We start from the raw sequence: 144179 nt of genomic DNA on the forward strand, positions 1-144179 counted from the left end.
GACGACCAGGTGGCCGCCTTACATACCTGGACCACTGACGCCTGATGGCGAAAGGCCCAGGAAGTACTGAGCGCTCGAGTGGAGTGCGCCCTAACAGGGAACGGAGGACTCTGACCCTTAATAGAATAAGCCTGTACCACCGTCTGTCTAATCCATTTGGCAATAGTCGCGGCAGATGCAGGCAACCCCTTTCTGGGGCCATCCGTGATCACAAAAAGTGAATCTGTCTTACGGAACGATTCCGTAGCCTTCAGGTATACCCTGACTGCCCGAACCACATCCAAGGAATGCAACGCATGTTCCCGATGATGACTGGGCTGAGGACACAAGGAAGGTAGTACAATATCTTCATTCAGATGAAAATCTGAAACCACCTTAGGAAGAAAGGATGGCTTAGGATGGAGTACTACCTTATCCCTATGAATCACCAAGTATGGGGACTGGCATGATAAAGCAGCCAGTTCTGACACCCTGCGTGCAGAAGTGATAGCCACCAAGAAGGCCACCTTCTGGGATAAAGTAAGCAAGGGAATCTCCCTGATGTTTTCAAAAGGAGGTTTCTGTAGAACCGACAAAACCAAATTAAGATCCCAGGGCGGTAAGGGCGCGCGGACTGGTGGAGCCAGGTGCCGCACCCCCTGGATGAAATTCCGCACCAAGGACTTGGTAGCTAAAGGTTTCTGAAAGAAGATTGCTAATGCTGAAACTTGACCCTTGATGGTGCTCAAGGCTAGCTTCTGCTCAACCCCTTTTTGCAAAAAGGCCAATATTCGAGTCACCGAATAGGTACGTGGAGGAAATCCTAAAGATACGCACCACGCGATATAAGTCTTCCATGTGTGATAATAGACCTTGCTGGAAGTCGCTTTCCTTGCTTTAATAAGGGTAGGAATGACTGAAGCTGACAACCCTCTGTCCTTCAGTACTTGGGTCTCAATGGCCAGGCCATTAAAACCAGCGACTGTAAAGCACAATGGTAGATTGGTCCTCGAGACCGCAGATACTCCCTGAGACGCAGTTCCCACGGAACGTCCGCGACTAGCAAGTCCAAGTCGGCCAGGCTGGCTTGACGAGGCCAGCCTAGAATTTCTAGGACCACTGGCACTGACGGGATTTGAACCAGGCGTCCCTAGAGCTATCTGGCCCCGACCATCCGACAAAGTCTGGTCGTTTTCTGTTCCCACACATTTATCCGACACCTGATTCCTATCAGGAACGGTGATCTCTCCTGGTTGAATCTCAGGGACCGAAGTCACCCGGCTAGAGGCTTCTTGGTCTGTCTGGTCAACCAGATCCAATTCCTGTGGGGAATTGAGACTAATCTTAGGAAAAGGTAAAGGAAAAGATCTATTCAGGGAACGGTGACTACCGCTCCCTGTAGTACTTAAATGTTGGAAGGGAAGAATCGCACCGGTAGTAGTAGTCGATGCTCGATCTAATGTCCTGAATACCGGTGAAAACGTCCCCCCACCCTCAACCCGGGTGGGGGCGCACCTTCAGGCTGTGTAATCCTTTGCTTCGGGTTTGGCTGAGTCGGTTCTCTGTTTGTCCGACCAGCCTTTCTTGAACCCTCCTGGAGGAGTCTTGCCTTTCCAGCTTGTTCCAGCCGGGCGTGCGAACCCTTTATGGGCGGTAAAGAAAGGTCCTCGCTTGTTGCGAGGTTCCTTAGCTTTAGCAGCCTGTGGCAAGAAAGTGCTCTTGCCCCCAGTGGCATCCTTAATAATTTCATCTAGGGTGGCCCCAAATAGGCGATTCCCCTGAAAGGGGAGATTCGTCAAGGTCTTTTTGGAACCTAGGTCAGCTGACCAGCATTTTAACCACAGCACACGTCTGAGGATTACCGCTGACATAGATGCATGCCCTAATAGGGGGGTAGCATCCAAGGCTGCGTCACAGACAAACTGTAGCCCTTGTATAATCTGTTCCATCAAATCAGATGTTCCCTGGGGGATATCTTTTCCCCTTAGGTCTTGGCGTACCAATCTCGCCCATTCCGTTAGTGTCTGGGAAACTAGACCAATAACAATTACTGGTCTAAATGCTGACCCTATCAGGGAGAAGATAGTGCGGGACTCCGCTTCCATCTTTCGATCCACCGGATCCTTAAAGGACGAAGTGTCCTCCACTGGGATAACCGTGGCTTTGTTCAGCCTGGAAATAGGTGGATCCACCACTGGTGGTACCGTCCATTTCTTAATGAGGGATTCCTCAAACGGATAGCGTCTAGCAATGCGCTTGGAAATAGTAAAGGTACGCTTAGAATGCTCCCATTCTCCTTTAATTTTATTACCAAAACACTTGGGTACAGGAAAAACCTTCACCGTTTTGATGGGCTTGTTAGTACCAAAGGGAATCTCTGTTTCAGTTGCCTCTGCCGGTAAAACCTCAAGTCTTAAGGTTTCCCGCACCGCCACAACTAGTGCGTCCACCAATGCTTCTTCCTGAATTATGGCGGAAGAATGAACGTCCTCCTCACTATCTGAGGGAGCTTTACCTGAGATAACAGCCCTTGCAGAGGGACCTGCAGCTGCAGTGACCGTCTCTGAATCTGAGTCAGAGGTGTCAGATAATATAGGGGTAGGCGGGGGTCGCTTTCTTGACCCCCGTCCCTGACAGGCCGCCTCCACCGGAGCAACCATGGACTCCAAAACTGCTGTAAATGCATCCATACTCTGTGCACCGGCGGGTCCCGTGGCCCCCTCGAGGGAAACAGGTGGGGGTACTTGTGTGGCAGGGTCCATGATTATTCCAGTAACTACCCGGAAAATACAATCCAAACTTAAATAAAAAACTTTTTTTTTTTTTTTTTCAGACCCCCAGCGCCACAAAAGCCCCTCAGTGTTACCTGCTAGGGATCCCTATCGATCGAGAGAGAGAGAGAGATAGACCCCCAGGCTCACCACTTGATGCTCAGAGTTCACTGCAACAGGTTACAGCGCTGTCTTCACAAACAGGAAGTCTTTTGGCTGGCTGCCCAGGAAGAAAGGAGGCGGCTCCGCCCCTCTGCACGCCTTCCGGCGCCTCCCCTAGCTCCACGAGGTGTTTGGGTCACCTCAAACATGGCCGCCTCCATGCTGGAGACACGAGGCTACGCCAAAATGGCGGCCTCGTGCGATCTAGCAAACAATGGCGGCGGTTGTACCGAATAGCGGCGTGACTGCAGAGCATCACAACCTCTTCTCTACATGGGGATTTAGCCTGGTCGGCGGTACCGGACCCTGGCGGACCGCATGGCCGTCGGAAGGCCTGCTATTGCTGGAGACTTGACTTGGAAAGCAGTCTACATGTCCGTGGCTTCTGACTGGTAGGATACTTATATTATCACAGTAAGATTCCCATACTGCCACTGATTACAATCTTTTAACATATTTACAATTAGATTGTCAGCTCCCAAACCAAGCCTCCTGGCTTTTTGCACATAAAAATCACACTCAAAGTAGGGGGATCTGTGCCATGTTATAGGATAGAGGGGAACTCATCCTTACCATACAGAGAGGGGCCCGCGTTCACCACAAGACCCGTCAGGGGAAAAGGGGGAACATACTACTCACCATACCGGAACCAGGCGGGCACCAACTCCTGACAGTACCCCTCTCCGGGGCGGGAGGGCTGTCGACCAATACGGACGCCGTGACTCATGGTCCTTGGCGTTTCAGCGAGACATTTAACTCGCAGGGTCAGTCCCTCCAGTGGGACTATGTCGCGGCCGACCCTGCGCGGAGCTATGGCCTTCACGCGCTCGTAGGCTGAACTGGGGTGACCACCGGATCTCAACATCCAGCCCGTCACCCAGTTCAGCTTTCTTGCTTGAAGATCTCACAGGAACACTGGAGAAAAAAAGCTGTCTAAAAATCTTTAAGAAAAAAATCCTGCCAGGACCGAAGATCCCAGCAAGGTATCTAGGTCCTTACTCCTGACTAGACAGAAAAAAACTGATTTGCTGTGGCAGAGAGAGAGAGGATATACCCTCAGGGACTGCCCCTAGGGTGTGGCCAGAGCATTTTTATTTCCTGTCTAGTCCTACTCCTGTGGAGGCAACATAACCGAAGGTGCTGTATCACCGAGGACTACGTCTGTCAATGAGCGATAGAGAAAGATCAGTTGAAAAAAGACCATAGGCAAAACTGGTGACTAGTCCCTTGCCTTTTGCACGCATTTTTGGTCACATCCTCCACAGTTTAGGTACTCTTAAGCAGGAAAAACCTCAATACAATCTTGATGGAGTTCAGATCACACTTCATACACCATGGAGAAACTCCGATTTCTAGCACTTTACAATCTTTTCCTCACTATATTCACCATGGTTTGATGGTTTCCTACTAGAATGTTTATAAAGACCATTTTGGATTTTTTGTTAGTGCATGGTGTTTAAATACTCCTTGCAATAATAACCTGAAATAAATACTGTTCAAAAGGGAAAAAGGGATAAGTTGAACAAGAGAAGGTTTTACACAGGCTGATACTCTGTCTTTGATACTCTCGTCAGCCTTTGTAATTACATCAGGACATCGTGCACTGCTTCATAGTATCTAGTCTGCAATTATTCTATCTCCAATAATCTTATGAAGCAAATGTTATAAAAGCCAACAACAACCCCCCCCCCCAAAAAAAAAAAAAAAAAAAGAAAAAACTGTTTTAGTAATGTTTCAATTATGCACTTTATTTTTAGTGGAATAAACTATTGTTTTGCTTAAAGAACATCTTCACATTTGATGCAAACATGAAAGATCAGTTGATCAGTTACAAAAGTCAGCGGCACAGCAGCAACCTTTCATTATTAGAGGGCACAAGAACAAATTGCTCTGCAAGATGTCTTTGACCCAGTGTGAAGAAAGTAAACAACTCAAAAATAAAACAAACAAGATTCTGTAGCTTCTGTAAGCTCCTAACTGCATTGCAGTGGAGAAAAAAAAAAAAAAAAAAAAAAGAAAAAAAAAACAAAAAACAAAAAACACAAAAGGAAAAAAAATGCTGTGCCACAAACAAAAAGGCAAGCTGAACACAAGTTAGAGCACATTGCATGACAATATCTTTTGCTGCAATTTTTTCAGATACTATTAAGCATCAGTTTGAAATACTCGACCAATGCAAAAAACTAAACACGGCTTATAAATATTCTAGACTCTTATAAACTAATACAGATCAGATTTTTTCGTTACTGTGTACAGATGTATGGTTACACTTTTGTTTTCTTAGCTATAGGTTACAGGGAAAACAAGCAACTGGAATCGCCATTACAATTTTATCTAGTCCCTGCTGCGTTGTGAATTGATGGAGGACTGTCATGGTCAGACAGGAAGGAAGTGGCTGCTGCAGTTTCAGGAAGCACAGATGTGAGGACATGGCGGCACACAGGACATGTTCCGGACTAGAAAGAGGAAAAAAGTAAAAAAAATAAATACAGTATAATAAAATATTAGACGAGGAACACTTTTTGTTTATGCATCATTTTGGTATTTGAATGTACTGCTGTATAACAACATAGACTTTGACTGAAGACATTTTCCTTGCTTTTCAAGCATGCTGTATTAAAGGGTAAGTTCACTTTGAAAAAATAAATAAAAAAAAGGAAGAAGGGGTGTGCAATGTCAGGCTCCTGCAGACACTACAGACATTTACTAAAGGCAAACAGACTGTGCACTTTGCAACTGCACTAATTTTACCAGCTTACCAATCTAATGTTAGGAAAATAAAAAAATAAAAAATTGCATATGATTAAATTATGGAAATCAGCAGAATGTCACCACATTCACAAAGCTCTAGGTAAAAGGAGTTTGTAACTGCACTTGCAGTCTATTTCCATTTAGTAAATCAACCCCATTGCCTCCAGCTTTCTTGGCCTTAAGTACCCTTGCAGTCCATTGGGAACTGGAAGCTATCTGCCATGGTGGCAGATGAGACTTAGCCATGCTGGCACAGGAAAGGAGGTGTTGGGGTCTGACCGAACACGTTACACCCTAAATATGAATGCAACATTAACAGGTTTAAAAGGTGAACCTATCCTTTAAGAATTCATTTTTTCCACCAGTGCCACAATACAGACTCCTGATTCTGATGTGGCTCCATGCCAGGACAGTTTCATTATTCTAAAAAAAGGTTCACAGTACATTGTGGGTAAACAGTAGTATATACACATACTGTAAACCAAATAGCTGTTTAATAATTGCAATGCTCCTTAGGAAGGTCTGCCCTGCTTTTTCTTGTGTACAGTATTAAAGCGAAGTTCCGGCCACGGGGGTGAAAAATGGATTTTTGTAAAATCTTACCGTAAAATCCTTTTCTCTTAGCTCATTGACAGACGTAGTCCTCGGTGATACAGCACCTTCGGGTTATGTTGCCTCCACAGGAGCAGGACTAGACAGGAAATTAAAAAGCTCTGGCCACACCCTAGGGGCAGTCCCAGAGGGTATATCCTCTCTCTCTCTGCCTCAGCAAATCAGTTATGTGAAAAAGCAGTCTTTAGAGATTTTAACCCAACCCAAAAAAACAGAGGGGCGGGGACTACGTCTGTCAATGAGCTAAGAGAAAAGGATTTTACAGTAATATTTTACAAAAATCCATTTTTCTCTAGCGCTCATTGACAGACGTAGTCCTCGGTGATACAGCACCTTCGGGACGTCCCAGAGCAGTATCACAAATGAGGGGTGGGAAAATGAAAATCAAATCCCAATCTAGAAGGCCCAACCGGTGCCAACTAGAAGTTTACAATGCTCATCCTTAATGATGAGACTCAACAAAAAAAAAAAAAAAAAAAAAATTTTTTTTTTTTTTTTCAAACCGAAAAAACCCTCGAGGTAGACCACCGGTCTCCTCAAATTGCGGCCTGCAAAACCTTGCGGCCAAATGAGGCATCCGCCGATGCCGTCACATCAATTTTATAGAACTTAGTAAAGGTATGTACCGACGACCAGGTGGCCGCCTTACATACCTGGACCACTGACGCCTGATGGCGAAAGGCCCAGGAAGTACTGAGCGCTCGAGTGGAGTGCGCCCTAACAGGGAACGGAGGACTCTGATCCTTAATAGAATAAGCCTGTACCACCGTTTGTCTAATCCATTTAGCAATGGTCGCGGCAGATGCAGGCAAACCCTTTCTGGGGCCATCCGTGATCACAAAAAGTGAATCCGTCTTACGGAATGATTCCGTAGCTTTCAGGTATACCCTGATTGCCCGAACCACATCTAAGGAATGCAACGCATGTTCCCGATGATGCTTGGGCTGAGGACACAAGGAAGGTAGTACAATATCTTCATTCAGATGAAAATCTGAAACCACCTTAGGAAGAAAAGATGGCTTAGGATGAAGTACTACCTTATCCCTATGAATCACTAGGTATGGGGACTGGCATGATAATGCAGCCAGTTCTGACACCCTGCGAGCAGAAGTAATAGCCACCAAGAAGGCCACCTTCTGGGATAAAGTAAGCAAGGGAATCTCCCTGATGTTTTCAAAGGGAGGTTTCTGTAGAACCGACAAAACCAAATTAAGATCCCAGGGCGGTAAGGGCGCGCGGACTGGTGGAGCCAGGTGCCGCACCCCCTGGATGAAATTCCGCACCAAGGACTTGGTAGCTAAAGGCTTCTGAAAGAAGATTGCTAATGCTGAAACTTGACCCTTGATGGTGCTCAAGGCTAGTTTCTGCTCAACCCCTTTTTGCAAAAAAGCCAATATTCGAGTCACCGAATAGGTACGTGGAGGAAATCCTAAAGATTCGCACCACGCAATATAAGTCTTCCATGTGTGATAATAGACCTTGCTGGAAGTCGCTTTCCTTGCTTTAATAAGGGTAGGAATGACTGAAGCTGACAAACCTCTGTCCTTCAGTACTTGGGTCTCAATGGCCAGGCCATTAAAACCAGCGACTGTAAAGCATGATGGTAAATTGGTCCTTGAGACCACAGACACTCCCTGAGACGAAGTTCCCACGGAACGTCTGCGACTAGCATGTCCAAGTCGGCCAGGCCGGCTTGAGGAGGCCAGCCTAGAATTTCTAGGACCACTGGCGCTGATAGAATCTGAACCAGGCGTCCCTAGAGGTATCTGGCCCCGACCATCCGAGAAAGTCTGGTCGTTTTCTGTTCCCACACATTTATCAGATACCTGATTGTTATCAGGAAGGGTGATCTTTTCTGGTTGAACCTCAGGGACCGAAGTCACCCGACTAGAGGCTACTTGGCCTATCTGGTCAACCAGATCCGATTCCTGTGAGGTATAGGGACTAATCTTAGGAAAAGGTAAAGAAAAAGATCTATTCAGGGAACGGTAACTACCGCTTCCTGTAGTACTTAAATGTTGGAAGGGAAGAATCGCACCGGTAGTAGTGGTTGATGCTCGATCTAATGTCCTGAATACCGGTGAAAACGTCCCCCCACCCTGAAACCGGGTGGGGGCGCACCTTCAGGCTGTGTACTCCTTTGCTTCGGGTTTGGCTGAGTTGGTCCTCTGTTTGTCCGACCAGCCCTTCTTGAACCCTCCTGGAGGAGTCTTGCCTTTCCCGCTTGTACCAGCCGGGCGCCCTTTATGGGCGGTAAAGAAAGGTCCTCGCTTGTTGCGAGGTCCCTTAGCTTTAGCAGCCTGTGGCAAAAAAGTGCTCTTGCCCCCAGTGGCATCCTTAATGATTTCATCTAGGTTGGCCCCAAATAGACGATTCCCCTGAAAAGGGAGATTTGTCAAGGTCTTTTTGGAACCTAGGTCAGCTGACCAGCATTTTAACCACAGCACACGTCTGAGGATGACCGATGACATAGATGCATGCCCTAATAAGGGAGTAGTGTCCAAGGCTGCGTCACAGATAAACTGTAGCCCTTGTATAATCTGTTCCATCAAATCAGATGTCTCCTGGGGAATATCTTTTCCCCTAAGGTCTTGGCGTACCATTCTCGCCCATTCCGTAAGTGTCTGGGAAACTAGACCAATAACAATTACTGGTCTAAATGCTGACCCTATCAGAGAGAAGATGGTGCGGGACTCTGCTTCCATCTTTCGATCCACCGGATCCTTAAAGGACGAAGTGTCCTCTACTGGGATAACCGTGGCCTTATTCAGCCTGGAAATAGGTGGATCCACCACTGGTGGTACCGTCCATTTCTTAATGATGGATTCCTCAAACGGATAGCGTCTAGCAATACGCTTGGAAATAGTAAAGGTGCGTTTAGAATGCTCCCATTCTCCTTTAATCTGATTACCGAAACACTTGGGTACAGGAAAAACCTTCACCGTTTTGATGGGCTTATTAGTACCAAAAGGAATCTCTGTTTCAGTTGCCTCTGCCGGTAAAGCCTCAAGTTTTAAGGTTTCCTGCACTGCCACAACTAGTGCGTCCACCAATGCTTCTTCCTGAATTATAGCGGAAGAAGAAAAGTCCTCCTCACTGTCTGAGGGGGCTTTACCTGAGACAACAGCCCTTGCAGAGGAACCTGCAACTGCAGTGACCATCTCTGAATCTGAGTCAGAGGTGTCAGATAGTATAGGGGTAGGCGGGGGTCGCTTCCTTGACCCCCGTCCCTGACAGGCCGCCTCCAACCGAGCCACCATAGACTCCAAGATTGCTGTAAATGACTCTACACTCTGTGCACCGGCGGGTCCCGTGGCCCCCTCGAGGGAAACAGGTGGGGGAATATGTGTGGCAGGGTCCATGATAATTCCAGTCACTTCCTGGATAATATAATTCAAAAATAAACTTTTTTTTTTTTTTTTTTTTTTCTTTTTTCAGACCCCCAGTGCCACAAAAAGCCCCTTAGTGTTACCTGCTAGGGATCCCTATCGATCGAGAGAGAGAGAGATAGACCCCCAGGCTCACCACTTGATGCTCAGAGTCTAACTGCAACAGGTTACAGCGCTGTCTTGACAAACAGGAAGTCTTTTGGCTGGCTGCCCAGGAAGAAAGGAGGCGGCTCCGCCCCTCTGCACGCCTTCCGGCGCCTCCCCTAGCTCCACGAGGTGTTTGGATCACCTCAAACATGGCCGCCCCCATGCTGGAGACACGAGGCTACGCCAAAATGGCGGCTCGTGCGATCCAGCAAAAAAAATGGCGGCGGCCTGTACTGAATAGCGGTGTGCTGCAGGGCACACAACACTCTCTCTGCATGGGGATTTGGCGTGGTTGGCGGTACCGGCCCTGGCGGACCGCATGGCCATTCGGGAGGCCTGCTAATAGCTGGAGATCTGATTAGGAAGGCAGTCTACATGTCCATGGCTTCTGACTGGTAGGTAGCTTATTCTTATCACCGTATGATTCCCAGAATGCCACTGATTACAATCTTTTTAACATGTATACAATTAGATTGTTAGCTCCCAAACCAAGCCTCCTGGCTTTTTGCACATAAAATCACACTCAAAGTAGGAGGATCTGTGTCATTTATAGGATAGAGAGGGACTCTATCTTACCATACAGAGAGGGGCCCGCGTTCACCACAAGACCAGTCAGGGGAAAAGGGGGAACATACTACTCACCATACCGGAACCAGGCGGGCACCAACTCCTGACAGTACCCCTCTCCACCGGGGCGGGAGGGCTGTCGACCGATATGGACGCCGTGACTCATGGTCTTTGGCGTTTCAGCGAGACGTTTAACTCGCGGGGTCAGTCCTTTAATGGGACTTTGTCGCGGCCGACCCAGCGCGGAGCTATGGCCTGCACGCGCTCGTAGGCTGAACTGGGGTGACCACCGGATCTCAACATCCAGCCCGTCGCCCAGTTCAGCTTTCTTGCTTGAAGATCTCACAGGAACACTGGAGAAAAAAGCTGTCTAAAAAATCTTTTAAGAAAAAAATCTTGCTAGGACCTAAGATCCCAGCAAGGTATCTAGGTCCTTACTCCTAACTAGACAGAAAATAACTGATTTGCTGAGGCAGAGAGAGAGAGGATATACCCTCTGGGACTGCCCCTAGGGTGTGGCCAGAGCTTTTTAATTTCCTGTCTAGTCCTGCTCCTGTGGAGGCAACATAACCCGAAGGTGCTGTATCACCGAGGACTACGTCTGTCAATGAGCGCTAGAGAAATTTAGCTAAAAATACCCCAGGGACAGTCAGGGCTAGTACATTCCCTAATGGATAGCCTCTGTACTGTCCCGGGTCACACTTACCTTATAGAAGAAATACTTACCTTGAAAATTTCTTCTCCAGCGCTGCCATCTTGGATGTGGGCAGCTGAAGCCAGCGCGTCCTCTTCTACGTCCTCTTTCGTGTCCTCTTCTCCCAGAATGCGCCTGCACCGGCCCCGCTCGTCACTTCCGGTGTGGGTGCGTCATCCCTCCACAGCTTCTGGGCATGCCCAGAAGCTGTTTAGCAGGGAATGAGGCGCCGCACCGGAAATGACGAGCGGGGCCGGTGCAGGCACATTGATTCCTGGGAGCTGACGTTCAGCTCCCAGGAATCAATGCAAAGAGGAAGTGACGGCGCAGGCCTCGGCCGCAGAGGGAGGAAGTGGAAGAAAGGGGAGTATATTTTTCTTCAATAACAAGGTAAGTAAACAAAAAAAAAAAAAATGGAAACTATCCATTTGTTTTTCAGTTGACCAAGAGCAAGCGGATGGCCCAAAATCGATTATGTCGATTTTGTGGCCGGAACTCCGCTTTAATGAGCATAAAGTGCACATACGTTTTTTAAACTACAAACTGGAATTGGAAGACAATGAACATCAGAGAAATGGATTTTACGACAGGTCAAAAGTCCCATTTTCTCTTTTGTTCATTAACGGACAAAGCTCCTGATCTTCATAACCACTGGGACGTCCCAAAGCAGTGTTAAACATGAGGGGTGGGAAATGCAAAAAAATTCACAAGGCTTAAACAGTAGCCAACCAGGCAACAAGAGCTTAACCAAAACAACTGGAGCTCACCTGAAAAAAAAAAAAGAACATCCTCAAGAGGATCAGGTCCTCTAAAACAGCAGCCTACAAAACCTTGCGGCCAAAAGAAGCATCCTCAGATGCCAAAACATCCGCTTTATAGAACTTTGTGAAAGTGTGCACCGACGATCAGGTAGCCGCCTGATGACGAAGGCCCAGGAGGCACCAAGTGCCTGATAAGAGTGAGCCTTGACAGGGACAGCAGGAACCTGACCCCTGATGGAACAGGCCTGAATAATCAATCATCTGTCTGATCCCTCTTGAAATGGTCGCAGAGGAAGCAGACAACCCTTTCCGGCCCATCCGTGAGTACAAATAGTGAGTCTGACTTCCTAAAAGACTCTGTAGCTGGCAGGTACACCCTAGTTGCTCGGACCACATCCAAGGCATGCAAGGCAATTTCCTTTGGATGTTTTTGCCTGGGACACAGGGAAGGAAACAGAATATCTTCATTCAAATGAAAATCAGAGACAAACTTTGGGAAGAACGACGGACAGGGGCAAAGAACCACCTTATCTCTGTGAATCACCAGTGAGGTGAACGACAGGATAACACCGCCAGTTCTGTCAACCTGCGCGCAGAGGCGATGGCCACCAAAAAACACACTTTCTGAGACAGCATAAGGGAATCTCCCGAAGCATAAGCAAGGGAATCTCCCAAAGAGTCTCAAAGGGAGACTTCTGGAGGACCGAAAGCACCAAAATGAGGTCCCAAGGCAGCAATGGAGACTGCACTGGAGGAACCAAAATGTTGGACACCCTGAAGAAAGGTACGCACCAGGGAGGGTGTGGCCAAGGGTCATTGGAAAAGGACCGCCAAAGCCAACACCTGGCCCTTGATGGTACTCGAGGCCAATTTATGTTCAACCCTCCATTGAAAGAAGGTCAAGATCCGAGCCACCGAGAAGGAGCGAGGACGAACCTTAAGACACTCATACTACGCCATGTACATCTTCCACGTACGATGGTAGATCTTCCTAGAGGTAGATTTCCTAGCTTTTAACAGCGTTGGAATCAGACACTCAGATAAACCCCTATCCATCAGCACCTGCCGTTTAACAGCCAAGCCATTAAAGCCAGAGACTGTAAAGCAGGATGGAAGATTGGTCCTGGGGACAGCAGATCCTCCGAGAGGAAGCCTCCAAGGAACGTTGGCGACCAGCCGCACCAGATCGGCATACCAAGCCCGACGAGGCCAGTTCGGAGTCACTAAAATGACCAGAATCCCTTCTGCCTGGATCCTGCAAAGAAGTCTTAGAAGAAGCTTGGGAGGAGGGAAGGCATAAAATCAGACGATACTGACCCCGGGGGGCCACCAGCACGTCCGTGGCATCCGCCAGAGGACCCGTGACTGAGCCACAAACCTCTGCACCCTTCTGTTGAGCCAAGACACCAACAGATCCACCTCGGAGGTGCCCCACCAGAGACACAACTGATGAAACCTCTCTGGATGAAGGGACCACTCTCCTTAGTTCGAACGCCTGCCGAGTGAGGTAATCCGCCTATCAGTTTTCCACCCTGGGAATGTGTATGGCGGAGAGGGCTGAACAAACCGTTCTGCCCACCTTAGAATGCTGGCTACCTCGAGCCGCCAGGACACTTCTTGTGCCCCCCTGGTGATTGACATAAGCCATGGCATCGTCCGATTGAATGCGCATTTGACATCCCTGAAGACTATCCTGAGGTGGCAAGATGGCGGCTTGTACAAGATGGCTGCAAAAAGTATTAATCTTTTGTCTCTCTCTTCTGATTTCTTTCATGTTTCATGAGCTTTCAAAAGCTAAAAATATATCCGATAAGCGGAGATATTCTGCAACAGTGAAAAATTCCCAATCTCTCATAAAGAGGAACTCCGTCTGGACATCTTGACCACAGAATAATTTATATCGGAATCAAAAGATCCCAGAAAATTCCCTGCTGAAAATCACAGACAGACATCGCAATATAGACTATTAACCCCTATGTTTACCATAATAAATTGCTAACCCTGATTGGACAATAATATATACGTCAGATAATACAACCTACTTTTTATACGTCATATGGTATATTTAAACTCCAACATGGAATAAAAAATTAGGCCATTTTGATTCAACCATCTTGAGTCTTATCTGATCTCATTATATATGTAATTACATATTTCTGATTTGGTATCACTAACAGGTATTTTGTACCTGAGGAAAAAGATTCACGACAATCCCTCCAATGGTCCAGGCACAGTCTGATTGCTCGGAGTTCCAAGACATTGATTAGTAATCTGGACTCTTCCAGTGTTCAGAGCCCCTGAGCAGAATTTTTGCAGAGGACACCTCCCCAGCTGGACAGGCTGGAATCCGTGGTAACCACTGTCCAATAAAAGGGGAGGTAGGATTTGCCCAGCCGAAACACCAGAGAATGAAGCCACTATATCAGGGACCTCGTATGGAACTGTGCAAACAGAACCACCTCAAAAAAAGGTAGATACCATCAGGCCCAGCACCCGCATGCAAGTCCAGAGGGATGACCATCTGCTGGACAGCAGGAGACAAATTGCAGCCTGTAATTTTTGGAATTTGTCCAGAGGAAGGAATACTCTGCCTAAGGCCAAGTCCAGAGTCAGAGCCAGACAGTCCAGTTTTGTGGGCGGAACCAGAGCAGACTTCTTCAAAAATTCAGAATCCAGCCGAACTCCCACAGAGTTCGAATGGTGATTTCCAGGTTTTCGAGCAATAGGAAACTCCGCTCGCAGAAGGAAGTCACCCAAGTCGCCCAGCACCGCGATCCCCCGTTGGCGTAACGATGCTAGCCCAGGGGCTAACATTTTTGTGAAGACCCGAGCAGCAGAGGCGAGACCAAAGGATAATGCCACAAACGGATAATGCTCCTCTCCCATGGCAAAGCGGAGGAAGCGCTGGTGACCAGCACATATTGTAATGTGAAGGTAAGCATCCTTGATGTCGATTGAGGCAAGAAAAATCCCCGATGCAGGGATGCCACCACCATGTGAATGGACTCCATCCTGAACTTCTGCACTCGCAAAAAAGCAATTCAGCGCCTTGAGGTCCAGGATTGGACAGACCTTGTCTTCCTTCCTGGGAATGGTAAATATGTTTGAGTAAAAACCCTAAAACCGTTCCCAAGCCGGAACCTGCACAATCACCCCTTGAAGAAACAGGTCTTGTACCGCCCCAAACAGACCCTGTAAGCGGTCCGGGGACAGTCGCAATTCGGAAGGAAAGAACCTTGCCAGGGGACAAGAGCGAAACTCGATCTTGCAGCCGGACTGAATGTCTTAGTGGACCCACTTGTCTTGTACTAGCGAAGACATCCCCCCACCCCTGATACGGGTGAAGGAGCCTTGTCCGCGGGTCTGGAGAAGCCCACTCTCTGGCTTGCCAGACCAGGTTCGTTTGGATACACCAGGGGAGGCCCTGAAAGGCTTTGAGCCCTTGTCAGTCGACCCTGAGGGAAGAAAAAAAAGACTTACGAGCCGAGAAGGAGACAGCTACTCACTATACCAGGAACCAGACGGGCAACGCTCCAGACTGAACCATTCGTCATCAAAATGGAGGAGCTTTCGGCCAGGAGGAACGCTGCAACTCGGGCCGAAAGTCGGTTGTAAGCGACCTCGCAGGCCAGCCCCGTCCAGCTATGTCGCGGCCGACCTAGCGTGAAGACGAGGTTTGTGTGTGCTTGCTGGCCAGAATGGGGTGACCAATGCATCTAGATTATCCAGCCCATCGCCCAGTCCAGCACTTGATTGTAGAGCTCACAGGAAAAAAACAGGAGAAAATTTCTATCTGAAAATAAAAAATTGCCAGGACCCGAGATCTCAGCAAGGAATTAGGTCCTTACTCCTGACTAGGCAGAAAAAAAAACTGAATACTCCCTCTCCCTGCTATAGGTATACTCCCTGGGACTGCCCATAGGCTTAGCCAGACTTTTTCTGTCTAGTGTCCTACTCCTGTAAGGGGCAGTATAACCCAATGGTTATGAAGATCAGGAGCTGTGTCTGATAAACAAAAGAGAAAAGGTAAATTTATAACAACCTAGCTAAAGGAAAACCATAAGAAGGGGTAAGTCACCTAGACCTGACCTCATGTTAAAGTACAACTGTCAAAAGTAAAAAAAAAAAAAAAAAAAAAGCCTCTAATTCTGGCCTCTCTTTAAAATGCTAGCTGCTTACCTATCATGCTGATGTGTTGACGTCAATGATTTGAGTGACAGACCTAGAACAAATATAGAGATCTGGAATGCCAACACTTTTGTGACACTCGTGTGATGTATGCAAATTACAGGTCTGTGACTCAAAAGTGTAAAGAACCAGAGACTGCCAGACAATTAGTAATTTAATAATGCCAGAAATTGCAGCCTAAATGGTGTCATCTACCTGGCTGTGCTCTGTAAGGGGGCTATGTGAATTTAAGGACATGATGGGCAGAAATACACACACTTTAGCAGAGGTGACATCTCCTTTACATGTATTTCATCTGTATATTTAGCAGTTTGCCTGGAGTTTAGCTTTAAGATAAAAGGATATATAGGTATTGTGCATTTAAATATTCTAGAGCCCCTATGTTAGTAATTATTAAGTGCAGTAAGGGGCTGGCATGTACTATAGAATGAGACTGCAGGCAGGGTCTGTGTCAGCCTGTGTACTTCAAAATAATTCACAATCCCTGAAGCTTTTGATTAGAAAATGATTATAATCTGTAAAGTGGCACAGGACAGGAACCATGGAAACAGTTTTGGGCACTAAGCTGCAATACTCCTCTGGTGCATACATGGACATCAAATGCTTAAGGATAGGACATAGGAGTTGTAACACTATAATCGATTAAAAGACACTTACTTTTTGAAGCCAAAGTGTAACACAAGGCTTATGGAAGATGTGGTGACAAGGAAGTTCTGTTAATATTTCATCTTTGATATACTCACTACAGCATATGGCACAGCATTGCTCTTGACCTACAACTAAAGCAAACAAAAAAGAAAAAAAAAAAAAAAAAGAAGAAAGAAAAGTTAGGGAATGGCATGTTCATGACAGGACTGTCAAACACTTCCCCCTCTCGAAAACAGAGTGGAATGTTTGTGTAGTATACAGAGATAATTTGGAAAAATGGAACTGACAAAAGTGCAGCACAGGCAGAAGATTTCTGGGAAGATCAACAGGTATTTTCTTTTGCACTTCTCAAACCGATATTACAAAACACTACAAATTTTATATTTAACAGCTCAAAAGGGAGCAAATAAACATTTGTTAGGGCTAGCATACACTTTAACAATACATTGCGGTGGCACATTCAATAGATCTCCATTATTTACACCTGCAGCATGTAAATTTAATAGCTTACTTATGTGGTCATCTGTAAGAATAATCTGAGGAAGACAGTCAATGCTTTCTTTGGTAGCTGGAGGGTGAGCCTGTTCCACATCTACAGCCAAGGATTCCAAGTGAGCCAAAGCAGTCTGTTTAAAAGTAAAAAGATTCACAAATTAAGTAAAACAAATACCACTTGATAAAGTGTCACAGTCTACATCCAGTTCCCTCATTAACCCCTTGCCGCAAACTGTACACGTATATGCAGTCTCTTCTGCGATGATGGATTTTAAGTACATGCGTTTGTGCTGGGAGCGCGCTGCACAGCCTGCTTCCAGCACAAAGACTGGGATCTCACCAAGAGCACCAGGTCCCAATCTAACCTTTGGGGACTCGGCGAAGTCTGGCTCCCAATCACCTGGTAGCCCGTGTGTGTTTTTCCCTCTTGACTGGAGAGAAAGATGCACTGAATCGTTTCCTCCTTGCTAGAGGAGAAAAATGTAAAAACAAAGTGTGCGTAGCAAAAAAAAACAAAAAAACAAAAAAAAAAAAACCAAACAAACAATCTAGATCATGGCTTAATCAGGTATATGGTATTGCTGCAATTGCCAGGAGAAAGGGAATTTCAGGTTGTGCTTTGTGGTAATTGCAAATAATATACAGCAAAAATTTAAATAAAATTAAAAAATAATCAAAAACAAAAAAAAACCCCAAACAAACCACAATCAAGAGATATCTTTAAAACCACCAAATTATAGCCCAGTTTGTCCTTAAAAATAAAACTAGGTAAAATTCACCTACATACACTAAGTAGTTGAGATGATATGCAAAGTTTTACTAATACAGGTCAAAGTTGCTAAATTGTTTTCAGGCGTTAGGATTTGTTTTACCCTCTGTCATCAAGGTGTTGTGTAGTTAAGGTCACTTTATAATAGTGTTCATTTAGAATAGCCATGTGTGATGTCACACCAACTTAGTAAAACAGGCAAAAGTAAAAACATTTTTTTTTTTTTTTTTTTAAATCAAGACCACAGAAGACAATCTGTGGGATGTGTGGCTATAAGATACATTATTCAAATATTGTAAAAACACAGAAAAAAACTTGTATGTATGCATGCTTCAATGTGTTCATTGCAAAGCAATATAAAAATAATTAGATATTAATTGATAATCAAGACCAGTAAAGAACAAGGGAAAAAAAAAATTGTTCTCATACCAGAAAAAAAAAACCCGGATTAAGAGTATTAGCATATCCAGTTTATTTATATGTTTAAATACTATGAATAAACCCCAAAGTCTTTCGTGAGAAAGCCCTAGATCACTGGTTCGCAACCTCAGAGAAAAAGGGCCTGCTAAATTCTTTCAAAAGGCTTTCATACCCCAACAGTTAAAAAATAAATACAATGAATAAATTACTGCATATGCCAGCTTATAAAACTACTTTTTAACCTTAAAACCATACCCCAAAAATAGGGGGGGGGTCATCTTATACGCAGAGTATAAAATGGGAAGACTACTTTAAATGGCCCAAAACTAACGTCCCTAATCTCTCAACCTGCTGGATGTGCGGTAATAATGCATGTACCGTAGCGAGGTAAAAAATGTGAGGACTACTGTACTTTACATTGCCCAAAACAAACGTCCCTATTAATCTCTCAACGTGCTGAAGGTGCAGTAATGCTGTATGTACCATAGCTTCTGCTACATACAGTATACCGCGCTGAGCCAATCACGGTGAGCGATGTATTCTATTATTGAATACAAAGCCTGCTCGGATTGGCTGAGTCAGAAAGATTAACATCAGCCCGCCCATCTGAATCCGAGCTGTACCATAGCTTCTGCTACATACAGTATACCGCGCTGAACCAATCACGGTGAGCGATGTATTCTATTATTGAATACAAAGCCTGCTCGGATTGGCTGAGTCAGAAAGATTAACATCAGCCCGCCCATCTGAATCCGAGCAGGATTTGTATTCAATAATAGAATACATCGCTCACCATGGTATACTGTATGTAGCTGAAGCTACTGTATGTACAGTATTAGCGCACATCCAGTGCGTTGAGAGATTAATAGACACGTTCATTTTGGGCCATGTAAAGTATGGTAGTCCGTACATTTTTTACTCCGCTACGGTACATACATTATTAAACGCACATCCAGCGGATTTAGAGATTATTAGTGACATTAGTTTTGGGCCATATAAAGTAGTCCTCACATTTTATACTCCGCTACAGTACATTATTTTTTGGGCTGCCTCAGAAGGTGAATAGTCTTATACAGTGAGGATAGCCCACAACCTATGTTTTAACTTAAAAATGAGGGGGTTGTCTTATACGCCGGCAAATACGCTAATTATGCTCTGACTTAGACTAACAATTCTGTCACTGGTCAGTTGCTGAAAGAGGGTCAGCCATCCACCACACAGGTAATAGAGATACACAATGGATTCCCTTCACACACCGACCTCCACACTGCACCACCTACCTGCAACACACAAGCTCCTTTCAGCACCTCCTCCGCAGATTCCCACACTTTTTAAGCTCCCCATGAGATTGTATCCCCATCTTAGACAGTGACCCTTTGGCAGGACACTCTCTGGCCTGCTGACAATGTACTGCAGCTTCATAAATGTTACACACACAAGCCAGCCTGAGAAATGCTGGGCACAGTGCAAACACACACTCTAATCACAGAGATATCGGTTAACCACTGCAGAAATTGAAAGTCAGTTCAGAGAGTATTCCATGCAACTCCCTGGGCCAGGTATTGCGATTTCAAATAGCAGCCTGGTTTGTTATGACTTCCATCAGGTGACACGGTCAGCTGTAATGCCCATTTAAAGGAGCAGCACAGCCAAAGCTTGTTTGGCTGTGGCTTCTCCTGTAGCTCCGCTGTCGGCTGACGTCACAGAGCCAGTTCAGGCTCGGGAAAGATCGCAACCATATGCTTGGGATCGGCCCACATGCTTGGACCAGCACAGCCTTTTAATGTGCCGCCTTCTCCACAGCCCAGCGCACCAGTTCTCTGCACTGGGAGCTCTGAGAACCCAACCATTGGCGGTGTTTGATCACTCAGTTCTCAGCCATAGAGCCGGCAGGGGCCAATGCTGCACCCTCCTAGGCAAATAGGATTCTTAAAAAAAGAAAATTGCTATAATTCTTTTTTAAATATGCTTAGCGCAAACAGGGGTATTATGTGACTTCATAAAATAGAAAAGGCTATGCACGTGCAACCATCTTGCAATCAGATTTTTTTCAGATCAAGACAGCCAAACTAAAAAAAAAAAAAAAATATTTTTTTTTTTTTTTTTTACTGACTGCTGTGATTTACTCAAACATTCCTTTTGTTTACATAATATCTAGAGTCCAAGCTACTGAAATATTCATACAAATTTTCAGAGCCATGTCATAATATCTATGCATTTTCCATTCAATTTGTAAGTATTGGATTACATAAAAAAAAAAAAACCAAACAAAAAAACTACCTCCATTGCCTGTGCAAGACGCTCTTCAAGAGCCATATATGTAAGAAGGTGAGGATCCATGAAGGACATAGCTTGTGCTACACCAATACCTTCACCAAAGTCATCCAGCAATCTGTTTAAGGAAAAAAAAAAAAAAAAAAAAGGTTAAGTTTCATATCTTGGAGTACAGTACAGGAAGACCCTGGGTTATAGGCTCATACCTTACGGCGGCTGGACACTGGCAAGCTTTTGAGAAAGCTATAACCCTACCCCACTCTGAGGTCTCAGCATTGCAGCAAGCAAATGCAGAGTAACTTTGCCAAGCCTATAAGCTGTGGCCGATTGCCGCTACAGTATTCAGTCTTATGACGATGGATACACCCCCGATGACATTTACATCACATGGGGTGTAGCAGGAAGGACTGAATGAAGCTGTAATTTTGTGTTATTTTACTGCAGTGCTGCAGGGAGCAGATATTACATACAGGTCACACTTCATTGGACTAACGGGAGTGTACACTACTACTTAAATGATTAGAGCTGCATTCATGTGTCTTATCTTATATCTGCCTGGAGGTCAGCTTTATAAAGACGCTCATGTATGGAGAGACTGAAAATATCAATATATTACTTTTTAAAGTCCTGGGGCTCTGGGCATACTTTTTTTTTTATTCCCCCCTGACAAGGACAGTATTAGATGTACCTCAAATGGTGCATGTTTGTTGATATGGTACACATACTAAACAGGAACAATCCTAGACTGAAAAGAAGACCTACTAAACAGCAAGTATACAGCATTTTCCTTCTGTATGCCAGCTGTGCAGGTTTTTACAGTTACTAGATAGCTGACATTAGCAAGATAGCTCGAGGAATTGAATCATATTAAGCAGGCTGTGGAATTGATAATATAATTTTGGTATTTTAACGCTCACTGTGCTGCTACTGTGGCAGCACTGGGTCCAGCGATGTAGACCTACGTCGCTGGACTCCTAGCTGTCTCGGAGGCTCGCTCCCGCTGTGTTTAGACACAGCGGGAGTGGGGCCGGAGGAGGAGAGACGGCGATCACCGTCTATCTTCCCCAGTCGTCTGGGAAAGTGTGAGAAAATCTTCTCTGTGACAGACAGGGAGAGATCACAGGATTCAGCATAGCTGAACCTGCGATCTCTGTCTCTGTCACAGAACCCCCTCCCCCCACACAGGTCAGTAAGCATGAGGCATACATTTAACCCCTTGATCACCAACAGTGTTAACCCCTTTCCTGCCAGTGTCATTATTACAGTAACAGTGCATATTTTTAGCACAGATTACTGTAGCAATGTCACTGGTCCCTCCAAAAGTGTCAAAAATGTCAGTTAGGGGTCTGATCTGTCCGCCGCAATGTCACAGTCCAGCCAAAAAATTGCAGATCGCCGCCATTACTAGTAAAAAAAAAAGACAAATTTTTCCCATAGTTAGTTAACGCGATAACCTTTGCGCAAACCAAATCAAAATACGCTTATTGCGATTTTTTTTTACCAAAAATATGTAGCAGAAAACAAATTGGCCTAAAATGTTAAAAAATTTTGGGTTGATTTTTAAAAATTTTTTGGGAATGTTATATAGCAGAATGTGAAAAATAGTTTTTTTTTTTTCAAAATTAAAGAAAAAAAAAAAAAGAAGAAATCGCACAGGTGATCAAATACCACCAAAAGAAAGCTCGATTTGTGGGGGGGAAAGAAGGACGCAAATTTAATTTGGGTACAGCGTCGCGAGACCGCGCAATTGTCCACTAAAAGTAACGCAGTGCCGAATCGCAAAACATGGCCTGGTCAGGAAGGGGGTAAATTCTTCCAGTCTTAAAATGGATAAAAATACGCTCATTGAGAATTTATTTGTCAAAGACATGTAGCTAAATACATTTTGGCCTAAATATATGACAAAAATTGATTATATTGGATATTTTTTAACTGTCAAAGTAGAAAATGTCAATTTTTCGCAAAATTTTTTGCTCTTTTTTTTTATAAATAGCGCAAATAATAAAAAGCGCAGAGGTGATAAAATACCACCAAAATAAAGCTCTGTTTGTGGAAAAAAATCTTCCGGCGCTAAAGTGGTTAAGTGCTGATCCACTTACTTACTAGTTTGAGCCATTGCTGCTGTTGTGGATGAGTCCACTGCATTGGCAACTATACATTTATTGATGAGGCTCTTTGACTTTGATTTATGACTGTGGAAAACAGAAAGGGGTTAAGAATATAGCCATGTGGATGAATTTAAGATTTAGGAGATAGGAGACTGACCAATAACAGAAGGATCTTAGTTAAACCACTTCCGGACCGCCCACCGTCTATTTAAGTCGGTACTTGGACGTTGAATACTGGGGTTATGGCAGCAGATAACTGCCATAACCCTGGTATTTTCTGAAACAGCAGGCGGTCCTCTTTCACATAAGAGTGGTCCCAGCGGCGGATTCGCCGTGGGATCACCCTTACGTGTGGCTGGAGAGATGCCCACCCGCACCCACCGGCAGCGGGGAAAACGACCCAGTCCGCGCTCCTCACAGGCAGAAAGTCGAGTGAGGGCAAGATGGCCCCCACTCGTCACATATGGTCTTGGAGGAGCGGAGCGACATCAAACATCGTCTCCTAGCAACACAGTTAAAGAGCCAATTTTTTTTCCATCATTAAAAAAAAAAAAAATATGGTCATTGTAATAGGAATAAAAATGATCAAAATGTATTTATTTAAACTGTAAAAATAAAAATAGATAAGATAGGAAGAAAAAAAAGAAATTAAAGTGCCCTGTCCCTGTTAGCTCGTGTGCGAACACATACGCAAGTCCCACCCACATATGTAAACGGTGTTCAAACCACACGTGAGGTATTGCCACGATCGTTCGAGCGTGAGCAATAATTTGAGCCCTAGATCTCCTCTAACTCTAAGGTGGTAACCTGTGGAATGTTTTAAAATGTTGCCTATGGGGATTTTTAAGTACCAATGTTTGTCGCCATACCATGAGCGTGTGCAATTTTGAAGCATGACATGTTGGGTATCTATTTACTTGGCGTAACATTATCTTTCACATTATAGTAAAAAATTGGGCTAACTTTACTGTTTTCGTATTTAATTCAAAAAAACTAATTTTTGTAAAATCCCTTTCTCTGAGTCCGACAGTCGCCGCCCACTCATACAGTCTTCACCAATGGGGTATTGACTTCCTCTCCACAGGAGTAGCTAGGCATAAGACTTGTTAAAAAACAAAGCATTTACATAGACACACCCATGGGGGCTGTCCCACTGGTTCAATACCCCCCTGCAATTAGCAATCCCAATTCAGTTTGGTAGCAAGCAGTTAAGTGTATAAGAACCCCAAAAGAGGGGTGGGGGCGGCGACTGTCGGAGGACTCAGAGAAAGGAATTTTACGGTAAGATTTTACAAAAATTCAGTTTTCTCTTACGTCCTTCGACAGTCGCCGCCCACTCATACAGTCTTCACCAATGGGGATGTCCCAAAGCAGTGTAGACATGAGGGGTGGGAAACGAAACCGTCAGAAAGGCAGAAACGCAGTACCCACATCAGAGAAAGGAACCTTACATGAACAGCAAGGCAACCTGCTGGGTAACAAAAAAGCTCAACAGGAGCAACAACCCAGGAAAGCAAATAACCAATAACAGCCAGGGACCTGCAACAAAACCAGGGTCCCCTACGGTACTGCCGCACAGAGAACTTTGCGGCCAAAGGAGGCATCAGCTGATGCCAGAACATCAATTTTGTAGAATTTGGAAAAGGTGTGCACTGATGACCAAGTCGCAGCCTTGCACACCTGGGCCACCAAGGCCTGATGCCAGAAGGCCCAGGACGCACACACCAATCTGGTAGAGTGCGCCTTGACAGGGAAGGGCGGAACTCGTTCCTTCAACGAATAGGCCTGTACAATTGTCTGTCTGATCCATTTTGAAATGGTTGCCGCAGATGCAGCCATACCCTTCCGAGGTCCCACAGGAAGGACAAAAAGAGAGAATCCGATTTCCGAAAGGATTCGGTCGACAGGTAAACCCTGATCGCCCTGACAACGTCCAAGGAATGCAAAGCAACCTCCTTAGGATGCTGAGGATTCGCACAGAGCGAAGGTAAGACAATGTCCTCGTTAAGGTGAAAATCGGAAAAAATCGGAAACCACCTTTGGAAGAAAGGACGGGTTAGGTCGCAAGACCACCTTATCCCTATGAACCACCAGGTAAGGGGAGCGGCAAGACAAAGTCACCAACTCCGACACAAAGTGATCGCAACCAGAAAGGCAACCTTTTTCGACAGCAGAGGCAACGAGATTTCCCTGATGTTTTCAAACGGGGAATGTTGCAACACGGACAGAACCAAGTTAAAGTCCCATGGAGGTAAGGGCTCCCTTCTAGGAGGGGACAAGTGACGCACACCTTGAATGAAGGTGCGAATCAAAAAGAGTTAAGACGCCACCGGGCGCTGAAAAAGAACAGCCAGTGCAGATACCTGGCCCTTAATCGTGGCCAACGCAAGGCGCTGGTCCACACCAGACTGAAGGATAGCCAACACTCTCGCCACAGAGTATGAACGAGGAGACAAGCCCCTGGACTCACACCAGGCAAAATAAGCTTTCCATGTACGGTAAACGGCCGGAAGGATTTTCCTTCCAACACCAAAGCTGGGGACTGAAGCCACCACAAGAGATCCATTCTGGTTTGGCGACTCAGAGACACTCTCAGGTCCAAGGACTGAGGTAGTCTGTCCCACCTGGCCAGGATCTCCGTTTGGAGAGATTGCGTGTGAAACTGTGCAAATGGTATTGCCTCGAAGACCGACACCATCAACCCCAGGGACCGCACACAGGTCCTGAGTGACGAGGATTCGTTGTCCCTGAGGGACCTGACCTCGGACTGCAGGGTGCGGAGCTTGTCCTCTGGCAAGAACACCTTTGCTTGAGCAGAGTCCAGAACCATTCCCAAATATGGGAGACGAACCGAAGGAGACAAGGTCGACTTCTGAACGTTGATGGTCCATCCGAACTCCTGGAGCGTCGATCGTAGTGGACAGATCGCGCAGCAGGCTCTGACTGGCACTCGATCTTACCAGGAGATCATCCAGATATCCAAAGACCGCATTGCCCTGTGCCCGCAACAGGCACCAACACTTTGGTAAAGACCCTTGGAGCCGAAAGGTAACACCACAAACTAATAATGTTCCTTCGTGATAGCGAATCGGAGGTACCTCTGATGTCCCTCGAAAATGAGGATGTGTAGATACGCATCCTTTAGATCGATAGAGGCCAGGACTCAGTGAGGCCACCACCGAGCGGAGTGATTCCATGCGGAAACTTCCGAACGCGCACAAAGCCGTTCAGAGCTTTTAAGTCCAGAATTGGATGCACCTTGCCCTCCTTTCTGGGCACAGTGAACAGATTTGAGTAGAACCCCCAAAATCTGTCCCGATGAGGCACCGGAACGAATACCCCCTGGGCGAGAAGATCCTGCACCGCTTGATGCAAGTCCTGTAACCACCCTGGGGTCAAATGAAGATGAGGGAAAGAATCTGTCCGATCGAAAGAAATTCGTCGAACTTGTATCCTGATCGAATGATTTCCTGAACCCACCTGTCCGGAATTCGGAGCAGCCAAGGTTGGAGGAAACCACGCAAACGCGAGGGCGCCCCTTCAGGCAAAGGCAGACTGAGCCGCCGTTCCGGCGTGACCGGATTTTGGTTTGCCTGCCCAGGGCTTTCTATGGCCACTTTGGCCCTTGAAAGGTTTCCCCTTGTTCTGTGTCTTGAAGGCACGAAAGGACCCCTGATTTGGTTTAAAGGAAGGGCCCCGCTTAGCGTGGAAAAAATTTCCCTTAGGGTTCTGGGGCAACAGAGTGCTCTTGCCCCCAGTGACCCCTTTCACCAATTCATCCAGGGATTCCCCAAAAAGGCGAGACCCCACATAGGGGATGTCAGCCACCGTTTTCCTTGAAGTCTGGTCAGCCGACCAACTTTTCAACCATATCAGGCGACGGTTTAGCACCGCGATACTAGACAGGCGCGCAGCTAATGGGGCCTCATTCAAGGCCGCATCGCACAAATACATGACCCCCCTGATGAATCTGGTCCACCATCGGCAGGGTAGCAGGGGGAGCAGAATCAGCCATGAGAGTGCGTCCAAGCATCTTCGTCCAATCCGCCACAGCCTGAGCTGCCATGAGAGAGGCGAAGATAGGTTTCAGCATGGAACTGGCCACCAAGTAAGCATGGCGGGCAAGTGATTCCATCCTCCTATCCGTAGGATCCCTAAATACCGGGTGATCTTCGGTGGGAACCAGAGTAGCCTTGTGCAATCTGGCCACAGTGTGATCCACTTGAGGAGCCACACACCAGCGCGAATCCGTAGGAGACGCGAAAGGGTAAAGAAGTTGAAACCTCTTTGGCACCACAAAAGTGCGTTTTAAACCGCGCCAGTGCTCATTCACTGTAGCATGGAACTCAGCGGGGCAGGGGAAGACCTGCACCGCCTTGCGGGTCCTTTGTGTACCAAAAGAGGACACAATGCCCGGAGGATTGGGCTCATCCTCTAAATGGAGTGTTTCTTTAATGGCAGAAATCAGGGCATCCATAGCTGCGCGTTCCTCGGGCATCCCAGGGAACACCCCCATGGGTGTATCTATGTAAATGCTTTGTTTTTTAACAAGTCTTATGCCTAGCTACTCCTGTGGAGAGGAAGTCAATACCCCATTGGTGAAGACTGTACGAGTGGGCGGCGACTGTCGGAGGAAGCAAGAGAAAAAGGGAATTTTTTCCAAAACAATTGTGTTTGGCAGATCGCTGCGCAAATACGGTGTGATAAAAAAATATTGCAACGATCGCCATTTTATTCTCTAGGGTCTCTGCTAAATATATAATGTTTGGGGGTTCTAAGTAGTTTTCTAGCAAAAAAAAACCAACTGATTTTAACTTGTAAACAACAAGTGTCAGAAACGGGCACGGTCCTTAAGTGGTTAACCCATATCTGAACACATCTGCTGACACAGAGAAATATGGTATAGGCTGGCAGCTTTTCATCCACTAATTTGATCAACACTGTTACATACTTTTTGAATATGCAATATTTTTACCAAGTGAATTGGAATAGATTGGATACATGTTTCGTCATTGATTACACAAAAAGCTTGGTTATTCTAAGCAGAGTCTGTCCAAAGATGCAATATTTAAAATGTATATCATTTCTCTAAGGGTATTGAATTAGGTCTGCACAGTATACAGTTACAGGCATAGCCGACTTCTAGTACATGGAAGTAGGGATACATATGGTATGGGCATTCTTTTGAGTACAGGTTTTAGAATTTACACACACAAACACACATTAATGCAACTAGGTATTTACAAATCCTATGCAACTTTATACACGAAGAAGCTCAAGAGCTACAGACATTTTGATCTAGCAAATTTATTAATTACAATATTGCCAATACTGGGACATTTTGCTAGTTTTTATTGTCGATTGTTGTTGGGGGGGGGGGGGGGGGGGAATACCTTTTACAGTTCTCCGGGCAGTGGTGTATTTAGGTTTTGTGCTGCCCTAGGCCTGACTAAACTTGTGCACCCCCTAATTTAAATATGACCCACCCCTTCCTGTAAAAGTCAAATCTCTTCCCGTTTCTGACCCGTTCTGTCATCTGTAAACCACAGACCACAACCGCAGTGTATCAGTGCCAATCAGTGTAGCCTCATCAGTTCCCATTAGTTCAGCCTCATCAGTGCCGCCTAATTACTGCCCATCAGTGCAGCATATCAGTGTAGCCTCATCAGTGGCCATCAGTACAGCCCCATCAGTGGCCACCAGTGCAGCCTATCAGTGCCCATTAGTGCAACCTGCTTGCTGCCACTGATTGTAATTATAGGAATATTTCACTTATTTGTATAATGACTAGGACATCCATAGTCATTATACAAATAAATGAAATAATCAGTGGCCGAAAACACAAGTCCAATTATCTTATAAGATTGGAGTAATCTTACTAATCCAGTGACATATTGCGATAGCACATATGAGGTGAGCAGGTCCAAAATATTATTGCCATCATATACAATTAAAAGTCCTAATTGTATATGATGCAATTAAATTTGCTCGCTCAAGGACAAGGATGTTTAAAGAAATGAAATTATATTATTGACATGATGCCTGCCATACCTGGGGGCGGAGGAGGGTAGGCGGAGCATTAGGCTGCAGTGGCACACTTATTAGCATTGGGGGCCGTCGGGCTAGTTGTATTATGTGTGGTTGGCGGCCTGTGGTCTGTCCAAATGTCCTCACCCGCCGGTATTATCATACTGGCAGGTAGCAGTGTGAGTGCTTTATGGGGGTGCCAGACATATTTGCCTCCTGGACCCTGCCCTCCAGCCCAATTCGCTCCATAAGACTGGCACTATACTAAAAGTGTAGCCCAAGCCAACGGAGACCCTTTTCGTGCGGGAGCCAGGAGGAAGCTTTTTTTTTTTTTTTTTTTTTTTGTGGGGTGCAGCTTTTTTGCTGCCCCCCTGCAAAGTGCCGCCCTAGACCTGGGCCTTCTTGGCCTAGGCCAAGATACAGCACTGTCTCAGGGACTGCACTTCAATTTACACTTTGTGAGGCCGGAAAACCAAAAACCGTTCTTTCTTAAATCTTAGTTATGAGATCAGCAGCAGGACAGCAGCTAATAAACTGAAATACGTCTGCCCTTATATTTTACAGAGCAGATGCAGTAACTGTGGGGGTGTTCGAGTTGCTTAGCAAAGTGTGCCACAGCTAATTTGGTATGCCTATAGATTTAACAAACTTCTTGCCTCCGCCATCTATAACTTATACATCAGTCTGTAATAAAACTACATGAAGGTTAGGTTAGACAGATTCAGAAGCCTATAATGAATATAATAATATTATTATTATTATTATTATTATTATTAAGTAGGAAAATAGTAAAGCTTTACCTCCATTCAACTTCCAAATCTTCACTCATACTTGAATCATCTTCTAAATTATTATTGCCATCTAAAATAAAAAATCCTGGTGGTAAATAATTGTTTCCAATTTCATTTTCTTCATCTGTGCTGCTCTCGATGTCCTCGTGATAGTGTAACCAAGGAATTTCACCATCTTCTAAAGAGGTTTGTTCCCTATGGCAAGAAAAAAAAAAAAAAAAAAAGTGTATTGCACAATGACAAGAATTGTAACATTACTGGATGTATCCATATGAAAAAAATACTGTATTTGTGTACGTAAAGTAAAAAGAACAACTTAATCTAGACAAACACACCAATTTTAAGCATCATTCACACTTGCCATTAAGGCTGTCATTGGATTCCTGCAGTTGGAACCACAGATGGCTGCGAACAGCTGCGACTTGGAAGCCCGTACAAAGCAATGAAAGGCAGACAGGAGTGGCAACTGTACATGCACATCCAGCGGTTGGTTACCTGTGGTTAGGAATTAAACAGTCTTAAGTATCTCTGTGTCCAGGGCGATCATCTGTCCCTAACTGTAGGGGACAGCCAAAGTGCAGATCGATGTGAACAGCTGCAGCGCCAGTCAGCCTATAATTGCTTGGTAAACACCATCCTGACCGAAACTATTCGCAACCAGTGATTCCAGCAGCAGGAATTTTCTGCCAACCCAATATGTAACTCTTAATCGGAAAAAAATAAATACTAGAAACATGAATTTTAATAGACCGTAAATATGAACAGGATTATAAAACCTTTGGGTTATACTGCACCCTACAGAAGTAGGACACTAGGCAGAATAAAAGTCTGGCAATACCTATGGGCAGTCCCAGGGGGTAAACTCCCTCTCTCTGTATAGGTACTTTGTTTTGTTACAAGCAGTGTCAGAAGAATTACAACTACAGAGGGGTGGGTACATCAGAGAAATGGATTTTACGGTAAGTCAAAAATCCCATTTTCCCTTTTGTTCATTGACGGACACAGCGCCCGATCTTCTTAACCATTGGGACTTCCCAAAGCAGGTAAACATGAACAGCGAAAAAGAAATTCCCAAGGCTAACTATAGCCAACCAGGTAAACAGGCGCTCAACCAAAACAACTGGACCTCACCTAAGAAAAAAAAAACAAAAAAAAACAAAAAAAAAAAAAAACACACCACACAATACACCTTTAAAGAGAAAAAGGTCCTCAAAACCGCAGCCTGCAAAATCTTGCGGCCAAAGAAAGCATCCACAGATGCAAACACATCCACATTATAGAAATTTGTGAAAGTGTGCACGGAAGACCAGGTGGCCGCCTTGCAAACTGACACCTGATGACGGAAGGCCCAGGAGTCACTGAGCGCCCGAGTAGAGTGTGCCTTGACAGGTAAAGTAGGACCCTGACCCTTGGAATAGGCCTGAATCACCGTTCATCTGATCCATATGGAAATGGTCGCAGAGGAAGCGAAAAAACCTTTCCGAGGCCCATTCGTAAGCACAAAATAGTCTGACTTCCTAAAAGACTCTGTACCTGCCAGGTACACCCTAATCGCCCGGACCACATTCAAGGCATGCAAAGCAATTTCCTTCAGATGTTTTGGCCCGGAGCACAGGGAAGGCAATGCAATGTCTTCATTCAAACGAAAATCAGGGACAACCTTTGGAAGGAACAATGGATAGGGACGAAGAACCAAGTAAGGTGAACAACAGGATAACGCTGCCAATTCCAACACCCTGCGCGCAGAAGTTATAGCCACCAAAAAGGCCACCTTCTGGGACAGCATAAGCAGGGGAATCTCCTGAAGAGTCTCAAAAGTAGGCTTCTGAAGGAAAATTGAGGTCCTAAGGTGGCAACTGAGACTGCACTGGAGGGGCCAAGTGCCTAACTCCCTGAAGAAAAGTACGCACCAGGGAGTGTGTGGCCAAGGGCTGTTGAAAGGCCGCTAAGGCAGACATGTCGGGATTATTGGGGTGATTGATTAATTAAATAGGTAAAAAAAAAATGGGATTTAAAAAGCCATGTATATTCCATATTATGCATATACGATTCTTAATGGTGCAGTTTCCATCTTGTTTTTAAGGTGAAGGAGAGTTCATATGTACTTGTTAAACAAAATGTCTCTTACAAGTTTACAAGAGAGGATAGAGTTTCAACAGAGGTCTTTGTATTTCTTTTAAGATTGTAAATAAGATTTACGTAGACACCTCTTTAGATAAGACATAATGGTAGTGCCACTCTGTCTGTAAATTATTTAACAATGGACAATACCCCAGTGTACTCTAGCAGACATTTAAAGATGAACTATATAAGTTTTTATAGATACATTATTATATGTGAGAAGATATTAACCATAATTATGTCATTATATTATGTAAGGCATATACATATATTTTTGGGAATGTTATATCCCATTTTGGGTTTATATTCTTACAGTAGTAATCTTACTTAGAATACATTATTATTAAGTGTAAGAACATATGCATCTCGTCACTAATTACCTCATTTTAGAGAAGTTTGTGTTTAAGTGTTCAAGGTGTTGTAAATTCTACAAACCAGACGAGATGTCTGACAGCCTATGGCATGATCAAATAAGTAATGGCTTTTCACTAGCCAACAGGTCAATAAGGTCACTTTTAATAGTAGGCCATTGTATGTTGTGACGTATGTTAAAACAAAATTTAATGAACAATGTGATACTGCCCTCTATAGACGAAATACCAAATGCAGTTTTGGGATATTTTAGAGATATTCCCATATAGAAATATTATATTGTATTAAAAATATAATTATTGAAATGGCATTACTTGCCAAGGTGAATGATGGAGATACAGATGGACATTTATGTATGTACTGGGAGTATGGACAAAGTTGTATGTTGTGCTTTTATGATTACTCTTAAATACAGAGAAATCATCCTTTAATTTTATTATCAAACATGGGTTAATTATCAGGAGAGGTGTGTCTATGATCTCACCAGTTAAGGTATAGAATATCCCGACCAATGGGGATAAGGTTTCATCCCTCTGGGTTTAACTTATGGTAATTTTTATAGCCCTTTGTTCATACCATATAAAAGAACAGCCCAGATATGAGAGAGGACACACATTACATTACACTACTGACAACACACCTTACACTTACATCACACACGCTACTACGTCCATCTATAGACTCATCCAGACATACTCCATCATTCATCTGAAACTTTGAGGGACGCCAAAACGAAACTCCTCCCTCACTCACCACCATCTTAAGAAAGGCACCCATCTTAGGACTCTGGTAATGACCATTTGAAGCTAGCGGCCATCTTAAGTGTGGTAAATATGCCTTGCTGTATTTGATTTTATTCAATATTGTTTATTCCTTCCTTATATGTTTTATATTGCATATTTAAGGGTAATAAGATTACAATCCCAGCCGTATAAACCATGGTAGATTTTTCTCTAAAAAGCTGATTTTTGTTTTTATACATTTTTATTAATATCAGATTCAGTGCATTATTTGCAATTTTAAGTCTTCCGTTTTGCATGGCTTATTCTCACTCATCTGCAGTGAAGTGACTTTCGGCTATGCATTGCGCAGACAATTGTGGTCTGTTCATATGGTCTGTTTATATGGTTTATACTATACCTGGAAAAATGGTAATCTTGCTTTCGTTTGACTTTCACTTTAGTTCAATAATGAAAGTGAAACTGAAACAAACATCACATTGCATTGATTGTTTGAAGTTAGTATTTTATGTAAGAGTTATCTTTTTGTGTCACTTCCTGTTTGATCATATATTGTGATTACATGTCTTGAGAATAAATATTTTATATATATTCCATACTGTAGACTGTACTCACTAAGATCGGTATATGCTTTTAAAAAGAAATGAATCAATTAAAAAGAATTCACAACATATTGATTTGTGGCAATAGGTGAAGATTCTCCTTTCACATAGTTCTTTGCTTATTAACCATAAATAGACACTGTTATATTCAGAGCAGTATAAATTTCTGACATAATAAAGTACGAGCGCGATATTTATTATTAAATATTCTTACAGACACCTGACTCTTGATCGTACTCAAGGCCAGTTGAAGAAAGGCCAAGATCCGAGCCACCAAGAAAGAGCGAGGATGAACCCCAAGGAGATTCAAACCATGCAATGAACGTCTTCCACATACGATGGTAGATCTTCTTAGAAGTAGATTTCCTAGCTTTTAACGACTCTGGAATCTTCGACGCAGACAAATCCCTATCCATCAGCACCTGCCGTTCAAAGCCAGCAACTGTAAAGCAGGATGGAAGATTGGTCCATGGGACAGCAGATCCTGCTTGAGACAGCAGATCCTCCTTGAGAGGAAGCCTCTAAGGAACATCAGCAACCAGCTGCACCAGATCGGTGTACCAAGCCTGGCGAGGCCTGTCCGGAGCCACCAAGATGACCAAAATCCCTTCTGCCTCGATCCTGAGTAGAAGTCTTCACAGGAGCTTGAGAGGAAGGAAGGCGTAAATCAGACGATACTTTCCCCACTGGGCCACCAGCACGTCTGCGGCTTCCGCCAGAGGATCCCGTGACCGAGCCACAAGCCCCTTCACCTTTCTGTTGAGCCGAGACATCAACAGATCCACCTGAGGGACGTCCCACTGGAGAGACAGCTGATGAAACACCTCCGGATGAAGGGACCACTCCCCTTGGTCTAATGCCTGCCGACAGATCAGCCTGCCAGTTTTCCAACCCAGGAATGTGTACATGGCGGAGGACTGGAAGGACCTGTTCTGCCCACCTTAGAATGACCACTACCTCCAGAGCCGCCAGGACACTTCTTGTGCCCCCGGTGATTGACATAAGCCATGGCCTTGGCATTGTCTGATTGAATGCGCACTGGACATCCCAGAAGATGATCCGTCCAATGGTCCAGACAGTCTGATTGCTAGGAGTTCCAAGACATTCCAAGACATTAAATCGGTAGTCTTGACTCCTCCAGAGTACCTGAGCAGAATTTCTGCCGAGTACGCCTCCCCAGCCGGACAGGCTGGCATCCTTGGTGACCACTGTCCAATAATAGGGTAAGAAGGATTTGCCCAGCATATTAGGGAGTCCTTTGATCCCTGGCTCAGCCGGATCCGATTGTCCAGAGACTGCAGAGTCTTGTCCCATATGACCCGAATCTCCCTTTACAGGGACCTCGTATAGAACTGTGCAAACGGAACCGCCCCGAAGTTAGACACCATCAGGCACAGCACCCGCATGCAAGTCCAGGGGGATGACCAACTGCTGGACAGCAGGAGATGAATTGCAGCCTGCAATTTCTGGAGTTTGTGGGCGGAACTAGAGCAGACTTCTGAAAATTCAGAATCCATCCGAACTCCCTCAGAGTTCGTATGGTGATTTCCAGATTTTCCACCAGAGAAGTAGGAGACTCCGCTCACAGAAGGAGGTCGTCCCAATTAGCCCAGTACTGCGATCCCCTGTTGGTGTAACAATGCTAACACCAGGGCTAACCCTTTTGTGAAGACCCTAGGAGCAGAGGTGAGACCAAAGGGTAATGCCACAAACTGATCATGCTCCTCTCCCACGGCAAAGCAGAGGAAGCGCTGGTGACCGGCACATATTGGAATGTGAAGGTAAGCATCCTTGATGTCGATAGAGGCAAGAAAAATCCCCCTGATGCAGGGATGCTACCACCGTTCAAATGGACTCCATCCTGAACTTCTGCACCCACATAAAGCAGTTCAGCACTTTGAGGTCCAGGATTGGATGCACCTTGCCTTCCTTCCTGGGAAAGAAAAAAAATATAGCAGTGCACTTCTGGTGCCTACAGCCTCATAGCTGTACATCTGCAAGGTAAATCTAAGGCATTGTACTTGTGACTGTTCGTTGCATGAGTTTTTTGTAATGCCACTACTGTACCAATGACTGTTCTTACTAGTTGGAGAAAAAAATGCAGTGCATGCATCTCCCTGTTTCTGCTTCATTCCACCATTCTGTGTTTATTACATTTGATAGTGACCAGATAAATACAAATCTGTAACTTCATATACAAATACATACACACACATTTTACAACTGATAAAATGGTACACACACACACACACACACTTTTCAAATCTGCTCAAGGTGAAATCAATTCAGCATAATTAATCTTTTCATACAGCTGAAGACTTCCAGGCCCTTATTAACTTCCTCACATCCGCGCTACAGCCTATATACGGCTGCAGCGCGGACTTGAATTTTCGGGAGGCCGTTTTTAAACGGCCTCCCAGAAAGACTCTCCCCGCGCGCTCCCGCAAGCGCGCATCGGGGAGAATCTGTGTCGGCCGTGTCCCTTGGATCACCCAATCACAGCGGCCATTCACCACGTGATCAAGCCGTCCAATGAGAGATGATCTCATATGTAAACATATGAGATCATCTCTCATCGCCGGCGCTCCTTCCTCACACAGAGCCTGCGTGTGAGGAAGGAGGGGGAGCCGTCAGCCGCCGGGGACACACAGCAGTGTAATCAGGGCACTGATCACCAGTGCCCTGATTACTAAAGGTAAAAAAACATACACACATTGCCCCCCATCAGTGCCCGCCTCAGTGCCCCCCATCAATGCCCACAATCAGTGCCCATAGTGCTGCCAGTCAGTGCCTGCTCATCTAGGCACTGATGAGCACTGACTGGCAGCACTATGGGCACTTTTTTTTTTCCAAACTTTTCTGTCTTTATTCTTTTTTTTTGTAAAAAATAAACCCAGAGATGATTACATACCACCAAAAGAAAGCTCTATTTGTGTGAAAAAAATGATAAAAATTTCATATGGGTACAGTGTAGCATGACCGCGCAATTGTCAGTCAAAGTGTGATAGCACTGAAAGCTGAAAATTGGCCTGGATGGGAAGGGTGTTTAAGTGCACAGTAGGCAAGTGGTTAAAGTCCAACTCCAGACAATGCTAGTTTTAAGTTTTATTTTAAATTTTCAACCACTTAAGCTATGCTGAGCATTTCTGATATTTGCGATAGGAAGCCGCGCACTTCTGGCTTCCTGCTGCGTACGATTGGCACGAATAGTGATTTTATACCTCCACCCCCTTTCTCTGTTGTGCCATTCACAAAGCACACATATGATATTGGGGCATCAATGCACAACAGAGGGAAGAGGTGGAGACACAACACTGGAAGCGGTAAAAAAATATATAAAACGTACTGCTCACAACCAGGTATACAATTTTGTACATCTGGCAGCAATGCCCGCTCACCTACAAACTATGGTCTAGAGTATATCTGCTTATTGCTGTAAATCTTCAACCTTTAGTTAAAGTATCTCTTCTTAATATGAAAAGAAAAAAAAAAAAAAGAAAAAGCACACTACACACAAAAAACAGCTACTTTGAGGCAAATCTAAACTTTTGATTTCAATTCCATGAAGCAAAGCATCCCTAAAGCATGGACATCTCTCCATGCCTTAAATTTTTTGAGGTGAAATCCTGTATTACATGGACTCGCTCACATTTGCAAAAAAAAAAAAAAAAAAATATTTATATATATATATATATATATATATATATATATATATATATATATATATATATATATATATATATATATATATATATATATATAAGCTTTACAGCTTCCTTGGTACAAAAATATGAATTACGCTATTCTGTAAAATTGTGCTTACCTTTCAAGCTGCCCTCTATGTCCTGCCTAGATGGCAGAATGTGCTGACAAGGATGTGCGGCCCCAGCACCCTATGAACGAGTACTCAGCTTTGTTCCCTACCCACACATCAGCATTCCCGTCTCTAGCCCCAGCTTAACTCAACATTCTGCGAAGTAAAAACTGTATGCAACCATTTTGTACAACTTTATGTCCCCATCTATATTGTGTCCTGGTGGTATGTATCACAGCTTTTTCCTTTAAATTCACTTAAGAAATTTTACCAATGCTTTGTATATAGGGCAAAATTACACCCCTTAAGTAATTGTTTTCAGCAGTAGGCACAGGAAAGTTGTTTTTTTTCTCCATTTGTTGTAAAAGTTTTAAAGCAAGCTTGATCCTTTAACTACTTGCCTACTTGGCACTTTTACCTCCTTCCTGCCCAGGCCAATTTTCAGCTCTGTCACACTTTGAATGAGCAGTCATGTAACGCTGTACCCAAATTAAAATGTTTATCTTTTTTTTTTTTTTTTTCTCACACAAATAGAGCTTTCTTTTGGTGGTATTTAATCACCACTGGGTTTTCTATTTGTTGCTAAACAAATGAAATAAAAAAAAACATTTTTCATAGTTTGTTATAAAATTTTGCAAATAGGTAATTTTTCTCCTTCACTAATGTACGCTGATGGGACTGCCCGATGAGTGCTGATGAGGCTGCACTGAGGAGGTACCGATTGGCAGCACTGATAATCAGGACTCTGATAATCAGTACACATGTCCTCCAACACAAGCAGATTACTGGCTCTCCGTGTGAGCGCGAGGAGAGAAAAGCAGATAACTGGCTTGTGTTTACATCATGTGATCAGCTGACCATGTGGTAAAGGGCCGCTGTGATTGGTCCTCTACCCGGATCTGTGATCAGCCGAGTCCAAAAAAAATAAATAAATACATTTCGGTGATCGTAGGGGGCGCGCAAGCAGCGCGATCACGGGAGGACATCCATGGATGCCCTTCTGGCATTGGAAGCCCGGCTGCAGCGATCTTTCGGTTACAGCGTGGGCGGCAATCAGTTAAGTAGAACTTAACTCTCCCAATTAACATTGATTTTTTTTTAATCCTTATGCTGCTAGTATAGGATAGGATAGGATAGGATAGGAAAGTATATCAGATTTACTTGGTTTCTTGAAAGAAATGGATTGGACAGGCAAGGACTTTAAAGGCACCAGAATTGGTTTAAAAATAACAATTGTATTATTAAATGATTAAAAACCATCAAAACATGAAACATAAATTGATCAAAATATGGATACATTAGATGATATGTAGTATACAGAATAAACAGTTGTACAGTTTTCTTTATAAATTTTTGAAAAATACATCACATCAAGGGGATCTCATGAAGGGTGACAGGAGATGAAGCTGCCGTCCATCAAGATCAATTGATGTGATGTTGTATTCAAAAGATCAGTAGATTATACAATCATAATGCTCGACATGTTTCACTAAAATAGCTTCATCGGGAGCCAATAATAACATTCTGTATAGTACTGTAATTTTGTAGAGGGGCTTATTGCCAACAGCATAGAACTAACGAGGAAGGTGGCATGAACGTATGCAGGAGCAAAACAAAAAAAGCAAGAAATGTAGAACTTTATCCTTGTAGAGGATTGCATTTTGGGTTGATTAAATACAGATCAAAACCATCCGGCCAAGGATGGGGTAATGAAAAAGCATAGATAAACATACAGCGTCTATGTCTGTATGAACGCTGGGGGGCGCTACAATTGCTCCTGCAGTGGTCACACACCCTCCCCGGATGGGGAACCGCCGCCATGAAAAAGAAAAATCGCAGAGGTGATCAAATACCATCAAACGAAAGCTCTATTTGTGGGGAAAAAAAAAAAAAAGGACAATTTATTTAGGTACAGCGTCACACGACTGCGCAATTGTCTGTTAAATTAACGCAGTGCCGAATTTAAAAAAAAATGGCCTGGCCATTAAGGGGGGAAATCTTTCCAGTCCAGAACTGGTTAAAATGAATTAAAAAATAGTTTTTGGTTTGTAGTACTCAGATGCAGTGAAGATCCGCTGTAACTCATTTGTGAAGCAAAGTGATGGAGCAATGAACCACATGTGAAATACCGTTCTTGGAGAAATACCTGCCTGCCTATGATTGTTGCCAAATAAAATAATAGGTCAAAATCTACTGTACCACAGTATGGTTTAAGTAGGAAGTGATGATTTAGGACATTACTAAGTTATGAGGCCATTTTGAAACCAATAAATAAATTTGCAGAATCACATCAATGCAATAAGAGTACCTCTACTACAGGAACATTCAGCAATAATGACCCGGGACTAAAACATTCTCTCAAAAGATTATTTACTCATTCAAAAACAAATATCCTTTTCAGTAGAGCTACTAAGCAATCAGTCAAACCCACCTAGATAGTCAAGTTAATAACTTTTCCTTTACAACAATAATAAAAGAAACATAATCAGTCATATTACTCATACAGGAAATTTCAGTGCACCTTAGCAAATCTCAATAAAAGCACATTTCCAAATGCATCTCTCTTTAAAATTCAAAGTTATCTTAATTTATTGTACCTCCATTTTCCTCTCATTTTGAATGTAAATGTTTGTTTCCTAGTTTGGGAGGGGGAAAGCCATGTTACCCCACTCAGATATAAAAAGAGGCATTCTGTTAAAAGGCCGGGCCATCTCACCAACCCTCCAAATAAATCTTACATACACCCAGCTACTGGATCTACCCAAAAATGTATGAGGTCACATGCAGGTTGACTTTTCTGTAAGTCACTGCATAAAATGAACATCTGACCAGCAGCTGCGATCAGTTTATGCACTTCCTATTTTTCTTTCAGAAATCTTGGTATTCCTTCTCTTTAGGGCAAATTGCCCCCTAGTTAGACTCTGGGATGCTAGGGGGATGTCTCATCGTCGCTTCATTTGCCTCTCTTTCTGCCTCGAACTCAATAGTTTTTCTTCTCCCAAGCAGGCTCACAATGTTAAAAACAAGCTTTGTTCTGTACTCCATTACAATTGCACAGCACTCTCTTTGTTCAGAAAACTACCCACATAGAACATCCAGCCAAGAATAGTGCACTGGGGCAAAAAAACAATAAAAAGTCTGAAAAACGCTGGTGCACCTAATCGCATTTACAAACCACAACTGCAGGAAATGTTTCAACTTTTTAGAGTGCAGATTACTGGAATTTAGCTGCTCTTAGATACAAATGTCTGTGTGAATGTAGCCTAAAAAGCAGGCCTGTACAAGTATGTATTCATGCTGGTGAAGGCATAAGTCTACGTTCACATCTTTTGGGGCACATATGCATGGCACAGCAGCGCATTCATTTGAATAGGCAGCTTTACCTGTGCGAAAGAAAGTCTCCGACCCTTTCTTAACCACTTCTGGACTGGAAGGAATTGCCCCCTTAATGACCAGGCCCTTTTTTGCGATTCGGCAATGCGTTACCTTAACAATTGCACGGTTATGCGACGCTGTACTGAAAATGTATTTTTTTTCCACAAAAAGAGCTTTCTTTTGGTGGTTTTTGATTACCTGTGCGATTTTTATTTTTTGCGCTATAAAAAAAAAAAAAAAAACACTATTCTGAAAAAATGGATTTTTGTAAGAACTTACCGTAAAATACTTTTCTCTGAAGTCCATTGCCAGCTCTTATGCTTCTTAACCATTGGGTTATGCACCATCTACAGTAGTGAATGAAATTCACTGACATGCCTACAGGGGCTGTCCCTTCCAGCATAACCCCCCACACACAATCTGCCACAAGCCAGTTCTGACACAATCCATCCCCAAAACAGAGGGGCGGGTGCTGCGTCTGTCAATGGACTTCAGACAAAAGGATTTTACGGTAAGTTCTTACAAAAATCCAGTTCTCTCATTGACAGACGCAGCTCTTATGCTTCTTAACCATTGGGACGTCCCAAAGCAGTGTAAGGCATAAGGGGTGGGAAGAACGCAACCAAAAAACAGTTAACGTATTTCCAAAAAGGCTAAAACGTGGCCAACTGGGTAACAAGCTCAACCAGGAACAATAGGAGCTTACCCAAAAACAAAAAATTAACCCCTGAAAGAGGAAAAAAAAAAATGCCAATAAATCTACCATGTAGAATTTCGTAAAACGTATGCACGGACGACCAGGTCGCCACCTTACACATACTTGAGTAACAGGCCTGACGGTGAAAAGCCCAAGAGGCACTTAGCGCCCTAGTAGAAAGCACTTTTACAGGGAAAGGAGGAACCTGACCCATCAATGAATAAGCCTGACCGTCTGCCTAATCCATCTGGATATATTATTATTATTATACAGGATTTAAATAGCGCCAACAGTTTGCGCAGCGCTTAACAAAATGAAAGCAGACATTACAGTTACACTACAATTTGGACCAAAAGGAATCAGAAGGCCCTGCTCGTTAGAGCTTACAATCTAAAAGTCGCAGCAGATGCAGCCAAACCCTTACAAGATCCCTCAGTAAGGACAAGAAGAGAATCCGATTTTCTGAAAATGACTCCCATGACCGACAGGTAAACCCTGATCGCCCGAACCACATCCAGATAGTGTAATGAAAGTTCCTAGGGATGTGTCGGCTGGAGGACAGAGTGAAGGCAAAACAATCTCTTCATTCAAATGGAAATCAGACACCACCTTAGGAAGAAAAGACGGATTAGGTCTGAGACCCACTTTATTTCTGTGGACGACCAAATAGGGTGAACGAAAAGGAAAGTGCCGCCAATTCAGACACTCTGGGTGCAGAAGTAATAGCTACCAAAATAGCAACCTTCTGAGAGAACAAAAGCAGAGAAATGTCTCTAATATGTCTGTCTGTCTGGCTAAGGACCGTGGATCCTTGTTCCAATTGACAAGAATTTTTCTGCAGAGGCCTGGATTGAAACTGAGCGAATGGGACCGCCTCGAAAGTCGACACCATCAGACCCAAGGCTCTCATGCATGTCCGTAGAGGAGAGATTGTTGTCCCTCAGCAAGCGGAGTTCTCCCTGCAACTTCTGAAGTTTGTCCGCGGGAAGAAAGACCCTTGCCAAGGAGTAGTCCAGAGTAAGTCCTAGGTAATCCAGACGCACTGACAGGGTCAGTGCAGATTTCTTGAAGTTGATGGTCCACCTGAACTCCTGAAGGGTCTGAACCGTGAATTCCAGGTCACCCAACAAGGCTGGTTGAGAGTGCGCTCTCAGCAGAAGATCGTCCAGGTATCCCAAGATCGTGATCCCTCGTTTGCGCAGCAACGCCAACACTGGGGCCAAAACCTTGGTGAAGACTCTGGGAGCGGAGGCGAGACCAAAGGGAAATGCCACAAATTGAAAGTGCTCCGCTTGGGACAATCCTTGGGACAAGGAAACACCTGAACCGATTTCTGGACTTTGCGGGAGCCAAAAAACTACCTGCGTTCCTGACTGTGTGGGCTCATCAGTCAATTTTAAAGTTTCCCGCACTGAAAAAAAATCAGTGCTTCCACCATAGCTCGTTCCCGTGCTGCAGCTGAGGAGGCCATATCCACCTCGCCATCCAACAGCGAGGACAGGGATCCCTCAGGGGGGGTTGTCTGTGGTGACCATATCAGACTGAATCAGAGGACAGAGAAAGCAGAGGCCGTTTTTTGCTAGTGACTTGTTCCATTACAAAGTCCACCTTTGATGCCAAAATTTTCCAAAGCTGAAGACAGACATCATGGACTGCGAACCAGATGCACAGGTAGGCGTACTGAGGGGATCAGAAGGAGAATTAACCGCTTGGAACTCCATTGCAATGTTTCAGTAAAAATATGCACTTTCCCTTTAAATCACGATCGCGGTCCACGCCGACCGTAATACAACCAGAGTTACCCTTAAGCTAATGGCAGGTAGCAGAGTGTGCAGGGAATGCCCGAAAGGCCCCTTAATACTGTACCACCAGCAGCGTCTGCAGCATGGAGAGCTGAGTACAGGAAGTGTCTCACAGGAAATTGCATCAATCACAAGAGGCCGAACTGCCTGTGTAGCTCCAGACTAAACAAAAATGGTGCCAATGCAAAAGTATAGGAAGCCCAGGGAAGATGGCTGCTGCATCTCACACAGGGAGCTGATGCCCACACTTAAGATGGTGGCCGAAAACACAGCCATGCGGTCAGGATCCAGACATGAGGCCACACCAGGGATCTACCAAAAAGACCCCACAGGATAAAGGTAACATTGCACACCCCCCGCCCCAGGGTGACAGGCGCCAACATACAGCGCCCCCAGAACGGGAGCAAGGAGGGCAGGAGCAGAATCCTGATAGGCCAGGGGGGATCTTTTAGGAAGCAGGTGTCCTACTGTCCCCAGGAGTGGGCCCACACCCCCCCCCCCCCACCCCCGAGGCCGCTAGGGACATGGGGGCTCAGTTTACCCACCATACCATGGACCAGGTGGACTCTGCTCCGAATAGACACCCTGCCACCCTGGGTGGGAGTGCTGCCAGCTGAGGGGTACGCTGCGACTCAGGGCGTTTCAGGTTGATGCGTCCCGGCGAGACATCCACTCGCAGGCTTGTCCCCATCCACAGGGACACTGCCGTGGCGAGGCCTAGTGCGTGACTATAACCTGCTCATGCTTGTAGGCCAGACTGGGAGACCGTAAGGATCTATACTATCCAGTTTGAAACCTCAGTCGGCTGTCGCTTTTAGTTCACCAGGAGGATCTTCCTGACACTAGCTAGCGATTGGGAGTAAAGAAAAACACACAGAAATATTCTTAAAAGAATAAAAAACTGAGACCGAAGTCCCAGAAGGAAACCTAGGTCCTACTCCTTCACTAGGCAGCAAGAAACTGGCTTGTGGCAGAGTGTGTGGGTGTTATGCTGGAAGGGACAGCCCCTGTAGCCGTGTAAGTACATTTTTTTCACTACCAAGTACTACTGTAGATGGCGCATAACCCAATGGTTAAGAAGCATAAGCGCCGCGTCTGTCAATGGACGATAGAGAAAAAATATTTTCCACATTCTGCTATATAACATTCCCCAAAAAAAAAAACGCAATAAGCATATTTTGATTGGTTTGCGCAAAAGTTATCGCGTCTACAAACAAGAGGAATGATTTGTCATTTTTAATTTTTTATTTTTACTAGGAATGGCGGCGATCTGCGATTTTTAGCTGGATGCCGTCATTACGGCGGACAGATCGGACCCCTGACATTTTTGACACTTTTGAGGGGACCAGTGTCATTACTACAGTAATCCGTGCTAAAAAAAAAATGGATTTTTGACTTACCGTAAAATCCTTTTCCCTTAAGTTCAATGACGGACGCAGTTCTCTCTGATCCCGATCAGTAGGGTTATACTGCCCCCTACAGGAGTAGGACACTAAGCAGAAAAAAGTTCTGGCTATGCCTATGGGGCCAAGTGGTACTTCGTCTGGATCTGTCCATCCCTCCGACGGTGGTTCCTGGTGTTTACTTGCATTGTATTCCCATCTTATGTCCTGAGCCCTCACATTCTACGGAATGTGCATTGCTTACTCTTTTTGGAGTGCAGGCACTCAAGGTATACTTGGCGACTACCTAGTTTTTTTCGTAAGTCAAGCTCGCTCTCTGTACTTATGGATGGCCAGTGAACGGGACTGCCCGCGTCTGCTGCATCTATTCCCGGATGGATCGGACAGACGGTGGTGCAGGTTTATTCAATTAAGCGTCAGGTCCTACCTTTCCCTGTTTCAGGGCGTTCTACTGGGGCGTCTAGTGCTTCCTGGGCTTTTCGCCTTGTAGGCATCTGTGCTCCAGGTTGCAAGACGGCTACCTGGTAGTCTATTCACACCTTTGCCACGTTTTATAAGGTGGATGTGCTTGCATCTGCAGATGCCTCTTCTGGCGGCAAAGTTTTTTTTTTTTTTTTTTTTGCTGGCTGCTGTCTGGAGGGCTTTTGGCCTTCCTTGAGGGTGTTTACTGTTTGTTTCATGTGGGTCTCCTCTTTTGTTCTGCTGAGTCCTATGTTGCCTGGTTGGCTATGTTTAGCCCTGGGGAGTTGTTCTTTTCTGCTGTTCCCACCCCTCATTTTATAGCACTGCTTTGGGACGTCCCTACTGATATGGATCAGAGAGAACTGCGTCCGTCAATGGAACGCTAGAGAAAACTGGATTTTTGACTTACCGTAAAATCCTTTTCTCTTAAGTTAATTGGACGCAGTACACACCCCTCTATTTTGAGTGGGTGTTACTTTCTGACACTGCTTTGATACAAAACTGACATCCTATGCAGAAAGAGAGAGGGTGTACCCTCCGGGACTGCCCATAGGCGTAATGTCCTACTCCTGTAAAGGGCAGTATAACCCTACTGATACGGAGAGAGCTGCGTCCGTTAATGAATGATAGAGAAATATGCACCATTACTGTAATAATGACACTGGAAGGGAAGGGGTTAACACAGTGGTGATCAAAGGGTTAAGTGTGAACCTAGGGGAGTGTTTTCTAACTGTATGGGGGAGGGACTTGTGAAATGACCACAGAGACCTGTGTTCCTATAGAGGAGGATTACAGGCGCTCTGATCATTTCAGAGAACAATGGTCTGCTGTATTTACAACAGCTGACCAATGTTCTCTCTCAGCGGTGGAGCAATGGCGGGTGCCTGGCGGCAATCAACTCGCCCCCCAGCACCGCTTCTGCGAACCGACGTATCCATACGCCGATTCGTGCAGCCTAGCCAGCCTGTCGCAGTATATATGCAGCGGGCAAGCAGTTAAACACACAGCACAGAACCACACAGATGTGAACATACATTTATGCTGTGTTTTCCGATGCTTGAAGGTGCCATTAAGAATCAATGGCACCTGCAGATTTGCAAAAAGGCAACGCGTTTGCCTGCAGCTTGGTAATGCGTGCGATTAGGATTATGGGAAAGCAGGCGTCATCTAGGTCCGAATACTAAAGTGGAAGAAAATGCATTCCTCCAAAAAAAAGCATTAATCCAACATAATCACTATTGTTACTAGGACAGCATTCTTCAGATGTTTAAAAAAGTTCCTTCGTACCTTAGTATCTTAATTTTACTAAAACAGCTTTCGTCGCTATTCGTGGCTTCTGGGCGTATTTATGTCATTTTCAGAAGTGACGTAAATACCTGGTGGGACGTCACTGGAATATAGGACGCTGGGCCACTAATATCTTGCAGAAATGACACTGGACGTCTGCTTTCCGGCGGCATCATTTCCATAGCAACAGGATGCATATGGCTTTTGTCCCAGGGAGTTATTTTATGTGTTTACAAACACACACATCTAAATAGGTGTGCGTGTGACAGGGCGTATGTGCATGTGTTCATGTACAGTCTGGTAAAGACTAGGAGGGAAGGGGAATACAAGGCATGACTGTCTAAGAAAGACTGACAGCAGTTTTAGGAAGTGAATGACAGCTGGCAAATTCAGCTGAAGAACAGAAGGCTGGTGATTGTGTAGCTTAGAAAGTCTAAACTGAGCTAGAGAATCAGCTGGTCAGTAAATGAATAATACCAAAACGTAAAGATATTTAACACACTAATCATGGCAAAAATTCCACTTTAAGCCAGTGTATGGCTGAATTACACTGCAATTTTTGGAGGTATTCCAGTGGATAAACAGGGCGGCCGGGAAATTACAATAAGATTAATAAATATCTGCAGTAGTAGTGGTAAAAAAGTAAAAAACACTTACTCAACCTGGAAGCAAAAGTCAGAATTCTCTTCTTCCAAGCTGCTGCTATTACTCTGTACATCATGCTCTTCTTTTCCAGGCAAAGTCTCCCAGCTTTCATCACTAGAGGAATGATCTTTATCACCAGAGAAATAGGAGGGTAAACAGGTAGACCATTCCCCATCACTGCACTCAGAGCTGCAAAAGGCAGTACAAAAAAAGTAAAGTAAATATGAAAATACAAACCCAGAAGATGCATTCTGGAACCTTATTACAGTAGGTTTTGTTAAGACTTTGGTAGGTTTCAAATAGACAATTTCCTCCTACTATTACTTTAGACAAATTACTGTCTTCCCTGAAGAGAGCATTTTCCCCCTGAATCGGGTCAATTTTGTGTGTATGTAAAATGTGGTCATCCTCATACTGAAGGTAGCCGGAAAAAACATTTTACTACATTCTTTTTTTGTGCCTAATGTTAGTTTATGAGTTTTTACATGCAACAGGTAATAACAGCCTGTTTCCACACTGCATGCAGAAGCATTAAAATGGTCAAACATGAGAACTACTTTATATACAGTGCCTTGCGAAAGTATTCGGCCCCCTTGAACTTTGCGACCTCTTGCCACATTTCAGGCTTCAAACATAAAGATATAAAAATACTTTTTTGTGAAGTATCAACAAGTGGGACACAACCATGAAGTGGAACAAAATTTATTGGATATTTCAAACTAAATTTAACCACTCTACTACCGCTCACGGTAATAGTACTGCGGCAGAGTGGCTCGTTCCCGTCCAGTCACGTAGTATTAACGTGACTGGACTCCTCCCCTTCTGGGCGGCGCTTGCGCGCCGCCGGAGGCTCGCTCCCGCTGTTTTCATTCACAGCGGGAGTCGGGCCAGGGGAGGAGCAGCGGCGATCGCCGCTGCTCTTACCCGATCGTCGGGGATCGAGTCTGGAGATCCGCCCGCTGTGTGTAAACACAGCGGGCGGATCTCCATAGTGACAGGGAGTGACAGATCGGACTGTTCAGCATAGCTGGACATCCGATCTGTCCATGAATCACATAGTCACCTCCCCCCCTACACGTCAGTAAGCACCAGGCATACATTAACCCCTCCCTCTCCAATAAAATTAACCCCTTCCCTGCCAGTGTCATTTTTACAGTAACAGTGCATATATATAGCACTGATTACTGCAGTAATGTCACTGGTACCCCCAAAAGTGTCAAAAATGTCAGTCAGGGGTCCGGTCTGTCCGCCGCAATGTCGCAGTCCCGCAAAAAAAAAAAAATCGCAGATCGCCACCATTACGCGTTAAAAAAAAAAACACCAAAAATGACAGAAATCTTTCCCTTTGTTAGTAAACGCAATAACTTTTGCGCAAACCAATCAAAATACGCTTATTGCGATTTTTTTTACCAAACATATGTAGCATAAAACAAATTGGCCAAAAACTTTTAAAAAAATTGGTTTTTACATCTTTTTTGGGGGGAATTTCATATAAAAAAATGTGAAAAATATTGTTATTTTTTCAAAATAAACGCTCTTTTTTTGTTTATAGCGCAAAAAGTAAAAATCGCACAGGTGATCAAATACCACCAAAAGAAAGCTCTGTTTGTGGGAGAAAAAGGACGTAAATTTCGTTTGGGTACGGCGTCGCACGACCGCGCAATTGTCAGTTGAAGTCGCACAGCGCCGAATCGCAAAAAGTGGCCTGGACGGAAGACAGCAAAATCCTCCGGTTGTAAAGTGGTTAAAAAAATTGAAAAATTGGGCGTGCAAAATTATTCAGCCCCCTTAAGTTAATACTTTGTAGCACCACCTTTTGCTGCGATTAGAGCTGTAAGTCGCTAGTGGGTATGTCTCTATCAGTTTTGCACATCGAGAGACTGAAATTTTTGCCCATTCCTCCTCGCAAAACAGCTTGAGCTCAGTGCGGTTGGATGGAGAGCATTTGTGAACAGCAGTTTTCAGTTCTTTCCACAGATCCTCGATTGGATTCAGGTCTGGACTTTGACTTGGCCATTCTAACACCTGGATATGTTATTTGTGAACCATTCCATTGTAGATTTTGCTTTAGGTTTTGGATAATTGTCTTGTTGGAAGACAAATCTCTGTCCCAGTCTCAGGTCTTTTGCAGACTCCATCAGGGTTTCTTCCAGAATGGTCCTGTATTTGGCTTCATCCACCTTCCCATCAATTTTAACCATCTTCCCTGTCCCTGCTGAAGAAAAGCAGGCCCAAACCATGATGCAGCCACCACTATGTTTGACAGTGGGGATGGTGTGTTCAGGGTGATGAGCTGTGTTGCTTTTACGCCAAACATAACGTTTTGCATTGTTGCCAAAAAGTTCGGCAAACTTTAAACGGCACTTTTTATGGATATCTTGCCACTCTTCCATAAAGGCCAGATTTGTGCAGTATACGACTGTTGTCCTATGGACAGAGTCTCCCACCTCAGCTGTAGATCTCTGCAGTTCATCCAGAGTGATCATGGGCCTCTTTGGCTGCATCTCTGACCAGTCTTCTTGTATGAGCTGAAAGTTTAGAGGGACGACCAGGTCTTCATAGATTTGCAGTGGTCTGATACTCCTTCCATTTCAATATTATCGCTTGCACAGTGCTCCTTGGGATGTTTAAAGCTTGGGAAATCTTTTTGTATCCAAATCCGGCTTTAAACTTCTCCACAACAGTATCTCGGACCTGCCTGGTGTGTTCCTTGTTCTTCATGATGCTTTCTGCCCTTTAAACGGACCTCTGAGACTATCACAGTGCAGGTGCATTTATACGGAGACTTGATTACACACAGTTGGATTCTTTTTATCATCATTAGTCATTTAGGTCAACATTGGATCATTCAGAGATCCTCACTGAACTTCTGGAGAGTGTTTGCTGCACTGAAAGTAAAAGGGGCTGAATAATTTTGCATGCCCAATTTTTCAGTTTTTTATTTGTTAACAAAGTTTGATATATCCAATAAATTTCGTTCCACTTCATGATTGCATCCCACTTGTTGATTCTTCACAAAAAATTACAGTTTTATATCTTTATGTTTGAAGCCTGAAATGTGGCAAAAGGTCGCAAAGTTCAAGGGGGGCGAATACTTTCGCAAGGCACTTTTTTTTTAAAGGAAGCTTCCCATAAAAAGAAACAAAAAAAAAGGTGCCTCTCTTCCGAACAATGGCAGTTATGTGGCTGTCAAGCTGGCCTTGTGCTTTAATACTTTCATACATTGATCCAGAGAAAATAAGCAAAGAACCTTAGGCTTTTCTCTTTTTACTTTGAGTTGCATACTTGCTCTGGGTCAGGAATTAAGATCACCTTTGGAACAGGTTACACATTATACCCACATTCAGGATTAATATGTTCCAATCCCCTCCCCCGATGTCCCCTCCCTGTGAGTTTCACTCCCCGTATACGCAGTCACATTTCAGAATTGGTACCCACACAGCCGCTACACATTCATTCATGGGGATCTCTGAAAATGAACAAACTACATGTCCTGTTTGCCACCATGGCACAGAGCTTGCAAAGCTTAATGGACTGCAAGGGCGCTGATGAATATTGCAACCAAAGTATTTGCACAGTAGACAGTCAAAAAGCATTTGCGGAAGGAAAACACTAATGGCAGCACCCAGATTTCTACCAGGTAAAATTTTATATTTCTATTACAATTCTACAAAATAGCACATTAATAGGAAGAGTGAATAAAGCCTAAAATTTGTGCCAGAGGAGTGAGGTGCATTGTGCAGATGGTGGAAACCCTTCTACATTTTTTTCAGCACCTAGTAGCGCTTTCCTGAATAAATGGGGAGCTCCATTTATTCTATGGCTGACAGAACCACACTGGAGAAATGCTGGCAAACAAAGTAGTACTGTTCCATTCATTTTATGACCACCAATGTTCTTAATTGCATCAACTTGGGTTAGGCTGTGTCTGATTGTTAGCTTCAGACAGACATCTTTAGTTTCAAACTTTTAATAAAGTTGCATGTTTTGCCACAGTGATGGGGAAACCCCTGTTTAGTTAATTTACTAACACACAATATTGTACTCTGTACTGCTCCCTCCAGTCCTCCCTGAGCTGTCTCCCAATCCAGCGCTGTGCCTGTCTTTAGCAGCTCTTCCCCCCTCTCTCTCTTTTCACAGAAGGCTTGGCAGCAGTGCCAGCCATTGGCTCCTGCTGTGTCAGTCAAAGCCTGTGAAGAGGGAGTGGGGAGCGGAGCTGAGCTGTTTGTGTGTGCACACAGCCTGACTCAGAAGTGAGCCTGCATGTGCACCCCCATAGCAAGCTGATTGCTATGGTGGAGCACACAGGAGGAGGAGGAGTCTAGAGTGCTGGCGATGGACGTCAGAAGAGGAGGTTCGGGCCACTCTGTGCAGAACCACTGCACAGAGCAGGCAAGTATACCATAGTCATTTTAAAAAAAAGAGAACCAAAAATACATTTTACAACAGCTTTACCTGCTTGCCAAATGCCCCATGCAGATATACTGTGGCAGGGCAGCTCCACTGCGCAAAATCACATAGATCTACGTGATTTCGTGTACGCAGTCTTGTCAGCGCGCGTGCCACCAGAGCCACGCTCCGGCTGTGGAATGAGCGCCGACGATGGTCGATGGCCTCCCGTAATCGTCAAAGAAACTGACAGAAGACCCGTCTGCTTATGTAAACAAAGTAGGTGAGTCTCCTGTCACACAGGCAGAAAGAGATCAGGAGTTTCAGCTAAGCTGAAACCCTGATCTCTCTGTGCCTGTCACAGAGCCCTCCCACCCCCCAGTAAGCACAGTTAACCCTTTGATAACCCCCAGTGTTAACCCCCTCCCTGCCAGTGTCATTTATACAGTAATTGCATAATATTTAGCACTGATTACTGTATTAATGTCACTGGTCCGCAAAAAGTGTCAAAAATGTCAGTTAGGGGTCCGATCTGTCCGCTGCAATGTTGCAGTCCCGCTAAAAATATAGCTGAAGATTTACTGGGGGGGTGGACACCACAAATAATAGACTGTGCCTAAGAAAGACCAGTAGGGAAGAGAGAAAATAAAGCAGGAGAGACAAAACTCTGCTGCCAGTAAGAAACAAAATAGTTAAAACGTAGGGGGATAATATTGGCTCTTATCTCCCTGATATTCCCTCCTTTCTCCCTCTGGGTAGGCAGCCTGTGAACTTCAGCACTGTCAGCTACTGCAGCCTCCCTCTCTAGCTGAGCCAAGACATACAATCAAGGCAGGAAATGTACATATTTTAATTGAAAAAATTGACATAGTTTTTAAGACTAAGGAGAGGATGAGAGCTTTCAATAAGAAAGTGACTGCTGTGGGTTTCAACAAAATGCCAGCCTCCAACAAAGAGAAACCAGGAGCAATGCTGGAGGCAATTTATAGCAATTTAGGTAGTATAAAATCTTAACGTGGAAAACACATCCCTTGCTAAAGAACATCATGCCTTATCAAATTGTGGGTAAAGTTACGCTTTATTTTAGATTTCTTGCAGCAGAGAGCACAGTTATACCTACTTTTGAAAAGCCCTTCTCGCCCTCACTGATCCAGTGAGACCTCAGTTTTGTGGCTTCCTCTGCTTCAGACTGCTGCTTGTCAGAATAAATTCCCGCTGGGCCTGTGTATATACTCTGCAATCTCCTTTCAAGCCTATGGGGACTTTGTATCAAGTAAAATACAATTTATCCATAGGTTTTAAATGGAGATTGCAATATACATGCATTAGTTAAATGGGGAAGATTCTGACAAGGGTTGACAAGACAAGAGGCTGTGTGGCAATGAGGAGGTTGCACAACTGGGCTCTTACTGGACTGGGGGACAGGCAGGTATTAGAAAAAGGGTGGCTGGGGGCTTTCAAAAAAGCTGCACTAAAAGTGCATATATACTTTGTGTTGGAAATGCACAACCCAAAACAAGGGATGGTAACCACACCGCCCACACCAGTGGGAATAAAAATAAAATTCTACACTGGTTCAGTGGAAGCAAAAATAATCTACATTCTTTTGGTGTCTAGTGGTTACTGCTATGCTCTTGCACCCCAATGACATGGGGCCCAAAACTATACCATCTCTGTCAAGGAAGATTGCACTGCCCACAAAAGCTGGCATAGTTAAAGGGGAGAGAGTGTGAGCATAAAGAGCATTCCAGCACCCTGTTGCATCATGTCCTAGATCCTGTGGAACAGTCTACAGCCCACGGACATTATTGGAGTGTTCAAAATTCCAGATTGGGACTTCGCCAGGACCATGTGAAAAAACGGTCCCATGGGCCACATGCAACCCACAGCCCAAAAGACGCACAGCCCTGGAGCAGACAAATTTGAAGCCAACACGTGGCTTTGCTCCTGTGGGATTATAGAGTGGCGAGGTAGCAGAGAAAGGGCAAATATAGGAAACTGACGGTAGTTATTAAAGTAGAACTATAGGGAAATTTTTTTTTTTTTTAAATTTTGGATAGGGTAAGGGAGGGCTAAAACTCCTGTAAGGTTTATTTTTTTTCCTCATCTTTTTTCTGTTGGAGCGATTTACCTCCACTTCCTGTTCCATACCCAAACAGGAAGTGAAAGGAAATCTCTGCAAAGAGAATCTCTTGGGGACCCTCAGGTCCCCAGAAATATTGTCCCCGTTTCAAAATTTCCCCCTCTATTAATTTTCAGGGGACAACCCAAAACAAGGGATTTTATTTTACTTTCACTGATAATGGTAATAGGACAAGGTTTTGCCTTTAGTTATATTCGAATCTCTTTAAGCCGGCGCCTCCCAGCCCTTTAGGGGGCTTAAGATGTCAGGAGGCAGGGCAGGGTTTATGATCATGTGACCACTGTGGTTGGCTGTCACATGATTGGAAATCGCATGCAGCAATCGGGAGCTTTTCATTAGCCGTCAGTAACTGTGGCAGGAGATGCGCTCTCAGCACAGCTGTATTTGCACTAACACACGCAAATATAAGGCCGCTCAGTGCCAAGGCCCGCTGAGAACCTGCATTTTTGCGTGAGGCCAGCGCCAAGAGGTTAAAGTGAAGCTGCAGCTTTAGCTTTTAATGAGCAAAACACGTGCAGTTAAATGCAAGATTGTCATTTCATTTCTCAAGAAAAGAACAAGCATCTTACCTGTCTTCATCTTTTGCAGAGTCCATCATTTTCAAACCATAGACTTCAAAATCATCCCAAAATGTGTCATCCACCAATGGTTTATTGTCTGGTGGAGTTAAAATATCCTTGCTAGCTCCCTTTATTTTCTTTTGTGCTCCCTCCACACACACAGAGCCAGGCTCCTTTTCCTTTGTGGTGTTAACGTTTTCAGCTTTGCTAGATTTTTGTACATTGGCATGCAATTCCCGCTTTTCCCTTCTAGAGCTCCTGGCTTCTTTTCCATTCTCATCAGTTATTAGTGGGTCCTTTCCAGAAACTGTGGGATATGTTTTTCTAATTTTAGGTCGGACAACGGGCTCATTTGTTGGGTCAGTTTTAGCAACGCCTGTATGGTTTTCATTACATATTCCAAGGCTATATTTCCCTATTAAGTCCATTTTACTTTTGCTTTGCTGGGATTCATAAAGGTCTACACTTCCAATAGCCGTAGCTTCATCCTCTGATACAGAGCTAGCAGAAAAACTCGATGGTGCCGTGTATAGGTCTAGGGTCGAATATTGGGATAAGGATGTGATACTTCCCTGAGATAAACTGTCCTGTGCACACGTGTGATTTACGGTGGAGAATTCTGAAAGACTTTCATTGGGAGAACTTTTTTGGAGTCCATATATTGTATTGCTGATGAGATGTGGGTTTCCATCTGCCTCCGTTTTTAAAGAAACATCTTCATAAAGACTAACATTTTCTTCTCCATCACTGCTGTCTGGCTCAAAAGAGTCTATAGTAACAAAACAGACACCATTTTGATGAGGGTGGTGTGGGTGCTCCACTGGAGCATGCATGAAAGTTTTGGAGCTTTCCTCATAGTCACTATTATTTAATTTCTGACAGCCCCCAACATGTTCTGACATTGACAAGGGGGGCAAAGCATGTTCCCCAGAGTCAGTAAATAGAGAAAAACCATCATTCGTATTCAGTCTTTTGCTCTCTTCTTGCAAATCAGCAGACAAAGCACTACACAGGCTGGAAAGTGATGAATCATGGCTTTCACTGGAAGCTAAAAAAAAAAAAACATTTTTTTATATATTAAATTGGGAACACCTGCTAAAAGCACACAGTTAACAGCAATAATGTTTTAAAAATGCAATACAATAGATTCAAATATTATACATTACTTTGGAACAATTAAATATTTCTAACAGAAGACTAACATATATATTATTCAGATATTCTTCGGGCAAATCTGTGCTAAATCTCGAAGTCTCCATTTACACTGGTACGACTTGTCAGGCGACTTGGTCAGCCTGACAAGTCACGCACCGTCGTGTCCCATAGTGTAGTACAGGACCGGTTCTAATAGGAGCGACACAAGTCGCTCCGACTTAGAAAAAGGATCCTGTACTACTTCGGGGCGACCTGGAGCGACTTGCATAGACATTCATTTTATGAAGTCCATGCAAGTCGCGCCGCACGCGACTTCACAGGTCACCCCCTAAGTCGGAGCGACGTAGTGTGAACCGAGCCTTAAGCTAAAACATCCCAAACAAAGCAGAACTTGCACAAATAATGCAAGGCCTGTTTATTTACTTTATTCCCACACTTAATGCTTTTTACTCCACAGAAAAAAAAAAAAAAAGTGACATCCAGCTTCTTCCAATTAAATATATTAACTTTTTAACCTACAGGTTTTTTTTTTTTTTGGTTTTTTATTTTATTTTTTGCTGCAGTATGGCATGAGGAAGCACTGTTAATAAGCAACAGACCTTGTTTGGGCAAGGTCCAGTTTAATCATTGGCATTCTTCAAGGTGCGTACCTAGAAGCTTCAAAGTTTAGGGTGCCCCAAGATATAAAAACCCACAGTACTAAAGAGTGCAAACTTAAAGCTGAACTCCAGGAATTCAGCCATTTTCTTAAATTTGAGGAACTACTATGGGTTAAGTCCAACGAAGTGCTTAATATATCGCTCTTTAATTTACATTACTGAGCGCTGGAAGCACAGCTATTGCTACACTTCCAGTGTTCCAATGCTGGAGCTTAAGGTTTTTGTTCTAGCAGATGCAGCTGCTCTGCCTGCCTTTTCCCCTCCTCCTGCCCAGTTAGAGTGCTTTGTATTTGGTGTATAGGTTCATATAAATACAAAGTCTTCTGTGCTTGGAAAGTGGAGGGCAGGGGCGGGAAGAGTCGCTGCAGTGTGAGAAAGCAGCATCGCTCTTGTAAAAGTGCTGGGAGTATAGCTATAGCTGTACTCCTGGTTCTGGAGTTTGGCTTTAACTCAAGATGAAGCCCACTGCTCTGGTTCCACCCTTGCAAGCTAGTAGGTGGAGGTTTAAGGGGGTCCAAGTATACCCAATGTTTTGGGGTGTCCATAGTCTGTTTAGTATAGGTACACCAACAGCCTACTTACAACCGATGCACACATATTAAAAACACACATGGAACAGCATTCAATTTCCTACAAGCTGGTAATAAGCCACTTTTCTAAAAGCAACTAAAAATGTACCCAACGCTCTCTCCCTCTAACACCAGCAACATGTTTTGTTTAACATGTATGGGTTATTGGGTGTTGATGGGCCAAGAGAGTTGCTTACTGCTTAAATGACTGGATGCCCATTAAAATGAACCCCCATATAAATAAATATATGCCCAACATGCTTTATAACAAATATGCATTAGAACGTGCATGTATAGATCTGAAATTGGCCCAAGTGTTTCACCATTAGACACTAGGGTTTTAACTCAAAATAAACAATTTGAAACCCAGTTAGAAATCTTTCAACTGTATGAAGTTGCTGAAAGGTAAAATGTGACAGAGCTCATTGTTTCTTTCTTCATGTTACAAGAATTAAGACAGGGTGGCCAAACTGGGCATTCTAGTCGTAGCACTACAAATCCCATGATGTATTGCTGGTCTCTAGCAGTGACAGGCATTACTCCCATAAGCAGGTGCATGATGAGATTTGTTTCACCACATCTGGAATGCCAAGGTTACCCATCTCGGACCTGAGTTTTCTGTTAAAGCCAACGAACAAATAGAACAGTTAACCGCTTCCATACAGAGCAGTTAGACACCCTTCCTGCCCAGACCAATTTTCAGCTTTCAGCACTCTCACACTTTGAATGACAATTGCTCAGTCATGCTACACTGTAACCAAACAAACTTTTTATCATTTTTTTCACACAAATAGAGCTTTCTTTTGGTGGTATTTGATCACAACTGGGGTTTTTTTTTTTCGTGATATATGCAAAAAAAAGAGCAAAAATTTTGAAAAAAAAAACTTTTTTTTAGTTTCAATTATAAAATTTTGCAAAAAATTAATTTTTCTTCATACATTTGGGCCAAAATGTATACTGCTACATGTCTCTGGTAAAATTAACCCAAATTAGTGTATATTATTTAGTCTGTGTGAAAGTTATCGAGTCTAGAAGCTATGGTACCAATTACTGAAAATTGATCACACCAGATGTACTGACTGCCTATCTCCTTTCTTGAGGCCCTGAAATGTCAGGACAGTACAAATACCCCCCAAATGACCCCTTTTTGTAAAGTAGACAGTCCAAGGTATTTAGTAAGAGGCATGGTGGGTTTTTTGAAGTTGTAATTTTTTCCCACAATTCTTGGGAAAATGAAGAAAATTTTTTTTTTCTTTTTTTTCCCACAAAGTTGTCAATTTATAAGCTATTTCTAACACATAGCATGTACACAGCAAAAATTACACCCAAAAATACATTCTGCTACTCCTTCCGAGTATGGCGATACCACATGTGTGAGACTTTTACACAGCCTGGCCACAAAAAGAGACTCCACGTCCAAGAAGCACCTTCAGGCGTTCTAGGAGCATAAATACACATAAAACTTTCTTACTACCTATCACACTTTTCAAGGCCCTAGAGCACCAATACAATGGAAAAGTCCACAAAATGACCCCATCTTGGAAAGCAAACACTCCAACGTATATTCTATGAGGCATTATGGGTCGTTTGAACATATTTTTTTCCACAAGTTTTTGGAAAATGTGGGAAAAAAATGAAAACTTTTTTTTTTTTTTTTTTTTTACACAAAGTTGTCAATTTATACGATATTCCTAACACATAGCATGTACACAGCAAAAATGACACCCCAAAATACATTCTGCCACTCCTCCTGAGTATGGCAATACCACATGTGTGAGACTTTTTCACAGCCTAGCCATATAGAGGGGCCTAACATCCAAGGAACATCATCATGCATCCTAGCCACTTGCCTAGGCCTATTTTTGACATTTGGTGTTTACAAGCTAAAATCAGTTGTTTTGCTAGAAAACTGCTTAGAACCCCCAAACATATTTTTTTTTAGCAGAGACCCTAGAGAATAAAATGGAGATTATTGCAATATTTTTTATCACACCGTATTTGCGCAGCGGTCTTCCAAACGCAATTTTTTTGGAAAAAATTCACTTTTTTTAATTAAAAAATAAGAAACCAGTAAAGTTAGCCCAATTTTTTTCCATAATGTGAAAGATAATGTTACGCCGAGTAAATAGATACCCAACATGTCATGTTTCAAAATTGCGCACGCTCACGGAATGGCGACAAACTTTGGTACTTAAAAATCCCCATAGGCGACAATTTAAAAATTTCTACAGGTTGCCATCTTTGAGTTACAGAGGAGGTCTAGGGCTCAAATTATTCCCCTTGCTCTAACGATCGCGGCGATACCTCACATGTGTGGTTTGAACACCGTTTACATATGCGGGCGGGGTTTCTGTATGCGTTCGCTTCTGCGCGCGAGCTCACGGGGATAGGGCGCTTTAATTTTTTTTTTTACTATTTATTATTTTTTATTTTTACACCGTATTAAAAAAAAAAAAAATTGATCATTTTTATTTCTATTAAAAAGGAATGTAAATATTCCTCGTAATAGAAATAGGCACGACAGGACCTCTTTTTTGTGAGATCTGGGGTCAAAAAGTACTCAGATCTCACAAGTACACTAAAAGATAGAAAAAAAAAAAAAAAAAAGGACCTTTAAACCGGTTGCTAGGCAACAACATTTTCCGTAGCTCCGGTCCTCCAAGACCATAGAGTCAAGTGAGGGCAAGCTTGCCCTCACTCGACATCCTGTCTGTGAGGATCTGGGACCGGATAGTTTTCCCCGCTGCCGGCGGGTCCGGTAAGCGGGGAAAAGGACCGGAACGCGGCGGGAGGGGGGGGGGTGCCTCTTCCGCCATCCCGGAAGGGTGATCCCACGGCGAATCCGCCGCTGGGACCACCCTTATCGGAAAGCCAACTGTCCACCGTTTAAAAAAATACCAGGGTTATGGCAGCTATCTGCTACCATAACACCGGTATTTAGGTTTAAACGGAGGACGTATATAAACCTTTTTGGACTTAGACATGGTGGCTGTATGAAGGGTGCCCGTCAGAGTATCCGAGTACCCGTCATCAGAGTACCCGTCATCAGAGTACCCGAGTACCCGTCATCAGAGTACCCGAGTACCCGTCATCAGAGTACCCGAGTACCCGTCATCAGAGTACCCGAGTACCCTTCATCAGAGTACCCGAGTACCCTTCATCAGAGTATCCGAGTACCCTTCATCAGAGTATCCGAGTACCCGTCATCAGAGTACCCGAGTACCCGTCATCAGAGTACCCGAGTACCCGTCATCAGAGTACCCGAGTACCCGTCATCAGAGTACCCGAGTACCCGTCATCAGAGTACCCGAATACCTGTCACCAGCCCATCAGAGTACCCGAGTACCCGAGTACCTGATGGGCTGGTGACAGGTACTCGGGTACTTTGATGGGCTAGTGACAGGTGCTTTGATGGGCTAGTGACAGGTGCTCTTTATTGGGGGGGGGGCAATCAGTGTGTTTGGGGTGCACTGTACTTGGTAACTAGCTGTTACCACACTCTCTTCCTCACACAGGATCAGTGTGTGAGGAGGAGAACACTGTGACAGCTAGTTACCGTGTTCTCTGTTGACATTTGTGACTGGCTGTGATTGGACACAGCCGGTCACGTGGTAAGCCAATTTCATTGGCTCTTTACCTAGATCGGGGATCGACGTCCCCGATTGCTGCTCTGCGCGCCCCCGGGGGCGCGCATTGCAGAGAGAACGAGCGGCTCATGTGATCGGCTGTGATTGACACAGCCGATCACGTGGTAAACAGCCAATTTCTATTGGCTGTTTACCTTGATCAGGGATGGGCTATGTCCGAGGGACAAGCCTCATCCCTGATCGCGCCGCTGCGCGCCGCCGGGGGGCGCGCACTGGCTGCTAGAACGGGCCGACGTCATATGACGGCGGCCCGGATCTAGACAACCACTTTGCCGACGTCATTTTACATGACTCGGTATGGAAGTGGTTAAAAAGGACCCCCCCTGGAGAATGCAGATTGTGTGATACTTTCTGAGCTACTGACCGAAAACAGACATGAAACAACCAGATTGAAGTCATCTACTGATCTGCAAGCTTATTTTGGGACAGTAAGCTCCTGAAGGCACTGAATCAAAATGACCATAAAGGGAACCAACTATTTTGAGAAGAGCATTGGCAGGCTCCACATTCGCTAAGCACAGGTGTAATTTATAGCGCAGCTCCATGCAAAACGTATTTTTTTTATTACAGAGTGGGGAATGGTTAGAGCGTCTCAAGTCTGAGCCATCAGGGTCCCAACTGGGGTGATTTTCCCCTCACTTCCTCTCAGGGTAGGAAGTAAATCTGAAAATCACTCCACTCACTCATCAACAAAAAACAGAAACCCATTTTAAGCAGTAGGGAAGCGTTACAACTTCTGATAAAAGACCTTCCTATCCCAGTTTCAACCACATGCTCAATTTCTTCTATGGGTGTCACAAGGACAAGAAATGAAGGAGCTCAAAGAAATAAAACCTGACCGATAACTGTTCCCCATGCAAAAAAAATAAAATATATATATTATTTTATTTTTTTATTTGGAGTTAGATTTAATGTTCAATCATGAGATTCAATCATGAGAACACACTGGGGTTGATTTAATAAAACTGGAGTGGGCAAAATTTGGTGCAGCTGTGCACTGTTTCTATGCATAGCTGCACCAGATTTTGCACTTTCCAGTTGAACAAATCAACCCTGCTCTGTAGGATATACAGTTAAAAACAAAAATGCGGAGGGAAAAAAAAAAGCTCCTGGACCTGATTTTTTTTAAGATGGGGGGGGGGGGGGGGGGGGGGATGTCGCCGCCGCTACCATTAGTAACCAAATCCGGATTTAATCATTTTACAGATATATTCTGCTATGTGCAAGAAGTATGTTCCCTGGTTAAGGTCATCAGCTCTATTCACTGTTCTGTAAATAGACAAGTATAACCCAAATGTAAAAAAAAAAAAAAATTTTTGACTTGTGTTGGACGGCCAACAAAAATTTTAAAGCCTTAAAATACATTGCTCTTATGTTCTTGATGGACACAGCCATAGCTCCTGATTCTTATTAACAATTGGGTTATACTGCCCCCTACAGGAGGACACTAGGCAGGAAAAAGCTTGACTACGCCTATGGGCAGTCCCAGGGGGTATTACACCCACACTCAGCTGGAAGCACTCAATTTTGTTACAAGCAGTGTCAGAACAAATCTAACTCTGTATTTTACAGTAAGTCAAAAATCAAATTTTCTCTTTCATTTATTGATGGACACAGCTCCGGATTCTTAACCATTGGAACGTCCCAAAGCAGTGTTAAACATGAGGGGTGGGAAAACATCAGAAAAAAAAAAAAAAAAATTCCCCAAGGCTAACCATAGTCAACCAGGTAACAGAGGTCAAAACAAAACTGGAGCTCACCTGAAAAACAATACACCCTCAAAGAGGACCAGGTCCTCTAAAAACCTCCAAAACCTTGCGGCCAAAAGAAGCATCAGCGGATGCCAACACGACCACTTTACAAAAATCTTTGTAAAAGTGTACACTGACGAACGCCTTGCAAACCTGCGTCATTGACGCTTGAAGACGGAAAGCCCAGGAGACCTTAAGTGCCCGAGTAGACTGCGCTTAAATAGAGAAAGGAGAAACCTTACCCCTGAAGCAATAGGCCTGAACCATCATCTGATCAATCTGAAAATGGTCGCAGAAGAAGCGGACAACCCCTTGTGAGGTCCGTCCATGAGCACAAATAGAGTGATTTCCTAAGAAACTGAGTAGCTACCAGGTACATTCTAATTGCCCGGACCACATCCAAGACAATTTGATTGCAGGCAGCACAATATCAGCATTCAAATGACAGTCAGAGACCACCATAGGAAGGAATGAGACAGAGGCAATGCACCACCTCCCGAAAATTTTCAAAGAGAACTTCAGTAGAGCTGAACACACCATATTAGGATTCCAGGAGGGCAACGGAACCCACGCTGAAGGAACCAAATGTCGGACACCCTGAAGAAAAAGGTACGCACCAGGAAGTGTGTGGCCAAAGGTCGTGGAAAAAGACAGCCAAAACCCAATGTTCAACCCCCCCCCCTGTTGAAGGAAGGTAAAGATCCGATCCACCAAGAAGGAGCGAGGATGAACCCCAAGAGACTAACACCATGCCATGTACGTCTTCCACGTACAATGGTAGATCTTCCTAGAGGCAGATTTCTTAGCTTTTAACAGCGTAGGAATCGCTGACTCAAACAAACCTCCATCCTTCAGCACCTGGTGTTCAACAACCAAGTCGTTAAAGCCAGCGACTGCAAAGCAGGATGGAAAGTTGGTCCCTGGGACAGCAGATCCTCCCTGAGAGCAAGTCCCCAAGGAGCATTGGTGACCAGCCAGACCAGACCAAATTACCAACACCGGCGAGGCCAGTTTGGAGCCACTAGAATGACTGGAATCCCTTCTGCCTGAATCCTGCACAGGAGTCGTGGCAGATGTTTGAGAGGGCTGGAACGAATCAGTCCGCCCACCTTAGAACATCGGCTACTTACCGAGCCACCAGGACACTTCTTATGCCCCCTTGGTGGCTGACATAGACCGCAGCCATGGCATTGTCAAAACAATTAGTACCGGACACCCCTGAAGACGATTGTCCAATGAGCCAGACAAAGTTTGATTGCTCGGAGTTCCAGTACACTAGTCAGTTTACTGGGCTCTTCCAGAGTCCAGACTCCATGAGAACGTCTGTGCCGAGGATGCCTCCCCACCCACACAGGCTCGCATCTGTAGAGACAACCGTCCAGTACAGGGGGAGAAGGATTTTCCCTTTCAAAGTGCAGGAGAGCGAAGCCCCTGCTAGAGACCGTGGATCCTTTACCCATTTCATCAGAATCTCTTTAGCAGAGGTCTTGTGTGGAACTGTGCAAACAGAGCACCTCAAGGGACACCATCAGGCCCAGCACGTGCATGAAAACCCTGGAGGGAGGACTGTCTGCTGAACAAAAGCTGAATTGCCTCCTGCAATGTCTGGAGTTTTTTTTTTTTTTTACGAGGTGGAAGCACTCCGGTAGCCCAGATTTTTGTGGACAGAACCAAAGCAAACTCTTGAATGTTCAGGAACCAAACCAAACTCCTAATGCTCCTCGGCCACGGCAAACCGGAGGAAGCGCTGTCGACCAGCACATTTTAGAATGTGCAGGTAGGCATCCTTGCTGTCGATAGAAGCGAGAAGAAGTCCCCCTGAAGTAGGGATGCCACTACCATGTGAATGGACTCCATGCAGAACTTCTGTACTCGTACAAAGCAGCTTAGCGCCTTAAGGTTCAGAATTGGACATGCCTTGTCTTCCTTCCTGGGGACCGTAAAAAGGTTTGAGTAAAAACCCTTGAAAATGTTCCGAAGTCGGAACCAGAACAATCACTACTAGAAGTAACAAGTCTTGCACTGCCCCAAAGAGACCCCGTAAACAATCTGGGGACAAGTGCAGGTTGGAAGGGAAAAAAAACCTTTCCAGAGGAAAAAAACGAACGCAATCTTGTAACCTGAAAGAATAAATTTGTGGAACTATTTGACCTGTAACAGGGAGGTCAATGGATTCAGAAGCCAGGGAAGATGTTCCCTCACCCCAGATATGGTTAAGGGGATCCCTTCATGCAGAGGCAGCCTTGTCTGCAGGTCTGGAAGAGCCCGCTCGTAGCTTGCTAGACCAGGACCTCTTGGAACCCCTGACTTTTGATTGATTCCTTGTCTTGAGACCATTAGAGACAAAGAGAGGCCGCTTAGGAGCCAAGGAGAATTAGCCCATATCTATGACGGGGCTTCTTGCCCTTGGTAGCCTGGGGAAGAAGAGTAGAGTAGAGTACTCTTCCCCCCTATGAGACACTTAACGATGTCATCCAAGGAAGCTCCAAACAGGGGATCCCCTACAAGAGAGAGATCAGATAAGGTCTACTTAGAAGACTAGTCCGCAGACCAACATTTCAGCCAGACAATACGCTGAAGGACCACTGCTGAAACAGACAGCCTAGAAATCGAAAGGAGCCGCATCCAAAAAGGGGCATCACAGACAAACTGTAGCCCTTGGACCAACTGGTCCGCCAGCTCTGCAAAGACAGGGGGAAGCTGTTCTCCCTCCAGGTCCCGGCGTAAAAGCTTAGCCCACTCGGGCAGAGTCTGGGACACCAGGGCAATAGTAATTACCGGCCTAATTGCCGAAACGGCCACAACACACATATGGCAGGCCAGAGCATCCGCCGTATTAGCTGGACTTGTAAGGGTTGGGATTCCTCAACTGGGATGAAGGTAGCCCAATTTGACCTGGAAACCGGTGAGTCCACTACAGGTCGGTCCGCACCAAATCCTCATAAAGATACCGCAAGCAACCACTGCATTTTGGACAACCCCACTGTTTTGTGACAAGTTGTCAAGGTAAGCAGAAAAAGGAACACTCTCGCTGCTTTGAAGGGCCTATGGGTGCCAAAAGTAACCGGTGCCTCCGACGCAGGATCAACCGCAACCTCCATTTTTGAAGTTTCACGCACTGACACAAACAGCGCATCCACCAGTGCCTATTTAAACGTGGTTAGAGGAGCAGGGGAAACCTCCTCACTATTTGAGCACTCAGTGTGCGTGGACGCAGACCCAGTAGGGTTGCTTTATACTGAGCTCACCCCGAAAACATATCGGGGAAGGCCGCCGACTGCGATCCCGCAAGGGGACACTGGCCGGGGGGGGGGGGGGGGGTTGCCCTCAATAGAGGACATAATAGGACATAGCCCCCTTAAAGGCAGGGTACCCTCACTAAAACAAGGCAGGTGCCCCACACAATGACTGCAATTTAAAATGAAGCACCCCCAGAGCATCAAAAAGTTCAAGGGAGGTGCCAAGATGTCAATATGGCCCAGAAGGTCGCAAGCCGTGGTCTAAAATTTTTGTGGAGGCCCAGCCGCAATTGCACAGATACTTAGCCTGGCATAAGCCCAAAGGAAAAGTGGGGGCTTCAGCTACATGCACTGGGGTCCGACCATCCCAGGGAGGGGCCCACGTCTACCCCAAAACCCTCTAGTGGGGGGTCAGCTACTTACTGCACCAAAAACAGGGTGGGCACCACTCCTGGAAGAACACAGCTCCATCGTACTGTGGTTGCTGTCGACCAGGAGGAAAACGCTACGACTCAGGCCAAGGCCAGTTCGTATGTGTCCTCGCGAGATGTTAAACTCGCAGGCCAGCCCCTGTCTAGTGGGGCTATGTTGTGGCTGACCTAGCGCAGAACTGCAGTCTGCACGCGCTCGCTGGCCAGACTGGGGGGCTCCTAAAGGGCCATACACACTATAAGATTTTCTGAAGATTTTTTCCTTTAGATTTACCAAAACCATATAATATGAGGTCAAACCTAAACATTTTCAATTTGTATGCATTCTGGCAGGCCCTTGCACTACATAGAAAAGGTAAATCTGAAGGAAATCTAACCACAAAAGTTGGATAGTGTGTATCCAGCTTAAGGATCTATATTATCCAGTTAGTCGCCCAGTCCGGCACTTGATTTTAGTTCTCACACGAACGATAATAAAAAGAAGAGGAAAAAGAAAAAAAAAATAATTAAAAATTCCATTTAAGAAAGAAAAAAAAAAAATTGTCAGGTCCAGAGATCCCAGCAAGGAACTAGGTCCTTACTCCTGACTAGGCAGAAAAAAAAACTAAGTGTCTATAGCCTAGAGTGGGTGTATACCCCCTGGGACTGCCCATAGGCGTAGTCAAGCTTTTTCCTGCCTAGTGTCCTACTCCTGTAGGGGGCAGTTTAACTCAATGGTTAAGAAGAATCAGGAGCTGTATCTGTCAATGAACGAAAGAGAAACAAAGATCTAAGCCACCATGGCTTCTAAAAGTGGAATATAAAAAAAATAAAAAATGACCAACTTCAGTAACTCAAAACACATAACTAAAATCAGGACTGGACAGGACTAGCAATTGGTCCAACAAAAAAGCCAATGTGTTTATTATGTAATTACGGTATTTAATTTTACACTTGTGGCACTCATTCCTAATGATTATATTGATTTATAGTTAATCGAGTTAGAAGAAAATCCCATAAAAAACAAACACATACTGGAAAACCTCCATATGCACTATTCTATACTCACAGTGATCCAGCAAAGTAAAAAAAAAAAAAAAAAAACCCCAATATAAAAAGCATGATCCCATTTTCTCCAGCAGGGGAAAAAAATAAATAAAAAAAATTCCTTCCTAATCCCACCAAGAGGCAGTCAGATATCACCCTGGATCAACTTTACCTATAAATATTAGTATCCAGTTACATTATGTGCATTTAGGAAAAAATCCATGCTTGATTGAAAGAAGCCTTTCTGTATTTGGAGATTAAATCTCTTTTCCTCCAGGTGTAAGGAGTGCCCCCTTGTCCACGGTGATGACCTTAAGGTGAATAATTCAACCCCAAGTGCACTATAATGGACCACTTATGTATTCCTACATGTTGATCATATCCTCCCTTAATCTCCTCTTTTTTTTTTTTTAACTCTACGATATTTCCCCAGTCTTAAAAAAAAATAAAAATGCTTTCAAAAAGGAGTCAAGTGATAACACCAAAAATACACTTTGCCTTTTGATGTAGACATAACAAGTAATTATGACGTAGGACATGAACACGTAAAGTTATGCTCAATTTCACTAGCCTTCATACCTGAACAATAAGCCCAGTAAAACAGTTTAGGAAAATTATTTTTCCACTTTAAAATAGAGGAACCCCATCTATTATGAGAGGAATGTTTAGCAGCTTGAGCTCTCCTTTCTGACCCACTGCCTTTGAAAACAACAGAATGAACTCCTCTTTGACCCCATCCATGCAGTCACTTGGCTCTCAGTGTAACAGATGTACTGCAAGCCCTCTAGTCCCCCTCAAGGAGCTGACAAGGACACACTCACTGCTACCTCGCCATTACTTCAAAGTAGAGGTGCTTTTCCACATGTATTGAAAATGGAAAATATTTTTTAAAACCGTTGCAATAAATAGGTTACATTAATAAGAACAACAACATATCACACACTTAAATTGTTTTCCTTCTGCACATTGCCCAATTCCAGGCCTTCACCTTCCCTCTTCTGGCGAGCTGAAGATCTGTTGGGACTCTCTAGAGAGGGTCGGAAACTAATATATGCGTGTCGTCTTCCATATCTCCGCCCAGTGAGCGTCTGATATCCCCCAGAAGGTTTAGGCCAGGCAGTCTTACCAGCTTCCTGACCCATTCCTGCAATAAAACAAACAATCAAAATAAATAGCAATTCCAAACAAGTAAAAGCAACAAGAAGTTATTCAGCTAATAGTTCTATCCAGTAAGCCCCCGTTCACACTGAGGCGACCTGTCAGGCGACCTGGTCGCCTGACAGGTCACCGTAGGTCGCCCGCCATACAGAAGCTATGGACCCGTTCTAATAGGAGCGACACAAGTCGCTCCGACTTAGAAAAAGGGTCCGGAGCTTCTTTGGGGCGACCCGGAGCGACCTACATAGACTTCAATGTTATGAAGTCCGTGCCGGCCGCTCCGAGGTCGCGGGGCGAGCAGCTCGCCGCGACCTGTGAGGTCGCCCGGCGAAGTAGCGTCGCCCCAGTGTGAACGGGGGCTAAAACAGCAGATGTGCTATATTCTTCACTCAATTAACCTTAAATTGATACTAGTCTCCTTTTTTCCCCCCATTTAAAAATAACAAATATGTTATATTTACCTGCTCTGTAAAGTGTTGCACAGAGCAGCCTGGATCCTAATCAGCGTTCCTGGGCCCTCCCCTCCTGCCCCCACAGCAAGCAGCTTGCTATGGGGCACCCAAGCCGAGGCTCCGTGTGTCCAGACACAGAGCTGTGACTCAGCCCCGTCTCCACTCACTACTCATTGGCTCACTGACTGACAGCAGATGAAGCCAACTGTGCCTCACTGCTGTCTCAGCCAATCAAGAGGGAGAGTCGCAGACAGCCAAGACTCTTGTGCAAGATCGCTGGATTGAGCTGGGGCTCAGGTAAATATTATGGGGCTGGGGGGCAGCTGCTGCACACATTTTTTTTTTTTTTTCTTAGTGCATAGAATGCATTAAGATAAAAACCTTCTGACTTTAGAACCACTTTAACCACCTCCCGCCTGTGCTATAGCTGAAAGACGGCTTTAGAGTAGGCTCACATTGCCAGAAGGGCATCTATGGACGTCTTCCCATAATCACACTTACCGCATGCCCCCCTGCGGCGTGCATCAGCACAGATCTATGATGGGTGTGTACTTCGGGCACAGCTGATCACAGATTGGGGTAAAGAGCCAATCACATTGGCTCTTTACCATGTGACCAGCTGTATCCAATCACAGATGATCACAGTGTAAAACAGTATTTGCCGGTAATCGGCAGTCCTCTCCTCACACTGACAGCCGATAAACGGCAAATTCACACAGGGGACATGTACACTGATAATCAGGGCATAATCAGTGCCCCACTCAATGAAGTAGAAAAATACCTAAAATTTTGAAAATTTTATAACAAAAAAAAAAAAACTTGTGGTGATTAAATACCAAGAGAAAGCTCTGTCGCAAAAAAAACAAAATAAATACATTTTGTTTGGGTACAGTGTTGCATGCTTGAGCAATTGTCATTCAAGGTGTGCCAGCGCTGAAATCTGGAAATTGGCCTGGGCAGGAAGGGAGTGAATGTGCCCAGTAGGTAAGTGGTCCAAGCTCCAGGCAACAAATAAGCACCCCTCTCCAAAGTTAGTCATTAGAGTGCTTTCTGAAGACCTGTGCCACGTACCTTAGATAGTAGATTTCCTAAAGTATATCTAAATCCCAAACTTTTTTTGTTTAAAATGAGATAAAATAGGGAATGGCTAATGGCTAAAATCTTTCAGTGGACATTGGGGTGATTTCCCTTCCTTTTGCAGAGAGGAAATTTCTATGGATAGTACCCTTCCTAAAGGGTTGTCAAAGGAACAAATGTCTCATTTGAAAGTCTTGCCCATTTTTCGAGTTCATGCGACAGCCCAAAATTTTGGATACCCCCACCTTACTTTCAGTGTTAGTGACCGATGTCACTAAAAGAAAAATTGAGAGGATTAAATCTTAGGCAGACAATGATAAACTAAAATGTTGTTGGAGCACAACAAAGGCAGGGTCTGGGTCATGTGCAGGAGAGAATAAAGTGAGTGATCCAGGAGACCCTATTAAAGGAGAGAGGAGAAGGAGTGGCCATACCCATGTATATCCAGTAGGATAAATATCATAAAACCTGCAGGGTCTGTGTGACTCGCCTATCTCTGGTGAGCATTTAATCATTATCACATAGCTCACAAGGATCACGAGGTAAAACACCTGGATATAATATTCTCCTTGAAAATCACCAAAATGGACTAAAATGTTACTATTCTAACACCTGCACTTGATAATCACACTAATCCATTGTGGAATAAAGCCCCGTACACACGTACCGATCGTCGGCATACAAACGTTCGTCTTTTCTCCCCGGGATGTCGGTGTCTGTTGAAAAGTGCAAAGACTGAAGTGATGAAATGTAATGGTTAACTTTCCCTGTGTTTTTTCTTTTCTGAGCATGCCCAGTCTTGCAAATCTGCGGTCTGTCGGCCGAATTCTGTACTGACTGGCGAACAATGGTCCGTTCTGGTGTCGGCATACAAAAATTTTAATGCTTGCAAGAAAGACTCTTGTCGGCAGAATGTGCGCTGACAGCTGTCGGAGGCACCATACTAACAAGCGTACAATCGGCAGATCTTTCGTCCGCCGACGTTCGGTACGTGTGTACGGGCCTTTACTCACTGAATATGTCACCTACATGCATTGTATTTCACTAGGTGCGGCACTGATAGATACGAATATCACTAGTGTATACCAATTCACATCTGTTTGATTAAGTCCATCACTTCAGCACTTTAATTATATAGGCACTTTGGACCTGGTACCGCACACGTATCATTTTTTTTTTTTTTATCATATATATTGTTTATTGTACTGAATAGTTTTTGCTTCATCTACCACTTCAGCACATAAATCTCTATTAAATCAGGCATATTTTCTGGGTGTACCTATGCCTGGTTTAAGCACTCTACACAAAACAGTATTTCTGAGCACTGTAAAAAAATGTATATATTAGTTTCTCTTTATATTGATCAAGTATTGTTTATACACTGTTGGAATGTTTACTATTTTGATTTGAGACACTGTATGCATCAGCGCCCTTTCATCTCTTTATTTTTATTTGTTTAAATTGTGCACACACATTTAAAAAGAGGCAGCAGATCTGTTTTCCTTAAGGCTCGGTTCACACTTCTGAGATGCGGGAACGCTGCGAATATGCAGCGTGTTCCCGCATCGCATCCACACATCTGGCAGTTCACACTGCCATATGCGATACGCAAGGGGGGTCAATTAAAAGTTAACAACACCCCCAGTTGTGATCGCATATCGCAGTGCAATCTGTAAGTACGCACAGAATCCGATTAGACAAGTGTGAACCATTGTGCGATCCGATTCTACTGCGGCTCAAAAAAAGCCTCATGTGCGTGTTTGGTGCGGATACAGTGCGAATTCAGCCATACAAAGTGTATGGCTGAACTCGCATCCGTACATCAGATCGCATGTAATTAGGAGCAGTGCGCTCCGAATTACATGCGATCTCCGCAAACGCGGAAGTGTGAACCAGCACTAAGTGTCAACATAAACTAGGCGACTTCACACACCCCCCCCCCTTTATTCAATATGTGTCCTTGATATCTATGGGAGGCCAAGAAATCCTCCTGATGCAAAGACCAATAACCGTGCAGATGGATTCCATTCGAAACCTCTGTACTCGCGCAAAACAGTTCAGAGCCTTGAGATCCAGGATGGGACGCACCTTGCCTTCTTTTCTGGGCACAGTGAACAGACTGGAATAAAATTCTTGAAAACGTTCCGGAGCTGGAACTGGCACAATCACTCCTTGCAAAAGCAAGTAGTTTACCGCCCTGCTCAGGTCCCTTTGCCTGGCCGGGGACGTGAAGATTGGACAGGAAGAACTGGTCCCAAGGACGAGACTGGAATTCGATTTTGTATCTGGAACGGATCAATTCGTGAACCCATTTGTCCTGAATCAAGGAAGTCCAGGTTTCCTGAAAGCATCAAAGACGCCCCCCCCGCCCACCCCAGAATCGGGTGAGGCCGCCCCTTCAATGCAGGCGAAGACTTGTCTGCAGGTTCGAATTTGCCGATCTTGGACTTAGCGGACAATGGCTTTCTGGGCCCTCCAGAAGATCTAAACGGCTTACCTTTTTCTTGAGACCCAGGGGCACGAAAAAAAAAAGTTGGTGAGGAGTAAAGGAAGGCCCCCGCATAGAGCGTGGCGCCTTACCTTTAGACCAGTGTTTCTCAACTCCTGTCCTCAGGGCACACTAAACAGGCCAGGTTTGCAAGAAAACTGAAATACATCACAGGTGATATAATTTGCTGCTAAGTGATTGCAGTATTCTAGTCTGCATCTCCCCAAGGTAATAGTTAAAATCTGGCCTGTTAGTGTGCCCCAACTCGAGGAACGGAGTTGAGAAACACTGCTTTAGACGATTGGGGCAGATTAGTGCTCTTAACCCCCGTGATACCCTTGATGAACTCGTCAAGGGAGGCTCCAAATAGCTTATCCCCTGTAAAAGGGAGATCAGCAACAGCTTTCTTAGAGGCCTGGTCAGCCGACCAGCATTTCAGTCAAATCATGCGCCTAATAGCAACCCCCACTGCTGACATCCTGGCCACCAATAAGGCCAAGTTCAGGGACGTATCACACATGAACACCAGGGCCTGGACCAACTGGTCCAACAGCTCCAGAACCGCGGGGGGAAGCTGCGTAGTTTCCAAGTTACTCTTCAGTAAGCTCACCCATTCAGCAGCAGTCTGCTTTACAAGAACGTTCACAAAGTTAGCCTTTAAAATGTGACCCGTTACCACATGGACATGACGGGATAAGGATTCCACCCGTCTATCCACAGGATCTGGAAAGGTTGGAAACTCTTCCACCGGCACTAGTCGCTTTATTCAAGCTGGCTACCAAGGAATCCACTTTCGGTGGGACAGCCCACATGTTGGCCACCGCCTCTGCAAAGGGATAGCGGCGAGTAAAGCGCTTAGGTACCACAAACAGGCGCTTGATTTGTCGCCATTGTTCATCCACAATAGAGTGAAACAAGCCAGGACAAGGGAATGCTTTTCCCGATTTTCGATATTTGCGGGAGCCAAAAGAAACCTGCGTACCTGACGCTGTGGGTTCATCAGCCATTTTAAGAGTTTCCCTTACAGAAACTGTCAAATTTTCCACCAAAGTGCGTTCCCGTGCGACAGCTGAGGAGGACAGGTCCTGTTCACCGTCAGAATGCGAAGACATCGACCCCTCAGGGTGGTCTGCGTCGAGCATGTCTGTGACAGAATCCGAAGATCCTGAAGATGGAGGTGAGGGTAGGGGGCGTTTGCGGCTAGCAGCACCAGAATAAACAGACTCACCTTTGGACATCAGGCTTTGCAGAAAAACTGCAATCTCCACCTGCAACTGTGAGCCAGAGGGTCCTGCAGCCATTTCCAGGGGGTCTGCAGGATAAATTTTATCCTAGAATTCCATTTGCAGAAGAAAACGTTTTTTTTTGGCAATGTCCCTTTAAGACCGCGAAAAACACGGTCCCCCCGATATAGCTGCGGAATCCAAAAAACCCTGATCAAATATATTAATATAGCAGAGCAGGGGAGAAGCCTACAGGAGACCCCCAGAACGTTACCAGAGCTCAGATAAAATGTGCAGTCTCGATCAGAGCAAAAATTAAAGTGACACAGAAGATCAGAGCCAAAATGAAATTGACACAGAAAGTGCAGGAAAAGTTACAGTTTTCAATGGGAAATCCTAGAAAACGGCTGCCCATACACCCTAATGGGAACACAGAGGTTATGAACTACGGCAAAATGGCATTTTTTTTTTTTTTTTTTTTTAACGCCCTCCACGGTGAAAACATACTAGGGGAGGGAGAAACAAGGGGTACCCAGATTGTCCTCTGGGATGACAGGGAACCCCTAAGGTCCGACTATTCCAAGGGTGTTGGGAGGACAGCTTACTCACAGATCACCTCTCATCCGGGATAGGGGTGTTGTTAGCCAAAAGGAAGCTGTAACTCATGGCGTTATAAGTCATTTGCGTCCGGGCAAAGCAAACCACTCGCAGGCTTGTCCACATCCATCGGGGCACTGTCGTGGCGAGGTCTAGTTCTGGGCTATAACTTGCTCATGCTCACAAGCCAGGCTGGGAGACCTTAAGGATCTAGATTATCCAGTGCAAATACCAGCCGGCTGTTGCTTGTAGTTCCTCTGGATCTTGGCCCTCTGGAACTAACTTGTTAAAAAAACAAACAAAAAAAAAACAAATTCTCCCTGATACGGCTATGACCGAAGTCCCAGCAGGGAGCTAGGTCCTATCATAGTTACATAGTAGGTGAGGTTGAATAAAGACAATAGTCCATCCAGTTCAACCTGTGTAGGTGTGTGTGGCTGTAATCCTCTCACATACCCCTGAATGTTCTGATCCTTGAGATGCAAGTCTAAGAGTCTTTTGAAAGCCACCATACTACCCGCTGAAACCACCTCTTGTGGTAGAGAATTCCACAATCTTGTTGCCCTAACAGTAAAGAACCCTCCTCGTTGCCTGAGGTTAAAACGCTTCTCCTCTAATCGCATTGTATGCCCTCGAGTCCTCATGCAATCCCTTCGAGTGAACAGCTTTTTTTTCTCTAAGCTGGGATCCCCATTAAGATATTTATAAATTGCTATCATGTCCCCCCTCAGACGTCTCTTCTCCAGGGAGAATAAATCAAGCGATTGTAGACGCTCTTCATAGTCAAGGTCCTCCAATCCCCTAATTAGTTTAGTTGCCCTTCTCTGGACTCTCTCCAGCTCCAACACATCCCTCCTGAGGACTGGCGACCAGAACTGGACACAATACTCCAGATGCGGTCGGACCAGAGTTTTATAAAGTGGAAGGATTATAGTTTTATCTCTAGAATACATCCCTTTCTTTATGCATGCTAATGTTCTGCTGGCTTTGGCAGCTGCCGCTTGACATTGCATGCTGTTGCCTAATCTATCATCAACCAAGACTCCCAGATCTTTCTCCATTTTTGATTCCCCCAAGGGTTCCCCTCCTAACGTGTATTGTGTTTTTATGTTTTTAGTCCCCAAGTGCAAAACCTTACACTTCTCCACGTTAAACCTCATTTGCCATGTCGTTGCCCACTCTCCCTGAGACTAGGCAGAATAAACTGTTTGAGTATAGCAGAGGCTGGAGGGATTATGTCTGCAGGGACAGCCCACATAGGTGTGGACAATTTTTTTTTTCCGCCTAGTGACTATCCCTAGAAGGAGGAGCATAACCCTATGGGTCTGATTAAGGAGAGCTGCATCTGTCGATAGAACGATAAAGAAAACCTTCTGACTTTACAACCCGTTTAAGTTTAGCTAAATATAAAAAAAAAAAAACCCCACACACACAAAAATCAGCACAAAGGACATACAAGTTAGTATTTTCTAATTTTGATTATTAATATATTTACTTTGATTTTTTTCTCTTTTTCAGTTTATTTTTTTTTTTTAATTAATTTTTATTTTTGTACATATGACCCTTATGTTTGATTAAAGAGTTATATGGTGTATTTTTTTTGTATGGATTTTATTTAAATGGGGTAACATTGTGCATATGGTTATCTGTATTTTTAGAATTATTTAGTATATGATTGTTATGGGGGGGGGGGGTTGCTGCTGAGTTGCTGTTTGTGTGAGATCTCTGATAGCTTTCCTAAATTTGCATTTGTACCCACACTATTGAATTTTTCATATGTTGAGAGGCTGCGATGGTCTGAATCCTATGTCCGGGGACACTCAGTGATCACGCCCATGTAGCGGGGATCTTGTTATAATGAAGCCGGTCCGTCCCCTAATGAGAAAGTTGTGACGTCTAGGACAAATGACGCAACGCGTATAGGGGGCGGAGACCTTGGACGAGCGGCGACCCGGCAGCTGACTCCCGCATTGTTTATACGAGACAAGTGCATTAGCCCACACAGCTTTGTAGTGCAACCCCATGTGAGTCATATCCATTTATAATAAAGGAGTTTAATAGCAGAGAGCATTAGATTGTCCCTCCTTTTCATGTCTGAGCGTAAGGTAAGAGGCCACCCTTGGGTGTTGGTGGTGGAGGCACAAGCACTTTCCTTTAAACGCTTGTCAAGCACTAATCCCAGCATTATTTTCAGAGTGATTTCATTTTTTGAATGGACTGAGACACTGATTATTTTATTGTACTTTATTAGAATTATTTTCTATATGAAATGTTTTGCACATTGTCACTTTAATTCTATTGTTGGCACTTTGATGAGTGTATATAATAATTTTTGCACTTTATAATTTGCATTATCTCATCGCACATTGTCACCTTGATTATTGTCACTAGCACTTTATTTTTGCCTATATTTGCACATTATTTAGCGCTGTACCTTTTTTATATGCAGTTTTTGTCAACCTTTAAGTGAGAAGTGTTTCCGGTATAGCAGCCTTTCTACTATTATATTGATTAGTTGCGCTGATTTATTTCTATTTGCACATACAAGTTAGTATGTGTCCCATGTGTGGATTCTTCTCCTTTCAGTATCTCCCCACCCCACCACAGCCACCTTCATCTTCTAGTGTGGTGGAGCCCAATACAGCTAAGGGGCAATTAGGAGATCTCAAGAGAGCTCGACTATGCCCACCTTTCCGGCCAGATCTGCCATTCACAGAGGCCGTAATACAGCTTCTATGAATGCCACAGGATCTCTGAATGGAGGGAGTAGAGCTAGCAATCATCTTCCTGTCCCCCATTTAGAGGTCATGTGTCATTCATAGAAGCTGTAGTACAGATCTTTAGAGCTACTGACAGGCCCTTAGCTGTATTAATTCCCATAGCACTGGAAAATGATGGTGGCGGGGGCTGTGTATAACAGATTTCTACTAAAAAGAGAAGAATCAACAAAAGGGACAGATCATACTAACTGCAAGCTATGTCCCCAGTGCTGATTTTTGGGTTTTTATTTTTAGCTAAACTTGGGCTTTAGCCACATTCAATGAGGTTTTGAAATTGTGTGACTTCATCTAAAATTGCAAGATTTCAAAGCCGCAAGTCAATGTGAATTCAGGTGTTTTGTAACTGTATCCCTGTTGGGGGGGTGGGCGTTTCCCCTAGTGTCCCAAAACAGGTCAAAGTGAAGAGAACTCTTCCCGACTTTCTAATCTGCCTAAAAGCCATCAAAGCTTCCAAATAAGAACACAGTTGACTTTGGTATACTGGAGCCCTTGGGACTGGAAAGGGGAGGGAAAAAAAAAAAAAAGGGGGGGGGGGGGAGAAGCCACCTAACTACCCCAATAAAAAATACCTCCTTTCTGGATCACAGTTATGTTATGGAGTCCCTTGGTGTTAGTGGTTACCCACCTGAGGCTCCACTGGCCTCATGCCATAGTGACTGCCAAGTGAACTTGAATTAGACACCATTAGGTGGGAAAGCAATTTGCCACTGCTCACTAACCAGAGTACCCCCAAGGAACCATGTTAGAAAAATGTTGTGCTACTCCATGAAAGAAGACAAAAAAGGTCAAAAACTAAGCTAGATTAAAAATAGAAACCATTTTTTCTCAAATGACACGCTGAATTTGGCTGCTAGAGGTTATAGATCAAGGGTCTTCAAACTATGGCCCTCCAGTTGTTCAGGAACTACAATTCCCATCATGCTTTGTCATGTCTGTGAATGTCAGAGTTTTACAATGCCTCATGGGATGTGTAGTTCCGCAACAGCTGGAGGGCCGTAGTTTGAGGATCCCCGTTATAGATCGTTTCACTTTAGTATTTGTTTTCATAACGCAGCCCCATAGTATTTTAAATGTGCTTTGATGAGAACTCTGGGAAGATATGAACTGAGTTGAAATGTACAAACATCTAAACACTATAATGTATGCAATGAATGAACTAGCAGTCAAAAAGCAGTATTCACTAAATAATAGCCTAGAAAAAGCTGCTTCTGTCTGCACATTCCAATGAAGAAGCAAACGAGACAGGCCGCTATAATATGCCCGGGTATTTGTAGATCTGTGAACAAAACATTCTTGTTAGAAGGCCAAATCATGAAGGATAGTCAAAATGTGTGACAACATAGTTTACCATCGGCTGTCAGCTAAAGAATGAAGGCAAAAAGGAAAAAATATTGTGTTGAACTGTATTCAACCACATAAAATGCTTAAAGATATTAGGAAAAATATGCAAATTTGAAAAGTAAAACAAAAAAATAGCTGCAAATATAATCAAGGGATATCACTTTAAATCTAAAAATGTAAACTCAAAGTTTTTAGCTATATTGTACACACACACACACACGATGGTAAAAAGAAATGGTTTATGAATTTATTTTTCAGAATGTTTCTATACAGTTTAGGCCCCTTTCACACTTGTGCGATTTTACCACGATATTGACTGGGCTTGAAGCAATGCCTATGTCTTTGGACCTCAAAATGCATTAAAATCAGGCCAAAGTAGTGCGGGGACTACTTTTAAGTTGCGCATATATGAATGGGTATTATTGGTAAACATGGCGAACGACATGTCATGCAACTCTGATGTCCAAAGTTGCACAAGTGTGAGAGGGGCCTAAGTGTAAAACGAATACAAGCCACAAAAGGTTTGGCTGCATTCACAGCTGAGCAGAGCGACTTTCTGAAATTTTAATTTGAGCGTTTTACAGCTTCAGGCATTTTTGTTTAGCAACAGAAAGCATTAGAGGGAGGAGAGGTGGATGGGATTAGGGGTGGAAAGCTGCTGTTTAAGCAGAAAACAGAAACGCACATGAAAACGCTCATGTTGCACATTTTCAGGTGTTCCCATTGAATTCTAAGGGGCCCATCCTGCCTCCAAACTGCCAAAAAGAAGCTCATGTACTTTTTTGGAGCGGCAGGCAGTTTTGCGTCAGACGGCAGAAAACTCGGATGTGAACAAGGGCCATTAGAATTAATGGAATTTGCCTTGTTGAGCGTTTCAGAGCTACAAGCTTCAGCCTCGGTTCACACTAGAAGCGGTACGAATTCACATTGAATTTGCTGCGGATTATGCAATACAATCAAAATTGAAACCCGCTCATGCAAACTGATTGCGGAGTGTACGTTAACGACACCCCGAAATCGATTTGCAAAATGCAGTGCGATTTGCAGAATCCGATTGCTTAGATGTAAACAAGGGGTCCTGCCCCAGTTTGGTGCAAGAGCAGTACAATTTGAGCCATAGAAATCCATGGCTCAAATCACACCCCAGAGACACTGCATGTAATCTGCACAGGAATGTGCTGCGATTCCTGTGAGAATTACATGCAGTGTACCGCATTGCATCAGTGTGAACCCAGGCTTAGGCAGAAAATCACTCAAGTGTGAATGGGGCCCTAGGCTGCATTCACACATGGCCATTTGCGATTGCGGGCAGATTTTGCCTGTTAACCCTAAAACGCTGTGCAAAAATGATAAAAATCGCACAAAGCATGTTCAGGTGCAATTCATTTTTATTGGCACCTAAAGGCGAGTGCCATTTTGGCACGATTAATCTGACTAATTGCAGCAAAATCACAACACACAAGAGCTTCTTTTGGGCGACAGCTTCGCGCATTGCAGTTTATCGCGACAATCACGGCAGAATCGCACCCGCATTTACATACGATTGAGAAAGAAAGGCACCTGAACAAGCGTTGTGCGATTTGCCATTTTTGCACAGCGGTTTAGAATCGGGGTGATTCTGCCCCCAACTGCAAATGCCTGGGTGTAAATGGCAGAGGTGGGGGACTTGAGTCACATGACTTGACTTGAGTCAGACTTAAGTAACCAGTTTGAGGACTTGAGACTTGCTAGACTAAAATTAATAAAAGACTCGACTTGACTTTGACTTGGTATTCATGACTTGAGACCTATAACTCGAAATTACTACTTTAGTTATTAAATATTTGCATTTTCTCAAGATGTGTTAAAGCAAAATTAATGTGCCAGTTAGGTTTCTGACACCACAGTCACTTAAAACACCTCAGTGTGTTCTGATTTTTAGGACACTGGCTGTTTAAAAATGGAAATACTTAACATGTTTTTAGTGACTGTGATGTTGAAACATTACCAGACGAAGGATTTTGAGCTGTTTGGGCATTCAAAGTGTTTCTTTAATATGCCAAGAAAAAAAAAAACACTAAGCAGTTTTGTTAATGTTGAAAATAAAACAAACCTTTCCTGACCAATGACTTTTAACTGATTTAAAAAAAAAAAAAAAAAAAAGGTGAAAATTGGGGTAGATCAGTATTTTGACTTGATTTGTGACTCGACCAAAATAAATGACTTGCTTGACTTCTAGCAGGGACTCGGCTTGACTTGCTTGCTTTTCGCTACAGTAACTTGGGACTTGCTTGAGACTTGAAGGTTTAAGCCCCGTACACACGTACCGATCGTCGGCCGAACGATCGGCCGTCTTTTGTCCAGGGCTGTCCTGTCGGCTGAAAACTGCAAAAGACTGCACACGAATTTTGTCGGCCAACAACAGCCGACTGCAGAAGTGATGTCATGTGATGGTTAACTTTCCGTGTGTTTTTTCTTCTCTGAGCATGCCCAGTCTTGCAAATCTGCCGATTGTCGGCCGAATTCTGTACTGACTGAGGAACAATCGGCCGTTCTGGTGTTGGCCAACAAAAATTTTAATGCCTGCACGACAGATTCTGTTCGGTCGAAAATGCGCTGTCGGAAGCATCATACTAACAAGCCTACAATCGGCCGATCGATCGTCAGACGAATATTTACGGCCGACAATCGGTACGTGTGTACGGACGGGGCTTAAGACTTGAGACTTGCACATGTGTGACTTACGCCCACGTCTGGTAAATGGAACCCAACAGTAGATTACTTTTACTTTGTGGGTCACAACAGACAGGCAGGAAAGACGATGAGGGATCTGCTAACTATACAGGAGTCACCCCATGGAACCCGCCTCAATCATTAAACCCAGTCTGAAACATTGCTAAACTCTAGGCAAACCGCTCAAAGTAGTATGGGCTTTTTTTTTCCCCTCTTTTCTCCCCAATCATACTAGGCGGATGCAGCATCTGTCCGTCACCTCTAACACTGAGAGCCACGCGATCAAACACCGCCGATCGCTTGGTTCTGACAGCTCCCGCAGCAGAGAGCTACTGTGAAAAATATTGTTATTTTTGCAAAATTGACGCTTTATAGCGCATGATCAAAAAAAAAAAAAAAAATTGCACAGGTGATCAAATACCACCAAAAGAAAGCTCTGTTTGTGGGATAAAAAAAGGACGCCAAATTAGTTTAGGTACAGTGTCGCACGACCGCGCAATTGTCCGTTAAAGTCACGCAGTGCCGAATCGCAAAATAGGCCCTGGTCAGGAAGGGGGTAAAAACTTCCGGGGCTTAAGTGGTTAACACCCAGTCAGTGGCTCTAACAGAACAGTGATAATCGGTCTAAGACCACATGTCCAATGTGACCCCCAAACACTTATTACCAATTTAGGTAGGTTTTTAGCATCTCGCTGGCTGTTATGCTGATCTACCAGCTTTAATAATTTCTATGTCTCGGGCATAAAAGGAAATCTGAAAAGTCAGCCATAGGTGCTTAGCTGTATGCGTTTTCTGGGCCAGTGACTTAATGGGTTAAAGAAAAGCAAAAATAGCTTGATTCCTCCATCAACAAGGCAAGTCACAGTCAAGCTATAGCTGCAGCAGTGATGGTACTAAAAAAAAACACCCCTTAAAAGCGGATTGTACTGAATTTGTCCAAAAGATCGACTTTAGAACAACCAGCCTGCCCATGAATAAACACAATTTGGCGGGTTCCCGCTTTAGGGGCATTATGTACTGGATGGGCATATTGGGTACGCATAAAATGAGGAATTTTAAAATGTAAATATATTTTTAAAAATATAAATCTCATTGAGATGTTGCTGTAAAGAACAGAACGATAAGGACCACTACCATGCATGATGCGGGTGTTCTATTAGTCTCACCCAATTACCTGGTCAAAGAGGATAGAATTCTGAGGGGTACACAGGGCTATGGAATATTTAGCGCACACAGTGCTGTGCCAACGTTTCAGGCAGGTTTGAAGAAATGCTGCAAAGTAAGAATGATTTAACAATTGATATTTTTATCAATTGATAAAAAGCAAAAAGTTAGTGAACAGAAGAAAAATCTAAATCTAATATTTCAGGAGACTACCCTTTGGCTTCAAGCCAGCATCATTTCTTGCACGATGTCAGGGATTTTGTAGGATCAGTCAGGTGTATGATTAACCAATTATACTAAGCAGGTGCTAATGATGACCAATAACATATGTATGTTAAAAACTGAAACAGGTGTGTTAGGTGGCTTAAAGCAGGGTGAGGAACAGCCAAACTCTACTACTAAGGTGAGGTTGTGAAAGGCCATTTCATGTCATGGGTCATACACCATGGCAAGACTGAGCACAGCAACAAGACACAAATGCCCCGTACACACGTTCCAATTATCGTACGATCATCGTACGACTAAAGTTTCGTAGTTGTTGCATGATACAAAAAATCGAAAGCAACTCTGCGTACAAACCGTATGATTTTTGACGTACGATTCTGGAAAAGCTTCCTGCGTTGCTTAGCTACGTATCAGATGGTGCAAAACAAAACAATGGCAGCCAGGCTTTTTCGGGGCTATTTTAGTGTTTCTGAGCATGCACGGTCTTTGTCGAACGACTTTTAGCGTACGCATACTGTACTGACGAGTCGATTATCGTTCGAGAAGATGTCGTACGACAGAAGTTTTCCTGTTTGTCCCTTCGGATTTTGTTGGACCAACTGTCGTGATCGGCTGTCGAAAGCTGTGTACTAACGATCCGATTATCGTGAGACTAGGTCGAAAGCGAGGTTTGTCGTACGATAATCGGAACGTGTGTACGGGGCAAAAGGGGTTGATGTACTAAAACTGGAGAGTGTAAAATCTGGCGCAGCTCTGCACAGAAACCAATCAGCTTCAAGATTTTAATGTCAAAGCTTATTTAAACAAGCTGGAATTAGAAGCGGATTGGCTACTATGCACCTGATTTCGCACTCTCCAGTTTTAGTGAATCAACCTCCAGGTAGTTTTTACTGAATCAGCAATGTTTCTTCAAGGCAAAGGTTTTAAAGCAGACTGGGGTTTCAAGATGTGCCGTTTAGGCTTATTTAAAAGAAGCACAAATTTTTTTTTTCTCACAACTGCCTAAAACATTTGCACAGTAGTTCACATAATAGAACAATACAAAGGGGGGGGGGGGGTCGGGTTGTCACAGCACACATTTAGGAAAGAAAGATATGAACACAACCACTATACTTTCCATGCATGATAAAAATGAATTGTTATGTCACTGCATATGAATACCAGGAGCCATAAAATAATACCCAAACATCAAGTCTTCCACAGACTGTAGTGCCAGCCACAGAGGGTTTAAATCTCAGCCAGTTCCAACAGAACAGGCCGAGATTTGAACTGTGTATGGGCAGGCTGAATGAAGTTGATCGATTGACAGCCTCCCCCCGCCCAATCAGACGGAGTCCCCCTGTTAGAACACAAAGGCACAGAGGGGGAGATCACTGCACTAACATCACTTGTGTTAGTAGGGCGAAGTTTTTTTTTTTTCCCCCTCTCAGCTGACTGGGTTCAACGAAAAAAAAAAAAAAAAAAAAAAAAAAAACTTTTAGATTAAGTTCAACAGATAAACAATTGGCGCAAATAGGCTCTATGGCTGAGTCTGGAGCGTAGTAAATGAAAATCAAATATAGTTCATATAAATGGGTAAGTCCACAAAAAGCCCACTAAAGCGGCAGCTCTGTATGAAGGCACTAGGAAAGAACAAATGCGTCAACTACAGTCTTCAAACTAGCTACACTTAGTTGGCGCATGTGTTCTTTCCTAGTGCCTTTATACTAAATTCACACTTGCATTGAAAGCATGCGTTTAAGGGGCATTTAACACTCCTCAAACGCCTATGCAAATTATACTATGGACAGCACACAGTGCCGCTCGCATTATCAAAACATGAAGCATTAGCGGCGTTGCGTCAAAACTGAAGTCTTATGTCAAGTCTGGAGGCGTTTGAAGTCTTTCAACACCTCCCATTCAAATCTATGGTAAAATAGTTATAAAAAAAACAAAAACACATGCAGGAGGAATATAATATCCCCCAATGCCCGGTAATGGAGGAGAGCATAGAGTTTCCTCCAGTCACTTCCTTCTTTGCACTTCCTGTTTGTGCTGCTTGGAGATGGCTGACTGGTGATCCCGGAGATAAAAAACAGCCAGAATTATACGATCCCAGCTACCAAGATACTGTGATACACACAGAAAGCCTGAGCCATGAATTGAACTGGTCTGTACAAACAGCTGAGAATCATCTGTCCTGAATTGTTTTTTCCTGTAATGTCACTTCCCTTTTGAAAATAGGGGTTTGAGCGGCTTTTTAACGTGCATCAAAACCGCACATTGGGCGTTTAGGGAGCATTTTTAACTCCTCATTAACGCTCATAACACCTCAGTCTAATGCCCATACTAAAGCTCATTGATGCCAGTCTAATGCCCATACTAAAGCATGTTAACATTATAGGAGTTCGAAATTTAGTCAAGTGTGAACAAGCCCTTACATGTGTACCAGGCTTAAAGCAGTAGTAAAGCCCGCTTTGTGACTTTTCCTACAGGTAGGTCTATAATAAGGCCTACCTGTTGGTAAAATGAATATCTCCTAAATGTGCGACCGGCATACTGTGAACTTTCAGAGCTTTGTGCCAGAACCATCAAAACAACAGGGCTCCAGCTACTCACAGCGCTGGAGCCCACGAACCAGGGAGAAAGACTGGGGAAAGATGTCCGCCCTCTCAGCAGAGACAGCGTGCCACTGGAGGGCTTCATTCTAAGGTAAGCATTTCATGCATACTAGCACATTATGCAATTGCCTTACAGGCGTTCCCCCCCCCCCCCCACTTTAAACTCTGCCATGGTTTACTACCGCTTTAAGAAAGCGTGCACCCACAAAAGGCAAGAGGGTTGCATCCCTAGAAGCCCAAGTGATTTAACCACATACCGACCAGCCACGTAGACCTACGTCGGCTGCCTTCATGTGCTTGTACCGGGGTGATGCCTCTAGCTAGGTACCATTTTTTAGAGCCGGGTTTCCGACGGTAACGACAGATGCAGCTTGAAAGCCGCTCGATCTTTACCCCAGCAAGCAGGAGGGGATGCCCGCCACCTTCCGCGGCTCTGCCTGGGTCTTCCGTCCCACCGTCGCCGTGAGCTCACGCATGAAAGAAAACGTATACGGGAAGTTGCGCCGCAAATTAAATCACTGTTCAAACCAGAATGATCCAGGAGAATGAATCCGCCGGCAGCGGAAGTTTACCATAGAGCTGACCGAGGACCAGATGGTCCCTGGTCATCTCCATGACTCGGAGGCTGGGCACAACGTTATGATGTCACGTCCAGCCCCGGCAGTTGTAAACACTGCCGTGTATTTAGCTGGAAAAGCTGAGATCGTTTTTCTTTTTTTTGATCTCAGGCTTTCCAGCCGAGGAGATATATAGGGACTTATGGACCCCAGATCTCTCTGTAAAGAGGACCTGTCATGCCTTATTCCAAGAGACGTTTACATGCCTTGAAAAAGGAATAAAAGTGATAAAAAAAAAAAAAAAAACACAACATTTAAAGCGCCCCTGTCCCCCTGCATGCTCACATACAGAAGCGAATGCATACATACATCATGCCCGCAAATGTAAACTGCGTTCAAACCACACGTGAGGTATCACCGCGAATGTTAGAGCGAGAGCACAAATTTTAGCACAAGACCTCCCCTAATTCTAAACAGGTATGTAAACATTTGTAAAGTGAAGCCTATGGAGATTTTTAACCACAATAAGACCGCCCGCCGCAGATTTATTGTGGCAGGCAGCCTCTCATGCGTGAACAGACATAGCGTGGTGCGAGCGTGGGCTGCCGGAGGCGCACTCCTGCCCCCACTGAAATGATTACAGAGCGCCTGTGATCCTGCTATATAGGATCACAGGTCTCTATGATCATTTAACAAGCCCATACAGTTTGTAAACACTCCCCTAGGCTCACACTTAAATCCTTTGATCACCCCAAGGTTAACACCTTGCCTGCCAATGTCATTATTACAAAATATGTAGCAGAATACAAATTTGCCTAAAAAGGATGAAAAATTTAGCCCGAGATGCTTTCCTGCCCGTTGGTGGCCAGGTAAACAAAGTCCCGGAACCAGAAATGACAATTACTTGTCGCTCCCAGTTTCCAGAGTTACAGAGAGGGGAGCGACGTCAGTTCCTCTCTCTGTAACAGGAAGCCATCGCCGCCTGCCACATCGCAATGGGACCAAAGAGCCCGGAAGAGGCGGGTGGGACCCCCTTCCGCCACCCACAGAAATGATCGAGTGGCTACTTCTGCATTGTAGAGAATCGCAAGCCAAAAACAATGGTACCAGGATGATGCCTGTAGGTGCAGGCATCATCCCGGTATAACCACTGAAACACAAGGACATGGAAAGTGGTTAAAAGGAACATGACTAAACTTTAGCTTTATTCCCTTTCACATGAGCAGCACAATCCCCTTCTAAAAAATTAGTGGTGGATCACTTTTCCTTTTCAAAAATGTTGTTAAGTACAGAAGAGATGTATCCAAAACAGAACAATATGTAAATTATCCGCACAGATTGGTATATAAGACGACTGATCGTGTACTGGTTAGGACCGAGTATCAAACAGGGCCAACTAAGCTTCTGCTAAAAACGCAAAAATCAAATAGTAGTCCCCTGACTTCTCTGTCAAGATCAATGACACAACCATCAACACATCCCTCCCCGCATGCAAGGGTGCTAGGTGTAATCCTGGACCCTGAACTCTCCTTTCAGCCCCACATCAAATCATTTTCCAAATCTTGCCCCCTCAACCTCCGCAATATCTCCAAAATATGCCCCTTCCTAACCAATGTCAGCACAAAGCTCCTTATTCACTCCCTGGTTATCTCTCGTCTGGACTACTGCAACTCCCTTCTCTTTGGATTACCTTTTTACATAGGCTATCCCTCCCTTCAGTCCATCATGAATGCTGCTGCCAGGCTCATCCGCCTTACCAATAGTTCAGTGTCTGCTACTCTCTTTCAAACCCTACATTGGCTGCCACTCACCCAACAAACTAAATGCAAAATACTAACAACCTACAAAGCCATCCACAATTCAGACCCTAGCTACAGCGCATCCAGAAAGTATCCACAACTCTTCACTTTTTCCACATTGTTCTGTTACAGCCTTATTCCAAAATGGAATAAATTATTTTCCTCAAAATTCTGCAAACAATACCCCATAATGACGACAACTTGAAAGAAGTTTGTTTGAAATCTTTGAAAAAAAAAAAAAAAACACATGTACATAAGTATTTACAGCCTTTGCCAGCCTTTGCCATGACACTCAAAACTGAGCTCAGGTGCATCCTCTTTCCACGGATCATCCTTGGAGTCCACCTGTGGTAAATTCTGTTGATTGGACATGATTTGGAAAGGCACACACCTGTCTATATAACCTCCAACAATTAAACACAATTAACAGTGCATGTCAGAGCATAAACCAAGCCATGAAGTCCAAGGAATTGTCTGTAGATCTACGAGACAGGATTGTATTGAGGCACAGATCTATGGAAGGGTACAGTAACATTTCTGGAGCCTTGAAAGTCCCAATGAGTACAGTGGCCTGCATTATATGTAAATGGTAGAAGTTTGAAACCACCACGACCCTTCCTAGAGCAAGCCGCCCAGCCAAATTGAGCGATCGGGGAACAAGGACCTTGGTCAGGGGGGTCACCAAGAACCCGATGGTCACTCTGACAGAGTTTCAGTGTTTCTCTGTGGAGAGAGGAGAACCTTCCATCTCTGCAGCACTTCACCAATAAGGACTATATGTTAGGAGTAGCCTGATGGGAGCCACCCCTCAGTAAAAAGGAACATGACAGCCCACCTGAGGTTTTCCAAAAAGGCACCTGAAGGACTTTCAGACAATGAGAAACAAAATTCTCTGGTCTGATGAAACAGATCGATTTCTTTGGTCTGAATGGCAAGTGTCATGTCTGGAGGAAGCCAGGCATCGCTCATAGCCTGGACAATACCATCCCTACAATGAAGCATGGTGGTGACAGCTTCATGCTGTGGGGATGTTTTTCAGCGGCAGGACCTAGGAGACTAGTCAGGATTAAGGGAAAGATGAATGAAGCAATGTACAGAGGCATCCTTGATGAAAACCTGCCCCAGAACGCTCTAGACCTCAGACTGGAGCGAAGGTTCATCTTCCAACAGGAAAATGACCCCAAGCACACAGCCAAGATAATAAAGGAGTGGCTACGGGATAACTCTGTGAATGTCCTTGAGTGGCAAAGCCAGAGCCCAGACTTGAACCGGATTGAACATCTCTACAGATATGAAAATGGCTGTGCACCGACGCTCCCCATCCAACCTGATGGAGCTTGAGAAGTCCTGCAAAGAAGAATGCGAGAAACTGCTCATAAATAGGTGTGCCAAGTTTGTAGCACCATACTCGAAGCTGTAATTGGTGCCAAAGGTGCTTCAACAAAGTATTAAGCAAAGGCTGTGAATACTTCTGTACATGTGATTTTTTTTTGTTTTTTTTTATTTTTTAATAAATTTGCAAAGATTTCAAACCAATTTCTTTCCGGTTGTTGTCATGGGGTACGGTTTGTAGAATTTTGAGGTAAATAATGAATTTAATCTATTTTGGAATAAGGCTGTAAAAGTGTGAAAAAAGTGAAGCGCTGTAAATACTTTCCGAACGCACTCTGCATCAATAGCCTGGTCTCAAAATACCAACCTAAGCATTCTCTTTGTTTTTCCCAAGACATCGTGCTCTCTAGTTCCCTTGTCACCTCAAGAATGTCTCCCATCCTATGGAATTCCCTGTCCAACTATCTCCTTATCTGTCCACTTTTAGGCGATCCCTGAAAACTTCAGAGAAGCCGATCCTGCCTCCATTTAGCAACTGTATTTTTAATTTTCCCCATCAGCTCATCAATCACAAATTATTAACTTTTGTATTACTTGACCTTTCCCATTAGACCGTAAGCTTTAGGGAGCAGGACCCTCCAATTCCTTCTGTAATAAATTGTATTGTAACTGTACTGTCTGCCCTGGTGGCGAGTAATAATAAGAAAGGATCAATCTTCTAGAACTTGGGCTCAGAATGAGGGTAAAAAATATGTGTATTAAAACCCGCGTAAATAAATATAAAATTGTGTCGCCTGCAGCTGCTGCTCACATAGGTAGAAAACCAAGAAAATTGTAAGATATACTAAAACAGCGCTACCAGGCGTGTGTAAAATAATAAAATATAAATAATTCACAAATTAAAATAACGGAATTTTTGTAAAATCTTACCGTAAAATTCCTCTCTGAGTCCTCAGACAGTCGCCGCCCACTCATACAGTCTTAACCAATGGGGTATTGACTTCCTCTCCTTAGGAGTAGCTAGGCATAAGACTTGTTAAAACAAAAGCATTTACATAGACACACCCATGGGGGCTGTCCCACTGTCCAATACCCCCCTGCAATAGCCATCCCAACTCAGTTTGGTAGCAAGCAGTTAAGTGTATAAGAACCCCAAAAGAGGGGCGGGGGCGGCAACTGTCGGAGGACTCAGAGAAAGCAATTTTACGGTAAGATTTTACAAAAATTCCGTTTTCTCTTACATCCTCCAACAGTCGCCGCCCACTCATACAGTCCTCACCAATGGGGATGTCCCAAAGCAGTGTAGACATGAGGGGTGGGAAACGCAACCGTCAGAAAAGGCAACGCAGTACCCCCATCAGAGAAAGGAACCTTACGTGAACAGCAAGGGAACCTTCTGGGCAACAAAAAAGCTCAACAGGAGCAACAACCCAGGAAAGCATATAACCAAGGGGGTAAACAACCCCAACAGCCAGGGACCCACACAAAACTTGGGTCCCCTACGGTACTGCCGCACAGAGAACTTTGCGGCCAAAGGAGGCATCAGCTGATGCCAGAACATCAATTTTGTAGAATTTGGAAAAGGTGTGCACTGACGACCAAGTCGCAGCCTTGCACACCTGGGCCACCGAGGCCTGATGCCGGAAAGCCCAGGACGCACTCACCGACCTGGTAGAGTGCGCCTTGACAGGGAAGGGTGGTACCCGTTCCCTCAACGAATAGGCCTGAACAATTGTCTGTCTGATCCATTTTGCAATGGTCGCCGCAGACGCAGCCATACCCTTCCGAGGTCCCTCAGGAAGGACAAAGAGAATCCGATTTTCGAAAGGATTCAGTCGACGACAGGTAAACCCTGATCGCCCTGACAACATCCAAAGAATGCAAGGCAATCTCCTTAGGATGCTTAGGATTCGCACAGAGCGAAAGTAAAACAATGTCCTCATTGAGGTGAAAATCCGAAACCACGGGTTAGGTCGCAAGACCACCTTATCCCTATGAACCACCAGGTAAGGGGAGCGGCAAGACAACACCGCCAACTGCGACACTCTGCGAGCAGAAGTGATCGCTACCAGAAAAGCAACCTTTTTAGACAGCAGAGGTAACGAAATTTCCCTTATGTTTTCAAACGGGGAACGCTGTAACACGGACAGAACCAAGTTCAAGTCCCATGGAGGCAGAGGCTCCTTTCTAGGAGGGGCCAAGTGATGCACACCTTGAATAAAAGGTGCGAATCAAAGAATTAGATGCCACAGGGCGCTGGAAAACAGCCAGTGCAGATACCTGGCCCTTAATTGTGGCCAACGCAAGGCTCTGGTCCACACCAGACTGGAGGAAAGACAACACTCTCGCCACCGAGTATGAACGAGGAGAGAAACCCCTGGACTCACACCAGGCAAAATAAGCTTTCCATGTACAGTAATAAATCTTACCAGACAAGGCTTTTCTAGCCTTGAGTAAAGTAGGAATGACCTCCGAGGAGAGACCCCGTCTCTCAGGACCTAGCTTTCAACAGCCATGCCGTTAAAGCCAGCGACTGTAAAGCAGGATGAAAGATCGGTCCCTGAGACAGCAGATCTTCTCGCATTGGCGGCCGCCATGGAGGCTCGACGGCTAGGTGAACCATGTCCACATACCAGGACCGGCATGGACAGTCCGGCGCCACCAGACTCACCAGTGTTTGTTCCAAGATCAACCTGCGAAGGAACCTGGACAACAACTGAATCGGAGGAAAGGCATAGATCAGACAATACTGATGCCAAGGCACCACCAGCGCATCCAAGGCGTCAGCCAGAGGATCGTGCGTTCTCGCCATGAGCCTTTCCACCTTGTGGTTTAGCCGAGACGCAAACAGATCCACATCCGGGGATCCCCACTTCGCACACAGCATTTGAAAAACCTCCGGGTGCAGGGACCATTCCCCCTGGTCCTGGGTCTGGCGGCTCAGATAATCGGCCTGCCAATTCTCCACACCCGGAATGTGAACTGCCGATATCGCCGGGACATGAGTCTCGGCCCAAGACAGAATACTGGTCACTTCCTGGGCCGCACCGGGCACTCCTGGTGCCCCCTTGGTGGTTGATGTACGCCACTGCAGTGGCATTGTCTGTCTGCACCCGTACAGGACGGCCCTGAAGACGATCTGACCAATGGAGCAGGCACAGCCTGATTGCTCTCAATTCCAATATGTTTACCGGAAGGGAGGATTCCTCCTCCGACCAAGTGACCTGGGCAGATAGTTTGCCCAGGACGCCACCCCGACAGGCTGGCATCCGTGGTAATCACCGTCCATAGTAACGGCCGGAAGGATTTCCCTTCTGAAACAGCCGGGGACTGAAGCCACCACAAAAGATCCATTCTGGTTTGGCGACTCAGAGACACTCTCAGGTCCAAGGACTGAGGTAGTGTGTCACACCTGGCCAAGATCTCCCGTTTGGAGAGACCGCGTGTGAAACTGAGCAAATGGTATGAATCTGAGCAAATGGTATTGCCTCGAAGGCCGATACCATCAACCCCAGGGACCGCATACAGGTCCTGAGTGACGAGGATTCGTTGTCCCTGAGGGACCTGACCTCGGACTGTAGGGTCCGGAGCTTGTCCTCCGGTAAGAACACCTTTGCTTGAGCAGAGTCCAGAACCATTCCCAAATACGGGAGACGAACCGAAGGAGACAAGGTCCACTTCTGAACGTTGATGATCCAACCGAACTCCTGGACCGTAGTGGACAGATCGCACAGCAGGCTCTGACTGGCAATCGATCTTGACAGGATATCGTCCAGATATCCCAAGACCGCAATGCCCTGTGCCCGCAACAGGCCCAGAACAGGCGCTAACACTTTGGTAAAGACCCTTGGTGCCGAAGCGAGACCAAAGGCTAACGCCACAAACTGATAATGATCCTCCGCGATAGCAAACCGGAGGTACCTCTGATGACCCTCGAAAATGGGGGATGTGTAGATGCGCATCCTTCAGGTCGATAGGAGGCCAGGAATTCTCCCAGACTCAGGGAGGCCACCACCGAGCGGAGTGATTCCATGCAGAACTTTCGAACGTGCACGAAGCGGTTCAGAGCTTATAAGTCCAGAATCGGAACCACTTTGCCCTCCTTTCTGGGCACAGTGAACAGATTCGAGTAAAACCCCCGAAACCTGTCCCAATGAGGCACCGGGACGATTACCCCCTGAGCGAGGAGATCCTGTACCACTTGATGCAACCGCCCTGGGGTCAAATGAAGATTTGAGGGAAAGAATCTGTCTGCCGTCCGTGAAAGAAATTAGATCTTGTACCCTGATCTAATGATTTCCTGAACCCATCTGTCCGTAACTCGGAGCAGCCAAGGTTGGAGGAAACCGTGCAAACGTCCCCCCACCCCTGAAATGGGTGAGGGCGCCCCTTCAGGCAAAGGCGGACTGAGCCGCCGCACCAGCTTGGCCGGATTTTTGTTTGCCGGCCCAGGGCTTTCTCTGGCCACCCTGGCCCTTGAAGGGTTTCCCCGTACTGTGCCTTGAAGGCACGAAAGGACCCCTGATTAGGCTTAAAGGCGGGACCCCGCTTGCCGCGGAAAAAACTTGCCCTTAGGATTCTGGGACAGCAGAGTGCTCTTGCCCCCAGTGACTCCCTTAACCAATTCATCCAGGGATTCACCAAAAAGGCGAGACCCCGCATAGGGAATATCAGCCACCGTCTTTCTGGATTTCTGGTCAGCCGACCTGCTCTTCAACCATATCAGTCGACGGTTAAGCACCGCGACACTGGACAGGCGTGCAGCCAAAGGGGCCTCATTTAAGGCCGCATTGCACAAATACATGACCCCTTGATAAATCTGGTCTACCATCTCCACGGTAGTGGAGGGGGGGGGGGGGGGCAGAATCAGCCATGAGAGTGCATCTGAACACCTTGGTCCAATCCGCCACAGCCTGAGCCACCATGACAGAGGCGAAAATAGGCTTTAGCATGGAACCCACCATCACGTACGTGTGGCGGGCAAGAGATTCCAGCCTCCTATCTGTAGGATCCCTAAATACCGGAGAATCTTCGGTGGGAACCAGAGTAGCCTTGTTCAATCTGGCTACAGTGTGATCCACTTAAAGAGCCACACACCAGCGTGCAACCGTAGTAGATGCAAAAGGGTAGAGAAGTTGAAACCTTTTAGGCACCGTGAAGGTGTGTTTTAAATTGCGCCATTGCTCATTCACAGTGTGATGAAATTCAGCGGGGCAAGGAAAAACCTGCGCCGTCTTGCGGGTCCTGTGTGTACCAAAAGAGGACACAATGCCCGGAGGATTGGGCTCATCCTCTAAATCAGTGGTCCTCAACTCCGGTCCTCAGGGCCCACTAACAGGCCAGATTTTAAGTATTACCTTGGGGAGATGCAGACTAGAGTACTGCAATCACTGAGCAGCAAATGATATCACCTGGGATGTACAGTGGGTACGGAAAGTATTCAGACCCCCTTAAATTTTTCACTCTTTGTTATATTGCAGCCATTTGCTAAAATCATTTAAGTTCATTCTTCTTCCTCATGAATGTACACATAGCACCCCATACTGACAGAAAAACACAGAATTGTTGACATTGTTACAGATTTATTAAAAAAGGAAAAACTGAAATATCACATGGTCCTAAGTATTCAGACCCTTTGCTCAGTATTTAGTAGAAGCCCCCTTTTGATCTAATACAGCCAGCAGTCTTTTTGGGAAAGATGCAACAAGTCTTTCACACCTGGATTTGGGGATCCTCTGCCATTCCTCCTTGCAGATCCTCTCCAGTTCTGTCAGGTTGGATGGTAAGCATTGGTGGACAGCCATTTTTAGGTCTCTCCAGAGATGCTCAATTGGGTTTAAGTCAGGGCTCTGGCTGGGCCATTCAAGAACAGTCACGGAGTTCTTGTGAAGCCACTCCTTCGTTATTTTAGCTGTGTGCTTAGGGTCATTGTCTTGTTGGAAGGTAAACCTTCGGCCCAGAGCACTCTGGAGAAGGTTTTTGTCCAGGATATCCCTGTACTTGGCCGCATTCATCTTTCCCTCAATTGCAAACAGTCGTCCTGTCCCTGCAGCTGAAAAACACCCCCACAGCATGATGCTGCCACCACCATGCTTCACTGTTGGGACTGTATTGGACAGGTGATGAGCAGTGCCTGGTTTTCTCCACACATACCGCTTAGAATTAAGGCCAAAAAGTTCTATTTTGGTCTCATCAGACCAGAGAATCTTATTTCTCACCATCTTGGAGTCCTTCAGGTGTTTTTTTAGCAAACTCCATGCGGGCTTTCATGTGTCTTACACTGAGGAGAGGCTTCCGTCGGGCCACTCTGCCATAAAGCCCCGACTGGTGGAGGGCTGCAGTGATGGTTGACTTTCTACAACTTTCTCCCATCTCCTGACTGCATCTCTGGAGCTCAGCCACAGTGATCTTTGGGTTCTTCTTTACCTCTCTCACCAAGGCTCTTCTCCCCCGATAGCTCAGTTTGGCCGGACGGCCAGCTCTAGGAAGGGTTCTGGTCGTCCCAAACGTCTTCCATTTGAGGATTATGGAGGCCACTGTGCTCTTAGGAACCTTAAGTGCAGCAGAAATCTTTTTGTAACCTTGGCCAGATCTGTGCCTTGCCACAATTCTGTCTCTGAGCTCTTCAGGCAGTTCCTTTGACCTCATGATTCTCATTTGCTCTGACATGCATTGTGATCTGGAAGGTCTTATATAGACAGGTGTGTGGCTTTCCTAATCAAGTCCAATTAGTATAATCAAACACAGCTGGACTCAAATGAAGGTGTAGAACCATCTCAAGGATGATCAGAAGAAATGGAAAGCACCCGAGTTAAATATAGGAGTGTCACAGCAAAGGGTCTGAATACTTAGGACCATGTGATATTTCAGTTTTTCTTTTTTAATAAATCTGCAACAATGTCAACAATTCTGTGTTTTTCTGTCAGTATGGGGTGCTATGTGTACATTCATGAGGAAGAAGAATGAACTTAAATGGTTTTAGCAAATGGCTGCAATATAACAAAGAGTGAAAAATTTAAGGGGGTCTGAATACTTTCCGTACCCACTGTATTTCAGCTATCTTGCAAACCTGGCCTGTTAGTGGGCCCTGTAGGCCAGGGTTGAAGACCACTGCTCTAAATGTAGTGTGGCAGAAATCAGTGCATCCATAGCTGCGCGTTCCTCGGGCGTCCCAGGGGGGATTCAACCACCGCTGTAACCTCCGCCTCCCCCTCAGACTCTTGCGGGTCCTGAGAAGAGCGAGACCCTGAAAGGGGCACGCTACCTACAGCAACCATGTCACATTCAGAAGAAAAAGAAATCCTAGGCCTTTTTCTAGCAGCACGTTCAGTCATCAGCACATCCATTTTGGACACCAAAGTCGCCACTACAGCAGCCAAATTAGTCAGGGTAGAGGATTCAGAGGATTTTTTTTTTTTTTTTTAAGGTACTGGCCCTTTAAGCGCGCCGCAGACCCCACAGCACACCGCTACAAAGACTGTGGAACACAGACCCCCCGCAGGGACAAACTGAAAGCCAGGAAGATTGCACAAGGGAGGAAAAGGAGGACAGCAGAACAGAGCCCCACAAGTGTGTTACCACCGCAGTCGGTCGCTCCTGAGTGAAGGAAGAAAGTGATGTCACCGCCAGAGACTGAACTGAGGCTGCATGCTAAGGAAACATGGATGCCTATGTAAAGTAATGGGAGGCTTCGGCAAAATGGCCGCCGACATGTGCTCGGAACGATCGTTTGCCACACACAAGATGGCGCCGCAAGGCGCCAAAATACACTACATACAATGCTATACAAGTGCCCACAGTGAAGCCAAACATGCTGCCCACACCCAAAATGGCGGACCGGCGGTTTTTAACCCAGTGTCTGTACCTCCAAGCACTCTAAAGTGACACAGGAGTGGGATCCCCCAAAACCCCACACAGCGCTGGCTGTGAGAGAAAAAACCCCCGCAGGGCCTGGGATCAGGGAGCCCAAAAACGCACAGACATAGGGGACACCACAGACACACAGGACTGCCGACCCCAGACAGAGGCCCCACACAGAGTGTACTTACCTGTACCCAATGGCGTGGGGTGCCTCATATCAAACGGAAAACCGCCCACCCTCAGATGGCAGGGGAGTGCCACCAGCCAAAAACGCAGGACACCAGTAGTGCACGGACGAACCGTGGATGTGTCCAGTGAGGTAGCCACCTCACAGGCTGCATCCCTGAGGACAGGGATGGGTCGTTTGCAAGGCCAGGGTGAACATATAGCCCGCTCGATGGTGGGCTGGGATTCCATCTGACCCTCTGTCCTGGAGAACCTGGGCGGCCAGTCCAATTCCCAGCTCCGCAAACGCCGTCTTCATCCGAAGATCCGACTAACTAACGCTAATAAACAGCTAGTAATGCAAAGAAAAAAAAAAAAAAATGACATTTTCAGAAAATAAAATCATAAAATAGAAGAAGAAGGTTGAGACTGTAGCCCATCTACTCCTGAACTAGGCAGAAGACAAAATGAGTTGCGATGGCTATTGCAGGGGGGTATTGGACAGTGGGAATGCTTTTGTTTTAACAAGTCTTATGCCTAGCTACTCCTAAGGAGAGGAAGTCAATACCCCATTGGTGAAGACTGTATGAGTGGGCGGCGACTGTCGGAGGACATAAGAGAAATATAAATAATAAAGTGCACTAGTGACAAGATCTGAAATATCCAAAATCATTCAATAATAATGACAATAAATATTAAAAAATAAATCAATAAATATGCAGAAGTGCAATTGAATTCATAAATGGTGCATAAGTGCCAAAGTGCTAAATCATGTGCAGTCCAAAAATATAGTCCACTTAAAATTAAATAAGGTGCTGAATAAAGTGCTTGAAGTGCTCCACACAGTTGCCAAGGTGCTTTCAAAGAAACCCTTTTGGGGATCCACTCACCAGACTTAAGATATATCTGAGGTTCAAGTATGCAGTGGTTTATCAACCAATAGCCGGTAGGGATGGATGGGTCAGCAGAGCCTTTTTCCAACAGACCTCCAGCCTCTATGTAAAGTCCCCCCTCGATCAGATACTTGAGTCACGTAGAATGGGTATGTCAATTGGCAGCATAAAGCATACAGGGTAAGATGTTTTTCTTTTTCTTTCTCAATCTGTTCGGTAGAGAAGGAATAAGAGGGAAATCCATGTGGAGTAGCTATATGGCAGAGGGAAGTTCAGAATATATATAAACCATACCAGCCAGCGTTCAAGGTTCCAGGAGGAACGCAAAGCCTGAGGGGGTTATTTTATCTTGTATGGTTGCCTCTACTTTTCCATGAATGGTGGATCACTTTTCAAAGGACACTGCAGTCACAGCTTCAAGGCTTTCACGAGATGAATAAAGCGCCGCAACCGCAAATCGTGCAGCTGGCTCGCCAATACTGTGACGTCCCATTGACATCAGAGAACTTAACAGGCAGTGCCATCTGTGAAACTCTGCAAGCCGAGTTAAAGTGGTTCTAAATGCAAAAGATTTTCTTACCTTAATGCAGTGATCCTTAACTCTGGTCCTCAGGGTCCACTAACAGGCCAGATTTTAAGTATTACCTTGGGGAGATGCAGACTAGAATACTGCAATCACTGAGCAGCAAATGAGATCACCTGTGATGTAATTTAGTTATCTTGCAAACCTGGCCTGTTAGTGGGCCCCGAGTACCGGAGTTGAGGACCGCTGCCTTAATGCATTCCTGGCAATAATATACAAAATGTTTAGGCTTCGGTATTGACCCCTTACCCCCCCCCCTTTTACTTAAACGAGTCCTCATCCATTGGCCAAGTCCCCCTGGCTGTGCCAATGGATGCAGCAGCAGGACTCAGGAGCGAGCACACAAGTGTCCCCATGAGAAGCAGCCTTACTGGGGGCACTAGCCAGAGAGAAGAAGTCAGGAGCACCAGTGGGTGACCCAAGAAGAGGAGGATTAGGGCCACTCTGTGTAATTCTATTGCACAGAGCAGGAAAGTCTAGAGAGGTTTGTTATTTGAAAAATAAATAAAAACCTTTAGTGCCGGTTCACACTACTCCGACTTGTCAGGCGACAGTCGCCTGACAAGTCATGCTCCATTCTGTGCAATGGAAACCGTTCTAATAGGAGCGACTCAAGTCGCTCCGACTTAGAAAAAGGTTCCTGCACTACTTTTGGCCGAAGTTGGAGCGACTTGCATTGACTTCCATAATGTGAAGTCAGTGCAAGCCGCGCCGAAGTCGCGGTGCACGGCAACTTGTTCAAGTCGCCCCGAAGTCGTGTCGCCATAGTGTGAACCAACTCTTACAATCACTTTAAAATGTGCTGTGAAGCAAAGCATTGCGGTCACAGCATTTGTACTACACTGTTGGGCTGCATTATTAGCATTCAGGTGGCAGATCAACCGATTTTTTTTTTTAACCGGGCTTTGTCACCTGTGTTGACAGGGTGACACATTACTGCTGCCTACCTTAAAGTGGTTGTAAAGCCTGAAGGTTTTTCACCGTAATCTTAGAATAGGTGCAGGAACTTAATCACCCCCCTTTGAATAGCATTGAAATGTGGGTGTGGCCAAATTGCACTACCATAAAAAGGATCCTAAAGGGGCAATTAATACCAGCAGTGCATTATGTGCAGGGTTCAGGGGGTGTGCTACGCACAGCATGCCGAGTTCTGGGTAATAAAAAAAAAAAAAAAAGCCCTGGGTGTGAGGGCCACATTAAATGGGCTGCTGGGCCGGATTTATCCAGCTTGCTCTCCTCATTGGACAGATGGATAGCAGCAGGAACCATTGGCTCCAGCTGCAGTCAATCAAATCCAGTGACACAAGAGTGGGGCCGAGTCAATGAACGCAGCAGTGGGTTTCAGGAACAAGCCTGCATGGGTGCCCCCAGGGAAAGCCCCCGATGAAGAGGAGGATCAGGCCTGCACAGAGCACCAAAGTATGTGCATGTTTATTATTAATAAAATAAATAAGAGGTTTACAAGCCCTTTAACTGATTGCATCTAGAACAGCTTCACTAAGTAACACTATGGTCATGGCTCAGAGAATACACCACTGGTAGTATGTCCCATGCCTCACTGCCATCCCCCCTCTGCACTAAGATGGCTAAGAGCAGCCTGAGCATGGCCACCATGACACTGTGCTAGCATCCTGAAGAGAGGGCACTGTGCTGAGGACAGGAGAGGGCACTGTGCTGAGGACAGTCCTCCAGCTGCGGCATGCATGGCCCGCTGCCTGCTTGTTTATGTTGTGTCAGCAGAGTGATGCTGCCCCTGTAGCCCCGCCCCCTCTCCCCACAGGCCTCAGCAGATTCCCACAGCCGCCCTCGTCCACACACATTAAACAAAGCCGCCAGCCCTCCTCGCCCTCCCCTGTGCTGTACTATCAGGCCTCCAGCCCCCGGCTATCCTGTACCTGCCACTCGGTATTCCGCTACAGACCCGGAGCCTCCGCCACCTCCGAGTCCAACAGCTCCGTCACTCGCACTGCGCGTCACTGAACAGCCTGCGTCATCCCCGCCACCAATCAACTCTCCGAGCATGTCCGGAAATAGCCAATAGGTGTGTGGCAGGAGGCGAGGGGGGCGGGTCTGCGTGCAGGTAAGGAGAGGATGCAGGCCAATGGGAGGCGCTGACCTGTGTGCTGGGAGTCAGGTGCCGATCACTCGCTGGTCTCCAGGCAAACACGGGAGAACAGTTCTTGTTAGTTAGTTGTAGTCAGGACACACAGACAGACAAATACAGACATACAGACAGAGGGATGGGTTTCCACTCTTCCACAAGTCAGGAAATGCTCCTACTTCTATGGAGGCTGCCATTGTGCTTCCCTACGAGAGGGTCCTTAGTGTGGTGTGTGTTATTATCACTTCAGCCCCAAGGGGCTTTTTACCCCATTAACCACTTTACCACCGGAGGATTTTGCTGTCTTACGTCTGGGCCACTTTTTGCGATTTGGCACTGTGCAAATTTAACTGACAATTGCGCTGTCGTGCGACGCCGTACCCAAACGAAATTTACGTCCTTTTTTCCCCACAAACAGAGCTTTCTTTTGGTGGTATTTGATCACCAGTGCGATTTTCATTTTTTGCGATATTAATAAAGAAAAAGCGTAGATTTTTAAAAAATAATATTTTTCTACTTTGACAGTTAAAAAATATCCAATATATTCAATTTTTGTCATATATTTAGGCCAAAATGTATTTAGCTGCATGTCTTTGACAAAAAAATTCTCAATGAGCGTATTTTTAACCGCTTTAAGACCGCTTTAAGATTTTACCCCATTCCTGACCAGGCCATATTTTGCGATTCGGCACTGCGTTACTTTAACGGACAATTGCGCGGTCATGCGATGCCGTACCCAAATTAAATTGACGTCCTTTTTTTTCCCCACAAACAGAGCTTTCTTTTGAGGGTATTTGATCACCTGATCAGATCTGCCGTTCTTCCTCTACTGTCAATGACTGACCGGTTCTGTCTGCCGGATCCGCTGATTGGCTTCCACTGTGTCCAGTCACAGAGGGAGCAGGTCACCAACAGCGCTCGTGCGCACCCCAGACCCAGAGCACAAGCCAATGGACAGGTACGTTGGTTCGCACAGTAGCGCCGCCCTGCTGCAGTATCTCTGCGAGGGGCAGTCCTTAGGTGGTGAAAGTGGTGCTAAACACAAAAGGTTTTTTTTTTTACATTACTGCATTCTCTGCATGAATGCAAAACAATTTGCAATATTTGCTCCCCCCCCCCAACCACCCCCGACTACAACCCTCTTTACAAAAAATGTTGGGACCCTGAGTAAAATCGACATACAAAACAATGCAATGATTTTCCATTTCCCCTGTCTTTGATGGCATAGCGCAATACCGCTCTTCCAACGCTCTGTGCCCGCTAGAGACAAAAGCCACACTCCCTGTGTGCGGAGGGGGCGGGGCCTGTTGCCAGGTTAACTTGACGCCAAGTCTCAGGTTACTTGGACAACGAGAATTCGTCCCATTCGAATAAATGCCAGAGTGGGGCCCTGGCACCAGGGGTCACTCTGCTTGCTCTTCCCTTGCTTTGCTGCCGTGCCGTGAGAAGGTTTGTGCTGCAGCCAGACCCCTTCAGCCCCTCTTTTTAGGATCTGTGGACCATAGAAGACCCCTGCCTGGCCCGCTTCTGTTATTGACGCCTAGCTCTCTCCACCCCAGGCTCACTACTGCTGGCTGGTGAGTCCTTAACCCTCCATTCTGCCAGCGTTCTGCCATCCCTGCTCTGTGCTCTGCCCTGTGCTGGACTTACAGGAGAAGTCCAGCCTAACACTAAAATCACTACTTCTAATCCACAATCTAACACTAACCTATTTAGCCCTGAAACGAAGATACCAGTATACATACCTTTTTTTGAAGCTGCTCCGGTTTGGTCTCCAGCGGCTGAAGCTCTGCAGAGGACACGACAACGGCTGTGAAATGGGAATTGACATCACCCATAGACTTACTATGGGGCTTCCATTGTCGGATGTGTCCTCTGCACCCGCCGACTTTGATTGACAGCAGAAGTAGCCAATGGCACTGTGTTGCTCTCTCAGCCAATGAGGAGGGAGAGTCCCGGGCAGCCGAGACACTCTTGGGCTCAGGTAAGTATTAGAAGGGCTGCTGCACACAGAAGGCTTTTTATCATAATTCATAGAATGCATTAAAGCAGAGCTCCACCCAAAAGGGGAAGTGCCACTTTAACCACTTTACCACCGGAGGATTTTGCTGTCTTACGTCCAGGCCACTTTTTGCGATTCGGCGATGTGCGACTTTAACTGACAATTGCGCGTTCGTGCAACGCCGTACCCAAACGAAATTTACGTCCTTTTTTTCCCACAAACAGAGCTTTCTTTTGGTGGTATTTGATCACCTGTGCGATTTTTACTTTTTGCGCTATAAACAAAAAAACAGCGTTTATTTTGAAAAAATAACAATATTTTTAACATTTGTTTATATGAAATTCCCCCCAAAAAAATGTAAAAATCAAAATTTTTTTCAATTTTTGGCCAATTTGTTTTCTGCTACCTATGTTTGGTAAAAAAAATCACAATAAGCATATTTTGATTGGTTTGCGCAAAAGTTATTGCGTTTACTAACTAAGGGAAAGATTTCTGTCATTTTTGGTGTTTTTTTTTTTAACGCGTAATGGCGGCGATCTGCGATTTTTTTTGCGGGACTGCGACATTCTGGCGGACAGATCGGACCCCTGACTGACATTTTTGACACTTTTGGGGGTACCAGTGACATTTCTACAGTAATCAGTGCTATAAATATGCACTGTTACTGTAAAAATGACACTGGCAGGGAGGAGGTTAACTTTATTGGAGAGGGAGGGGTTAATGTATGCCTGGTGCTTACTAACGTGTGTGGGGGGGAGGTGACTGTGTGACACAGCGACAGATCGCATGTTCAGCTATGCTGAACACTGCAATCTGTCACTCCTTGTCACTTAGGAGATCCGCCCGCTTGTGTTTACACAAGCGGGCGGATCTCCAGACTCGATTCCCCGACGATTGGGGAAGAACAGCGGCGATCGCCGCCGCTCCTCCCCTGGCCCGACTCCCGCTGTGATTGAAAACAGCGGGAGCGCGCCTCCGGCAGCGCGGGAGCGCCGCCTACAAGGGGAGGAGTCCAGCGACGTAGGTCTACGTCGCTGGATGGAATCGAGCCACTTTGCCGCAGTACAGTCCCAGTGACTGGTCGGCAAGTGGTTAAGCATCCCCCCTCCTATGCCACATTTGGCATGTCATTTTTCTTTGGGGGGGGGGGGGGCTGGTACCTAGTTTTGACAGGCAATCCGAGAAGTTCTCCTCTTCCCCCCTCTCCTTGTAATCTTCTGGAACACGTCACAGGTCCCAGAAGATTGCCCGACCATTGAGGAGGCGCAGCGTGACTGTGAAGCCGCAAGCTGTCACAGCCGGGTGCCCACACTTGTAATGCCAGGGCTGGGAGAGGAGAGGTAGAGAACCGAGGGTTCAGGCAGCCACACTGCTGGATCATGGGACAGGTGAGTGTGTGTTTATTAAAGTCAGCAGCTACACTTTTTGTATACATAATAATATTTCAATAAACACAAAAACGACTGGAAATCTGCTTTCGGATAAAAAAACCTTCCGACTTTACAACCACTTACAACCCTGGCCTGCCTGGATCTCTGTCCTGTGAGCTAGACTCAACCTTGGCCTGACCAGATCTTGGCCCTGTCTGCTGGATTTACCCTTGCTACATCCTAGCCTGGTCCACCCAGACCCCTGCCCTGTGTGCTGGACTTGCTTGTGTTGTGCCATACCCTGCCTTGTCCGGATCCCTGCCCTGTGTGCTGGACTTAACTCTTGTTTGCCCAGATTGCTGCACTGTGAGTTGGACTGAACCCTGTCTGCCCTGAGCCAAACCTAACCCATGTGCTCTCTTTCGGTGCCCTTAGCTCTCTACACTCATAAACCCATATGTTATTCACAATAGAAAATAGAAAACATATCAAATGTTTACGCTGAGAAAAAGTACCATTTGAAGAAAAAAAAAAAAAAAAAAAAGATAATTTGAAATTGATGGCAGCAACACATCTCAAAAAAGATAGGACAGGGCAAAATAAAGCTGACAAACTACAACCCCAATTCCAAAAAAGTTGGGACAGGGCCATGTTTATCATAATGTAGCATCCCCTCTTCTTTTACCAACATTCTGTAAAAGTCTAGGGACTTACCAGACCAGTTGCTGAAGTATTGAGAGAGGAATGTTGTCCCATTCTTGCCTGATATAGGATTCTTTGTCGTATTTTTTCTTTCAAGATGTGGCAAATATTTTCAGTTGGTGAAAGGTCTGGACTGCAGGCAGGCAAGGTAGACACCCAAACTCTTCCACTAGGAAGCCATGTTGTTGTCATAGTTACAGTATGTGGTTTAGTTGTGGATGGGGTCTACTGCACGGAGAGTGCTCTCACCAATGCCTGGAACCAGACGGGGACTGGTGTCATTAAAAGTCAAACAAGGCAGTTCCCGAACTTAGAGATGAGCCTCACTGTGTGTAGTTTTGAAATGTAGAGGTCATCTGATAGATGGTCTTTCCCATGTTGAGACACACTGTACTTTTATGTTTGGCATTAGGAGGGATGCGCTGAGCCTGCACCCACTCCACGTGTCCAGCACCCTCTGCTGAGCACATAGCTTGGATCTCGTGTGCTCATTAACTCCTTACACCTTATATCTCTGTAACACTAGTCTGCTCGCAGTTACCATGGGAGACAACTGCTAGGGCACTGACCCCCTCACTACCAGAGGACCTGTCACCTTACCAGGTACCGCTCGTAACGACTGGTTGGTTTTAGCGTGTTCTTCCCTTTGGTTACCCGTGACAACTGCTTCCTCTTCCTTGTCTTGCTGAGTTAAACTCTTGTAGTTGTGTCACTCATACCCCATAGTGATGCTACAGGCCCAGGTTCTTTACAATATGCCGGAACCCAACATGTACCTCTTTGAATAATTTCAGACCAGGCTCAATGTGGTTGGAACAACTTTACTGTTGGAACTCAGCATAAAAGGCAAACATCCTTCTCCTAACTATCCCTAACTATGGCTGCACCAGCATTTTTGCACAGGTAGAACCCTTATAGGCAAAGTCCATAGTGGCCATATCCCAAATGTTGATGTCCTGAGGAGTCGGTATCTTCTTCACCAGCAGCAGTTTCTTTGTAGCTCAAGGCTGGTTGGCCTTCCAACCAGCTATTCAATTTCCCTTTCAGGTCCGTACCCCTGATCCTTTCATAAAGACTCAAGGCCAATGGGTCCAGCCGCATTTTGCAACAGGGCATTATAAATTAGCTTTGGCCCCAAGAAGACAGCAACGTTTCTGGATCATTCTCAGATATGGCTTTTTCTTTGCATGATAGAACTTTACCTTGCATTTTTGGGTGGCATTGCTAACTTTGTTCACAGACAGTGATTTTCAGAAGTATACCTGAGCCCATGCAGTATCCATCACAGAATCACGCCTGTTTTTAATGTAGTGCCGTCTGAGGGCCTGAAGATCACCGGCATCCAATATTGTATTTCGGCCTTGTCCCTTGCTCACTGAGATTTCTCCAAATTCTCAGAATCTTTTGATGATATTATGTACTGTAGTGTAAAGGATGATATTTTTAAAATCTTTACAATTTTATGTTGGGAAACATTATTCTGAAATTGTTCGACAATTTTTAGACGCAGCTTTTCACAGATTGGTGAACCTCTGCCTATCTTTACTTCTGAGACACTAAAATGCACTATTTTTTTTGTCTATAGACAAATGCAGCCCAGCTTGGGATCACACCCGCTCTTGTGCCCCACCATTGCAAATGGCTGCATGAGCCTGCTCATCTTTGCCTTCTAAGATCTTAAAGTCCTCCTGTCACTGTATGGTAAAAAGTAAAATATCGGCAGCAAGTAAAATATCGGCACCCAAATCTACCTCTCTACCCCTCAGCTCACCCCAACAGTCTCCACCCACATCACTGATCTACTAACAGACATATCAGCCTGGATGTCTCACCACTTCCTCAAACTGATTCTATCTAAAACCGAGCTCATAATATTTCCTCCTTTACGTGCCCCTTCCCCGGAATTCTCTGTCAAGATCAATGGAACAACTATCAGTCCTTCCACACATGCCAGGGTGCTAGGGGTAACCCTGGACTCTGCACTGTCCTTTCAGGCTCACATCCAATCCCTGTCCAAATCATGCCGCCTTAACCTCCGCAACATCGCTAGAATACGGCCCTTTTTAACCAATGACACCACCAAGCTTTTAATTCACGCCCTGGTTATCTCTCGCCTCGACTATTGCAACTCCCTCCTCATTGGATTACCCTTACATAGATTATCCCCCCTTCAATCCATAATGAATGCTGCTGCATGACTTATCCACCTTACCAACCGTTCAGTGTCCTCCAACCCTCTCTGCCAATCCCTTCATTGGCTTCCACTCACCCAACGAATAAAATTCAAAGTGCTAACAATAGTTTACAAAGCCATCCACAACTCTGCCCCCAGCTACATCACTAACCTGATCTCAAAATATCAACCAAGCCGCTCTCTTTGGTCCTCCCAAGACCTCCTGCTCTCTAGCTCCCTTGTCACCTCTTCCCATGCTCGCCTCCAGGATTTCTCCAGAACTTCTCCCATTCTTTGGAACTCTCTACCCCAATCTGTCCAACTGTCCCCTAATCTATCCATCTTTAGACGATCCCTGAAAACCCTTCTCTTTAAAGAAGCCTATCCCGCTACTAACTAATAACGCTGTTTCACTTGCTCCATCAGCTCATCCCCCACAGCTATTGCCTTTTGTATCAATTGACCCTTCCTTTTAGATTGTAAGCTCTAACGAGCAGGGCCCTCTGATTCCTTTTGTTCCAAATTGTATTGTAACTGTAATGTCTGCCTTCATTTTGTTAAGCGCTGCACAAACTGTTGGCGCTATATAAATCCTTAATAATAAGAATAATAATAATGTAAAATAAACTGTTATTATGTTTCTGTGTGTTAAAACTCCTTGCCATAGCTGATCCCCAGCCAAAGCACATATCCAACACTTCTGGGGATGTCAAAAACCTTTTCACCCTGCTGTTTACTGTGGTTGCTCCCACCAGCTTGTACATACAGTGGTGACATGCAACCGGAAGGAGGAACCACAAGGGGGGGGGGGGGGGGCTATGTGGTTTCAACCATGTACTGACAGGGTCACTATATGAAAACTTGAAATCCATATTTCCCTATGTTTGACATTGTGCCTCACTGTATACACTACTTAGAGTGGATTTAAACCCATCAATTTAACTGTCAAGGCATGCCATAAATTATAACTGTCACAGTTGCTTTTGCTCTTACTCTAACTGTCAAGCGGACACGTTGTCCGGCTCGTTGTGTTTGTTGGTGCGGTGGAAAAGGAGGTCTCCTCAGGTGCTTTACTATGTCATCTTGGGTGAAGGTAACCCGGGGTCAACCACAGAAACCTGTTGTTAATTAGTACTGCACTATTGGAGCTGTTTTTTCTATTTGTTGCCTATGACCTGCTTGTGACCTGTGTGGAGCCATTTTGGAGAGGGAACCCTATCGTCCGTAAAGGAACCTGAGCACCAGTATCTGATCCACCAGATTGGTTTGCTTACATGCTTAGTTAACCCTTCAGGGGTATAAAATGAAGGTGAGCATGCACTTCACCTGGTGAATTGAGCACAAGTTGGGGAGTGGTGAAACACAGCGTGTATTTTTGTGAAGCACGAATGGAATAGAGACTCTCTTAATTGCACAATAATAAGATTTACCATTTAGGCACAATTTCAAGTGGACTTATTGCCTTTTTTTTTATAACTTCCTATGTGTGTTTACTGATATATAGTTTGTACTGGCACTTTATTTCTTTGAAATGTGTATATTTTTTAGTTATTTATTTTTCAGTTATCACCATATTCAGTTATTGAGGCAGTGTGATCACATACATTTATAAACTTTCGGCTGCTGCAGTATGCCACTGATGGACTCTGTATTATACATGAACTCTATCTATGCAGGTATGCCAGGGCAGCACATAGCTTGAGTTACGATTTGGGATGTAGGAAAGAATAATGTTTTTGCACATTGGACTTTGTAATGTCTTTTGCACTTTTTCAAGTAAAGTGTAAAACCTTATTCCCGTCTGGTCTTAAGTTACTGAAAAGGGGGATAATGCTAGTAACCGGCACCATTCCATAGTTCAGGTCACTAAGGTAGGGTACGAAGATATCAGTACAAGAGTAAGACAATGTGAAGACACAAGGGTTAACTAAGGTAACAGATGCTACAAGCAGCCTGGAGTTATGCGTGTGTCTGAGATAGGTGGGATAACCTCTTGCAGGAGGGAGTTATTGTAAGCATTCTCTCGGTGAGCTGTCCAGAGCAGACTCAGGCCACAGAGGTCCCCAGCCTGTGCTCAGGTACAGAAGAGTTAATTGAAGTGAATTGCTTTCATTGAGTCCATGCTATGTGCACTGCTAAACCCCATACTGTTACTGAGGTATTGGTGGTACGCTGGACAAGGGGGATGTGGACAAGGCTCAGTGTGTCCCTCCTAAATGCAAGTTTAGGTGTGCATTGTCACGGGGACCCAAGAGTTGACTTGAGAACAGTTACAGTGCAAGTGTGTACCTTAATCTCTAAAAGCAGAGGCTCGCCTTAAGGTCAAGTATTCCTCTACAGCGGCCATTGTCTTGTCCCAGGGCATTGATAAAAAAGGCACAAAAGTAAAGGTACCCCATGTGAAGTAAAGTAATCTTGTTACGGATGCCTAGTGTAGCCCAGAAGAACCCATCCTGTGGTAGGCCTCTCGTGTGACCCCTGATTGGCGCCCAGTGAGGAAGGAAACATGGAGGATGTGACAACTACCACACAACCCTGCCCCCCCATCCAGCACATGCATAAACCAAATGACTGCTGCCCCTAGAGCAGTGTTCCTGAGCCAGGGTGCTGCAGTACCTTGTGGTGTCGTTTAGGTTCTCCTGGGATGACAAAAGTATAAAGCCCAGTTTGCTCTGGATCAGCATTATGCATAGCTCCCAACTGTCCCTTATTTTAAGGGACTGTCCTTGATTTGGAACAAAGTCCCTCTGTCCCTCTTTCCTCCTCATTTGTCCTTCATTTTGGTTAAATCTATATAGTTGTATATAAAATGCACCTTTTTATATTTCTAAAATAAAGGAACAGTAGTGGTAAAAAAAAAAAGCACTTGGTTTCAACCAATCATTTTTTTGTATAATTCTTCTTTAAGGGCGTGACTGGGTGTGTATCCCATGCCTGCATACTTTTGCTAATAGGTGTCTCTCGTACCCATCCCAATAAGCTGGGAGGTATGGCATCATGACTTACCATGCTGTGGGTGAGCCAGCACCATACCAACCAATAACGCCCCAGGGCACGATGTACAGCATCATTTGTTGCTATGGTGTTGGTGTCTGGCTGCACCCAGCATTTAGGAGAGGAAAAAAAATCTACCTCCTCCTCCAGACCTGCCCCACCTCCTGCCCCCTGCCACACTGCACTAGCCAAAAGTTTGGGGCTTTAATATGAAGAGGGAACTGTGTGACCAATGGGGGACAGTGGGATATTGGGGCTTTGCGGTGGGGATCTGTTTGATAAGGGGCTCTGTGATGGAGGGGCTCTGAATTGATGGGGCCTCTCATGTATAGGGGGAACTCTGACATGAAGGTGGGACTCTGATTTGAAGGGGGACATGCTTTGCAATATGGGCACTGTGACTCCAATGCCAAGCCTAACTAGCCAAAGCACAATTCCACCAAATAAAACAGGTCTACAAGTCTACATGCAGATTATCGGGAGGTTTCCTAAATTGGACAGGAGGCTATCACAAGCAAGTATAAAAAGCTGCTTATGAAACCTGCACTGAGAACCTCCAAATCTTTTGCATGCAACTTCATGCACCTGTTTAACCAATGCATACAATTTTGTGGACAACTCATGTGCCATTCGGTGCTTAGCTGCTAATAACACAGTGTTTTATGTATAATTATGTGTTAGCACTTCCTGTCTGTTGGAGGCTGGCTTTGAAAAATTCCAGAAGGAGGAAGTGAAGAGGGAAAGAACATGTCAACCACATGTCCTGTCCATGCTGCTAAATTCAGACCAGAGATTATTATGCAAGTATTTCTATGTTCCGTTTAACTGCAGTTGCCCATAGTGTGTTGATCTGAATCCTTATGACAAACAGAGTATCTTTGTCTTATTGTTATTAACTCACATGCACAGTGCAGAACAGATAGCTAGGTCTGTGCTACTATTTGTATGTAATGGTCACCTTCCAGTATATTAGTAAGTGAAACAGTTTTTTTTTTTTGCAATAGAGTTTATATACTGCTCTTGTTATTTTAGTTAACCACTTTAATACAGTCCACTTTCACCCCCTTCCTGCCCAGGCCAATTTTCAGCTTTTAATCATTTTCTTTCACACGAATAGAGCTTTCTTTTGGTGGTATTTAATCACAGCTGGGTTATTTATTTCTTACAAAAAAAGACAGAAAATTGTGGAAAAAAAAGTTTTTCTTATTTTCTGTGATTAAATTTTGAAAATAAATAATTTTTCTCCTTCACTGATGTGCGCTGATGAGGCAGCACTGATGGGCACTGGTAGGCTGCACTGATGGGCACTGATGAGGTGGCACTGATGAGGAGGTACTAATATGCCGCACTGATGGGCACTGATAGGCGGCACTGATGAGCACTGATAGGTGGCACTGATGAACACTGATAGGTGGCACTGAAAGGCGATACTGATGGGTACTGAGAGGTGGCAATCATGGGCACTGAGAGGCGGCACTGACGGGCGGCACTGATGGGCACTGACGGACAGCACTGATGGGCACTGACAGTTGGCACTGATGGACACTGATGGGCAGCACAAATGAGCAGGCACTGATGGGCACTGACTGGCAGCAGTATAGGCACTGATTGTGGGCACTATGGGCACTGATTGTCACTGTTTTTCACTTTTCTGTAATCAGGGCCCTGTTGATCAGGGCCCTGATTACCTGTCCTAGTCTCCCCTTTGAGGAAGAGGCGCTGATCGGCTCTCCTCACCACACACTCTGACAGTGTGAGACAAGGAGAGCCGATAAACGGCACTTCGTCATTTACATGTGACCGGCTGTGATTGGACACAGTCGATCACATGGGTAAAGAGCCTCCTGGCCCTTTAAAGGGTTCCAGATGCCGGGAGGTGGGGTGGTGTTTATGATCATGTGACCACTGTGATTGGCTGTCACGGTGGTCACATGGTCAGAAAGCTCCCAATTGCAACAAGCAGTGATCAAGAGCTTAGACAAGCCATAGACAATTGTGCCAGGAGCGCGCAGGGCGTGCTCTCTCAGCACAGTTGTGTTTGAGGTGTGGCACGCAAATATTCACCTGCGTGATTCCAAGGCCCACCCACCGAGAGGCTACATATTTGCGTACTGTCGGCGTGAAGGGGTTAAATTTGTTTATACACTGAAAGCAGGAGAGAGGGTGAGCTTACTCACCCCAGGACGGAGGCTCAGGCGTAGGATGTCAGCAGCTTTTCTCTTCTATCTGGTGGCTTCCGGCTTCAAACTTCATGCCCACACATACTCGGGGAGTGTGGGCAGGGCAGACATGGGAGGAGAGGGGCAGAAGAAGGAGCAGGAGCTGGTGAGCGCTCTACTTTCCCATCCGTGTGGAGCAGGGAAAGCGTAAGCCCTGGCTCTGAGGCTAAGCCGTGTGTGAAAGAGACACTCAGCTCAGCCCTGCAGCCAGCTAGAGGAGAAACAGGCATGGCCACATAGTGGGAGTTGAGTGGCGGCTCAGATCAGACCACGGTCCCCGCTTACCTCCCAATGTGCGACCTGGTCTGCCCTATGGCCACTCTGGGCCTGACTATGGTGAAAACTCCCACCCTAAATTGGAAATTAGGCTTGAATCTGCTTGACACGTGATCCCCGTTGTACTGATAGTGGCAGCTGCAGAGGTAAGGAGGTAAGAAGGGCAATCTTGACAGTGGCTGTTACAGCCTGGTGTAGTGACATCACCCATAGGCTCCTATGACTGAACCATTGTTGGCGCTCCCACCTCCCTTGCAGCTGCTGCTGGCAGACACACAGTAGCCTGATCGCATGACGGGTCCAGAGCAGGCTGAAACTAGATAAGTATATGCATCTTTTTTACCCAGGTTAGACAGCATAGGTGTTAGGAGGGGGGAGGGGACATTTTAAAGTCTAGCTTTAAAGCTGGAATTTCTGCTGGGTTTCATATAGAGTTAGGTACCTTCGAGTGCAAACTTGTGCCAGGACATATAAGCAATACGAGTTGAATTATCTTCCTTTACTAAAATACAAGGGTCGCTTGGAATTTTGGAGAGACAATACACACTCCAGGTTCTGTAAAAGGCCCTATACCAGGCTTTACTAAATGTCAGACCGCAGTCCAAACCTGGACCGAGATACTGTCCTATCCAGACACATGCCATTTAGGAGCCACTTTTATCCACTAGCCTCCACTGCTGTCATTCTCTGGCATGTTGGAAGGCAGGATGGTAATTAGCTGAGTGCGGGAGACACAGCTCTACATTGAATGGAGGGAGGGAGAGGGAGATGCCAGAGGTTAACTTTTCATATTAACCATTAAGTGATTGGTGGCTAGGACCACCCTGTGTCCTAGCCATCAGTCACCTGCTAGTTAATCTGTAAAGTTAACTCATAAAGGGGGTGCGTTATCTAAAGGGGGCTTAGTGCACTACCGTGAATATGGTGGGGGTGATGTGACAGGGGCTTGAGAACAATACTTGTAAAGGAAAACTATGATGTGAAGTGGGGGACTGAGTACACTGTCGTAAAAACAGGATTGTGATATAAGGTGGGGGGGCTGTGATACAAATGAGTCTTCGCAAAAACATGCGATTCGGACCTCTGCAGGAAGAAAATTTTATTGATCAGACCTCAATACCCCTGCCCTATACAAAATGAAAATTATTTCTCGTTTTTTGTACCTGTTGCAGACCTTGCCCATCAAAGAACCCTGACTCTACTTTCAATACACTCACCATTATTGTGATACAAAATTGGGACTTTGTATGTGCCTCCTAGGGTATATCAATTACTGAATCAAATATAAAAATACATAGGGTTTTGCCAACCATAGCTACTTATATCCAGAATATGTTTGTACCATTTACCTTGTATGTGTTGTTAAAAAACAAATAAAATTTGTTTTAGATAAAAAAAAAAATGACATAGAGTTTTATTTCATATCAAACACAATTAGATACATATAAGTTAAAAACATATTCACACATGTGATGGTCATGGTAGTATATCTTTAGACCTTAGGATTACATGTATTGCCCTGCGCCTTTCATTTGCTGCCCTGCTTCATCAATGTGTGGGACACTGGTATCACCTAGTCTGCCAGGTCCATGGGAAACACAATTCAGTCCTCCAAAGTCCATCAATGCTTGCAGATATTGTCAAATGTATAGATCTAAACTAAAGGCCCGTACACACAATAAGAAAATCTGAGGGGAAATTTCGTCCGACGACCGATCTGCCGATTTTCGGATTGTTAGTATGGTGCTTTCGACAGCCAACTCCGACTTTTCGGGTGACAAAATCCTGATGTGCAGGATTTTTGTGCAATACAATGTCCGATTTTCGTCTCATTAGTACAGATTTAGACGGAAGAAAATCTTAAGAGCAAGACTAGGCATGCTCAGAGACGAAAGAACACATACAAAGCAATCCAACACATGACATCACTTCTGAAATAGAATTCTGTCATACGGGAAAATTCGTATGAAAATAACCTCTTTACTTTCCACATCAGACTAGCATGCCACAAAAAACGGACGACAGATCGTTCGATAATCTGATCGTGTGTATGGGGCTTTAGAATCCTAGCTAATCAGAGGCATATCTATTCAGCCTCAAACATACATTGCTCACCTGACTTAGAATCCTATGTCACATATGGATTAGATATATGACAGTGGAGATTCATTTATCCTCTGTGTTCTAAGTTTGGATCTATACATTTTACAATATCTGCAAGCATTGACAGACTTTTGAGGGTTGAGTTGTGTTTCCCACGGACCTGGCAGACTAGGTGATATAGAGGATTCAAGGCCCTGATGAAACGGGGCAGCCTGCAAAACACGTTTGCCAATACATGGAATCCTAAGGCCTAAAGATATACTACCACGACGATCACATGTGTGAAAATGGTTTCAAACAATAAATGACAACCCCTCCTTCTCTTTTCCTTGAATATAATCCAATTTTTACCCTAGGCAACTGTAGAAAAATGGTGATTAATGAAAATATTACCATCTCTATTCCCAGGTATTACACTGCTAATTCTATCTGTAACAATAAAGGCACTCTTAATTGGGTCAAGACAATTGATACCAAGATATGTTGCATATAAAAATACTATTGCTCATATAAATCGTACTTGATAGCCTATCCCTGTTACCTAAAGTGCATATAACATTGCAACATACATATAAAGTGCTTAAACAGTGGATAAAATTAGTGCATTATTGTGCAACCAATACCAAGTTTATCATGTGATATTATTAACAGCAATATTTGAATATTAGAAAGAAATGTTTGTGTTTTCATAAATGTCTGTAAAAAGTTCTTAGTTTCCTTGAAATTCATAGAAGAAAATGGTGAAGAATGGTGATAAGTGTCCAAAGAGTCCAAGCAATAAATACAGTATTAATGTCCAATAAAAAACGGTCAGATGAGAACTTCCAATAGTGCAGTAATGATGTCACCCTCCGTGCTTGTGCAATATAGTGTAGGCAATTCAAACTCACCGTTAGGTGTTGACCCCCAATACCTTACGGCAACTGGGTCAGTAGAGCTTAGTAATAGATGTCCAGTGGGGTCCCACCCGTCCGTGTCTGGGTGGTCCTGGGTTTCTCCTTCCAGCCAATCAGCGGCCTCCCCTCTACCTGTGCACCCAGATAACGTTGTCTGTTCACAGCGCCGTGTATGAGGAGACGGACGTGTCTGAAGTGTACAATTCTCCAATGTACTCTGAGGACCCAATAGACCACCCACCACAGATACTTTATTATTATTTTTTTTCTAGACATGCGCTGTTGGTAATATCTGGTTAATTTAATTACCAATGGTGTTTGTATTATGCAGCATGAGGGGGTTAATGTATTGCCACTGCTGGTCACTGATGCATTAGTGACCGACCAGTGGCAGTTAATTAACCCCTTTGTGCTGCATTAATGCAACCAGTGTCAGTGTTAATTAACACTGGTTGCACTGACACTGGTTTCACTAATGCAGCACAAAGGGGTTAAATAACTGCCACTGGTCGGTGACTAATGCATCAGTGACCAGCAGTGGCAATACATTAACCCCCTCATGCTGCAGTACTAATACCATTGGTAACCTCGCCTCAGCCCCCCCTCCCCCTTTTCGGCACCTCCATGTCACAGGCAAACTCTCCGCTCCTCCTGTGTCCTTCCTTTCAAAAGTCCCGCCTCCGGCCTCCCTGTGATGTCACTACTACGACTATGTGCATGAATGAACTAATACACCAGGCGGGCGATACCCGCCTGACAGGGAAGTGAAGGGCTCACATAGTTATAGCTAGTAGCGGTCGCTCGCCCGCCCGGTGTGTTAGTTCATTCATGCACATAGTCATAGTAGTAACCGGGAGGTGGGCCGCTGGCCAGAGGCGGGACTTTTGAAACCTGCGCTGCGCCCACGGCGACCATCATTAATTTCGGCATCTTTAACCCATTTTCAGCCGAAACGGAATAAGCCCATTTTCAGTCGAAAATTTTGGTTGCCGAAATTTCAGTGCACCACTAATAATAAACGTCCTACTCAGACTGACTTTTAGGTACTGAGTAGAGCTGCACGATTAATTGTTAAAAAAATTGCGATCTGGATTCAACCCCCCTCATGGTCCTAATCCGGCATTTCCACGATTCATTTAACAGTGCAGAGCAGTTCTCTGCTCAGAGCTGTCAAAGAAAAAAAAAAAAACAGCCTGCAAAGTTTATCACAACATTGCTCAGGGCTGAGAGATAAAGAGAAACATTGTATCATTTGGTTCTTTTAGATCAAAGGGATGAACTTCGGTCTGTATATGAGGGCAGTTTATCCACTTAAAGACTAAGCCTTTTTTCTGACACTTGTTACAAGTTAGAATCATTTTTTTTTATGGTAGAAAATTACTTAGAACCCCTTAGCAGAGACCCTAAAGAATAAAATGGTAGTCATTGCAATATTTTATGACACACTGTATTTGCGCAGCAGTCTTTCAAATGCTATTTTTGGGGAAAAAATACACTTCAGTGAATAAAAAAAAAAAAAAAACGCAACAGTAAAGTTAGCCCAGTTTTTTCATATAATGTGAAAGATGATGTTAGGCCAAGAATCATGATCTTTATTTTAAGCAAAAAAATGTGATTCTCATTTCATCCAGAATCGTGCAGCTCTAGTACTGAGCGACTTGGTACAAACTGCCAGTGTGTGGTAGCGCTAAAATAAGCTAAGCAGACATTGAGCTTTTCTAAAGTTTGCCCACACTTTGCACTGTGATCAGGGTGCAATTGTCTGGTGAGGGTAGATTGGTTAGGGTGACATCCTTCAAGCCAGTCTGGGAAGAAGTGTGTTGTTTAAGATAGCTCACTAGTTTTAGAATAGATCGAAGATTCCTTACTCACCACATATGCTGGTTGTATTATAGAGGGATGGGGTCATGGGTTAAATAGTTTCCACTGGCCAGTGTGACTGCGGCTGAGACAGATGACAGCTGGTCATCCAGCTAGTCATTCCCTAGTCAATCCCTGGTATACCACACTTTCTATTATTTCTATTTCATTTCTATTATTAATAGAATTCTTGCATTTATTTGTTGTCTGCCTTGTGTTTCATACTGGGAGTTAAAGTGTTACTAAACCCAGGACCCAGCATTTACTATATCTGGTCTTCCACAGTACACAAAACATGGACATGCAATAGTTTTAGTAAATATAAACTGCTAAATACATTTTCTCATCAGCAGTATATAGCAGTCTTGTGACTTGTATCAGTGTCACTTAAAGTGTAACTCCACTTTTGTTGAGAAAAAAACATTCCCCTCTGGGTATTCTCTGTACATTGTAGGGATTTTAACAAACTTTGTTGCAGATTCCTTCCTACCTACCTACCTATTTGTTATTCTGAAGAAATCATTGTTTGTTCCTCTGTGCTGAGTGGGTCAGATGGGAGTGGTTTCATAATTATCTATCAGCTGTGGCAGCTGCAGGGCTCTAATGAGGAAAGCTGCTGGGGCTGCCGCCTTTTAGACATGTTCCTATTGGGATTATCCCACCAAAAATGAGATTTTTGTTGCAGGGGATGCCAGAAATCTGACTTGTATCTTAGGCAAACCTGGGAAAACTGGGGAGCCAATCGCACAAGCAGGAAATTATGTTTCTGGGGTGTGGTCAGTATTCATTCTGTGTGCAGAACAGCTCCAGGTAGCCATATTGCATTTTCAAAAAATGAAAACAGCTGCAGATTGAAAAGGAAAGGTAATTTTTAAAAACATTCTAATACAATATGATTTGTATCGCAATTGTATATGCTATATTGTTTTTTTCTTAATTTGCTGATTTTTTTCACCCACGAAAGTGGAGTTACCCTTTAAAGCTTGTAGGAGGAGTTTTCATTCTCCCCTGACCCTCTGTCTGGACAGTGCTGAATGGTCCTGTGCTGGTGTCATTCCCCCCCCCCCCCCCCCATGAAAAAAAAAAAAAAAACTCTCTAGCAATACACAGTAAACTGAGCATGTGCAGCCTGACTCCTAATGCTCTATTCTATCAAGAGATGGGTTGGGGTCAGTTAAAGAAGAGGCGGATCAGAAAGACGGAATTACTCAGCCTTTATACACAATGCAGAGGATTAACCCCTTAGGTTCCGCAGTGAGTATAACAAGCATGCTTTACTGCATATACAGACTGATTTTACTGTTGTGGGTTTAGTAACACTTTAAAGTCAGTAGGCTGGCAAAGGTAGAGACTTTGCTCATTGTTACCAGGGGAGCAGTAATATTTTGAATCAGTAACGATTAGGGACATATGATGTGTGAATATACACTAACTTGTCTGTGGGCTGGAGAGTCCAAGCAATACATTTCTAGAAGCAGGCATATGATGTAGAGATGCCGTAAGTTGGTTAGATACTGGACATGTGTATTGAACACTATAAATAATGTGTTTAGAGTTAATATTTAGATGGAACCCAAGATAGACATGAACTTTAATGGCATCCCGGTCTTAATCCGTAAGGTTCAATACTGAGTTGGCCCACCCTTTGCAGCTATAACAGCTCCAACTCTTCAGGCTGTCCAAAAGGTTTAGGAGTGAGTCTATGGGAATGTTTGACCATTCTTCCAGAAGCACATTTGTGAGGTCAGGCACTGTTGTTGGAGAAAAGGCCTGGCTCGCAGTCTGCACTCTGATTCATCCCAAAGGTGTTCTATCGGGTTGAGGTCAGGACTGCGCAGGCCAGTCAAATTCCTCCACCCAAAACTCACTCATACATGTCTTTATGGACCTTGCTTTGTGCATTGGTCCAAATCATTTGGGGGAGGGGGGATTATGGTGTGGGGTTGTTTTTCAGGGGTTGGGCTCCTTATTTCCAGTGAAGGGAACTCTTAAGGCATCTGCATACCAAGACGTTCTGGACAAATCATGCTCCAAACTTTGTGGGAACAGTTTGGGGTTGGGCCTTCCTGTTCAAACATGACTGTGCACCAGTGCACAAACAAGGTCCATAAAGACATGGATGAATGTCTTTATGCCGCAGACAAAACCCGATTTCCATGTGTCTTTTTAGGAACTGATGCAGAAAAAGCATTTGATAAAGTTAACTGGAAATTTATGCTATCTACACTTAAACATATTGGCTTAGGAAAGACTATGTTACAATGGATATCTTCCATATACTCTGCTCCATCAGCCCAAGTTAAGGTTAATGGGATTCTCTCTGAACCTTTTCTGATTAAGAATGGGACGAGACAGGGGTGTCCCCTATCACCCATACTCTTTGCTCTTTCCCTGCAACCATTTTTATGTAAAATAAGACAAAATGAAGATGTTGAGGGCATCCCAGCGGGGAAGAAACAATATAAAATTTCTGCCTATGCAGATGATCTTCTTTTTTCAATCGCTAACCCATTGATTTCACTACCAAACCTTATCAGAGAATTTGAACAGTATGGTACCATCTCCAACTTGAAGATAAACTTTAACAAATCAGAAGCCATGGGAATAAACTTACCTAGTAGAACTTTACAGAATTTAAAACAGAACTTTTAATTCAATTCAAGTGGACAAATAGGGCATTAAGATATTTAGGTACTATTATACTGGTTAATCCTTCTCAAGTTTTTGAACTTAATTGTATCCCTCTTTTAACCAAAACCCGTCTTCAGTTGGAGAAATGGAACACAGGTTTACATACATGGTTTGGTTGGTGTAATTTGCTAAAGATGACTATACTACCTAGATTTTTATACCTTTTTTAAACACTAGCCATTAAGGTTCCAGCTTATTATTTCAAACAAATAAATTCAATATTTATCAAATTTGTTTGGGCAAATAAGAAACCCCATCTCTCAAGACAGTTACTAACGCTGTCTAAAAGATCGTGAGGAGCGTCTTTACCAGATATGCGTAAATATTTTCAAGCTTCACACCTTCGAAGACAAATTGATTGGTGTCGTCATGGAGACTCTAAGCTCTGGGTACAAATTGAGCAGTCACATACACGTATTCCACTTAATAGAGCACTATGATGCTATGATTAATTACCAACAGATTTGAAATCACATCAGTTAATTGGTACGACGTTACAAATTTGCTCACAACTATGCTTCCAGAATTCTTTATCTACATATGATTCGCCATTACTCCCAATTTTGGGGAACCCAAAATTTCCCATAGGCATGGAGGCACAATCTTTTAGATCTCTCAGTATGACAGATCATTTCCAAGCCCTACATTTCTTAAGGGAAAATAAATGGCCTTCTCTGGAGACATTAATGAATGAGATGGATGTTTTTAGACTTCCCTTCTGGAATGCACTTCAATTATCACATTTTCTTCGCTTAATCTCTAACCCTCAGAATTATAACTGTCAATTGACAACCTTTGAAAGATACTGCTCAGATACAGGGAATATTTATCACGTGATATCCAAAATATATGATCTGATAAATACACCTGAAAGGCAATATCAATTATCTTATTTTGACAAATGGGAGAGGGAGTTGTCTCGTGCCTTCTCACCGGAGCAGCGTCAGAGTATGATCAACCTTGTCCATAAATCCTCTATATGTACTAAATATCAAGAAACACATTTTAAAATATTGACAAGGACAAGGTGGTATTACACTCCATATAAATTACACAAAATCTCGATTAATAACTCGGATCGATGCTGGCGCTGCTCGGTAGAAGAGGGCACTTTAATCCATATTTTTTGGTCTTGCCCCAAATTGACGGACTTTTGGAAAAAGGTTATTAGAGTGATCATTCAAAATTTTGCAGAAGTTGAGATTCCGGAAGATCCGGCTTTTTTTCTTCTACAACTAAATAACTCATCAATGAAGAAATATAGAGAATCGGTAATATGTCATCTTGCAAATGCGACCAGACTTTGTATACCCCTTAACTGGAAAAACAAACATCTCCAACAATAGCAGGATGGGTTCAGAAAACAGAGGAAATAAACAAACTGGAGGATTTAATAATGACAGCTCTACATAAGAGGGAAAAATATATAGAGATGTGGGGAGCATGGAATCTATTTATCTTATCGAGAGAAGGTATAGCACTACTAGATTGAAAAATTGAATGGAAGTATGATGTAAGCGTTGAGTATTTTTCTTTGGGTAGAGGTAACATTTGCCCGCCAGGAAATGGAAGGGATCAATATCCTTCCCCCCCTTTTCTTTTTTTTCCCTTTCCCCTCTTTTCTTCCCCTCTGTTTTTTTTTGGTGGGGGGTTTTAAGGGTTGTTTATGTAGGTATAAAAGAAGGAACATTGGGGTGGGAAGAGACTGTACTATGTGTAGCTTTATCACGAAGACAAGTTGGCTGTATAGGAATGGAAGTAGGGTACTGCAGATAAATTGGTATAAGGGATTGTGATTGTTATATATTTGTATTAAAAATGATGTAAGAACCCTACTTTTTCCTATATTGTTAAATTACATTATTATAATGTATACTTTTGTTGTACAGACTTATCTCAAACCCTTAATAAAAATGTATAAGTGCAAAAAAAAAAAAAAGAAATGAATGGATGAAAATTATGGGGTTGTTACAGATATAAATAGGAGTGAAAGGATACAGTATAATTAATTACCGTATACAATTAATTAATATGTAAATGGCATTCTGGGGAAAATGTGGTGGAGAATCTCTCAGACATTTTGAGAGTCCTAAACAAATGGTGTGTTTAAATAATGTATAAAAACACTTAACTATAAGGTGTATATAATAAAATTTAGGATGTTTGAAGGGATTGGGTTTCAAGAGGGTGAATGGAGTCTGTTTGTTGATAAATATAATATATATGTATATATTGTAGGCTATGAAATATTTAAAAAATGAAAAACTGTATTTAAAAGTTTGGATAATGAGAATTTTGTGTATGTTTTGTTAATTTTTTTTATTTTATGATCTGATTTAAAAAATAGCAGTTGAAGAAGGTTACTCTCTAGTGAATGACTTTCCAACAATAGACTTTGGTTACCCTGTTGCAAGTTTTACATGCTAATAATCTAATGGTAAAAGGAGTCTTATTCAGTGGTATGAGAAATGGAATAATGGAGATTCAGTATATAAGTAGAAGGCAGCAGAAGGAAGTTGTTGCAGGAACAGAAAGTGTTAAAAATTCATCCTCATTCCTGACACTTTATCTCCTTCTGAACCAAAGTCTCTGACTGGGACAGTTTTTTGTCTTCTTACAATGAACCTGCATAGGAGACTATGAGAGATCTTAGGAGTGACAAAAAGGGAGAAGAGAAACAAGATCCCTTTGCCTGCAAAGGGCTTTGAAAATCACCCTGTTGGTGATCTGATAGAGGCAAGGGAAAATGGAAAGAAGAAGTAGGAGAGGAATAGGATGTCAAAGGTGAGGGTCATGTCTGGTCTTATCAGACACTAAGGAAACTTTTCCAACTTAATTGTAGAAGTTATATCAGGTTTTAGCATTAGAAAAAAATGGTCTGAAATTGAAGAATACATATAGTTTACTACAATAGGCAGTTGATGGAATCAGACACAGATATGCTGAAAAAGAGGGAAAAGAACAGGTTGACGCTTGTTGTAAATGCAACAGTTTTTTCCACAAGGCACCCCCAGGCTAACTTTAAATCCACTAGGCCCCCAAAATATGTTAAATAGTTGGTGTTTATAAAAAGGGGGGCTAGGAAGCTAGGAACTTTCCTTAGGTGGGCTTTTTTTAGAGAACCTCATCCTTGTAATGCTGGACTTGTGGGAGGATAGAACACTTGGCTAGAAGTTATATAAAGCAGTTCAATAGAAGCGCTCAATCCTCAAACCCCACTTTTCTCGAACAAACTTCTCCCATGCAGGTTTACAAACAATTGAATTACCCACAAAATGACCCCATTTTGAAAAGCAAACACCACAATGTATATTCTATGAGGCATAATGAGACTTTTGAACATGTCATTTTTTCCACAGGTTTTTGGAAAATGTGGAAAGAAAATGAAAAATTATTTTTTTTTTTTTGTACACAAAGTTGTCAATTTATAAGATATTTCTAACACCCCAAACACCCCAAAATACATTCTGCTACTCATCCTGAGTATGGCCTGGCCACATACAGAGGCCCGACATCCAAGTAGCACCTTCAGGCGTTCTAGGAGCATAAATTTCACATCTAATTTCATTACAACCTATCACACTTTTGAAGAGGCCCTGGAGCACCAGGACAATGGAAACGCCCACAAAATGACCCCATTTTGGAAAGCAAACACCCAACACATAATCTAGGAGGCATGGGCTGTAGATAGGTTCACAGGTACTCTGATGGGCTGCAGACAGGTACTTAGGTACACTGATCAGTTTCAGAAAGGTACTGGGGCACTCTGATGGGCTGCAGAGAGGTACTTGGGTACTCTAATGGGCTAGAGACAGGTACTCAGGTACTCTAATGGTCTTCAGATAGGTACTCGGGTACTCTGATGGTCTGCAGAGATGTACTCGGGTACTATGATGGGCGGCAGAGAGGTATTCGGGTACTCTGATGGACTGGAGACAGGTACTCGGGTAATTTGATGGTCTGGAGACAGGTACTCGGGTACTCTATTGGGCTGCAGATAGGTACTCAGGTACTCTGAAGGGCTGGAGACAGGTACTCGGGTACTCTGATAGGTACTCGGGTACTCTGATGGGCTGCAGAGAGGTACTTGGGTAATCTGATGGGCTAGAGACAGGTACTCGGGTAATCTGATGAGCTGCAGATAGGTACTCAGGTAATCTGATGGGCTGTAGATAGGTACTCGGGCACTCTGGGCTGGAGACAGGTACTCGGGTACTCTGGGCTGGAGACAGGTACTCAGGTACTCTGATGGGCTACAGACAGGTACTCGGGTACTCTGATGGGCTGGTGACAGGTACTCAGGTACTCCAATGACAGGTACTCGGGTACTCCAATGACAGATATTCTAATGACAGGTATTCGGGTACTCCGATGACAGGTACTCGGGTACTACGATGACAGGTACTCAGATGACAGGTACTAGGCTAATCCGATGACAGGTACTCGGGTACTCTGATGACAGGTACTCGGGTACTCCAATGACAGGTACTCGGGTACTCAGATGAAAGGTACTCAGAGTACCCAAGTACCTATCATCAGAGTACCTGAGTACCTGTCATCGGAGTACCCGTGTACCTGTCATCAGAGCACCTGTCATGAGAGTACCCGAGAACCTGTCATCAGAGTACCTGATGGACTGGTGACAGGTACTCTGATGGGCTGGTGACAGGTACTTTAATGGGCTGGTGACCGGTACTTTGATGGGCTAGTGACAGGTCCTCTATATTGGGGGGGCAATCAGTGTGTTTGGTGTGCACTGTAATCAGTAACTAGCTGTTACCACAATCTCCTCCTCACACAGGATCAGTGTGTGAGGAGGATAGCCCGGCAACAGCTAGTTACCGGGTTTGTTGACATTCTGTGACCGGCTGTGATTGGACACAGCCAGTCACATAGTAAAGAGCCAATTTAATTTTCTCTTTACCCAGATCGGGGATGGACTGGGTCAGAGTGACGCACGAGGGCAGTGCATGTGGCCGGCTGTGATTGGACAGCCAGTCACATGGTAAAGAGACATTTTTTATTGGCTCTTTACACTGATCGGGGATGAGCTGTGTCCCGAGGGACATGCCTCATCCCCGATTGGCACGCTGCGTGCCCCCGGGGGCACGGGAAAACGGCAAGAATGGACAGACGTCATATGACGTCCACCCGGAGGGAGGAGACATTCCTGCCGGCATTATTTTACAATGCGTAGGGAAGAGATTAAACCTCTTATGAAATTACTATGAAGGCTATGGGAACTCCACAGATGTTCATAGTAAAAAAAAAATGGGAATGAAAGGGTTTGGAGAACGTTTTGACAGCACATTTATGTGAACTATCTCGAGTTGTGAAGTTTTTTTTTTAACAGGCCACAGATACAATTCAAACTACAGACCAGAAAGAGTTTAAGGCCCTTTTCCTGGAGAGAAAATGTGTATAGACAACAGTGATTTTTCTGATGTATCAAAGGATGATACAAAGACATCTATATTTTTCTTTTAGGAATAGAATTGATGGTCTCTATGGGATTGTTGATTTGGACCAATATCAATTTACATCAAGTCATCAACTGAACAAATATTAATAGAAATAGCTGTACTAACCACAAGCATAAACTAATTCGCTAACATTCTTTCAAGAAACAAGTGTATATAATCATTTTACTGATAATATGTGATATAGACACATAACAGATGTAATCAGTTTATTTAGTAATGAATCGTGCTATGTATGTACTCTTATTCCTCATGCCACAGGCACAGAGCTATTGATGCATACTAGCGATATTGAAAGCAATAATGTAAACCATATAAAACATATGTTTTCATGAGATTAGAGGGGAGGGCCAACATTATCAGCATGGGAAACAGGACATATAATTCAAAGAATTCAATCAAATTTGTTCAGATAATGAAAGAAACGTATACTATACTGTGTAATCCAAGGAGTGATCCAATGTGTTAAGTGAGGCATATAATTTTAGCTTTAGAATTAGTTCCACATAAGGGAAGCTGGGAACAGCTAAACTATGGATTACCATAAATGGTAAGATATGGGGTAATGATACAGAATAGAGAAGTAAAAAAGATTTGGGATACATATGTACTATTACATAGTTACATAATTTGTGAGGTTGAAAAAAGACATCAGTCCATCCAATTCAACCTATGATGTGTGTGTGTGTTTGCTGTTAACCGTACATTGTATACCCCTTTATGCAGTGGTCTTTAAGGTGCCCATCTAATAGTTTTTTTAAACTATCGATGTTCCCTGCTGATACCACTGCTTGTGGAAGAGAATTCCACATCCATACTGCTCTGACAGTAAAGAACCCCCTACGTATTTTAAGGTTAAACCATTTTTCCTCTAGTTTTAGTGAGTGGCCACGTGTCTTATTGTATTCCCTTTCTTTGAAAAGTTTGTTCCTTATGCTAGGGTCATCACCAGTACAGTATTTGTACATTGAGATCATATCCCCCCTCAAGCGTCTCTTCTCCAGAGAGAAGACTTGGATGTGGGAGGGAAGGCATTATAAAGAAGGACTATAACTAGGATCAAATGATGAATGTTCTATCATTTTGAATTTTTTTTTATCAGGGAGTACTTCTATGTTCATGGATATATATTGGCTGTGTGGTATCGTGGTCTATCCCAAACTCCCTTGACACTGGGCAGGTGTATACTCTATAGTCCAATTTATCCACACCTTGCTGATCATTCCTAAGAGTACCTGGGTTCCAGGTAAAAAAGGTTTAAAAGAACCAACTGCTTTGCTGCTTTGGATGTTCCTGATGAATTCGGACTTGCAGAAGCCTTATTTGCAACTGGTTAACCCATGGTATACAAACTGCAGCTAACTCAAAGTGCGTACAGAATATTAGGTATTAACTATTAAATATTATCAATATTACAGATGAAGCTTTCAATGCCATCATGGAGGAACTGAAAGGTCTCATGGCATTGCAGAATGGGTATGCCTTGGATATGACCTAACCTGAAAAAGGAGTGGTTTCTAATTTGGTTGGAAAATGTTCTTGTGCTTTTAGTCGAACCAATGATGATGAGCACAATGGATCTCTGGTTACAGCTTTGAGACATCTCCATACCCTGAAGAAATACATGGTTGATGAAGGAAGTATTACTGAAGACTAGTTTTCAGGCTGGTCACTGAGAATGCCAACCTGTGTGTTGGCATCCTTATCAAAGACCCTGATCATTGCATTTTTGCACCTCCACAATTAAGATTGTCTTGGAAAGACTGGTAATAACTGTATGCAAACACATATCTGCTTTTAGGTTACAGAAGAACGTGATATATACAACGTTTTACAGCTGTACAGTGACGGGGAGTCATTCTTCAAAATTTGAGACTACAATACCAATGTTTGAGTGTGTCTTGACCCAACAAAAGTATAGTGGAGAGACTGGAACAAACTGTGATCTGCATGAAGGGGGAAATTAGTGTATAGACACATATAGACCAGTAAAGCCACATGCCTGCCAAGAAATAGGGAAGTCCAAAGAGGATGTACATTACTGATGTGTATAGGTATTGCCATGGACAGTTTAAGGTGGGGTCTGGCAAGGTCACTGTAGTTGCTAAAGAACATGTATCTCAGCAGCTGGCAAGACTGCCAAAGAGCATCATGACCAAATCACAAACAAAAGATTTCCTATCACACTTACTAGAATAACCAAAACTGACCCTAACAATTTCCGTTAAAAAAGAGGGTTTTTGTTTGCACACTTTCTATCTACTGTTATATATGCTCCTACTCAGGAGACTCTGAAAGATATAGAGTTAAAACCGCAGTTTACAGAGGAGCCTTGATGTCAAATGTGTGCAAAACAAAACCTGCTTTTTTCAACCGAAATTGTTAGACATGGTAAATTTGTTTGTTTTGCAGGCTGGCTTGTAAGTGTGCTGGGAAATATTTTGTGTGTTTGTGATGTGCTTCGCCCTTCCATGTGCACCTTACTGCAAAGGATAGTTATAGGTTGGGGTGATTGCCAAATGTTTCTACAATTGTATCCAAATATTGTCCCACGTAAGAGGAAGGCTTTCTAACTCATATATAGCTGGTAGTGATAAGGTCATCAGGCGGCTCACAATTCAACACCCACGAGCATTTAATTGACAAGCACAGGGGCCTAGTCTGTGAGGGTTAAAGTGGAGCAGAGAGCCTTGGTCAGTGTGGGCTTGTATTCCTGGTAGGGGAAATGGCCATGGAGAAAGCACCCTTGCATGCTTCACCTCTTCGGGCAAATAGGAAGAACAAAGTAATTGTTCAGGCAACTTATTAAAGAAAGAGAAGACAACTTGTCCCATTGCCCACTGGCCTCAGTTTGGGTTGCTGTGGTAATAGTTACATATTTACTGATGTGGTTATTTATTACATTTAATACTGCATGAAAACATTAAAATATATATATGGCAATAATGTTTTGTTTTGCTTTTTATTACTAAATTTTCTACAGTAGAGGATTTATCCTAGCTTTCCGACTGATATTAACTGCAATGCTCGTAAGCAATAGGGTATAGTAACACTAACATGTAAAAGCAAATGGAAAAATGTTCCTGAGTCACTGGCTTCATTACTAGATGTAATATTTATGCAAATGAAGACACATAATCCTTATTATGCCTAGTGTTTGTGCATTCACATATGCTTTTCAGAATTCATAATGCTGACTTTGTATTTGAGTAAACCTGTTATAAACAATTATAACATAGCCCTGATTCCTAGGTTTTTAAGAATATAAACCTCAGACTTTCGCTTAAATATTATGAATTAACGATAGATCCGTGCTAGGAAGTAAGTAAAGACCGATATACTACAACTGTTTTTTAAGCAAAGTATTCATTATTTAGTAAATAATACAAAAGCCTAACATTTTATATAATTTAAATAAAGGGGAAAAAACAAGAATAGTAGCACCCAACCAAAATAGTAACACACATGGCCTTAATCAGTAAAAAGTCCTAAATCTTAGGAGCTAATTTATGTGCAGTCACCCATAATATCCAATCAGAATCTTTTACTGGTTTGACTTTGGTAAAGTGAATTCTAATGGGTTGTGCACTTAAGAATTAAGAACTTTGATTGAAAAAGGCCAAGAGTCTCTTTTTCTATAATATATTCTAGATTCTTTAAATTGTAGAAATTAAGTAGAGAATTTGAACTCATGTTTGCATACACATGCATTTATTATATTACATAGAGTTGTTGTCTGGCTGTAGTTTTTTCTCATCCATTAAAGCTGAACGCCAGAGAAAATTCAAAGCTATCCTTGCAGTGGGGCTCCCTCTGCAATGCAAGGGTTACATGTTTATTTTTGTCCTAATGAGTTAGTTTATCTTTACTCTAAATAATGCTCCGACTATGGGTGTAGACCATTTATGTACCTCCTGAAGCCTAGTTGAAAAACTCCCAGAGATAGCATCATCCTGTCCTTCCTTGTTGCTAGGATATTGCTAAGATGCTCCCAGCTGTTGCTGCTAACCCCCAGCATCAGAGGAGTGAGTTTAAAAACCCCTGAACATGCATGGTTCACTATCTCCTTTTTTACTGCATTGCTAATCTCAGAGTTACTGTGATGGGGAGAGCACATGTAAGGGGAGTTGAATCAGAAAAAGAGCTCACTCTTGAGATAGTAAATAGGTGAGCAGTAAATGCTGGGAATGTCTTAACAATGTCCTAACAAAAAGGCAGGATGGGGGATGCCATCTATGGGAATTTTCCAGGCTGGCTTTGAAAGGTAGGTAAATGGCTTACACCTATATTCAACTTTAAAGAAAAGTGACACGGTTTGTTTTTATTAGTGATCGACCAATATCGTTTTTTCATTGCCGATACCGATATTTTGGTCATTGCTTATCGGTATCGGCCGATATGGGCCGATATTTTCGTAATTATTTTTTACTTCACAGGTACTCTTGTGGAGGGATTTGGGGGTCTAAAAGACCCCAAACCCCTCCTCTGCACTTAAAAGCATTTAAAACACCAAGTTTGACTGTTTTGAATGCTGTCATTTTTTTTTTAATCTGGCGCCAGTACCCAGAAGTGATGTCATGACATCACTTCCAGGTTTTTGCATGGAGACCCAATCAGAGCCGAATGTGGCTTTGATCGGGTCTTCGGCGGCCATGCAGGCTGGTTAGCACGGGTCTCCCGGTGGGACAGTAGACCCGGACGAGCCGCGGAAGCCGGCAGGAGGGGGGGACTTCCCATCCTGCTCCTTGTAATGACAGCCGAGCGGCTTCTCAGCCACATTGGTTGTCATTACAAGATAGCCGACCGTCGGCTATGGACGCCGATACTGGGGTGATGCCTCTAGCTGCAGGCATCACTCCGGTACAGCACTTTCTGAAATATCAGCAATATCGGTAACCTCAGGGGCTGATTCCGATATATATCGGGGAAAGTGCATATCGGCCCTCGATATATCGGCTTTGCCGGTAATTGGTCGATCCCTAGTTTTCAGCTGCAAGTCCCCCTTACCTGCATAAACACTTGTTTAGTAAAACTGAACAAACCTTTTAACCCTTGCTTCCCTAGCAACTGGAGTTTTCTTTTGCTCTCCGATGTTTTGGGATGTGGTCAAGCACTTGATGCCCACACTTACAATGCTGGACTGTTGGAAAGGAGCCTGGATGGGCAAACAGACTCTGAATTATCCTCTTCTGCTTGGCACAGGGGAGCAAATATAAAGTGCTCAGCAACAGCCAGACTGTACCTGGCCAGTCACATGACTAAAAAAACAAAAATTGTTTCAGAAGAGCAACTCAAATTAGATTATAAATATCAAATAACTGTTTTACAGCTTCTAATAAATCTTTATTGAGTATCAAATATGTATGTTTTGTGCAATCAATATGGCGTAGGCAGAGACAGAGATGATTAACACTAGCTTTCATTTTTTTTTTTTTTCATTTTGCAGGTGGCATCTGCATCAAAGGCTCTTTTAATACTTTACAGGTATTAGCAATTACATTAGATACTGTATGTTCAATACTGATTTATTTTTATCCTTCAAAGAAGGTTCTTTAAAGGATACAGATCGCTTGTCTCTGTGATGTATCTAATGCCAGTAATGTTTGCTAGTTGTTTTTAAAACCGTATTTAATACAATTGTGGGTTTTTTTTGTTTGTTTGTTTTTTTTATATACAACATGTATGTTTTGTTCAGTTATAAGAAGTAAGTAACAACAGGGGTATCTTTCATCTCCTCTTTACCATTTATATTGGGATGACTTCCTGAGTCACTTCATCACTATAGTTGTAAGCACACACTCCATTCCATTTCGATAAACCAGATTTATATTACAAGTAAACATTTTTGTGAGTTTCTTAGTGAATGCAATCAATCAGCTTACTATATCCCACCCCCATAGTGTTTAGTAATAGGAGGACATGGAGAAAAAGGGAGGGAGGGGAGTGTCATTTACCACTGTGTATATGCCCACATGTGTGACTCTATAGTCTATAGTCATGTGGGCTGCACAGATAAGAAAAAGGAGGAAATGCGGAGGTTAGAAGGGAACTGAAATTGAGCATGCTTAGTAGAGGACACCAGCTGGTCTACACAATCTTAACCAGCAGAGAAGATGGGAGGGACAGCGGACGGCAGGATCAACCAGGTAGATTTCACTCTACACAAAACAAATGCATTTGTGGCTTTGTGTGCATGCACACTTTGTTACAGAGCATCGAATTAGAGTTTTTCATAGTCTGGGTTTAATGACACTTTGATCACAATAACAAACATTAATTATGTGCAAGCAAAATTCCATTATATGTTTGAGTACTCTTTAGCTACACATCATTCTCTAAGTTAGGGGAAAATTAATTTTGTTAAGTGAACATGCTCTACTCATTAGGTGGTATCTTTTGATTCTTGACTTTTTTTTTCTTTCCCTCTATCCCTTTTTTGGAAGGCAAAACACTTAGAATATTTACATATCAAATACCCTAATGACAAAAATGCTATAGCTATTGTATATAGAATGTTTTGTGAAGAGGGAGATGTTATCACTATATTCTTTATAGTGTAAGAGTTTTCCTTTTTACAGCATTAGCAATTTTATGTCTGAAATATCTGTGTATTTACAGTTCAGAATTAGGGATGAGTGAACCTGACCAGAATTATTTTGTCTGTTTACCAAGATAGGAACAATTACAGTTTTAAGTGGATTTTGCTGCAATTTTATTATAAAATGTAACATAGACTACAAAAATGTGATGTGTGTTCATATTCTGACTGATTAGTATATTTATTGTAGTCGACCAAATCTAATTATAAAATAACACTCCTGAGTCTGATTTCCCATTTGGTATTAAATCTGAATAATATTGAAAATGTTTTCGACCTGATTAATGATATTGGGAGTTTATGCAGGCCTACAGTTGATATGCCGGGGTCATGAGTTGTTAAATGCTTATTTCTGTTTAGAGTGATGTGATTATCTGTTGGTACAGTATTTCTTTTGTTAACCCCAAGAATGCATGGGGTTAATCCAGGGGTCAAGTCCTGGAAAAAAAGTGTGGGAACTCACCCAAGACCCCCCCCCCACCTCAAAAATAAAAAGTGTGTGTATATGTTTATATAATACGTACTCCTTTTTTAATAAAGTGCTACATTCATTGTAAAGTGCCAGTTTACGAGGACACCTCAAAAATTCACATGCATTAAACAAACAAATATAGAACAGATATAACAACAAAATAATCCAACCTGTATGCTGTACTAACAAAACAAAAAAACACCACATTGTGTAATAATGGTAAACAAACAGTGTATAAAAAAAAAAACAAAAAAAAAAGTAACAGTACATTAGAAAATGGACAAACAGGAATAACGTTTCCCTTGTTGTTCAAGATGATCAACTTTTCGAGATTTGTATCATCTGCACTGCGATGTGTGGTCAGCCATTTTGTGAACTATGACAAGGGATCCCATAAATGCACAGGAGGACCAATGAGACTGTTAAAGAAAAGAAAATACATGCGTTCAATGCCAAGCCCACTCCTAATGGGTGACATCACCAAATTCATTGTATTGAAGCCCCTCTAACAATCACTGGATGTCACTGGAAGACTGTTAACTGCTGTCAGAACTGGTTTCAGATTTTCAGGAACCTCTGCACCACCATTATCAATGACATCTCTGAAACCTTTACAGATCATGGATGCATTGTTGAGATGGAATCTATTGCACAGCTGCTCCAGCTTCATCTTACCTTCAAACCAAGGACTGTACACATCGATCGATTGGCCAGCATTGGGAATGGGTCTGTTGCTAGCAGTTAAAGCATAAAGCATGGAGCATAAATTATACACCAAACATTAAAAAAAATTGAGGGAGATTTATTCTCACTTGGCCTTTTGTACTCTCTGGATTGATGGTCACACCTTTGAAATTCCTTTTATCCAGAGATTCCATGACTTCTTTCAGATGTTTGCGAGACATGTCTTTCATTTTTTCAATTGCATGAACCTACCAATTAATCAGCTGGTAGGCTTGTGAAAGTGTGATGTCATCTCTTTGAAAGGCTTCAGATAACAGTCCCATTTCCTGAACAGCATCTGCAACCCCAGCAAGGTTTAATAAATCATTTTATGATGTCAGCACCTTGTTAAGGCCACTAAATTGAGATTTCTGCTTACTGTTATGAGCTGAATTTAAAGCGGAGTTCCAGCCAAAAGTGGAACTTACACTTATATGCTTCCTCCCCCCTCTGGTGCAAAATTTGGCACCTTTCAGGGGGGAACGGGTACCTGTTCTTGACAGGTACCCTTCCCTACTCCTGAGAGACAGCTCAGCGGTGCTGTCCCTTGGAAGTTCGGCTCCCCTTCTTCTTCCTCCGCCGACAGGTCAGTTAGAAAGCAAAGTGTGCTTCGTACATGCGCAGTAGGGAACCAGCTGTGAAGCCAAAAGGCTTCACTGCCCGGTTCCCTTACCCTGGATGGCGGCGGCAGCACCCCAGCGCCGATACAAAAATCGTCTTCGGGTGCTGACATCATGGGAACCCTGGACAGGTAAGTTCTGCTATTTAAAAGTCAGCAGCTACAGTATTTGTAGCTGCTGACTATTAATTTTTTTCCTGGGGAGCGGAACTCCTCTTTAGGCTTGCATTCATGAAATGACTGTCTAGTGCAGGATATGACTCCCAAACTGCTCGTATAGCTCTCTGGCTTGAAGCAACCCATCTAACTGAAAAAAAAACGTTTCCAATTTTAAGATTTTGTACTTTTAATTCTTTTGCACATTCAGAGAGCTCCAACTGATGATACACAGCATGCAACTTCTCAAAAATGAGGTTACATGATGAAGACCAGGAATAGAATCAATTGTATCTAAAATACACAATTCAAGCCATGACACAAGCAGTGCCATTTCACAAGCTGTGGATATTTTTCAAGTCGTACCAGAACACCTGACTTTCTTCCAAGCATTACCCTTGCACCATCACTACAAACCCCAATACGTTTTTAGCAAGAAAGTCATTAATGAACTCATGTTTAGAAAGGCAAACTAGAAGAGTGACTTCAATAGACTGTGCATCTGCTTTGGGCAAATCGAGAAAGAAAGTAACTAGGTCTTTTCCGTTAACAGAGGCACGAATATAAACAATTTACACTGAATGTGAAGAAACTGTAGTAGATTCATCAATATATACAGAAATTGTTGGAGCCTGTTCAACAATTGCCTTGCAAAGCTTTTTTCTCATTTCACTGGCAATGCAATCTATTATTTGTGCAGCTGTATACTCACTTTGGAGAATACATCCTAAGTCTGCACCATTTCCAACTTGCAAGCTGATAAGATCTTGGAAGTCTGTGAAAGGGCAATTTTGTTTTGCACTAAAGTAAGCAGTGCGAAATACTTTAGTGGTGGACATAAATTTACATACTTTACATTGTAGCAAAGTGTAATTTCTTCAGTGTTCTTACATGAAAACTTTTGTGAGATACTGTATATAAATAAGGTTTCAAAATACGAGAGTAATGTAGTATGCAAAGATACCTTTTTATTGTACTAACCGAACACTTAAAAGACAAGTTTTCAAGACCTTTCCTTTCTTCCTCAATTATTGTTTCAGACCCTAGAAAGAGGAAAACTCTAAAAAGCTTTTCTTTATAGCTTAAAGCAATTTCAGCAAACAGTTTAAGCAGTAATAGCCCCTAGTATTGGTACCAGTTTATGCAGTAATAGCCCCTAGTATTGGTGCCAGTTTACGCAATAGTAAAGCCTAGTATTGATGCCAGTTTACGCAGTAATAAAGCCTAGTATTGGTGCCATTTTACACGGTAATAACCCCTAGTATTGGTGCCAGTTTATGCAGTAATAACCCCTAGTATTGGTGCCAGTTTACGCAGTAATAAAGCCTAGTATTAGTGCCAGTTTACGCAGTAATAACCCCTAGTATTGGTGCCGGTTTATGCAGTAATAAAGCCTAGTATTGATGTGAGTTTATCCAGTAATAAAGCCTAATATTGGTGCCAGTTCACTCAGTAATAAAGCCTAGTATTGATGCCAGTTTAAGCATTAATAACCCCTAGTATTGGTGCCAGTTTACACAGAAATAACCCCTAGTACTGGTGCCAGTTTGCGCAGTAATAAAGCCTAGTATTGATGCCAGTTTACGCAGTAATAAAGCCTAGTATTGGTGCCAGTTTACACAGTAATAAAGCCTAGTATTAGTGCCAGTTTACGCAATAATAACCCCTAGTATTGGTGCCAGTTTACACAGTAATAACATCTAGTATTGCTGCCAGTTTACGCAGTAATAACCCCTAGTATTGGTGCCAGGTTACACAGTAATAAAGCCTAGTATTGGTGCCAGTCTACGCAGTAATAAAGCCTAGTATTGATGCCATGCTCTCAGCGCGTTGGAGGTAGGGAAGAATAGTGAGACCTGCCAACCACAGTGATGAAGATGTTAAGGCCAGCTGCGACAGTGGCAGCAGTCTTAACACTTTTATCAACTTCATTCGAGATCTTTGTGATTTCCCCATTCGGCTCCTGCTACAGTACTGCACACCTCCTTATCTGGAAATCCTTCCCTCTGCCACACACCACGGCGCAACTAAGGAGGAAGGCTACTACAGCGCACCTCTCCATCTGGGACTCATGCCCTTACAGCAGGGGTGCCCAACCTTTTGAGGAGCAAGGGCCACTTTAGCGACTTGGTAACCAGTCGCAGGCCACAGTGAGCAGAGCAGGCAGATGACAGGTTCGTGTCCACTCAGCATATGCAGAGCAGACACAGCCCGCTCTACTTTATGGGCCCTCTGATCTGATCCGCCCTGACAGATGGGGACGGATTCCCTTCTGTTTTTTAAGTGGATTGGATTGGAGATAGGGGGGTGTACACGGACACAAGTCCATTTACATTTGACACTCTATAGAGGTGAATGGAGGGTCCAATTGGGTCTACCTGAAAAACCTACAGGCGGACCGATCGGACCGATCTTGTGAAAGGGGCCTAAAGCTGCTTTCACACGGATGCACTGTGGTTTACCTGCAACCCAACTCAGCTCAATCTTCACTTCTTCCTCAGGATTCCTGCAGGTATCACTGGCTGCTGCTGTCCCCCAGGTGGGTATGGCTAATGGCTGCTTCTAGCTGTCCTCCAGGGCTAGTATTGCTGGTGGGTACTGCTAGGGGGGTACTGCTGGTGGTTGCTGCTGGCTGGTACTGTTGGTGGGTACTGCTGGCTGGTATTACTGGCAGGTACTGTTGGTGGGTACTGCTGGCTGGTACTACTGGCAGCTACTGATGGTGGGTACTGCTGGTGGGTACTGCTGGCAGGTACTGCTGGCTGGTACTACTGGCTGGTACTGCTGGAGGGTACTGCTGGCTGGTACTGCTGGCTGATTTTAGTGGCTGGTACTGCTAGCGGGTGCTACTAGTAGGTACTGCTGGTGGGTATTGCTGGCTGGTACTGTTGGTGGGTACTGCTGGTGGGTACTGCTGGCTGGTTCTGCTGGCTGGTACTGTTGGTGGGTACTACTGGCTTGTACTGCTGGTGGGTACTGCTGGCTGGTACTACTGGCAGGTACTGCTGGTGGGTACTGCTGGCTGGTACTACTGGCGGGTACTTCTGGTGGGTACTGCTGGCTGGTACTGTTGGTGGGTAATGCTGGCTGGTACTGCTGGCTGGTTTTACTGGCTGGTACTGCTGGCTGGTACTGCTGGTGGGTGATGCTGGCTGGTACTGCTGGTGGGTACTGCTGGCTGGTACGGTTGGTGGGTACTGCTGGCTGGTTTTACTGGCTGGTACTGCTGGCTAGTACTGCTGGTGGGTACTGCTGGCTGGTACTGCTGGTGGGTACTGCTGGCTGGTACTACTGGCTGGTACTGTTGGTGGTACTGCTGGCTGGTACTGCTGGTGGACACTGCTGGCTGATACTGCTGGCAGGTACTGCTGGCTGGTTTTACTGGCTTGTAATGCTGGCTGGTATTGCTGGCTAGTACTGCTGAATGGTTCTCGACCCACCGTTCATCTCCGAGCATCAGTGTAAATCTGTGACGGGAGCGGCACTAGAGGATGCATGCGGCTGCAGTAGAGAGCAGAGCCGATGCTTCCTGTATCTCTCCTGTCACAGGCAGAGGCAGAGAACATTTGGTATCACTCCGCCTGTGACAGGAGTAAGCGCTATACACTAAGCATCTGCTCCACTTCCTCTAGTGCCGACTGAGCGGCTCTGTTCCTCACACACAGATGCCACAGACAGTTCGCATAAATAGGCAAGTGACAGTCAGTCTTGCAGGACGCGTTCCCTCAGGACTCGAGCCCTGGGTTAATGGCTTTAAATAGTGGGCAGAAGACATCCTACCACTTTAAAAATGCAGTTCAACAGAAATATATTTACTGTTTGATTTAAAGACAGCCATTTGATCAAAAAAAATATTAAGCCTCTATTTAACCACTTTACCACCGGAGGATTTTGCTGTCTTACGTCCAGGCCACTTTTTGCGATTCGGCGATGTGCGACTTTAACTGACAATTGCGCGGTCGTGCAACGCCGTACACAAACGAAATTTACGTCCTTTTTTTCCCACAAACAGAGCTTTCTTTTGGTGGTATTTGATCACCTGTGCGATTTTTACTTTTTGCGCAATAAACAAAAAAAGAGCGTTTATTTTGAAAAAATAACAATATTTTTAACATTTTTTTATATGAAATTCCCCCCCCAAAAAAATGTAAAAATCAAAAGTTTTAAAAATTTTTGGCCAATTTGTTTTCTGCTACCTATGTTTGGTAAAAAAAAATCACAATAAGCGTATTTTGATTGGTTTGCGCAAAAGTTATTGCATTTACTAACTAAGGGAAAGATTTCTGTCATTTTTTGGTGTTTTTTTTTTTTAACGAGTAATGGCGGCGATCTGCGATTTTTTTTGTGGGACTGCGACATTGCGGCGGACAGATCGGACCCTTGACTGACATTTTTGACACTTTTGGGGTTACCAGTGACATTACTGCTGTAATCAGTGCTATATATATGCACTGTTACTGTAAAAATGACACTGGCAGTGAAGGGGTTAATTTTATTGGAGAGGGAGGGGTTAATGTATGCCTTGTGCTTACTGACATGTGTGGGGGGAGGTGACTGAGTGAGTCAGGGACAGATCGCATGTTCAGCTTTGCTGAACACTGCAATCTGTCACTCCCTGTCACTTAGGAGATCCGTCCGCTCTGTTTACACAGGCGGGTGGATCTCCAAACTAGATTCCCCGACGATCGGGGAAGAGCAGCGGTGATCGCCGCCGCTCCTCCCCTGGCCCGACTTGACCGGTCGGCAAGTGGTTAAGTTATGAAATAAGTAGCTAATGTACCCAAAAAAAAAAAAAATGTATGTCCTTTTTTCCTACAAATAAAGCTTTCTTTTGGTGGTATTTGATCACCACCAATAAAATTATGTAAAAAAACTAATTTCTTTAAAAATTTAAGGTCAATATGTATTCTGCTACAAATGTTTGGTAATAAAGAATCCCAAATAAGTGTATATTGATTGATTGGTTTCAGAAAAGTTATACCATCTAACTATGGCACTTTTTGGTGATGATCAGGGGGATTGCAATATTGTGGCGGACAATCGGACACTAACTGACACTGTTAACACTTTTTTGGGAACCAGAGACACTAATGCAGTGATCAGTGCTAAAAATATGCGCTGTCACTGTACTAATTGCACTGGCTTGGAAAGGGTTGAACTTCAGGGGCGATCTAAGGGTTAAATGTGTGCCTAGCTGGTGTTTTCTTACTGTGAGGGAGGTGCTTGTACTAGAAAGGCATGGATCCATGTCCCTGCTTTGCAGGAACACAGGATTCATGTCTTTCCTTCTGACAGCAATGTGCCTTGTTTAGATAGGCAGACTGCTGCTCTGCCTGTGTACCAGGTGATCGTGGGTGCCGGAGGATATTGAGTCTCATTGGCTTCTGCTGTTAATAATCACAGCGGGAGCGAGCTGCCGAAGTCTCACACTCGTGCCGGCTACCCGGAAGTGCAGGATCACGTATATATGTATGTGATCTTGTGCACAGCCGCTGCCCTGTAGCAGTAAAACTGCTATTGGGCGGTCACTAAGTGGTTAATTCAGTAAGAGCAATCCATCTCATTGTACTGTATATTGCTACATAAAGCTTTACACTTGCCAACCGCCTAACGTGCATTTACTGCGGCAGGTCGGCTCCATTGCGCAAAATCACGTACCTGTTCTTCATTTTGTTCAATAGCCACTAGATGGGGCCATCCCACTGCCGGAGGCGCGATTGCGCCGTGATTGGCTAACAAGAATGTCAATCGATAGGTTCGATGGACCCGATGTCTGCAGGCCACCCACGTTCGTTCCCTAGAGAGGCAGAACGGCAAACTGCCTATGTAAACAAGGCAGATCGCAGTTCTGACAGGGAAGAAGATGGAGATCTTGTGTTTCTTCTAAGCAGGAACACTGATCTCAGTCTTCATCCAGTCAGACCATCCCTCAAACAGTTAGCAAGCACCAGCTAGGAGCACACTTAACCCTTTGATAGCCCCTGATGTTAACTCCTTCCCTGCCAGTGTCATTAGTACAGTAACAGTGCATATTTTTTAGCACAGATTACTGTAATAATGTCAATGGTTCCCCAAAAAAGTGTCAAAAGTGTCAGTTAGCTATCCGATTTGTCGTAGTCCCACTAAAAGTCACTGATCGCTGCCATTACTAGTAAAAAAAAAAAAAAAAATATACGCTTATTGGGATTTTTTTTTTGCCAAAAATATGTAGCCAAATACAAATTGGTCTAAACTGATGAAGAAATTCGATTTTTTACATTTTTTTATTGGATATGTTTTATAGCAGTAAATAAAGTAAAACAAAATATTGTTTTTAAATTGTTTCTATTTTTTGTTTATAGCGCAAAAAATAAAAATCGCAGAGGTGATCAAATACAAAAGAAAGCTCTATTTGTGGGGAAAAAAGGACATCAATTTTATTTAGGTACAGCATCGCACGACCGCGCAAATGTCAGTTAAAATAACCAGAGATGGGGACTTGAGTCACATGACTTGACTTAAGTCAGACTTAAGTCACCAGTTTGAAGACTTGAGACTCGCTTGACTTAAATTAATAAAAGACTCGACTTGACTTTGACTTGGTATTCATGACTTGAGACTTGACTTTGACTTGAGACATATGACTCGAAATGACTTTACTTTTTTAAGTTATTAAATATTTGCATTTTCTCAAAATGTGTTAAAGCAAAATAAATGTGCCTGTCATGTTTCTGACACCACAGTCACTTAAAACACCTCAGTGTGTTCTGATTTTTAGGACACTGACTGTTTAACAATGGAAATACTTAACATGTTTTTAGTGTTTAGACTGTGGTGTTGAAACATGACCAGACGAAGGGTTTTGAGCTGTTTGGGCATTCAAAGTGTTTCTTTCATTTCATTTCTGAACTTTTTCCTGCTGCCTATGTGACATCTATTGCATTTCGGACTTTTGTGCAGTGGGCACAGTAGTTTTTTGGCACTTGCTTCTTGACAAGTTTGCGCTACTATATATATATAGGGATATTGCTGAGTATCTATCTATTATATATCTTTCTCCATATGTTTTAGTTAAGTAGCTGCATAGCCAATTTATTTATTGGTGAGTGGTCCTCATTTGAAGCGCTTGGGATAGCTTATACCTTTATTTGGTTTTCGTTGGGCATTTAAGCTGTCATATTATATGTTTCTTTAATATGCCAAGAAATGAAATATAAAAATAAAACAAAACCTTTCCTGACCACTGACTTTTAATGGATTTAAAGGTGAAAATTGGGGTAGATCAGTATTTTGACTTGATTTGTGATTTGACCAAAATAGATGACTTGTGATTTGCTTGACTTCTAGCAGGGACTCGGCTTGACTTCTAGCAGGGACTCGACTTGACTTGTTTGCTTTTTGCCACAGTAACTTAGGACTTGCTTGAGACTTGAAGGTTAAGACTTGAGACTTGCTTGTGACTTGCACATGTGTGACTTAAGCCCCGTACACACGTACCGAACGTCGGCCGAACGATCGGCCGTCTTTTGTCCCCGGGCTGTCGTGTCCGCTGAAAAGTGCAAAAGACTGCACATGAATTTTGTCCGCCGACGGCAGAAGTGATGTCATGTGATGGTTAACTTTCCCTGTGTTTTTTCTTTTCTGAGCATGCCCAGTCTTGCAAATCTGCTGTCTGTCGGCCGAATTCTGTACTGACTGGCAAACAATCGGCCGTTCTGGTGTCGGCATACAAAAATTTTAATGCTTGCACGACAGATTCTGTTCGGCCGAAAGTGCGCTGTCGGCTGTCGGAAGCATCATACTAACAAGCCGAAAATCGGCCGATCGGTCGTCGGACGAATCTTTTCGGCTGACAATCTGCACGTGTGTACGGGCCTTTACTCCCATGTCTGAAAATAACGCAAAAAAAATGGCCTGGTCATTAAGGGAGTAAAACCTTCCGGGGCTGAAGTGGTTAAAATGAGATGGACAGCATGTAACAGATTACACATTCTCTACACACATATCTTCTATAATTCGTTCTTAGAAGTAGGAATAAAATTGCTTTCGTTTTCCAGCTCTTTGTGTACATGTAACACTTTTGGGATTAAGAAGACACAGCTGGATCAGAACAAGTCTGTTCAACTAACTCTTCATTCTAGCCAGAATATACTATATCGCAGAAATTGTGTTTATGCTTTAAGTATTATTAGAAAAATACACGAAAAGTCATGCTTCTTTTATCTAGCTCAATGCCTTATTCCTGGAAACATTGCCACAGGTTTTCCTAAGAAATCAAAGAATAGATGCAGTCTTGTAGCTCTAGAAATGTTGCAATGAATTCATGCGAGTATGTCATAAAACACTGCTCACGTTGTGCTGGTGACTTTATTAGTAATTGATATTGCTCTTGAAGCTTGGCCAACATCTGGATGTTGTAGTCCATATGTATGAAGCTATGTAATACCGTAGCATGAGGTCCAACACTGTAATAGATGTGGCAGGCTGTTCTCATTTGTTCATTTTCTTCCAGTTTGTAAGTCCAGAATTATTTAAGATTAATAATAATCCATCTTGTCATTGTGGAGCACCCAGCTGTTAGCACATTATGCACGTTGGCACCAGTCCTTGAATTTCACCATTTTCTCATTTCATGGCTGCAAAGATTTATTCAGTCATGTTGTGCAGAAAATATATATCCATGTTTGGTTGAAATCATCTTCAATTATGCTTAGTAGTAAAAGAAACACAATTTGACAGTAAAATGAAAAATGTATCATAAAATAAAAACTAGTGCAAGTCTAAGAGACAAGGGAGTGTTCAATTCTATAAAGTTAAAAGGTTTATCTTTGTTTAATGAGAATTAAAAATGATGTTTTTAATCAATGATTGTAAGGTTGTTATTTTACCAAGCATAATGTGTTTATTGAATGTCTTTCATGTTTCCACCCAGGGCCGCTGATAAGGCAGAAATCCCAGTCCTGTTGTACTGGGCCCAGGCCTCATAAGCCTAACAGGGGGGCTCGGGGCAGCTTTATTGTACATTTCTGCCTAAATAATGCATTGATTGTACTAGACCACACACCCACTCCTACCTGTTTACCAGAGCCTAACTTACATTTCCCTCCTCCGTCCCACCTCTGCTCCCCTCTGTTGACATGGATACGTCCACTAGCACCGCAGGTTTGTGCGGTGCTGGTGGACATAAGGAGCCCTGTACTTTGGTGGTCAGAGGGGGAATACCTATGATGTTGCCAATACACTTGAATATATAGAATATACTTTGGGAACTGCCTGCCTCATATATAAAGCGGGCTATATTAAGGCCCCATCAATATTGATTTAGAATGCTGAGAGGGATCTCTCCATTATAAGTATGTTGTGGGTACATTGTGACACTTAAGATATTGAATGGAACGCTTCCCATATCTGCATGATTGCAGTTATTCCAGCGCACGCCTCTCCTGCATGTCCTCTCTGGTGATCTGCTCCTCCTCAACGCATGTGTCCGTCCATGTCTCTGTCGCAGTTGGAAATATCGGTCTGCTTTGGTCTCTCTGGCCCTGAGGAAGCCTTGCTGCGAAATGCGTAAGATTGCTGGGGACCCTAGACCGTGCTACATAGAGACCGTACCATCTTTGTGATACACTGTATCAGCATTCCCTATGGGAATATATTTCTACACGTGCGTTTTTCTTTCTTTTATATTTTCTATTGGATATATGTCTATATGATATATATTTTTATATATATGCACAATAAAGAGATTATATTTATTATAACTTGTGATCTTCCTCTTTCCACCAGCCCCATCTTTTTCTTAGTTTTTTGGTTTCTGCTGACATGATGGGGCCCAAGAGATGGGTGCAGAAGAGGGACTTTTTTTAATTTTTTGGGCATAGGTAGATAAAGTCAGTGCTGCTGTTCTGCTGCACCTCGGGGGGGGGGGGGGTGCGACTGTGGGGCTTCCCGTCAGGAAGGCTGTACAGGGCCCCATGATTTCTAACAGCCGCCCTGTTTCCACCAATATATTAAGTCTGTATGTAAAGCAACAAAACAGATGGCACTGTAAACCAGTAGATGTCTTTAACCCCTTCAATACCAGGCACTTTCACCCCCTTCCTTTCCAGGCTGTTTTTCAGCTTTTAGCACTGTCACACTTATGCTGGTCATACGAAAAATCGTATAAAACTCATTTTCAAAAAATGAACACTCGGCTCTGAGAGCAAACAATAGTGCTATCATGTAATAAACGATAAATGCACGCGCCAAGGTTGCCCCCTGTCTCCGCTCCTCTATGTCCTGGTTATGGAACATTTGGCCGTTGCACTTCGCAACAACCCCAATGTTTGTGGACTGACCATTGGCCCCATACATTCTAAGTTGGCACTGTTTGCCGATGACCTACTGCTCTATGTCACTTCTCCTCAAAAGTCCCTCCCCGCGATCTTGACTGAGTTCCGCAAATTTGGCCTTGTGAGCAACTTTAAAGTTAATCACTCTAAATCGGAGATACTAAATATCTCCCTGCCTAACTCAACTCTCCAGCGTGTCTCGGATGCTTATCCCTTTAAGACGGGATCATCCTCCGTTCGCTACTTGGGCGTCCAGCTACCTTCTGACCCGACACGACTCTTCGCTGACAATTTTGCCCCTCTCTTCACTAAAACCCTATCTGACCTATCTACCTACTCCACGAAACGCTTGTCCTGGTTTGGGAGGATCAATGTTCTGAAGATGGACGCTCTACCTCGTTTTTTATACCTCTTTCAAGCGCTTCCTATCCACATACATGCCTCCTTCTTTGACAGGCTACGCAAAGCACTCTCGAGATTTGTATGGCTTCATAGCCGACCCCGCTTAAAATATGCGACTCTCACCCTTCCAAAGTCTAGAGGGGGCACTGGTATCCCAGATTTCGCTCTCTACCACCGATCGGCGACCTTGACGCGCTTAGTGGATTGGTTTCACAATGCCCCAACTAAACTGTGGGTGCAACTTGAACACCTTCTGGCCCCCTTCGATCTCAGGGCACTCTCCTGGACCCCGGTACATCTCCGTGGCCACACTTCTTCTTTCGGCGCTTTAACGCATCAGACCTTGCGGGTCTGGGATTGCCTGAATAAATCGGGACGTCTGTCAAGTCCTCAGGGCCCCATGACACCCTTCTTTGGATCCCCAGCGTTCCCTCCGGCGGCCTCGTGTTCCAGATTTGGCTCCTGGAGCGCGACGGACCATCGACGGGTGGCCCAGATTCTCCGAGCTGACCCGTCCCTGTTGATTTCTCCTACATCCGCCACCCCCAGTGGTGATCTTGTGAACTGGCTGCAGCGCCGCC

The 144179-nt window shown here is 44.1% G+C and overlaps 1 protein-coding gene across 1 annotated transcript; it reads right to left on the reverse strand.

Moving 5' to 3' along the window:
- Positions 1–4668: 4668 nt before the first annotated feature.
- On the reverse strand, positions 4669–99466 carry PJA2 (praja ring finger ubiquitin ligase 2). Its single transcript, XM_082243445.1, has 9 exons — positions 99344–99466; positions 67386–67586; positions 53975–55013; positions 46886–47062; positions 29563–29748; positions 20634–20745; positions 17181–17295; positions 16679–16800; positions 4669–5368 (listed from the first exon to the last, which is right to left on the reverse strand). Exons 2-9 carry the CDS (start codon positions 67582–67584, stop codon positions 5243–5245), a joined length of 2076 nt encoding a protein of 691 aa, XP_082099571.1. The 5' UTR covers positions 67585–67586; positions 99344–99466; the 3' UTR covers positions 4669–5242.
- Between the last annotated feature and the right edge of the window lie 44713 nt (positions 99467–144179).

The sequence above is a fragment of the Pelophylax lessonae genome (assembly GCF_965119305.1).
Source record: "Pelophylax lessonae genome assembly, chromosome: 1".
NCBI classification, from domain to species: Eukaryota; Metazoa; Chordata; class Amphibia; order Anura; family Ranidae; genus Pelophylax; species Pelophylax lessonae.

Bases quoted from the DNA above. Each gene is read 5' to 3' on its own strand.
- PJA2 (XM_082243445.1), bottom strand. From the start codon at position 67,584: ATGGGTCAGGAAGCTGGTAAGACTGCCTGGCCTAAACCTTCTGGGGGA. The intron at 17,296-20,633 runs GTAGTTTTTTTG...ACTTTTAAACAG, and splicing joins GTCTTGCACAGGCAATGGAG to ACTGCTTTGGCTCACTTGGA. The intron at 16,801-17,180 runs GTAAGCTATTAA...TGTTTGCTTTAG, and splicing joins TCTTACAGATGACCACATAA to TTGTAGGTCAAGAGCAATGC.